Source organism: Chiloscyllium punctatum, chromosome 12 (assembly GCF_047496795.1).
Source record: "Chiloscyllium punctatum isolate Juve2018m chromosome 12, sChiPun1.3, whole genome shotgun sequence".
NCBI classification, from domain to species: domain Eukaryota; kingdom Metazoa; phylum Chordata; class Chondrichthyes; order Orectolobiformes; family Hemiscylliidae; genus Chiloscyllium; species Chiloscyllium punctatum.
This window is the reverse complement of record NC_092750.1, coordinates 48,730,409-48,850,112: the sequence shown is the minus strand read 5'-3', so window position 1 is coordinate 48,850,112 and position 119,704 is coordinate 48,730,409. Positions and strand designations below refer to the sequence as shown.

At 39.9% G+C, this 119,704-nt stretch overlaps 1 protein-coding gene across 9 annotated transcripts; it reads left to right on the top strand.

Annotated features, from left to right (window-relative positions):
* Window positions 1–20,298: 20,298 nt before the first annotated feature.
* Window positions 20,299–117,459, top strand: LOC140483845 (myoD family inhibitor domain-containing protein-like). 9 transcript variants are annotated; one of them, XM_072582547.1, is made up of 5 exons: window positions 25,946–26,021; window positions 27,238–27,297; window positions 64,512–64,586; window positions 105,167–105,412; window positions 116,275–117,271. In XM_072582547.1, the coding sequence occupies exons 2-5, from the start codon at window positions 27,252–27,254 to the stop codon at window positions 116,511–116,513; spliced, it is 606 nt and encodes a 201-aa protein (XP_072438648.1). In that variant the 5' UTR covers window positions 25,946–26,021; window positions 27,238–27,251; the 3' UTR covers window positions 116,514–117,271. The 9 variants fall into 9 exon arrangements, with proteins under 9 accessions (XP_072438652.1, XP_072438648.1, XP_072438655.1 ...); XM_072582554.1 differs by lacking the exons at window positions 25,946–26,021; window positions 116,275–117,271 and adding exons at window positions 26,084–26,580; window positions 117,292–117,459; XM_072582546.1 differs by lacking the exon at window positions 25,946–26,021 and adding an exon at window positions 26,084–26,580 and having other exon boundaries at window positions 27,187–27,297.
* Window positions 117,460–119,704: the final 2,245 nt, after the last annotated feature.

The window sequence follows — 119,704 nt, the reverse complement described above, 5'->3', positions numbered from 1 at the left end:
AACAGAACTCAGTCTTTTGTAGACGTACTTTGTATACACTATAACAATGAAAGAATCAATAAGTAATTCAGCAGCTGTCAGTAATAATGTGGGAGGATTTTACTCCACAATGGTCAGCCAAGACGGTAGCAGGAGAAGGCCCGGAGAGTACTACTCAACTACAGAAGGGCCAGTAGTTGCCCAGGTGCATAGTAGCCTTAAACTGTGCTGCTTGAGCCATTAGGGTTAGCAAGCCCATAGTAATGACAGGGAATATCATCCTCCACATTAAACACACGCTAGTAGAGATGCTAAACACAGGGAAACTGAGGGCTGTCTCCAATATGAGAAGGGCAAAGTGGGAGGCAGCTCTTTTATCCTCCAAGTCGGTCCAAGGTAATACAGGAGAAAACCCAGCTGAGGGAATCTTAGACACAGAGAAACGGCACAGTTGTGGGGATATAGATGGGGATGAAGATAAGGGGAAAGTGATCGATACCTCCCCCTAGACACAGCTGAGGAAACCTTCACCATGGACAGGTCACAAACGTACGTAGCAGGGTCACCCCGAACAGGATGGGCTGTGGTAAATGATAAGTTAGAAACTGTTATGTCCGGGAGAATTGATGGAAGTCAGTCCACACAGGTCGCAGAACTGGTAGCACTCACCAAAGCACTGGAACCAGCAAAAGGTAAAACTGTGAATAGACAGTCAATATGCCTTCAGTGGTAGCATGGGGCAAAAGAGGGTTCACCACCACAGGGGGAGCCCCTATCACACACCAATTAAGAATTCCGGCACTATTGCATGCCAGTGAACAGCCAAAAGAGGCTGTAGTAATAAAAATAAAGGCCCATCAAAAGGAGCTAGCAAAAGAGAGTCCAAGTTGGCTAAAATTAAAAGGAAACTGAAAATATGTTGCTGGAAAAGCACAGCAGGTCAGGCAGCATCCAAGGAACAGGAGAATCGACGTTTCAGGCATAAGCCCTTCTTCAGGAATGAGGAAAGTGTGTCCAGCAGGCTAAGATAAAAGGTAGGGAGGAGGGACTTGGGGGAGGGACGTTGGAAATGCGATAGGTGGAAGGAGGTCAAGGTGAGGGTGATAGGCCAGAGTGGGGTGGGGGCGGAGAGGTCAGGAAGAAGATTGCAGGTTAGGAAGGCGGTGCTGAGCTTGAGGGATTCTTCCTGACCTCTCCGCCCCCACCCCACTCCGGCCTATCACCCTCACCTTGACCTCCTTCCACCTATCGCATTTCCAACGCCTCTCCCCCAAGTCCCTCCTCCCTACCTCTTATCTTAACCTGCTGGACACATTTTCCTCATTCCTGAAGAAGGGCTTATGCCCGAAACATCGATTCTCCTGCTCCTTGGATGCTGCCTGACCTGCTGCGCTTTTTCAGCAACACATTTTCAGCTCTGATCTCCAGCATCTGCAGTCCTCACTTTCTCCTCTAAAATTCAAAGGAAACCAGGTAGTAGACCGAGCAGCTCAGAAAGCCCTAGAACAAGTAGCCATTAACGAGACTGCAATAACCACTATTGATTTAGCAAAAGATGTGATCCAAATGCAGCAGCTGCAGGACAACACCCACAGGAAGAGAAAGAACAATGGAAACTACAGGGACCATTCAAAAATGGGGGGGCATGGTGTCTGGAGGCAAGCAGACAAGGTGTTAGCACCAGCGTGTATACACAACATATTGCTTGAACTGCACCATGGGCTCTCCCATATAGGTAGAGAGGCCATGATAGCAAGGCGAGGGAGAGAGTGGTGGTGGAAGGGAATGAGAAGAGATGTGGCCAAGTGCTGCTGCAGACGCATGATTTGTGCAGAGCATAACCCAGGGAGACCCATAAAAGTTAGGATGGGACACCAGCCCAGACCTATGTGACTCTGGAAACACCTTCAGATAGATTTTACGGGGTCACTACCACCTTCCAGTGGGAAAACATACTGCCTGGTCATCATACACCAATTCACTCAGTGGGTAGAGGCATTCCCGACCAAAAGCTGCACTGTAGCCAGAAAAGGAGGCAATCCCAAGGTGAGGGGGGTACCCCTCCAGATCGACTCCGACCAAGGGATGCATTTTACAGGCAAGGTCATGAAGACTATCTGCCAATTGCTTAGCATTAAATAAAAATTTCACATCCCCTATCACCCCCAGAGCTCCGGGATGGTAGAGAGAATTTATAGAAAGCTCAAAAATACTTTAGCTAAGGCTATGCAAACCTCAGGCAGAACATGGGTGGACGTGCTGCCGCCACATTAATGAAATTAAGAGCCACCACAAATCAGGCAACTGGGCTAACACCATACGAATTAATGTCAAGATTAGAGTGGAGCTGGAAAAGCACAGCAGGTCAGGCAGCATTCGAGGAGCAGGAAAATCGACATTTCGGGCAAAAGCCCTTCATCAGGAATGACCAACTGAATTAATGACCGGGTGAGCAATGCAATTGCCAGAGGCAACAATTACAGGAGGCACCGATGTGGGTCCACTAAAAGACAAACTTTGGCGGTATGTGATAGAATTAAATGCCCAATTGAAAGGGATGTGGAAATCTGTAATTGATAAACAAGACAAAAAAGGACAAGGCAGGGAAACTTGAAATCTTCCCTGAGGTCCCAGCAGCAGGAAGCCGTGTCCTGGTGTGAGCACTGTCTGACAAACCAGGCTTTGCCCCAAAATAGAATGGGCCATATGACATGGTAATAAGTGGGGACACCTGTGCCTGCACAGATGTTAAAGGGAAAGGCACATGGAAGCACTGGACCCAACTAAAACCATTTAAAGATTCCAGTGACCAAACTGATGTCGTTAACCATTCCACAGGTGCAGATGGGAACGGCAGACAAGACAATCATCCATGGCGGGGGTTGGCGGGGGGGGTGAAACACAACAGCACAAGCCACACAGAGGAAAGACTGCACCTCCTGACAAAAACAAAGACTTTGACTGATAACTTTATTTTAACTGCAAAATGTATATACCTGTATGTATTGTACTGTGTTTAAATGTCGCGATAGTCAGGAGCACATCAGGATTTGAAGATAACCTCTTTTATAAACCCCACCTAAGTTTACATGGGAACCGAACTGTCTGCTACCCACTGGCACTATCAGTAGAATCCTATTTGTGGCCACCCCGGTGTGGACCCATCGCGACCTTTACACAGTAGACATCTCGAGTGTGTCAACCCCAAATCTGACTCCAAGGCTGGTGATTTTTCCTGCAACACATCCAATCAATGACCCTACTCCCAACCTCAACTAAGGTACTTCGCCTCAATTGAAACAGTTAACAATATGTGCTATCTTCTCATCTATAGGATTGCATTATATTAATTGACTGCAGCAATTTCCAATTGAAATGTTAGCTAGAAAGCACAAAGGTCCTAGACATGAGAGTTAACTGTCCTAGTTTGTATTTTTGGGTACAAGACAGACTGCATCAATGAATGTCAGCTGCTTTTGGGGCAAGAAACAAGGCACTGTTCAATACTTCAAAAGACATTGCTTTAGTTCAGGGCAACAAACCTTCACTCAGCTTTCCTGTTAATCAGCTGACCACTACCTTTGTTATCCTTCTAAGGAGACCATTCAGCTGTCACTCACTGCCAGAGCTTCCTCTAGCCATCTTCCTATGAAGGCAATCCCTTCTTTACCATATTTCTGGCAGTAAAACATCAACATCAACTTCAAGAAGTTGTGTTGCTCTGTTACTTACCTGCATTCTCACACCATACCAATTGATATGTTTTTCTTTCTCTAAATTTTCTCAATCTTGAATTGTGGGAGACTATTGAGGTGTTGAGGTGCCTCTTATGCTTCTTCTCAATCTAGTTAATTTTTGTCTATTCATTGTGACACACAATTCAATTTTACTCACACACAATCTTCTTTTCCAACACTTGTCTGTCAGAATCAGTACTTTTATGCTGTGAATGACTGGAAAAATTACCTTGACCATTCAGGTAGGATGAACGGCCATTCTAAACCATGTTGAGGGATTGAATATATTCGAAAGGAAAGTAAATAGTTTTGCTGCTGGATCAGAGCTCACACTATGCAAAGAGGTAGATGCAATATTGAGTAATGCACACTATAGCTATCAATTTAGTTTTTGGGATCGTTTTGATTGCCCAAGGACTACAAGAAGGCATTTTCTAGAATTCAACTCTGACCTCAACAAACCACTGGAAATTGACCTTGAGTTTTTTTAAAATCTGACTTTCTTTATTTGCTGTGACAATATCTATAATGGGTGGAAGGGCAAAAGATGGAGATGAATTATGGTAAGCTGTTGTGAATCATGAATCTAAATAAAGGGAAATCACTATAGTCTTACCAGACCATGGGGCAGTTTCTTCATTAGGCAGAGATGACTGGTGTGGGTTTAACCTAAGGGTCACCGCACCTCAGGTGAGGGGAGAGATTGAGAAGGAGAATCCTTCATGGTAATCTCAGCCAGTGCCCAAATTGAACCCACACTTTTGGCATCCTTTTACATTGCAAGCTGGCCATCCAGCCAACTCATAGAATCCCTACAGTGTGGAAACAGGTCATTTTGGCCCAACAAGTCCACACTGACCCTCTGAAGAATAACCTACTGAGACCCATTTCCCTGCACTATTACTTCACATTTCCCCTGACTAATGCACCTTATCTACACACCTCTGAACACTATGGACAATTTAGCATGGCCAATTCACCTAACCTGCACATCTTTGGACTGTTGGAGGAAACCCACGCAGACAGAGGAAGAATGTGCAAACCCCATGCAGTCACCTGAGACTAGAATTGAACCCAGGTCCCTGGCGCTGTGAGGCAGCAGTGCTAACCACTGAGCCACTATGCCACCCAACTGAGCTAGAAGAGATCACAACTGTCTGGAGAATGTCTGGTAGTCTAACTTGTCTCCTTCTCCATCATTTTTCCAAGATGGTATTCATACGCAAATGTAATGGAAAGAAAATGTTCATTATATAATTTTCATATCATTGTTAGCATAGGTCTCATATGGTTGTGTCTATATATGTCCTGTGCACAAAAATGCAGGACAAATCCAACCCAACTATCTTCCCATCAGTCTACTCTCAATCCCGAATAAATCGATGGATCATGACATCAACAGTGATATCAAAAAGCAATAAATTGTTCACTGATGCCTAGTTTGGGTTCTGCCAGGTCCATTCAGTTCAGCCTAAGTTCAAACATGGACAAAGGAGCTGAATTCCAGAGGTGAGCCTGAATATCAAAGTCACATGACCAAGTGTGGCATCAATGAGCCCTGACAAAACTGGGCGGAGAAAACCACCTGGTTGGAGTCATATCTGGCACAAAGGAAAGATATTTGTGGTTTTTGGAAGTTAGTTATCTCACCTCCAAGACATCGCTGCAGGAGTTCCTGCGGATCATGTCAGAGGTCAAACCATCTTTAGCTGCTTCAACAATGGTGTTCTCTCCATCATAAAGTCAGAAGTGGGGGATGCTCGGGTGTTCACTGATGATTGCACAATACCCAGCACCATTCACAACTCCTTACATACTGAAGCAGCCAATGCCTAGATGCAAGGGTGGCATGGTGGCTCAGTGGTTAGCACTGCTGCCCCATGGTCCCACGTTCGATTACAACCTCGGGCAACTGACTGTGTGGAGTTTGCACATTGTCCCCAGGTCTGCGTGGGCTTCTCTGGGTGCTCTGGTTTCCTCTCACAGTCCAAACGTGTGCAAGACAGGTGAATTGGCCATGCTAAATTACCCATTGTTTTAGGTGCATTAGTCAGAGGGAAATGGGTCTGGGTGGGTTACTCTTCAGAAGGTCGGTGTGGACTTGTTGGGCCAAAGGGCCTGTTTCCACATTTTTAGGGAATCTAATCTAATCTAATTGTGCAAAAAGACTTGGACATTATCCATTTTCATTTGCCAGGTAATGAACATCTCCAATAAGAGACATCAACCATTGCCTCTTGACGTTCAAATCATTACCATCTTCCATTGTCAATATCCTGGTGGTTACTATTCACCAGAACTCAACTGGACTCGCCAAATATATATATACGTGTGTGTCTACAAGAGCAAGTCAGAGGCGAGAAATACAGCAACAAGTAGCTGACCTCCTGACTCCTTAAAGTCTGTCCACCACATACAAGGCACAGGTCAGGAATGTGATGGAATACATCTCAATTACCTGGATGAGTGCAGTTCCAACAGCAATCAAGGAGCTTGACACCATTATAGGACAAAGCAACCCATGTCATTGGCACCACATCCACAAGCATCCATTCCCTTCACCACTGATGGTCAGCAGCAGCAGTGTGTACTTTCTTCAACAACACCTTCCAAATCTGGGACCACTACCACTTAGAAAGACATGGTGAGCAGATACTTGGGAACACCATTTGTAATTTCCAAGCCACTCAGCATCCTGACTTGAAAATTTATCACCATACCTTCAGCTGTGTCAGAACCCTAGAGCTCCCTCCCTCGTAGAATTGGGCTCCAAGTCTGTTTTATACCTTTCTGCTAATCCTGTGGTATTCCATCAGTTTTGCTAAGTCTTAAAGTTATTTTTTCTCTCTTTTCTGAATCTCAAGTTCACCTCAATTGTTAATTTTGTGACTAATTTTTACCTTTCCCATTGCCATTAATTTTGTTATGTGTTTGGGGTCTAGCACTGTTTAGTCTTCCAAAGGTATGCTGCTTTCTGTAAGCTTTTACAGTTTGATCTATATACACATTAGCTTCATATTTGGTTATGACTTCTGCTCTCTTCCAGCATTCACCACTGAGTCATGTGACTTTGACATCTGGTTACACCATCACTGCAAGAAAGTTCTGATGTTCATCCTAATCTTCTGGGCTATGTAAATTAATTCAGAACAAATAGAATCAATGCATTTATTTTGGTTTAAAACCCAAGTTGAAATATTAACAGTTTTTTTTTCCCATAAAAACACAGAATGATACCGAAAACAAAACTATGGCTAGAAACATCAAAATGATTAGGAATGTTAAAACAAATCACTAAATGCATTCTGTTTATTGTTTTCTAATTGGTGTTTGCATTTTGAAATCATTTGTGTGCATGCTAATAATGTATTCTACTGAAAGTTAATAAAGTTTAGATACAGACTATGGTGTTTGGAAGATATTGAATCAAATGAAAACTGCAGTTATGTTACGTGTTTATCAAACTGATTCAAGTTTTAATGCAATGTCTGCCAAAACAGATCTTGCTATGTTTCTAGCACTGGCTGTAAAGCGAGAATTTAAGGGCTTCCAGGGACAACATACATAATTTGTCAGTATTCACACTGGAAAAGGACAATGTTAGTGAGAATATGGATATACAGACTACTAGATCAGATGGGATTGCAGTTGACAAAGAGGAGGTTTTAGCAATTTTGGAAGATCTAAAAATAGATAAGACCCCTCAGCCGGATGGGATCTATCCTCAGATACTCTGGAAAGCCAAGGAGGAGATTGCAGAGCCTTTGGCTTTGATCTTTATGTCACCATTGTTGACAGGAGTAGTGTCAGAAAACTGGAGGATAGCAAATGTTGTTCCCTTGTTTAAGAAGGGGGGTCAGGACAACCCTAGTAATTATAGGCTAGTGAGTCTTTCTTCGGTTCTGGGTACGGTGTTGGAAAAGGTTATAAGAGGTTGGATTTATAATCATCTGGAAAGGAATAATATAATTCGGGATAGTCAACACAGTTTTGTGAGGGGTAGGTCGTGCCTCACTAACCTTATTGAGTTCTTTCAGGAAGTGCCAAAACAGGTGGATGAAGGTAAAGTGGTTGATGTGGTGTATGTGGACTTCAGTAAGGCATTTGATCAGGTTCCACATGTAGGCTTTTGCACAAAATACAGAGTTTCGGGATTGAAGGTGCTTTAGTGGTTTGGATCAGAAATTGGCTAACTGAAAGCAAACAGTGGGTGGTGGTTGATAGGAAATGTTCATCCTGGAGCTCAGTTACCAGTGGTATACCGCAAAGATCTGTTTTGGGGCCACTGCTGCTTGTCATTTTTATAAATGATCTGGATGTGGGCATAGAAGGATGGTTTAGTAAATTTATAGATGACACTAAGGTAGGCAGAGTTGTGGATAGCGCTGAAGGATATTGTGAGTTACAGAGGGACATAGATAAGATGCAGAGCTGGGCAGAGAAGTGGAAAACGAAGTTTAATATGGAAAAATGGGAGGTAGTTCACTTCAGAAGAAGTAACTGGAATGCAGAGTACTGGGCTAATGGTAAAATTCTTGGCAGTGTAGAGAGATCTTGGTGTCCTGGTGCATAAATCCCTGAAAGTTGCCACTCTGGTTGATAGGGTTGTTAAGAAGGCATATGGTGTGTTGGCATTAATTGGTAGGGGTATTGAGTTTTGAAGCCATGAGATCATGCTTCAGCTATACAAGACACTGGTAAGGTCGCACCTGGAGCATTGTGTGCAGTTCTGGTCACCGCATTATAGGAAGTATGTGGAAGCTTTGGAAAAGGTTCAGAGGAGTTTTACTAGGACGTTATCTGGTATTGAAGGAAGAAACGCTGAGGGAACTAAGGCTGTTTTCGTTGGAGAGCAGAAAGTTGAGAGGTAACTCAATCGAGACATATAAGATAATTAGTGGGTGAGATAGGGTGGACAGTGAGAGCCTTTTTCCTCAGATGGTGAAGGCTAACACAACGGGACATAGATTTAAATTGAGGGGTGATAGATTTAGGACAGATATCAGGGGTAGTTTATTTACAGAGCGGGTTGTAGAGGCGTGGAACGGCCTGCCTGCAACAGTAGTAGACTCGCCAATGTTAAGGACATTTAAATGGGCATTGGACCTACAAATGGATAATAATGGAATGGTGAAGGTTGGATTAATTTTGCAGATTGGCGCAACTTTGAGGGTTGAAGAGCCTGTACTGCGCTGTAACATTCTATGTTCTTATGTTCTATTCCATTAAAATCTTGCATAAAAACAAAGAATTAGGGGGGAAAAGCCCAAAACAATCTGTATTAAAGTACAAATGACAGCTTGGAGAGTCGTATAACCTTTAGTAATTGTCAAACTGTCGGGGTTACAGTATCTTTAAAAGCAGATTTTGTTCCTGACTGTCCTAGGATAGCAGGCTTTCCAAAGTAACTGCTCAACCAGTTGGCAAAGTCACTTTAAATAAAGAATTTCAGAAGTAACTCTTTGTTTTAAGCTTGTTTTGGCCAGTACGAAACAATAGATCTCATTGCATAAAATCTGCAATCTACTATAATGAGCAATTTATGAAACATGTACCGACATTACTATGGTCATTTTCTACAATTAAAAAGATTAACTACCCTAAAATTGTCAATCAAGTCTTTTTCCATATTTTACCTGGGAGAGTATATGGTCATAAGAAATCTGTCCCACAGGAACTGTGGAAGTACAGCAGCTTAACTATTGGTTATCCTCCTGAGACTAGGTACAAAAGCTTCATACATTTAGAATGAAATTAAATAGTTATGAAAATAACATAATACTAAAGCAGCTGCAATGAATAACCATAAACAATGTGGAACAGCTCTATATTTTCAATTTATCATTGGTTAATGGCACTGAAAGGTCACCTACTATTGTAGTATTATTTGCCAACATTTAACTGAACAGTACTGCTGTTGTAAAAAATTTACAAGAATCACATAAGTTTTGAACAGAAGGAAATTGTTAATCTGGGGAACAATTTTAACTTGGAAGAGTGATTGAACTTTGGACTGGCTGACGTGGGATTAAATCTCAGAAAGTAACTTTATCAGGAAAGTAGCTCCACCTCCCCTTCAACTCTAGCCCTTAGACTTCATGTAAACAGCTCTCTCAGGGAAGATTGACGTTTAATTTCAAAACGTTTGTAGCTTATTAAGAGTGAGTTTCAAAGGGACTGGGGGATGGTCTCTTGTGGCACATTGGTTGTGTCTTTACCTCTGGACTGGGAGGCTTGGAATCAAGTCCCACCTGTTCCCAAGGTGTGTAACAACATCTCTGAACAGGTTGGTTAGAAAAATAAGTTAAATTTAAAACAAAAAAATAAGTTTGGGGATTTAACTCTGTGTGTCAGTATTTCCTGAGTTTCCTGGAATTGTCTTATGAAAGAAAGACGCAAACACAACTATCATTGAGGAGGCTGAATAATATCCAATCATGACTGAATCCTCAGAGTGGATTTCTTCTTTAATTAGATGAAATGCTTTTATTCACACTGCTTGTTCTGAGAGGTTACTTCACTACTTGACAGGTTAATTTCACATTTTGGGTGTGACTTTTAATGCTCATTAGAAATTTGCACATTAGATATCCATGTTGCATCTGCGATGTATCAGATCAACATGGATCTACGTTACATTGTATTAGTTTGAACCTCAGTTCACAATGAAGGTGGCCAGCAGAACTAACAGAACCAGCAGGCAGTGGGAGGAGGTCCACTAGTAGGAGTACCGTAAGCATAAACAGCCGAAAGTATACAGGAGGGGTGACGCTATATGATTAGCCATTGCTATTGGCGCCTATGTGGTCCACAAAGTGCCCAGTTAGGAGGGCCCTATTCCAAAGGTGGCCACCAGTGTTTATCTACCCAAGATGGTGCTCGGAGACCCTTAACTGGTCATTCACTTGAACATAAATGGAAGTGCATTTCCTTGACATTTTATAAGACTGTATTCCCAAAACTTTAGGCACCGAATCCAGGAGCACGATGCTCAGCTCCTGAAAAGAGAACTGCAGTCATACCTTCCTATTTTCTTTGGCAGGCTTCTTCATCCTATCGCACACCACAGATGCTTGAGTTCCTCCAAAATGGCATTCAGGGAGATGCCATTAAAGTGAGTTGCAGTATTGGAATGCTTTAATGCCAGTCTACCAATTCCATTTTTCTCCTTCCGCATCCAAAATCTGTTCATTTGTTTTTTTGCAATGTCGTTTTTAACCTCTGGAGGTGAAATCACCTCATTTGGGCAGGCCCTCGATCTAATTGTTTAAAAAGCCTAGAAACTTCTGACCTAATGCAATAGAGTTTTTCAGGATTTGTGTGCCCCTAGACCACTGCCAGTGCAAAGCACTGTTAATATTTCTGCATGGTCTTCATCTATAGACATGTACCCAGTTTGTAATCTTCCTTTGGTGGGCAAAAGATATTGCTGCTTCCAACTTTCTAACTTAATTTCCAAATTCCTGTACAAGTAAATATAAATATTAATATAACTGGTTTATATCATCTGAATATTCCTGATGGATTAGTGCAGTTGTAAGTATGCTCATCAGTCATTAACGGTTTGCAGCTAAAAAGTTTTTGGTCATATTAGATTTCAATTCTCAGTGTTCATAGATTCTTATAGTGCAGAATCAAACACTTCAACCCATCATATCTGTGTTGCAGTTTTGAAGGAACTGTTCAGATTAGGCCCACGAACTTGCTTTATTTTTCTATAGGTTTGCAAATTAGTTTTGTTTTTGAAATACACGTCTAGCTGATTTTTGAAAGTTCCTATGTAATCCTATTTCAGGCACCTTAAGAATGTGAGAAATAGGGACAGTAGCAAATCTTTTGACCCCTCAAAATTATTCCACATTCAATAAGTTCATGGCTCATCTGTTTGTGTATTCACTTTCCTGTCTGTCTTCCACAAGCCTTTGCATGTCCTTGTCTATCAAAAAAATCTGCCTTGCTCAGCCTTGAATACAATATACTCAATGACTGAGGCTCCACTGTTCTCTATGGCAGAAAATTCCAAAGTATAATAATCCTCTGAGAGCAGAAATTCCTCTTCATCTCCATCTTATGCCTTCCTATTTTGAAACACTGCTCTTTAGTTTTAAATATACCAGCAAAGACATCCTCTCAGCATCTATTCTGTCAAACCCCATAGAATCGACGCTGGTCACCAATCCCATTTCATCTAGTGATCTACCCCCATTGGCCTCCAAGCTGATAGTCTCCCAACTCCACACAGCTCGCTTCTACTTCCTTCCCAAAATCCATAAGAAGGACTATTTGGGTAGACCTATTATTTCTGCCTGCTCCTGCCTCACAGTATATATCTCTTCCTACTTTAACTCTGTCTTTTCTCACCTTATCCAGTCCCTGCCCACTTACACCCAAGATTCCTCTAAAGATCTACATCTGTTTCAGAATTTCCAGTTTGCAGGCTCCAGTCGTCTCCTCTTCATTATGGGGGTACAATCCGTTTTCATGGTCAACCCCACCAGGATGGTCTCAGGACTCTTGGCTTCTTCTTGGAACAAAGGCCTGAACTGTCCCCACCCACCACCACCCTCCTCCACCTGGCTGAGCTCATCTTCATCCTAAACAAGTTTTCTTTCAACTCATCTTATTTTCTTTGGGTCAAAGGGGTGGCCATGGGTACCCGCCTGGAACCCAGTTATGCATGTCTCTTTGTGGGCTATGTGGAACATTCCTTATCCTAATCCTAATGCAGTTCCCACCCACAACTCTTTCTCCAGTATATCAATAATATCATCGGTGCTGCTTCCCTCTCTCAAGCAGAATTGATTTCGTTTCCAATTTTTACCCCATCCTCACCTTCACCTGATCCATCTCTGAGACCCCACTTCTCTTCCTTGATATCTCTGTTTATATTTCTGGAGGTAGATTGGCCACCAATATCCACTATAAACCCACCGACTCTCACAGTTGCCTTGACTATGCATCCTCACACCCTGCTTCCTGGAAAGAATCTATCCCATTCTCTCAGTTCCTCCATCTTCTTCACATCTGTTCCGGTGATGCCAACTTTGACAAGAGAGCCTCCAAAATGTCTACCTTCTTCCTGAACTGAAGATTCCCCAGTCCTGTTATGATCGGGCCCTCAGATGGGTCTGACCCATCTCCCGCACTTCGGCCTTCACCTTCCTTTTTCCTCCCACAACAGCAGTAGGGCCTTCCTTGTCCTTACCTGCTTTCCCACCAGCTTCACCATGCAGAGGATCATTAACAACCATTTCTGCCACCTCCAGCGAGATGCCATCACCTGACACATATTCCCCTTGGCAGCCTCCCACAGGACTATTTCCTCTGGGACACCCTGGTCCACTCTTCCTTCACTCCCAACAGCTCCCCCGACAACATCACGGCACCTTTCCCTGCAACTACAGAAGGTGTAACACCTGTCTGTTTACTTCCTCCCTCCTCAGTATCCAAGAGCCCAAACACAACTTCCAGGTAAAGCTGCACTTTCACAGAATCTAGTCTGCTGCACTCGTTATTCACAATATAGTCTCCTCTACATTGGGTGAACAAAGCATAGACTGGGTGACTGTTTCACAGGACACCTACATTCTGCCCACAAAAAGGGCAGAAGGTTTCAGTTTCCTGCCACCTTAAGACACCACCCTGTTCCCTGGCCAATATCTCCATCTCAGGCTTGCTGCAGTGCTCCAGTGAAACTCAGTGTAGGCTGGAAGAAGAGCACCTTATTTTCCATTTGGGGACCCTGCAGCCTTCTGGACTGAACATTGAGTTCAACAATTTGGCTTGAGCTGTCCCACGTCCTTATCCCAATTCTCACACACCAGACCTTGTTATCACATCATCTGCAATTACACACCACCCATTGTTAGCCACTAACAGTCCCCATTAACAGCCAATCACCCTCCCAGCCAGATCGTTACCCACTCCTTTGTCTGTCCAACTGCTCTTCTCTCTCTTTGGGCTCTATCCCCACCCATCATTCACACCTTACCCCCTCCACCCACCCTAGCTTCTGCATTTAAACCGACATTTGCAAGCTACCATCAGTTCAGAGAAAGGGTCACTGCCAGATCTGCTGAGCTTTTCCAGCTATTCCTGTTTTTTGTTTTCCACAGAACCTTGAATGTTTCAATGAGATCATGTTTTATTTTCCATACATCAATGAGTATAGACCGCAATGGCTCAACATTCAGTCATACAGCACATTTCTACTGAGAAGTCAATCTAATGAACATTCTCTGAGTTGCATCCAATGCAAATGTATCTGGCTTTAAAAAGGAGACAATTACTTTCTGCAGTACATTAGGTCTGGGCTCTAATACAGTTGCACAAAGACCTCCTTATTTTTATACCTCAACTCCCTTTCAATACGAGCTAATATTCCATTTGTTTTTACAATAACTTGCTGTGTTTGAATGCTAGGTTTTGTCTTTCAGGTATAAGGACGTCCAGGTCATTCCACATCAAAGCATTCTGTAATATCGCGTAATTTTAAAAAATCTGCTTTTCTATTCTAACCAACAAATTGAAAACTTCATTCTTTTAATTATTTGCTGTAGTGATTGGAACTAGGTGGATCTCGTTGACTATGAGATCCTCGATTGGAGTCATGAACCCGTGTCAAGAGAACCCTGGCTAACTAATATAAACTGGGGATTCACAGTCTCAGTTTAGAGACTAACTCTGAGCTGGCTGGCCACAGTCAGTGTACTGTGCACATGTAAATAAAGGGCGACTTGATGACGAGATCTGTGCATTTATTTTAATTCTCCATCTGCTAAATTTTGTTCACTGATTTTATGAATCCACATCCTTCTATGCACACTTTGGGTTGGAGTTTTCCAGTCTCTGAAAGACATCGACAATGGCAAGCCAGTTGGGAAAATGCGATCAAGGTGGAAAAATGTGATTCCTGATGTTGCAAAAAAAAGGTTAGATTTTCCACCCAAGGTTTTAACACCTGAACGAGAATCTTGATACTGAATGACAAGAGTCTATTCGCATTCAATAGCATCTCATTATTACTGAATCTTGCTTATTTATATCCAAGTTGCTATGTTCTAACGGAGTGGAGTGCCTTTTGGCACAGATACAAGGCCTTTTGTGGAAGTGTCAAATTGTTATGCTCTTGGTTAGTGTTATTGCCAGACAAGTCAAGACCATGGGCTTGGTGGTTCAGTGGTTAGCACTGCTGCCTTACAGCACCAGAGACCCAGGTTTGATTCCAGCCTCGCGCAACTGTCTGTGTGGAGTTTGCACATTCTCCCCGTGTCTGCATGTGTTTCCTCCCACAGTCCAAACACGTGCAGGGTAGGTGAGTTGGCCATACTAAATTGCCCATAGTGTTCAGGGATGTTTTAATTATGGGGTAAATGTAGGGGAATGGGTCTGGATGGATTATTCTTCGGAGGGTCAGTGTGGACCTGTTTGACCGAAGGGCCTGTTTCCACACTGTAGGGATTCTAAATCTAATAAAACAGAGGAGCAGAAATTAGGCCATTCAGCTAATTGAGTCTACTGAACCATTCAATCATAGCTGATAAGTTTCTCAAGGAGGCGAAAGTGGGTACTGCAGATGCTGGAGATCAGGGTCAAGATTAGCGTGGTGCTGGAAAAGCATTCCAGGTCAGGCAGCATCCGAGGAGCAGGAAAAGCATATATGTTTCTCAACCCAATTCTCCTGTTTTCCCCCTGTAACCCTTAATCCCCTTGATACTCAAGAATCTATCTATCTCAATCTTAAATATACTCAATGACCTGGCCTCCACAGCCTTCTGTGGCAATAAATTCCATAGAGTGACCACTCTCTGGCTGAAGAGGTTTCTCCTTATCTCCATTCTGAAAGTCTTCCCTTGACTCGAAAGTTGTGAGTCTCTCCTACCAATGGAAACATCTTCCCAATGCCAAATCTGTCCAGGTCATTCAGTATTTTGTATGTTTCAATTAGATCCCCTATCATTCTTCTAAATTCCTTTGAGTATAAACCCAGATCCAGACTGAAACATATCTGGATAGATCGTTGTGTGGTTTGTTTTGGTTTTCACAAAGTGGTCTTTCATGAAACAAGCAGACAATGTTACAGTTTTGCTTCAACAATAAAACAGGAGTTTATTAACAAAACAAATTCAAATTAAAAATATAATTAACTAAACTATCAATTTATAATGTAAACTGAAAGATTTGCAAACATGATTCAAGTATCATCCCATTAATTCCAAAACACTCCTTTACAACATAAAAGCAAAACAATGGCTTATCCAGAGTTTAGAAAATATATCCCTCATGGAGCACTCAAAAGCATACCTTGTATTCCTAAGAATACCATTTATACCACATCAGCATCCCGTCTCTAACTACTTGGTAGGGTTAAGTCACTTGCGGCTATAATTTTTAAACTGAAACTACAGATAGCTTATTCCTGGAACTTTCACACACCTGAGCCTAAAGATACTCAGCTTTAAGTAAACTCTTTGGCGTTTTATACCTACACTTCTGGCCTGGAACTAACACTGACTCTGGTATGCTTTCCTTTATTGATCAGAGTATTGAATACAGGAGTTGGCAGGTCATGTTGCGGCTGTACAGGACATCGGTTAGGCCACTGTTGGAATATTGCGTGCAATTCTGGTCTCCTTCCTATCAGAAAGATGTTGTGAAACTTGAAAGGGTTCAGTAAAGATTTACAAGGCTGTTGCCAGGGTTGGAGGATTTGGCCTACATGGAGAGGCTGAACAGGCTGGGGCTGTTTTCCCTGGAGTGTCGGAGGCTGAGGGTTGACCTTATAGAGGTTTACAAAATTATGAGGGGCATGGATAGGGTAAATAGACAAAGTCTTTTCCCTGGAGTTGGGGGGGTCCAGAATTAGAGGGCAAAGATATAAAAGAGACCTAAGGGGCAACCTTTTCTCGCAGAAGGTTGTACGTGTATGGAATGAGTTGCCAGAGGAAGTGGTGGAGGCTGGTACAATTGCAAGATTTAAGAGACATTTGGATGGGTGTATAAATAGGAGGTGTTTAAAGGGATATGGGCCGGGTGCTGGCAGGTGGGACTAGATTGGGTTGGGATATCTGGTTGGCATGGACGGGTTGGACCAAAGGGTCTGTTTCCAGGCTGTACATCTCTATGACTCATTGTTGATCTAGATCTATCATATCCTTCCCTTCTCAGAAGCTTTGGTCGATCCCGCCATCTTTATCCAAGGCCCTGAAAGTACTGCTCAAAATTCAAAATAATGTTAAAACAAAACTCTCTCTCCGAGTTATGTTTCCATGAAACTTAAAAACTCTCCTGAGACCTTCTAAACTGATGTTTGGTTTAGATTAGATTATTTACAGTGTGGAAACAGGCCCTTTGGCCCAACAAGTCTACACTGACCCGCCAAAGCACAACCCACCCAGACACATTGCCCTACATTTACCCCTGCACCTAACACTACAGGCAATTTAGCGTGGCCAATTCACCTGACTTGCACATGTTTGGACTGTGGGAGGAAACCGGAGCAAACCCACGCAGACACAGGGAGAATGTGCAAAATCCACACAGTCAGTCGCCTGAGGCAGGAATTGAACCCGGGTCTCGGGTGCTGTGAGGCAGCAGTGCTAACCACTGTGCCACCGTGCCACCCACTGATTATTTTGTTCAATCATAAAACCCTACAATGTATGTAAAAAGATATTAGTTCTGAAGCTAGGGCTTCAGAAATCATTACAAGTTCATTATTAACTTCAGACATGGGAGGAAAGAAAAATCACATGTTGCTCAAAAGCCAAGGCTCAAACTGACAATAACTTATAGTAAATTAATTTTCATTAATCACACGGATGACATGTCTGACTTGAAACATTAACACTTGCTTTTTTCTCCACAGATGTTGACAGAACTGCTGAGTTTCTCCAGCACTTTCTGGTTTTACTTTCTTGAAATAAATGAGTTGATTGGCAATGGAAGCTGAAAGAGGAATGGGGAAGGCAAATCCTATTCGGCTCAACAGGATAGAAAGGATCATGAGTGTTTGTGGGTTCACTTACACTGGCAGGCTAAGCCTGTGAGTCGTCACTCTGTGAAGTGCAAGCTATGTTGCCTTCTAACTCTTTCAGAATCATAAACATATAACGGAAATGACAAATAGCTGACACCACATCCAGAGGATGGAGTAAGTGATTTTGTTTCTCTCTGAAGGAGAGAGCCCCACTTGTGCCCTTCAAGAGGCAATTCACCAGACACTTGCACACTTCAAGAAACTGCAATCGAAGAATTTTGCATGTGTAACATTTGTAGCAGTTATATAGATTGATTCCTGACCATGAGTAATCTTAACCTTGTCCTTGGTCAATACAGATTAATCATAATCATATTTGTAACACAGACGCAACCACAGATTGCTGCTAAAGGATCACTTGAAGACCACAATTTATAAAGACAATCCCGGATCTCATGGGTTGCACAGGAATATGGAGCTGCTTTTTTCTCACTGCATGAGCTGTAAGTATTTGACAGCATATGCTTATATGCAAAGCCATCTTTATTGGCTGATGTGGAAGATGGGGTGGAACAAAGCTTTCAGTAATCATACCGCACTTACAATCTCCTCTACAGCATTTGCATAATATGGGATATCAAAATCAGGTCACTATGTCAAAGGACCATGCACAAGCATTCAATTGCCTCCTTGGTCCCCATATCCCACTGTTTGGAAGACTATTGTAAACTATCATATGTGGTACTCTGACTGTTGACATAATGAAGACCTGTGTTCTTTCTGATATTCCCCACTTAAGCTCATTGGATCCATTAATCAGTTTACCAGTTGTGGAGGTGTTATCATCACTGTGGTCAATACACAACAAGGGTGCACAGAATTTAAGGAGGAACTAATGTGTAAGACAAGCCCAGCACTAGCAGCAACTTTCAGCAACTGCCAAAATGCCTTTACATGAAGAGCTCACAGCATAAGGTCCCCTCAAGATATGGAGGAGGAGCTATGGGAGGCTCAGTGTCGTTTTTTTCCTTCCAATCATGTTCTCCAGGTGAATATAGCTCATCGGTATCACTGAATTAGGATTGACCATGACACTTTTACAGAACCATCATTTGTTGAAGCATAACTTTTGAACTAAAGAGGTATGTGATGATTCTACCCCGATGACCATCACCATGACAGCTGCACTGAATTTTAAGCAACTATCTGCTTCCAAAGTTCCACTGGGGAATTGAAGGATCTCTGAAATCTCAAACCATCCATTTATAAAGACTGTTACTGAGGTAATTTTTATCGATCTCACCACTTTATTTTATTTCCCTGTGACATGGTCTGTGCTGTAGTCCAGGCAGTATTGCTATGAGAGTTGTTATCCCAAAAGGCTTTTATTTCTACTTTCTCCAGCTATCAATAGCCCAAGGCAGTTCTAATATTGCATTAGCCCAAATTTTATTTATTAAAGCGAAGTACACCCCAAAAATTACTAGAAAAATCTTACCCATACATATTTACAATTTCAGGTGCATTTATATGGACTTACATTCCCTTTATCAGGACTTGTCCCGTGATCAGCCTGGTCCATCTCAATTTCTCATCATTAATCAATTAATCTTCTCCTAAGCTAGCTAAATTATTACTGTGAGGCAAACTGCTTTCTACACTTCCTACAATAAGAGGTTCTACATTTCACATTCTTGACACTGTCCAGTCTCCAGAAAATAATCAGTTGGATCGCGGGTAAACATCACAAACCTGCTATGCTTTCCATGATGGTTTGGTCAATTAACTGATTAAGACTCACTGTGTTTCCCTGAAAAAATGCTGTTCACTTGCCTTTAATGAACTTTGATAAGAAATTTTAAGCTCTTTGGCTGTGATGTGATCAAGTCAACTGCATGAGATTTACAATTCCATGATAATTAAAATTCAATTCTCTGATTGTTTTAAAGGAAACTTCAGTTTTTCTTGAGTTACGGTGACAGTTTGGTTCATTACTGCTTTACTTATGAGGCTTGATGTAAACAAACACCTACGTTCCTTTAGCCTCACTTTAGGAACTTATGGCCTTTCTAATTATTAGGTCATCATTGAGTTTTCTCTTTCTCATTTCATTCTAATTTAATTTAATCTTGGCTGACCCAGAAAATTGTAGCTTAACATTAACATCAGTCAGTTGCAAGGAGCTATAGACTGTACCCAAGTTGCACTGAGGGTGCCACATCATAATTAACAGACTGCATTAATAAAAAAAGAGCTCCATTCAGTCAATATCCAAGTCTTCTGTGGTCATCAGTTCATATTTTAGAAGTCTGCACCAAGTACTCTGCAGCTGCCATGACACTTGTATTGTTGAGAACTCTTCCATTCGTGCTTCATCTCAGATGCATGATGTCTTACAAGGATGGCTGATGGGAGACAAGAGCTACACTCTGTAACTATGTCTGATGTTTCTGTTATGCAACTGTAGTGACTGCAATAAAAAAGTTAAATATTACCAGGGGATTAGAATCTCATCAGGTCAGGTGACTACCTCCAAGCCAATTGGTCACAACCAATGTACTGTGCACTGGTAAATAAAAGGTGACTTGATGACAAGTTACCAGCCTCTGTTCAGTTACTTCAGTGGGAATGGAAGAAAACAGGATGTGCCTGAAGAATATTTGTTGGCAACAGTCATCTTGGAGTTGGGGGTAAGCATTTCTGGCATCAAGCCTTTATTTGGGAAGCTTGACTCGTTTGATCCTGCTGCTGAAGATTGGGCCCAGTATTTTGAAAAAAGTGATTTTTGTTTCAGGCAAATGGCATCGGAGCAGACGAAAAGCAATAAGTAATTCTTCTGACTTGTTGCAAACGTGCAGCACTTTCAGTTAGAAGGGGTTTAACTTTCCCAGAGGCACCAGACACTAAAATCTTCCAAGAGTTGTTGGAGTTGGTTAAGGAGTATTACGACCCCAAACCTCCTGTAATTGAGGGGATGTTATCAGTTTTATTCAGCTATTTGAGAGAAGGGGGAATCCACATCAGGATTTTTGATGAGTTTGAGATGACTGGCAGAGGTAACTCTGAAAAAGATGCTAGCAAGAAGTTATATCTGGTGGCCAGAGGGTTGGATGATGACATAACTGCATTGGTGGAGTAGTGCCCAGAGTGCCAACAAGTACAAAAATCGCCACCAGCGGCGTTTACACAATCGTGGAAATGGCTGGGTAAACCCTGGACTCGGTCGCATGTCAACTATGCTGGTCCTTTGATGGGCTTAATGTTCCTGGTCATTGTGGATACCCATTCAAAGTGGTTGGACATGCGTAAAGTTTGTTCAGCAAACTCAGGGATGACGATTGAGAAGCTGCGAGGATCGTTCACGTTACACTCTCTCCCAGAAGTATTGATCACGGACAATGGGGATCATTTACCAACAGCGAATTCAAATATTTCCTAAAGCTAAATGACATTTGGAATATTAGGTCTGCTCCATACCATCCATTGTCCAATGCTCTGACAGAGAGAGCAGTCCAAACATTGAAGGCAGTTTAAAGAAGTAGCCTACAGTGTCACTTGATAGAAGCTGTCCCGTTTCCTGTTCAATTATAGGACCACTTGCAACAATATGATAGCTCCAGCAGTTTGCTGATGGGGAGAAAATTCCACACCAGGTTAATCCTGATAGTTCCAGAGAGGGTGAAACGGCAGCAGAAACACCATTGTCAGCCACATGCCTCCTCTAAGTGAGAGAGATAATTTAATTCAAGGATGAAGTTTAGTGCCAGAACCATGGAAATGGCCTTGGATGGGTACAAGGTGAGGATAATCCAAGATCAGGTCCCTTCATTTACAAAGTTCAGGTAGGTGATACAGTCCTGAACAAATGTATGGATCACCTGAAAGCTTTTACCTCACAGGAGCAAAACATACCTGTCCGCTCAGAACAGCCAGAAGGCCTGTCGGAAACCATAGGTTCTCGTCCTCTGTGTGGTGTCGAAGAAACCTCAGAGTCTGAAATGGGTGAAGTCTTGATACCATTACCACCAAAAGAAAAGGAAACTCTCCTGAGATGTTCTGGATGCAAAAAAGAGATGACGGTCCAGTACATGCTGCCTGTGTCAGAGTCTGAGTCAGGTGTGAAAACATCACAAGAAAAGCGATGTTTAAAAAAAAAGAAAAAGAAGAAAAAAGAAAAAGAAAATACAACCAGGAGACCACCGGGTGGTGGGGATCCCCAGTGGAGGGCTCTCGACACGGGAGTCCTCCCCCTTTCTCTCGGGGATCTGGGGTGGAGGGTGCTGCACGCAGCAGTCCCCTCCAACCGCAGATTGCGGTGGTTCACGGACTCCCAGCCCAACTGCTTGTTCTGTGGCGCTGTGGAGTCTGTGGACCATATATATATTGGGTGTGGGCATTTGCACTCCCTTTTTGATTTTCTCAAAAACCTCCTCCTCTGCTTTTGGTTGCACTTCAGTCCCACGCTCCTGATCTTCGGGCACCCGGTACAGAGAAGGGAGGGCAGGTCTGAAGACCTCCTCGTGGGTCTGCTCCTGGGCCTGGCAAAACTGGCCATCAACAGGTCCAGGCAGCGGGCCATGGAGGGGGTCGTTAGGGCCGACTGCCTGCCCCTCTTCCGTGGTTACGTTAGAGCCCGGATGTCCTTGGAGAAGGAGCACGCGGTGTCCACCAACACCCTGGAGTTGTTCAGGGAGAGGTGGGTGCCACAGGGAGTGGGGTGCATTATTTCCCCCTCCAACTCTATTTTGATTTAGTCCCTACCCTCCCCTTCACTGTTTTGATCACACAGCATTACCCTTTGATGTGAAAGGCAGTGCTTGTCACTGGCTACCCGGGTGTTTTCCTATCTTCCTGGTGGTGGAAATTGAATAAAGATTCGTGCACTTTGTGTCTTTCACTGTGTCTCACACCTGCACACACACACCGTGGGTGCTGGGGAAAATATAAGCACTACCGCGGTTTGGCGGTAGCGTGGGGGTTAATTAAAAAATACAACCAGGAGATGCCCTCCAACACTATTTGATTTAATCCCTACCCTTCCCTTTGCTTTTTTTGATCATGCAACATTGCCCTTTGATGAGAAGGGCATTGCTTGTCACTGGCCACTCTGGTGTTTCCTTTCTGGTGGTGGAAATTGAATAAAGATTTGTACACCTGTTGTCTTTCACTGTGTCTCACACCGGACATATACAACATGGGTGCTGGGAAGAAAAAAATTAAAAACAGAAAAAGAAAAGGAAAAACAATACAACCAGGAGATTAGAATCCCCTCGGTTCCTGGGACTGACTCTGAGCTGGCTGGTCATGGGGTGAGCTAACCATTTGGATATAAAATTAGCTTGAAGGTAGGAGGACTGCTTTTCAGACTGGAGGCCTGTGACCAGTGGTTTGCTGCAAGGATCAGTGCTGGATCCATTGCTTTTTGTCAAATATATAAATGGTTTGGATGTGAACATAAGAAGTATGGTTAGTAAGTTTGCAGATGACACCAAAATTGGAGGTATAGTCGACAGCAAAGAAGGGTACCTTAGAATACAACAGGACCATGATCAGATGGGCTGATGGGCCAAGGACTGGCAGATGGCATTTAATTTAGATAAATGTGAAGTGCTGCATTTTGGAAAGGCAAATCAGTGCAGAACTTATGCACTTACTGGTAAGGTCCTGGGGAATGTTGCTGAACAAAGAGACCTTGGGTACAGATAGACAGGATAGTGAAGAGGGTGTTTGGTGCTTGCCTTTATTGGTCAGTGCACTGAGTATAGGAGTTGGGAAGTCATGTTGCAGCTGTATAGGACTTTGGTTAAGCCATTATTGGAATACTGAGTTCAATTCTAGTCTCCCTGTTGTGAAATTTGAAATGGTTCAGAAAAGATTTACAAGGATGTTGCCCAGATTGGAGGGGTTGAGCTATAGGGAGAAGCTGATGCCCTAACATCAACCTAATCTTACTTTCATATCATTGTTCCTACCTGAGTGCGGGAGGTCCCAAAGTATAGCAGCAGTGGTAAAATATGGTCAAGTTAGAGTAAGACAATATTAAAAAGTGTTTAATGATCTTGCTACTGCTCAGAAATTATCTACACTTGCCAAGAATATATTGTATTCATACTACCCACTTACATAATATTGAAAAGCCATTAATTTGATTACTGTGAATGTCTTGAAGGCCGCTGGTGCTCTTTACATATCTAGTCTTCACCTGTGAACCTTACATCACAATAAACATGCATTCACTCTGTTGAAAAATTAATATAACAAATAATTTGTAGAATATCTCTGGCTGCACTCCTATTATGACAGCAGATCATTGTGTCAACTGTGGTTCATGTGTATACAATGTAAGTTTGGGTTTCTGAATTTTGAATTTTGAATTGGTAACCATGAATTTTCTGTGTATTTGAATTTAATAATTAACTTGTAAGCATTTGTGTAGCCATGTGATATATTTTGAAAGCAATGTTCAAGGTCTGGCTTTAGATTTTGTCCATTACTAATGGTCTTCTGTTTATTTAGATTGGTTTGTGACTCAGAATGGTAAATAATGGGGTTCCAATGTTTATTAGAGAGTTCAATGTTTATTTAAGTTCAAGGGAAATGCCCTCGGTGAGAGGGGAAGATGCTTAATTTCATTTTTGATTTTGCGTGGGGCTATGCAGTGAAGCATTTGGAATAGAATGGTTATGTAGACAAGTGTAGAAGGGAGGGATATATAATGAACTACAGTGAAGAGTTAGTGTTATTTCCAAATTAGAAGAGTTCTAAACGGAATCTGATTTAATCCAACAATAACATCAACTGGGATCATACATAAGAACATCATTCTCTGAATACTCTTTTTTTAAAGGAGAAACTAGCACATGATAACAGAGAGAGATTGGTGCACTACTGCCCCACAGCCTCCCCACAAAATCTTCAACCCCTCATTCTCAGAGAAGAAAGTTTTTTTTTAGATTAAGAGGGAGAGGATCTTATGAATTGAGGAAGTGAAAGAGGTAGGCAAGTTCGAACTATAGGGTTGTAATGGCATCTGTTCCTTCCCTTCTCATCCGAATATATCATTATCATCTTTCAGCAAATCGAAATCGGGAAACTCTCCTGCCATTCTTTTAAATAAAAGAAACATTTTAATCTTTGTGTTTTTTCTATTGATATCCATGGAGGGGAAGAAGAAAAATAATAAAAACCAAAAGAACTGCGGATTCTGGAAACCAGAAGCAAAAACATGAATTGCTCGAAAAGCTTAGCAGGTTTGACAGCATTTGTGGAGAGAAATCAAAGTTAATGTTTCGTGTTTAGTGACCCTTCCTCAGAACTGATGAAAATTATCCCTCTTTGCTTGCAATCATAACTGAAAGACAAGTGAATTAGAGGGGACTACAGAGTAAGATGGCACATGGAAAGAAACATAGATCACAAGTGAGCAGTAGCATTGGCAATGAGCCCATGAGGAATATCCATAGACATTGTCCCTTGGCTGAAGAATCTCCAAGTATTACAGATCTCTTGAAAGTTTCAGTTTTTAATTGGGTAGTGGTATATTTCTTGTTTTCTGCTCTTCAGGTTGCACTTCTTCATTCTAATTCCTCATTTTCCTATCCAAGCCCTGATTCAGAACTTCAGTCTTGCTATCCTCCTGAATGCCTTCTCTCATTCTAGCTCCAGACCTGTGACCAAACCCATGCTCTGCTGCCTACTGTGGCCCCATCTCAATCCTGCCCCATCTGATCTTCCATGCTTTCCCCATATCATTACACTTTGCTTCCCTCTGTTCTATCATTGACTTGCTTCAGTCATCTTATCTAAAGCTAAATTAATCGCTGGCCTTGATACTTTACCAAATACTTATGCAGCTTGTGTTACACAAATATTTGTATTCCAGGTTTATTAGCTGGATCTGTTTTTTTTTCAATTATAATCCCATTACATATTCTACTCTTCCTTGCTCCTTGTTCTTTTACCTGATTGACATGCATTCTCTTTGGCTTTTTAATTTCATTGCTTCATTGTCTGCTGTCGCCAGGAATTACCGTACACTCCTAATTACCCTTGAAAAGGCAGTTGTGAGCGTCCTCCTCAAACCATTGTGGGGGACAGTATATAGTACTGGGGAATCACAGTGCTGTTAAGTAGGATCTTGACTCATTAACAAGGACTGAATGGAGTTTGAATTGGAGTTCTGTCAACTAGGTGGTGGAGAATGGATTTGAAGGTGCTTTGGACCAATTACTACATCTGAAGCCATGTGTGCGGGTGGGGGAGTGACGGTGGTGGATAGTCACTGCCACATCTTGAAAGTCAACTCTTCTGGCCATGTTTGGACAAAGGTAACTTTATTTCCTTATGCCCCTCCCCTTTCTCCACATCCACCTTTGTCTTTGCGATTCTTGTCTCTTTCTCCCCTGGCCCTTTCCCTCTCACACCTCCTTTATCCCGTCAAATCTTTCTTTTCATTCTCTCCTCTTCCTCCCTCTGCACTCCTCTCACTATTCCTGTTCTCCTCCTCGTCACTCCTCTCCATTCCTCACCCTCCTCCAATCTCATCAACACCCCCCTCAACCTTGTCTTCCTGATCGTCCTTCCCTTTCATTCCCCCAACCCCGTCCTTAATCTCTCTCTAACACAGTCCCCCTTCCTCCGCCTATCTCACAGTTCCTCACTGGCTCAACTTCTTCCTCCTCTCCTTCGCCCTGTCTCTCCTGCCCTTTCCCCTGTTCTGTTCCTCCGTCCGTCCGTCCGTCCTTCCCTCCCTCCTCCTCTGTTCGCTCCCCGCATCCTCAGTGTTCGCCGCAGCTCTGGCGGAGCTGTGTGGGCGCTCGGAGTAGCTGCACAGTGGAGCTTCCTCACTGACCATCGCTGGCAAGACTGCGGGAGGGGCTCGGCCAGGTACAGCAGGGCAGCCGGCGGGGCTGCTTCACTGAGTTGTTGCTTCGATCCATTGGGTCCTGCCCTATTTTACTGTGGATGTCTTTAGTTAATTTTGCAAGCTGAAATTTCTAATGGGGAAATTATGGCTAAAAATGCCCTGATAGTTGCTGACTTTTTTTTTGGAATAATTCTTTGCTATCTCAGCTATGTAACGGTGAGGTAAATATCCCAGTGGGAAAACAGTACATTTGCTTTCTTGTTGACAGACAGTAGGTGACAGCTCCCATTAATGTTCTGGATCTCTTGAGGTTCAGGTTATGTATCGTTTATATTTATAAATAGATGTAAATAACAGTTTTGACAGTGAATTGAGAGATGCAGTTTTTCAGTGCTGTATATTGTAAATGTGAAAATAGAACTTACCACAAGTATGCTGAAGAATAAACCTCAGATTCAACTTAAAAGTTACCAGATAGCATACAGCCAAGTAACTGGGGTAAAATGTGCTTTAATTCAGCTTTCATGTTTTGTCAATGACGAAGAAGGTTCTGAAGTTGAAACAAAAGTTATGGAGTTCTCAAAATAGTTTTGTTAATGAATATTTTTTATTTCTGTTGAATAAAGGAATCTTGCCATACAGCACCAAATGAAGGTTAAATGCTCCTTCTTTTGTAGATATTTGGATCAAGATGGACGGAGAGGGATCAAACCTCCCAGAAAACCAGGACACTGACAGTAAGTTTTAATATTGACCCAAGTCACACAAAGGCTGCTGAATTTTGATCGAAAGAATAAATGTTTACCATGCACATTAAATTTTAAAAGAGCAAAAAATGTGGGAACAAGTTTGTGTTTTGATCCTGCGCTTTTCCAGCAACACATTTTCAGCTCTGATCTCCAGCATCTGCAGTCCTCACTTTCTCCCGACTGAGTAAACTTTGATCCTACTGAGTAAACAGTTTAGGTATCACGAGTAGATATTTATGTGAGTTTGCACTGAGTAGTAATAGATATTGCAACAGCAAAAGTTAGACTGTGAATAACAATTGCATTCAAGTGAGCAACTTACAGGTTATTTCCCTCTTAGTACTTTGAAAAGATGATAACATTCACAAAGGAAGCAAAGAAGGAAAAGCTACAGAAACCTACACAATATTTCTTTTCATTTCTTTTCAATCAAATGCTATTATGTTTACAAGCTGTAAGTTCATTATATGTTGCATGAGTTTTACATTTCCTTTACTGTAAATCTTATAAATCTTCTTATTCAATATCTGATATGTATTAAATATATATGGATTGAATTTTATGACCACCCTACATACACAGATATATGAAAGTGGGGGGCACATGTGCTATCATTATTTGTTGCTAACCTGCTACCTTCCCACCCAAACCCAGTCTTTGCCACATTTTATGGGGTAGCAGGTGAGCCATCAAACAGCTCATCTGCAATTAGGCCTGATGGTCTAAAGCAGACAATTAACTGCCACGTTCATTCTGCTTCGACTGCCCTTTTGTGGTCTGCAGGTGAAGATGGGCACAGGGAACAGCCTGACGGCTTGGACTGCATGGACTGGTGACAGGCAGAAAGAATGTGTCTCATTTAGGGTTTCCTTATGTACCTGTTTTTGGGATGATCCAAATATTGCACATTCCCTTTTGACATATTGTTTGTTTTTGTTTCGAAAGATATAATGCATAGTATGCAGAAAATGTTACAGCACAAGGAAATGACTGAACTACATAATTACATAATCAAGACAAATTAAGTATTGTATTTTTAATTTTTGTAGCTATTTTGTGCACCACATTAACCAAGTGTTAACGTATGCAAAACAGTGGTAACAGCAGGCAATTGACGTGGTAAATGATCCCAAAACAAATGGATTAGATTTAACTCTACAGCCATGCAGAGTTTTGACTCGTGGGCAATTAAACAGCTCATAAGAGGTGAAGGTTCCACAAATAAACCTCATCTAGTACATCAGTTCAAAAGATAATGCTGAAAGATTTGTATCCTTCTTCAACCAGAAGTGCAAAGCGGATTGTTTATCTCAGTCCTTCTTCCTCCTGAACTCCCCACCCATCTCTAATCTTTAATCACTCTATTCACACTATAATATCAAGAAAAAACTGAAAGCATTGGATACTGCAAAATGTTATGGACCCTGACCACATTCTGGCAATAGTCTGAAAGAGTTGTGCTTCAGACTAGATGTGTGATAGCCAAGCTGTTCCAGTACAGCTGCAATACTGATGTCTACAATGCAATGTGAAAAATTGCCCTAGTATATTGTTCACAAAAAGCAGGACAAATCCAACCTGGTCAGTTACTGCCCTGTCAACAAAGTTATGTATGATCAAGCCAGCCAGCCAGTCAGAGAGATCATTGATGTATTACCCTCACAGTATCCAAAGTTTGTATTGAACGCAACATGTTGCAGTGTTCAATCTGAAAAGATACCTCTTCAAAAAGGGATAAAGAAAATCTATAATCCAAAGCTGATCAATAGGCTGAAACTTAAGATGAGAGAATAATGTGAACAATAGACTTGTATACTGCTAAATTAAATTTGGGAATTCTAGTCAGTCAAACTGAAACCACATAAAGGTTATGACTACAGAAAGATTTATTCCTCTGTTCCATCAGCTTTAGCATCACAGTTTTCCCTTATTTTATTCAGGTTGATGATGATCTTGCCCTGTTTTCTGATGAGCACAGTGGAAAAACTTATCTAATCCAATAGACCATTGAATATCTGCTGATAGTTCAATGAAGAAAAGTAAAGGAAGTTTATGTGAGGTATAAACATCAGCACAGACCAGTCAAACAACTGGTCTATTTCTGTGCTATAAATTTGATGGATTTATTTGTACAGAACTGTGTACGGTAATTTAAGAAAAGAAAAGCTATTCCTTGGTGGATAAATTCAGCATGGTGTACCTAGCCTGCCAATGAGAAACTCTCTGCTGGAAGTGCTTGCTGATCTTGTAGTGATCAAGGGAATCTCAAGCTTTATTCCTGGAAAGTCAGAGGGTGCTGAACATTGGCCAGCTGTGATCTAGACATAGGTATTGAATGGTTTGGGGCACTGTCATCAGGATGTTCATGTCATCAATATGGCAGCAAAGTAGGGCTCCTGAGCTGGGGCTTGCCTGCTCCAACTGCTTTTCTTTTTTATCATCTCTTGCCCTGAGCTCGGATGGCATTGGCAGAGGTGAGGAACCACAGCAGGAACAGATTCAAGGTGGACTCACCACCGACTTGAATGGGCCCAGTGTGGACCTATGGCAGAGGCAAGTGAGCTGTTACTTACTTTCCTGGAACACACACAGGAACGGGCACTGGAAGAGATGGCTGCTACATCGGTGGAGGTTGTCGTCAGTGAGGTAGGCCCAGCGATGAAAGAGGACACCTGAGGATCGGCGACTTTGTTGTCAGTTGGGTCTGGTGCTGGCAGCAGCTGAATGGCATCACAATGACATCATTGATGTATGCCCAATGGTGAGAGATGTGACTCTGATTTTGGTGGGTCCAGCACAGGCGGCAACAAGATGGCAGTGGAGCAGAAATGGTCCAGTAGCGAAAGATGACACTTATAGAGTAGCAACATTCATGTTGGGTTGGGTCTGGTGTAGACAGTGGTGAGGCGGTGAAGGAGTGATGGCAGTGCAGAAATTGATGATGAGTTAGCTCAAGATTGGTGGACTCTCCATCAGCTATATCTTTCCTTTTTTCTCTTGTTCTTAAAACTATTTAAAATGGCACTAAATTGTGGCGACAATGGAAAAGCTTTTATTGTATTTTATTGATTTTCTCAAGTAAAATACAGGCAACAATAATCATTCATTCATTGTTATGTCATCTGTGCAAAGACACATGATAACTCTCTTTCGATGTCAACATGAGAACATGAGAATTGACTGTTGGCTCCACAGCCTCCATCACCTCAACCTGACCGCAAGATTACTCAAGAGCAGAACTAAATCTTAGAACACCAATGCATCAATGGCAGAAATTTAATGATGACAGTCGGGGGCCTATTCACCATCTGGAAAAACCCCACTCTGCTCAATTTTGGAAGGCTCAATGGGATCGGCCTGATTGGGTACTGAACATCCCACCATCAGTTTTTCCAGCTCCTGCCAGGCATATTTCCCCCTAAGAAATCCTAGTGCAGAGCAGATCTCCCAGCTATTCCAGTATAGATTGACATCTTTACAGTGCTAGCAATACCACTCAGAGTGAGAGAGACAATTGATGATGAAGCTTGAGGAATAAGATCATTACGGTACATTTGCTGGGCCCTGCCAGAAGGAAGAGGGGAATGCTGTTTGAAGGCCAAAGTGTATCTTTGCTCTGGCTTCTTCCATTCCTGACAGTTGTGCCTCACTCAGGCATGGTGGCGGATGGATACCTACAGCCAAATGTTAACCCACAGCAAGCCCTACCACCCCTATACCCATTATCTTTCATTAGTTTTGAAGCAAAATGAACATTTAAAAAGTGTTATTCTTGCCAAATAATTCCATGGTCTTGCCAGTTACTGTCGACATAATTTCCTCTAGCTCCACAAATCTCTGATATATATGTTTCTCCAATTCTGACCAATTGTGCATCCTCCGCGCTTATTTCTTCAGTATTACTCTCTCTGCCTTCAGTTAACAAGATTCAAATTCTGGATTACCCTTCTTAATCTCTTTGGTCTTTGACCTTGTATCTAGTTTAGTTTATAATGCCCCTTTGAAGTGCCTTGGGACATTTGATTATACGCTAAAAAGCACTACATAATGATGCATTTGTAAATAATACATTAATTAGAATTTCCTGAATGTATTCTCCCTGTGGTACATATTCCTTGAATATTTTCTTGTAAACAATCCTGGAATACAACACTAAAGCAAGATCTAGTTATATACATTGCACTACTTGAAAACAAAATTACATTTTTTGTTTTGAATGGTTCAGTTCAAAATCTTGTCTTTCTGATTTCTAAAAATGTACAATATTTCCTAAGTTATCCATTGCCTCACACAAAGCATTTTTAAAGGAATGTATACATTTCACAATTCTAACTCACAGCTTCTGTAGTACTTGAATTAAGTAGCATTTTAAAAAGCACAGAAAGTACTGAAGCTGCACTCTAAACTAATGCTGGCACAAAGGCAATGATCGCAATTGTAGCAGTTAGATGTTCATATTTGCTAACTTCTAACTTTATCTTAAACTTTAAATCACAAATCTCCAAATGAAGCTTCCACATTGTAAAATATCAGTGTTGAAAATTAAAACATCCATTTTGGTAACTCTGGAGAAAGTGAGGACTGCAGATGCTGGAGATCAGAGCTGAAAAATGTGTTGCTGGAAAAGCGCAGCAGGTCAGGCAGCATCCAAGCAGCAGGAGAATTGACGTTTTGGGCATAAGCCCTTCTTCAGGATTTTGGTAACTGTCTTATCTGCTTGATTAATGCAAGAGTCAGGAAGAAGTTATGCAGTAAAAACCACTAATACTGCATTTAAAAATACAACACACACTGTTTTATCGATTAAAAAAACTTGAAAACTAAAATAGTTTAGACAAAATTTTTGCATTGATAAAATATGACTTAGAGGAGCCTATATAAAAAATGGCTTGTATATTTAATTTGCATAAACTAGTAGTCTTGCCTGATGTGCTTTCTCCAGACCAATACAGATGTATGCAGCAGTATTGAATGGTTGGATTAGATGTAACAGCATTGTACCATTACATAATGAATAGTAAATCATTCTGCCATTGTTGCATATAAGACACTGATGTATATAACTGTAGTGATTTCATTAGTGGTTTACTATATATATTTTACAATTAATGAAATGACTTGCTAGATATCTTTTATTTCTACTTTTGATTGGAGGAAGAACTTATGACAGGACACATATGGAGCTTCTTTGCACTTTATCAAAAGTAGCGCTGGAAGATTTTAATGCATACCTTTATAGGAAGATGAGGTCTTAGATTAATAAGTGATTCAAAATATGTTACATTTGACAAAGTCCAGTAGCACTCTGCATGCTGTATTGTCAGGGTGCAAGTTTGTAAAAATTGCTGAAGTGTTAGATTTCAGCATAATCCCATGACTTTCTGACATAGAGACAAGAGCACTAACTGTGAGCACCTGCTGCTAATTTAGAAACCAATACCTGTGCATTGACATTTTCACATCAATACACTTTTTAAGATTACTCATGTTTCCTAAAGTTATAGATTTCAAATTCACTTCATCTTTCATTGATCATAATGCTAAACTGCAAATTATTTTTGCGTACTTTCTAAGTTTACTTTTGATGTAGAAAAATGTTTTATGTTGAAGTAATGGAATCCTGAAATGTTTTATATTATTGTATAAAGATATATAGTCAGATAAAAGCACTGTGATAAAAATCAGGCAGTGTAGCATGGTTTGCATCTAAATTACACAGTGTTGATTTTACGTATTTAAATCTAAGTTGTTCCTTCAAGGCATGTGCAGATTGGAGACTATAAACTTTCTTCTACACTAAGGAGAAAAAAAAGAAGAAATCATGACTCATTCATATGCCCTCTATCATCCTTAAATCATAAAATTATAGAATGATTTGAATACAAAGGAGACCATTCAGAACATTATATCCATTCTGACTTTCTATAGGAGCAACTTACCTAATCACTTAACCAATTTTTCCCTGTGTATCTGCAAAATTTCCTCTAATTACTATATTCACTTTTGAAAATCAGGCCTGAATCTGTGTCTGCCAAATTCTCAGTCAGCACAATCTATGTCCGAGCTAATTACTGTATGAAAACATAGTTTCTCATGTCACTGTGCTATCTTATGCTAGTCATATTCAAATAGTATCCTTTCCTCTTGATCCGGCAATTTTCCTCATTGGGTTAGAACAAACTGATGTACACTTTAGAAACTCCTATCCTTCTCTGCACTTTACATTATTACTATGCAAGTCTATATGATGAGAATTAAAGACCCCATAATAACTGAAAAATAACTATGGCAGTGTCCAATCTGTTGTACTACCTGTTAATGTTATCAAGGAATAATGAATGCTGTAGTTGTAAAGAGTGGAATAAGATTACTAAAGATTGGCAGGGAAATTGTAGCTGAGCAAAGGGCAAAATGTTTCACACAGAGTCAAGGCCTGAATGGTATGGCTTTGAGGCCATACTCCATGAGCTCCCTGGATGAAAGGGGAAATAGAAATTAATATTAAATAAGTATGCTAATAACAGGTGTCAGGTAGAAAACACAAGTGAACACGAAGCTGGATGCAAATGATCAGAAGGGAAACAAAAATTCAAATAAGAGAAGTAAAGAGAGAATATAAATAAAGACTGGCAGCCAGCAAGGTGTGGAACACCAACATCTACTAAAAGCACTTAAATCATAAAAATCTGGTCAAAGGACGAGTAAAGGCCATTCAGATACAAAAAGAAGATTTGTACATGGAAGCTAGGGGCATAGCTGAGGTTTCAATTGAGTATCTTACACCTGCCTTTCCCAATGCAGCAGATGTTATGCAGGCCATGGTGGTAAAGGAGGAGACTCAGTTACTACAAGAGTTTAAAATTAAGGGTAATGCATTGGATAAGCTGTTGGCACTTAGATTTGACAAGGCATCTGAACCTAGATAAAATGCATACACAGGACATTGAAGGAAGTAGGAACATAAATTGCAGAGGCACTGGCCAAAATCTTTCAGTCTTCTGTGAACATAAGGATGGTGCCAGAAGACTGGGGAATTATAAACATGTTCTTCCTCACAAAAGATTGTAAAGGAAATCCCAGAAATGGCAGACCAGTCAGTTTAACTTCAGTAGTGAGGAAAACAATTCAGAAATACTGGCATGAATTTTACCACAAGCCAGCTAAGTGTCAATTTTGCAACATTTCATGGAGGGGTTCTCACTATGAGCTGAAGTGAGTCAGTTCATAATTATCTAGTATGCAGCCCATTATGTATGTTCAACAATTCTATACTATCATGATCACACGGTTGTGTGTTCCCCAAAGTTAAAAGGACTTGCTGCTGTAAGGACCTCTCAGGATTCATGTCACTGGTGCCATCTTGGGGCAGGACAGTGGCTCAGTGCAGCCTCACAGCACTAGGGATCTGGGTTCGATTGCACCCTCGGTCACTGTCTATGTGGAGTTTGCCCATTCTCCCTTTGTCTCTGTGTGGATTTCTTCCGGGTGCTCTGTTTTCCTCCGACTGCCCAAAGATGTGCGGATTAAGTGGATTTGCCATGCTAACTTACCCATAGTGTCCAGGGATGTGTAGGTTAGGTGGATAGCCATAGAAATGCAGAATTACAGGGGTGGTGTGAAGGGGTGGATTTGGGTGGGATGCTCTTCAAGGGGTCGGTGTAAACGCATGGGCTGAATGACCTGCTCCCACACTGTAGGGAATCTATGGTATTTAAGGCTCAGCCATGCACCAGCTCAAGTACTGCCCACCACAAATAACCCTTCATAGTACCCACAGTGGGAGGGAAATAAAAAGAAACCACTCTAGGGGACGGAAGTGGCATGAGTGACTTCACTAGAAACAGAATCTCACAATTATAAATTGCTACGTCAGCTGTCTGACTGAATGTCATAGTAACTGCAGCTATAAGAATGAAGCTACAGAGGTACCCATCCTTAGCATCATGTCATGTTAGAATCCGCCTAAAAAATTGAAACTCTTCCCTCTTCCCTGACACAGCATATCATCCTGTTGTTGTTCAATGTTGGAGCAGCGCATATTGGAAAGCCTTCAAAAGGTTGAAAACATTTAGTTTCACTAAATAGCATGAAAAGTGGTAAGTCTTTGGAACAACTGCAAACTCGGAGTCAATGAATGACCACGTCATCCAACTCGCATCTATTGGAAGCGAGTGTCAATTGAGTCCTCAGAAGATTGCTGTCACTTTCCCAGCACTTCAGTGTCCATCACTTCCCTGCTAGTCTGCTTGAGTTGTGCAACATTCATGGGAATTATGCTCTGTCTGGCAACCCCAATCAATCCAAGCATCAGAACATCATCTTCAAGAGGCCTACAATGTGCTCCGATTCAGCCTTAGTAGGTGAATGAACTGCATTGTATCTATGTTCAACTTCAGGTAGGAGTTTGTGGAACAGAGTTATCAGCCATGGTCGCAAAGGGTACCTTTTATCTTCCAGTAATCAGCGTTATAAGACATCTGCCCCTTGAAGAAAAGCAGGAACATGAGATTTCTTGCAGATATAAGCATCATGGCAGCTGCCAGAGAATGCGGACTTGTAAGATGTGGTATCAATGATCACACATGACTTGTGCATTGATGGAATGCTTTCCCACCAATGGAATGGTACTCAAGATTAATAGAGAAAGGGGATGAAGAGGAGCATTACTTTAATGATTAGTGTAAATAGATAAAGTGCTTTTCAAGACTAAGTTCAGATCAAATGTGTTAGGTAACAAATGACATACCACCTTTAGTGCAAGATAATTCACCCGATCATGTACCAGTCAGCTCACAAAGAGCTGACAAAAGAGTGAGGTGAATTTCTCAGCCTTTCAAGGCTTTGACACTGGTATTCCTGGTCACCAGAAACTGTCCATCAATCGGGGTACTGTTCTCCTTGGTCATGGCTTGTTCCTCAGGAGATCCAGCAGAAAGGAAATAATTCATTTTTATCTTCTTATTTTGGGGCAAGGGAGTCAACAGCATTATTAGGGGCTTGGAGAAGGAGTCAGAGAACAGTCCTCTCCACCCATCCATGCATCTGATTATCCCCAGGTTGGAGCAAAAGGATGCTCCCCCCAAACAGGCAAACAGTTCACTTTGGTTACCCAGTCACCTTTCTTACTCACCAGGAAGGTAGGTAATCAGGAGATGGCCAGTTCAGGTCCTTCACTGGCCATTAATAACCACTTAAGGGCTTAAGTTGGTGAAGGCCTGAGAAGGTCACCTCAAGACTATTTTGGAATATAATTATTTGGATGGCAAGAAAGTGACATTTAACACTGCAGGATAAAATGGGACAGAAAGGACATCACATTTGTGCGTCATGCAAAGCCCACACCTGAACTCAGGGCATGGTTCGGAACATGGGACTGGGATATCATAGCAATTACAGAAACATGGCTCAGGGATAGGCAGGACTGGCAGCTTAATGCTCCAGGAAAGATAGAAAGGGAGGCAAGAGAGGAGGGGGAGCGGCATTTTTGATAAGGGTTAGCATTACAGCTTTTTTTTTGATTAGATTAGATTAGATACAGTGTGGAAACAGGCCCTTCGGCCCAACAAGTCCACACCGCCCCGCTGAAGCGTAACCCACCCATACCCCTACATCTACCCCTTACCTAACACTATGGGCAATTTAGCATAGCTAATTCACCTGGCCTGCACATCTTTGGACTGTGGGAGGAAACCGGAGCACCCGGAGGAAACCCACGCAGACACGGGGAGAACGTGCAAACTCCACACAGTCAGTCGCCTGAGGCGGGAATTGAACCCGGATCTCAGGCGCTGTGAGGCAGCAGTGCTAACCACTGTGCCACCGTGCTGAGGGAGGGTTTTCCCGGAAATATATGCAGGGAAGTTATTTGGGTGGAACTGGGAAATAAGAAAGGGATGATCACCTTATTGGGATTGTATTATAGACCCCCTAATAGTCAGAGGAAAATTGAGAAACAAACTTGTAAGGAAATCTCAGCTATCTGTAAGAATATTAGGGTGGTTATGTTAGGGGATTTTAACTTTCCAAACATAGACTGGGACTGCCATAGTGTTAAAGGTTTAGGTGGAGAGGAATTTCTTAAGTTTGTACAAGACAATTTTCTGATTCAGTATCTGGATGTACCTACTAGAGAAGGAGCAAAACTTGACCTACTCTTGGGAAATAAGGCAGGGCAGGTGACTGAGGTGTCAGTGGGGGAGCACTTTGCGGCCAGCGACCATAATTTTATTAGATTTAAAATAGTGATGGAAAAGGATAGACCAGTTCTAAAAGTTCTAAATTGGAGAAAGGCCAATTTTGACGGTATTAAGCAAGAACATTCAAAAGCTGATTGGGGGCAGATGTTCGCAGGTAAAGGGACGGCTGGAAAATGGGAAGCTTTCAGAAATGAGATAATGAGAATCCAGAAAAAGTATATTCCTGTCAGGGTGAAAGGAAAGGCTGGTGGGTATAGGGAATGCTGGATGACTAAAGAAATTGAGGGTTTGGTTAAGAAAAAGAAGGAAGCATATGTAAGGTATAGACAGGATAGATCGAGTGAATTGTTAGAAGAGTACAAAGAAAGTAGGAGTATACTTAACAAGGAAATCAGGAGGGCAAAAAGGGGACATGAGATAGCTTTGCCAAATAGAATTAAAGAGAATCCAAAGGGTTTTTACAAATACGTTAAGGTCAAAAGGGTAACAAGGGAGAGAATAGGGCCCCTCAAAGATCAGCAAGGTGGCCTTTGTGTGGAGCCACAGAAAATGGGGGAGATACTAAATGAGTATTTTACATCAGTATTTACTGTGGAAAAGGATATGGAAGATATAGACTGTAGGGAAATAGATGGTGACATCTTGCAAAATGTCCAGATTACAAAGGTGGAAGTGCTGGATGTCTTGAAATGGTTAAAGATGGATAAATCCCCAGGACCTGATCATGCGTACCCAAGAACTCTGTGGGAAGCTATAGAAGTGATTGCTGGGCCTCTTGCTGAGATATTTGTATCATCGATTGTCACAGGTAAGGTGCCGGAAGACTGGAGGTTGGCAAACGTGGTGCCACTGTTTAAGAAGAGTGATAAGGACAAGCCAGGGAACTATAGACCAGTGAGCCTGACCTTGGTGGTGGGCAAGTTGTTGGAGGGAATCCTGAGGGACAGGGTGTACATGTATTTAGAAAGGCAAGGACTGATTAGGGATAGTCAACATGGCTTTGTGCATGGGAAATCATGTCTCACAAACTTGATTGAGTTTTTGAAGCAGTAACAAAGAGGATTGATGAGGGCAGAGCGGTAGATGTGATCTATATGGACTTCAGGAAGGCATTCAACAAGGATCCCCATGGGAGACTGATTAGCAAGGTTCGATCTCACGGAATACAGGGCGACACGGGGAGAACGTGCAAACTCCACACAAACAGTCACCCAAGGCTGGAATCGACCCTGAGACCCTGGTGTTCTGAGGCAGCAGTGCTAACCACTGAGCCACCATGCTGTTCATAACAGTACATTAACGAATGTAACTTAAGAACATGCTTAGAAGTGGGTCTAATGGATACAGGTACAAATCCATCATTAAGAACAGTGTGCAATTTGAGAATGTAGTCAGGCTTGTTGTCATTTCTGTTCCAATCCCTTTTTCAGGCTTGCAGATATGTATTTCTGTGTAAGCTTTGAGAATTTGCTGTGCCACCAAACTTCATGCTGAAATGAATATTTGACAGGTCAGTGGATATCCCACAACATTTGTGTCTAGATCATGTGTGTTCAAGAGTTCAGTATCTTCACTAATGATAGTTTTTGGCAAGATATCTTGGAAAAGAAGAGTCCATATTCAGCAAATACATCTTCTTGTTGAATGTGAGATAAAGGCACATCAAAGTTGAAATCATGTGTGAGGACAAGCTCTTCTATTACAGAGTATGTAATCAGACAGATTTATAGCATTTTTTGTTAGTTGTGCTGCTGAAACTTTAAAACTAGAAGTGTGAGGAGGAAGCATTAATAATTCTGCTATAAAATGATAAAAAATATGATGCTAAAGAAAGAAAATTCTTAAATGCATACTTAAGACCATTTTGGTCATTATATCTGTGATCCAGTTTTCTGTCTCCAATATGTGAAAGCTATTGTAATGGTGTAAATCAAAAATGAGATAAGGGGTTTCCCATGCCTCACTGAGTTGCCTAGATAGAGTATTGTTTTGCAAAAAATATTAATTTAAGTTCAGGTGATTTTGTTCCTCCATGTTAGTCTCCTGAAACTTAAAAATCACATAACACCAGGTTATAGTCTAACAGGTTTATTTGGAAGCACTAGCTTTCAGAGTGCTGCTTCTTCATCAGGTGGTTGTAGACTACAAGAAAATAAGACACAGAATTTATAGCAAATGTTTACAGTGTGATGTAACTGAAATTCTATATTGAAAAAGACTTGGCTTGTTTGTTAAGTCTTTCATCTTTTCGAACGAACATGTTGGTTTCAGTTCTTTCATATGTAAATCGCAGAACTTTTTAAAAGTTACATTCTCAAGTAAACTTTAACAATTGGTGTCATGTCAGCCCAGATAATGCATTGAAGGTGCAAGATGTCCTGTGTGAGACTGTCTGTGCTACAATGTTCAGACTGATTCTAGTCTAAAAAACAGATTTACAGAATCTTACATGGATTCATGCAGTTTTTGAGCATAATAAAATGTAATTCTGCAAGTATAAATTCTGATATGTATGTGTTTGCATATGGATGTGTGCGCGACGGGGGGGTTATAGAACATAGAACATAGAACAATACAGTGCAGAACAGGCCCTTCGGCCCTCGATGTTGCGCCACCCTGTGAACTAATCTAAGTCCATCCTCCTATATGATCCCATGTGCTCTTTCACTATCCCATCATCATCCATGTGCTTATCCAAGGATTATTTAAATCTCCCTAATGTGGCTGAGTTACATTGGCAGGCAGGGGATTCCACAACCATGCCACTCTCTGAGTAAAGAACCTGCCTCTGACATCTGCCTTAAATCTATCACCACTCAGTTTGTAGCTATGCCCCCTCATACAAGCGACGTAGTCACCCTAGGGAAAAGACTTTCACTGTTTACCCTATCTAATCCTCTGAGTATCTGTGACAAAGTGTGTGTATGTGTGTGAGTGTGAGTGTAAAGGAGTATAAGTCTGTGAAAGGATGCATGTGTACGTGTGAGTGTAGGAGTGTATGTGTGAGCATATGAGAGAGAGCTTGTGTATTAGAGAGGGTCTGCGTGAATGTATGGGTCTGTAGGAGTGTGTGTGTGGCTGTAGGAGTGTGTATGTGTGTTGAAGTGTGTGTGTAGGAGTATCTGTGACTGTGTGTAGAAGTGTGTGTGTGTGTGTCTGTCACTACATGTTTGCATCTGTCTGAGAGTGTGCATCTGTCTGTGTGTGTCTGTGTCTGTGTCTATTTCTGTGTGTAGTGCAGTGTGGTCACCTGCAGTGTGACATGAACCCAAGGTCCAGGGTGAGGCCATCGCCATGGGTACTGTGTATATGGCACAACCTTATTAGCATGAAAGACTTATTTTATACTTATGGATCCTCAAATTTCTGCATAATAATTACAAACCCCAAAGTTTTCTTCCTGTTAATGTATATTTTAACTTCTATCAATTTATCTTGTTAGTGGCAAATCTAATTTAAAATTACATTAAAATGTAAAACATCTTGGGAGGTACCATTGACCAGTAACTGAACTAAACAAGCCATATAAGTACTGTGATTACAACAGTAGTGCAAAGACTAGGTGTTCTAAGGCAAGTGGCTCATCTCCTGATCCCCAAATCCTGCTCACTATCTATAAAGTAAAAGTCAGGAGTGTGATCGAAAACCCTCCACCTGAAAGGACTTATGCCCAAAACATTTATTCTCCTGGGTCTTGGATGTTGCCTAACCTGCTGTGCTTTTCCAGCTCCACACTTTTCGACTCTACTCTCCATATCAGGATGAGTGCAATTTCAACAACACTCAAGAAGCTTGACATAATTCAGAATAAAGCAGCCTAATTGTTTGGCAACCAATCCGCCATCTTCAACATTCACTCCCTCCAGTATTGTTATGGACTGGGCCAGACTCCCTCAAAACATTTCAAGGAAGTAGCCCAGATCCTAACTTTACTAGTTGTTTTAAGCAGGTGTAATGTGGATATTCCAGGAGTGATGGAACTGGTCAAATCACTTGCTTTTAAACAAAACAGTCGCTATTTACAAGATTACAGAATAAAACACAAACAAAAGAGAACAGGAATACAGAATAGCTTAACCTCTCCGAAAACCCAATAGAGTATCTCAAATTAATGACGCTGTTCCAAATACCTGCAACAATCTCTTTGGCACAAAAGATAAAATCAAACACAGAGTTTTACATGAGAGAAGTCAGAGAGACATTACCACAATGGGCTTGCTTCTTTGGGTCCAGCAATTTCAGAAGACTGCTGTCCAAAAACCAAATCAAACCAGAGAAAAGCTGAGCTGGGAGATATGATCACTCCCCTTTCATTGTAAAGGGATTTTTTAAAATTTGAAAGCCTTTTTTTGAGGCAGTATCTGTTAGTTATAGTCAAACTGCCCCTAAAAATCTTCAACTTAGATTTTTCGGAGTCTATGTCTTTTATGATCTCTCTGAAAAAGAAAACCAAGGACAACATAACCTTGTTAAAGGCGCAGCGTCATCCCACCATTGACAACAACAATATGTACCACCTACAAAATGCGTCAAGTTTCTAAGACTCCTTCATTAATACCTTCCAAACCCATAACCTCTCCCACTGAGAAGGATGAGGGCAGGAGATCAATGGAAAAAACTCCACCTTTAGGTTCTTTTCCAAGTCACTCAACTTTCTGATTTGGAATTATGTCCTTTTCCTTCACTGTCACTGGTTCAAACCCCTGAAATTCCTGTCCTAACAACTGTGTGGGTATAACTACAACACATGACCTGAAGTGGTTTAAGAAGATGGCCTACCACTACCTGCTCAAGTGCAATTGGAATGGCAATTAATGCTAGGCAGAAGTGGGTACTGCAGATGCTGGAGATTAGAGTCAAGATTAGAGTGGTGCTGGAAAAGCACAGCAGGTCAGGCAGCATCCAAGGAGCAGGAAAATCAACATTTCGGGCAAAAGCCCTTCATCAGGAATGCTAGCTGAGCCAGTGAACTCACAGATTGTGAAAGAATAGATTGAAAAACAATTTCTGCTCTATTACCTTTTCAAAAACAAGTCTGGTCAATTGTGTTTTTCACTTTTGAATTTCATGCTGATTATTCATTCTATTTTTTAATCTCCTAACAGTTTTCTGTGGTCTCCTTCAGAATCTGTCTTTATAAAGAAATTCAATAGCGTTCAAGTTATTTGTAGGAGTTTGGTAGTTAGAGAATAGATACTGAAATAATGAGCAATAATGTGACATTGTAAGTCTAATGATGTGGATTGAACACATCCTAAGTTGATGAAAAAAAACTGGTAAAAATACAAAATACAAATAAAAATACAAAATAAATAATTTCCATCTTCATTGCATACACAAAAATGCCAAAGGACTGGAGGATTGTCTATGTTATAATATTATTTATAAAATAGATGACGGATAAACCAGGAATTTGTTGGTCTAATAACCTAACTTCAGTGCTGATATTATCAGGATGGGAATATTCAGATAGAGTTGAGGAAAGTTAATAGCGATAAACCTTGATTTCTCTTCTTTGAAGGACAAAGACATAATCATTCAGATTATGGAGAAAGATGAACTCCTAAGAGTGGCAAAGAGGCTTTATCAGACTGATTGCTGTACAGCAAATGCAGATCCAATCCTTACTGTGTTGTCTCCACTGTAAACCTCGTGGCTGATCCCACCCAGATATCACCGATCATAGCTACATCAAGCTTTCCCTATATTTACTCATTCACAATTTTCACACCCTGGAGTTTCTGGTAGTTTGTAACCCAATTGATACTTCAGTGGAAGTAAGGAAGTTGAGACTGCCTATATTTATCTTGGGAGTGAACACATTGAGAGATATCTGGGTTCCTTGGAAAGCATATACAATGTATATATTGCTGTGAGCAATACATTGCAATGTCAGCAGGTAGGACTCAGGAGTCTTTGACCTTGCTCCATGTGTTCTACGGGTTCAATCAGTGCAGGATCCTTGGTCTGGTCACATAGCGGAGAGTCAGGCTGTCCTTCTACTTGCCCACACCATCACTGTTCCTAAAGTCTCCAACTAGACAACATTTCAGGTCTTGCTAGAGTGTCTCATGTGCTAGAGCTCCCACTTGGTGTAACACTAGGAGCTGCTCACCTCACTGTGTGAGAAAAGAATTGGGTACCCGTGCAGATCATCACTGAAATTTCCAAAACTGTTTGCCTCCTACCAAGAACTTTCATAGGTAACTGTGACACTGCCATTGTCATGGACAATGGTCCAACTGGAGGAGATACCTATAACCCAGTTTCAAAGATGAGCATTAGCTTGTTGGAGGAGAACAAAGTAGGCGGCTTGTTTATACTTTCACCAGATGTTCAACTTTCAGTAAAGGCAATGCCTTCTTCAAATGCATGCAGGCCCTTACCAGCTATGACTAAAAGACCTCAGCTTGAACAAAAGCAAAATATTATGTAAACTAGAAATCTGAAGTAAAGAAAGAACGTGTTGGAGAAACTCAACAGGCCTTGCAACATCTGTGGAGAGAGAAATGGATTTAACATATCAAGTTCTGAAGTGAAATTATTTATGGTACATGAGATATATATTCTAACCAAGCTCAATTGCAATAAGGCTGTTCCACTCTTATGTTCTTTAGCATAGTAATCAGTGATATTTTTATATGATGTGGTCTGGTTGTATATGCAAGGAATGTTTTTGAATATCCAAGTACTTGTTTGTCTAATTCCCTCTCTCTGAAAAGTACACAGTTTTGCTAATTGTCTACCTGTTTACTAATTCTGTATCACTTTCATTTGCTTGTCTTTGGATAAGTGATCTTGAATTTCAGAATGATTAGATAATTCAGTGTTGGACAATATCATTAACATGATTTATAAAATTGATTCTGGGAATGGTAATCCCTTCTCCATTGGTGCTCTGTGAAAATGCAGAAATGCAATGCGAACATTTTGCTTTGTTTCTCAACACTTAGTAATCATTGATTCATAATATGTACAATACATCTGTTAGACTATTTGAGAATATAAAGTGTAGTGACGATGTGCCTTATATCATCCCCACTTGGTATACCTTGAAATGGTTTGCCATTTGCAGTTCCTTGTTTGACAATATCTGATCCAAAACATGAAATAAACTGTCAATGAGAGTTACACTCATCATGTTGCGAAACCATTGAACAGTAGATAACTTTGCGAAATAATCCATCACAAAGATAATCTTCTCTGTGTACTGTGAATAGGTCTCCTGCGACTTTCATTCAAGGAGTGGCTGTAGATGCTACCTCCATTGCTGGGATTAATACAATTTGTATGCCTCACATGCATATGAGAGTCATGGATTACCCTGATTCATGTTACTATAAAACAGCTTCTTGTTGACTGCGTTATGGTGTACCCCGTGCTGAGGCACTTAGCATTTGGAATGCATAGTTGGCACTAGCTTCTGTGTCAACTTCAGACTTTACTATGTTTTGTCCTGCCTTTTCTGGGAATATAGTATTAATGGTTGTGAAATATTCTGGTCATCTTAAAGCATCAATATGATTTATAAGATTAACAATGTGTAAAGTTTGATCATCTTCTGAAATTTGTCTTTCAGCTTGTCTGATTCTGAACCTCACTGATGGGTATAGTGATAATGCACCTTTTTAACAGTTGCCTTGCTACCAGTATCGTGCTGTTGCACTATCTTGTTGATCACCAGTGTTTTGGTCTAGGGCCTGGCTTGGCCTTCACAATCAGATTTCCTGCACGTAACTGCCCAATGTCCCTTGGTTCTCCATGCTTTACAGATCTCAAGAAAAGCTGAACCGTTTTTGAGTAGGTGTGACAAATCATATTTGTTGAAGAGTTTGATGGATTGATGCTCTTTGCTGATCAAAGCAACAGTGTTAGCTGCACCAAAAACATGTCATGGTTATTGGACTGCCAATATGCCTTATAAGCATGTCCATCTTGAAGTAATTCTTTTACTTCTCTAAATGATCCTTCCTGATGGCTTAAATTGGTCAGTGGTGATGATTAACTCAAAGAGTTTCTCTCCAGGATCCTCTGTCAAACTAGTCAATTGAGTCTTAGGTTTGCTCTCTGTATGAAATAGGTTGGAACCTATTCATCCTCAAATTAATTTAACTGAGACTGTTCTTTGATGGCATTCCAGATATTTACTTGATCATTCCCATCATCCTCAGATGGACCAGCTTTGTTAATTCAGCAAAATTCCTTCTTGCCAATTTTTTGTCTGTATTCTTGGGATCGTCTTTTAGTTGATCTGTGAAGTCAAAGTACATACATTGTTTGAATACACACACTATAATTCAGTAAGGATGTCACTGAGGCCCAATTCAGATTGATATTTCTGCTATGGTTCCATGTTAAAATGTTGCACTCTACCATCTTAAGATGTGTATCCCTACTTTGTGTCTGTGTAAATTACAGTCACTCCATTCTCCAGCTTTTGGCATCAGAGCATGTGTTACTTACAGATCAATTGTAAGGAACAGAACATCCTAGCCTTCCAGCTTTCTATACTGCACTGAGCTTGTCACCTACTTTAGAGCGCACTTCAACCTTATATTTTTCACTTTTTTGATTAAGGCAATCTTAGAAATAGCTTTTGTCATGAAAGAATTTACATTCTAATGAAAAAGTAATCAACTTTGTTTCCTTGATGCTGAATGCCCTACCAAGAAATCTGTACAGTTATCTTTACTAACAGAAACTCATGCTGTTTAAGGGTGAGTATCTCTGCCTTTGCTTGACTTCTTTGTTGTCCAAAGCTGCTTTCTGGTTGAGCTTCAATGAGTTGTCCAAGTATCTGTAACCAAGTTATTGGAGATCTTTTACAGATTCCCAAAGCTGCTACCATGGCATGAGTTGCTTCTGACAGGATTCTTTTTTGCTGATGTGGCAATGTTAATATTATATTTTATAACATAAGAAACTGGATGTGGATGTCTTAAATAATCTATTGAATAATCCAATCTACTACAACTAATAGCTAGAAAGAAATATTTCTTAGGCACCTAAGTACATTAATATTGAGCTACCACCTTTGGAAAGAGGAGGTTACTTCTCGTAGAATGTCATACTTTCAGTGATCTGAGGTAAGATGAAGTGTCTTACAGTGATGATGTCATGAGTGTGGTTCCTAAAGACATACTTACATATTTAGTCTGGGTTATGTTGTGTCTCACAATATCAGGCATTGTCTAAAACTAGACAACCTGATACCACCCATTTTCTGCTATGCCTTCAAATGAATTTCTACTGCTGAAACTTTGTACTGAAACTTTTACAAAAAGGATATTAAACTCTATTCTCATTAAGTCTGTATGTGTGGAAATGTTCTTCCTTTGAATAATTTCTTTCTAATTGTTTGCTATTTAGGCAGTGGTTTGTACGTATTACCTGCAGTACTTCTGAACCACAATAATATATTTTAACAACTTTTGCTGTGGAATCAGACAACTAATTAATTCACATAAACTTCATATTACAATCTATTTAAAATAAGATTGTAACAGCTAGATTTCCCATCATTAATTTTTGTGAAGTCTTTTTCCTCAAGGCAAATAATAATAGTAATTTTTGTATAATTGTGCAGTCCATCCACACTGTACACAATTAAATAGATTAATGGCCTTGTTTTTACCTTTCCAACTGTTAATCCATCATTCATTTAGAAATGTCTTAAAGACAGACAGAAATGTAAAATCTGCACTTGCTGTATTTGTATTTTAATCAACATTCAACATAGTGAGACTAATGTGGATGCATGTAGCAACACTTCAGTCAGGTAGGCCACTGAATTGCACATACATACTGAAGTAATGTTAGAATCATAGAATTGCACCACATAGAATTCATGGTCCAAGTGGCCTTCTATGTCAAATCTCTGTAAGATCAACTCAACTAGCACTACTCTGCTGACCATTCCCCATTTTCTTTACCTATTCGACATTTATACAATTGTCTTATGAAAATCAGAGTTTAATCTGCCCCTACGGTCCTTTCAAGATGCACTGCATAAAATAATTTTCTGATTTTCTTATTGTGTCCTTTGCTTGCCACTATGATTCTGTGATCTGTGATTCTCTATCCTTCTGCCAAAAGGGACAGTTTCTCTCTATTTACTTGTTCGAGATCCCTTCTGACTTTGAGTATCTTTATAAAATCTTCTCTCAGACTTCTCTCAGGACAAAATCTCAAACTTTACCATTCTATCCATGTAACAGAAATCCGTCATATCTGGAGATTTTCTCATAAATGTTTCAGAGCTCTCTTCAAGACCTTCTCATACCTGCTAAAGTAGCATAGGCATCATTAGATAAAATACTCCAAATGAGACAAAGCCAGTATTTTATAAAGTTTCAACATAACATTCTTGAATTTTTATTCTTGGCAGCAATTTTTAAAGCCTGGCATTTAGCCAATTTCTGAAACTGCCCTACCAATGCTATTTTGCCCATATATGATCTGGTCTCTCTGTTCATCTACGTCTTCAGAAGTATATCCGTTAAGTTATAATGTTTCACCTTATTCTTACCATTATCTCTCCATGTTAATTTTTTTCTGCCGCATTTTGTCCAGTCCATCAGCTGGCATCCTCTTGAAGTCAATAATTATCCTCCTCACAATGCACAATTCCTTCAAATTTTGTGTAACTTACAACTTTTGAAATTGTGTCCTGCATAGCCAAGTGTAGTCCATTAATAACTGACAGTAAAAGCGTTACTTAGTGGCTCAGGATGACCATTTTTGCTGTGTGGAAGTGCACTCATTTGAAATTTTACATGGTTTCTTTCTTACTATCAAGAAAAAAGAGATATGTTTTCCCATCAGCCTGGGCTGGATTCTTCCATATCTGTCAAGGAGATAACAATTTTCAGTATTCTGCTATTTTTAGTCAAATTTGCTGCCTTTATGTCAAATTTGATTTATCAGATTTGCCTGTCACCATCTCTTTGTTGTTGACTCCTTAGCCTATTTCTTTCCCTTTAGAATCCATTTTGCATTTCTTTGTTTCTTGATTGGGTTGATTGCTTTTGATTCTCTATGTCCAGCTCTCTGTTTTGTGTTCCTTCTGTTGCGGTCTCACCTTTGTTTCAATATCTACTGCTTTCCCTTTTTATTGATTTAGAGCAGGATGAATAATTCCTGAACTCATTTCAGGAAAGAGAGCCTGAAACCAAGTCGGTATCATTGTTCACACTTCAGAAATTGTAATCAACAAAAGGTAGTTCGAACTGAAAGTTAATGAGGACAGCATTTTCAGATTACATCCTGTGATTCTGGAAACTATACCAACTGATCAGGAATTCAACAACCTGTCTACTGAAATTTGTAATGGTTGCAAAATTGCATACAGAATTCTTCAAAATTTCTGACAAAGGGCAAAATTGTTGTGCTATTATAGGGCAAGAACATGTGGTTGCATAATTTCAAGTTGTCACCTGGTGTACTGGCACCCAACTGCCTTGGACTCATTTTCCTGGAGGCTGGATTGGTGGAATTAGGTAGCTGGTTAAAATAATTACAATGCCAGTTAATACCAAATTAGCAGATTGTTTGCAACATGCTGTGGAGCCAGGATGTCCATCTGCTCTTGAATTTAGGTTCCCAGTCAAAAATGCAAAAAGCTGTCCAAGGTTTCTCTCCACCAGCACTATCTTCAGAAGATTACTTCTGAACTGTTGGAAATTTACGACAACATTCCTTCAGAAAATAAATCTTCATTAAATATAGGGCATCATATCAAAATTGATGTATTGTCACATTATGACAGATTGCTAAGTCATAAATGTCCCAAATGAGGGCCTGCATTTAATTGGAAGAGATCCTGCTGGATTTAGTACTGATTACATTTGGATGATACTGTGCATGGTGGACCATTAAAAAATAATAATCATATGATGCTATATTTATTTACAATGTATTTAATGAGGCATTCCTCAAGCAAGATAATTATAATGAATGCTCTTAACATAAAATAATAAAACATTTTCATCAATTAACTTTAATCATTGTTGCATTATTTATCTATTCCTGGGCTGCAGCCAGTGTAAGCTTTCTACTTTTCTCTTTGTTGAGCCACCTATTCATATTTTCGGATCTAATTACAATTTCTACTGCCTTACTTTTAAGATCATGTTCCCTTTGAATGTTGAGTTACAAAACTATGCAACAAAATCAAACCATTTAACCATCCAAGGCTATACAATGTCAACTTCCACATGAACTGCCGGAATCTAATCCAACTCTCCTAATGACTCCCTACATCCATTAACTTTGCTCTTCTTCAAGGAACTATTAAATGTGTTTTAAACATAACTTATAAACGTGATTCCAGTTTGTGGTAGAGAACTGCTCATTCCATTGTCCATTTCCAGTAAAATGCTGTCCAAATTTTTCTTTTTAACTCTTCTTGTGAACATTGCAATTCTTTCTATCCAAGGAAACACACATAGCACCAATCAGTGAAAACAATCTATCACTATTTTCCCTCAATAGACTTGAAGGCTCCAATCAAGCCTGTGCTTAACAATGATGAAGCATTGAAAAGCAAAATGTAACACTGAGCCACAGAACTAGATATTAAGGCAGATAACCAGAAGTATGAATGGAACAGATAAGCTTTGAGAAGTGTATAAATGCAGCAGAGTAAGGTAGAAATATGGAAAGATTTGAAAAGGTGGAGTTGGAGACTGAGGAGACATTCCAAATCTCAGTGGTCACATCTGTAAAGAGGGCCAAATTAGATTTGCATTTGAAGAAGTTATGGATGGAGGAGATTGCAGAGATAGAGGAGGGAAAACAAATTACAGAGGGACTTGAAAACAAGGATGAGATTTTTGAAGTTAAGTTTATGATGATCACAAGGTGATATTAGGTGAGATGACCAAAGGCTTAGTATGTTTTAAAAGTGTATCAACGAGAAAAATTTGGTACTTCATGAAGGGTGGAGGGAAGGTCTTCCCAAGCTTGAGGCCTAGGAGGCTGAAGGTACCGCCATTGCTGCTGATTCTCAAGTATGACCAGATGTATAAGAATGGAACTGGAGTAGTGCATGCCCAGCCAGCCAGTCGATAGTTAAGAGATGTTTGAGGAGGATGGTGTGGTCAATTGTGTCAAAGTCTGTAGAAGGATGAGGTGAATTTTTACCAATGTCACAGTCACAAAGATGTTATTTTTGGCCTTGATTAGAGCTGCTTTGGTATTGTAACAGAGTCTAAATCTTACTGAATTGAGTCAAACATAAGTCTGTGAGAAAACACAAGTAAAAATTCCCCAAATTTCTTTTGAACCTACCACAATTTTCCTTTTCTAGAATTGATCAATTAGGCCATAAGACAATCTAATTGCCATCATGAAAATATGGAACAAATTTCCTTGTTTTGAACAGATTTGGAAGGTAAGGAACACTGTCCAGAACGGACACTTCCACAGACTCTAACTTGCATTCCCAGAAAGTATACGTTCTGCAAACTTAAACACTTAAGCAGAAATCTCAACTCTCGAATTTGGTTTCATACTAAATTTTATTGCCATATTCACTACACAAGCAGATCAATGTCATGCATGAATATTGTACTGGGTATAATTTACCATCAGATCATATCACTCAAATGTGTCATTCCAGTTGTCAGAACATGTAAAACTCTTAAAGCTTCTCTCAATTGATATGAAAATTATTTTGAAGAAGTTATAAGAATGCCAAGGTCTGAATCTTAGTTTATCAGTCTCAACCTTCATTTGAATTTTTTATATCCAAAATTTTCATATCCACTTCAACACAAAATGGGGATAAAACATTAATAAAATGTAAATTGTAGAAGGATTTTGTACTAATTTAGAAAATCCTGAAGCATTATGTTTAAATATGTCATTTCACTGGTTAGAGGTAGCAACTTGGGATATATGTATGTTTCTGAAAATAAATGTCCAGATTTTCCAATTTCCAGATAGTTAGGGACCACTCACACCCTGAAAGCTATCTCTCGAATGTCCCAATGCCCTGACTATGCGGTAATTGTCCAGGAACTTGAAACTCCAGTTGGCATTTATCTAGCATCTGGAACTCTCTGAAAAAGTCTCCATCTCTGAGTTTTGATCAAAGACTTTGGAATGTTCTGACTCACTTACCTGAATACGTACCCAGGAAAGAAATAGAGCAATTAAAGCCTGTTTGCGAAGGGATCTGTGGAGAGAGTGGCAATATGGCATTGAGATAGAGGATCAGTCATGGTCATGTTGAAATGCAGTGCAGGTTTTATGGACAGAATGGCCTAATTTTGTTTCATTTTTCTGTGTTTTGATGTGTGCTGCATTGTGTCTCAGGAATGGATCCTGCATCAGAGATCAGGTTTAAAAATTAGGCTGAAGATAACTTTTTGATCTAGACTTAGAATCGGGTTTCCGACCCAGATCAGAAGCTTTGTGCCATAGATCAAAATCATGGGATTTTCCTGGAGCTTATCCCAATCAGTTTCTGTCATTGTGTCACTTGAATGTTCAACAACACAGGACAGAAAATAATTTGCACAATAAGCGATGACTTTGGAGTAATAATGTGCTTCTAGTAATTTGACATCAATCAGCTGAGTTATTAGCATTTCGAGACTTCATTGTTTGAATCTCTAATTTGCAATTTATTTTGGAACCTTATTTTCATTAATAAATGCCAAACTGACTTCCTCTATTGTGAAATTTCATTAGGCAATAAATGCCTACTTTAACCCAACTAGCTTGATCATCAATTTATTTTTAACAAGCATTGCACGTTAAGAAAATCTGTTTTGCCATATTGGATCTCAGGTGTGAAAAAGTACCCTTCAAACTGAGTTCAAAGCAATAGCCTAACTAAGTCTGATGTGAAATCAAAGCAGTAAATGTTGGAAATATTCAACAAGTCTGGCAGCATCTTTAGAGACAGAAGCAAAATGGATATCTCAGATTGTTGATCTTTTGATAGTCTTAGGAAAAGGTAGAAAATGTGATAGACCTTATAACATGAGTGGGGCGGGGAGGGGGGAGCGTGGAAATAACAACAAAAAAAAGGAAGGTTTGTTGTATAACAGAAAATATTCAAGCTAAAAAGGGTGAATGGTGCAAGGCCAAGCGATTGATAATAGAACAAGTGATAAAAGAAACAAAGGCTTTGATTGAAAGAGTATCAAGTCGAAGAGTGTGGTGCTGGAAAAGCACAGCCAGTCAGGCAGCATCTGAGGAGCAGGAGAGTCGACATTTTGGGCATAAGCTCTTCATCAGGAAATTATATTCTTGAAGGAGTATGATTGGGAGCTATGTAAAAGCAAACAAAGAGAAAAGTAAAACAAACCAGCAAAGAATGAGGAAAGAACATTGGGACAGATCTTATACTCTAATGCTTTTGAGCTCAGTGTTGAGTTCTAAAGGCTTAAGGATTCCAAATCTAAAAATGAGGTGCTGCTGCTTAACATTGTTTGTTTTTGGAAGATTGCAGGAAACGATTTTTAAAAAAAGGTCAGAGTGTGAACAAGATGGAGAATGCAACTGACTATTTAAATTTACATCATCTATTCGACATTACTATTTGCTAAGTCTGATATGACTTCACTTTTTCCTGATGACAATATCAGTCTACTTATAGGCTGACGGCACCACTTGCATAACTTACAACAATGGCATAACTCAAACCTCTTTGCAACAGGGTCTGAAAGAAAGAAAAGTAATCAACTTGAAATATTAAGTTTGTTTTCATTCCTTTGGATATTTCCAGTATTTTCTGAGTTTATTTCAGACTTCCAACTTCCTAGTACTTTCCTTTCACAGAACTGTTCTTTGATGAGTTCACTTCAACAGCACATTTCTATTGATGCAAAAGCAGCAGTACAATTAGAGATTTAGAACCAGGAAAGCAGTGGTATGTGTAATTTATCATTAGAAAGTTATCATGAATATCTTGGGCTTCAAGTAACCCTAACCTAGTGAAACAAAATTTTAAAAAGGTATTTAAAAAATATGATGTGGAACCTTTCAAAGTTGAGAGGAAACACGAGCTTCAAATTGTTTAAATGCAGGCAGTCCCCCGGGTTGTGAATGGGTTCTGTTGTTCAGTCTGTTTGTGAGTCAATTGGTATATAAGTTGGAACACAATGCAGGATAATATAAAGGAGCCATTTGTACAGAAACCATTTGCATCTCAAACCTTTAAAGCTACATCCCTGTTGCATTTGTAAGCATGAGTATTTATAAATCAGGCTATCATAAATCAGGTACCCTCTGTAATAATAAATGAACATTGCATGTTTACACTGTTTTGAGTATTAAAGGCTGTTTACAGAGGCATCACTAGGTTGATTCAAAATTACATTTGTACTAAACATACAATAATCTGGTTTTTATGTTATTGATAAGTAGAAACCAATTAGTAGATCATATCTCAATTTCATTTTGATATCTAATACTGTAAAAGTACAGAAAAGAAACAGTGATACATATGACAGTCTGCCATCAGTTAGAAAGCTTTTATGCACTAAAGCTGAGTCATGAGGGAACTGATACAAAGATAACCTTACATAATTGGCAAGAAAATGGGAATCTTCAGAACCATATCAGCATTTGACGAAAGCCTCTTAGTGAAACTTAGAGTGACAGATAACAGTATACCTTAAAGATCATTACACTTAGCACATCTGGGGCTTTTAAGTGAACAGACAGTGAGAGCCCTAATACCTAATTGTATTAGGAGAATGTGTGTATGAAATCCTATTCCTGTTGTTTTGTACTGATCATAGACAAAAGGATTCATTTCAGAAGGCTTTTGCATTTAGAGTGAGGAAGAGTTTGACATGAACAGTTATCTTACTTTCGTGATCATTTGTAAATTTGATCTTGTTTTATGTCCAAAAACTGGTTTTGATGAAGAAAACTGCCCTATTCAGCTGAATATCTTTAAAAAATCAATATGGGAAATATGAACATTAAGACATCTTGAGGAATTCAATGCTGGATACGAATAGAATATTTAGTGTTTGGTCTTTAATTACCCTATTTGTTCAATGTATTTTTCATTTAATCATACAGATTACAGAACTAAGATGGAAAACAGCAAGTTTAGTGTTTAAAAAAAACTGTGATAAACTTTCATTTTTGGACATGACCTATTGGCTATACCAGCCAGTTGCCAAATCTGACAGCAAAGAGGTTCATTGGTTTTGATGGATGAATGTAGTGAACCCACTTCAGTAGACGGGAATATCAGCCAGCTAGGATAATGGAGTGAACCCCCTTCAGTAGACAGGAATATCAGCCAGCTAGGATAATGGAGTGAACCCCCTTCAGTAGACAGGAATATCAGCCAGCTAGGATAATGGAGTGAACCCACTTCAGTAGACAGGAATATCAGCCAGCTAGGATAATGGAGTGAACCCACTTCAGTAGACGGGAATATCAGCCAGCTAGGATAATGGAGTGAACCCACTTCAGTAGACGGGAATATCAGCCAGCTAGGATAATGGAGTGAACCCCCTTCAGTAGACAGGAATATCAACCAGCTAGGATAATGGAGTGAACCCACTTCAGTAGACGGGAATATCAGCCAGCTAGGATACTGCAGGCAGCTGCAGGTGGATTTGAGAGGCAGCAAAATAATTTCCTTCCAACCCCACAAAAAATAGAAAGACATAGTTGTGGGGTGTTCTTTAGATATAGTACGTGTTGCGCTGTTTTACGCAGTACTCTCCAAAACATAAATAACATTTGAAGTCCCTTATGCATCGTAGCCTTTACATTGCATTTTGATTTGGTGTCTTGATTGACTTGTGACAGGAAATAGCAAGTAACAATGGCCATAATAGCAGCAGCATTGGAATAAGTCATACCCAAATATTTTTTGTGTTACCAATATTTAATTTCAGATGATGTATGTCACAAAATACAGTGCACTACTTTGAATTTCCAAAGAAATCGTATAACCTCTATTAGGAAGTAAAAGTGGCACGCATTAATAAAATCCAACTATTGTAATGTCAGTCAGCTCAATTTGTTTTTTCAATGACCTCCAAATTAATAAAGAGCTTGCACATAAAAATGCCAAGTAGCCATTTGTACCCAGCTTCATAGGGCTTGCCTAACAAAATAGTCACATTAATGTTCTAAGTAAGGCAGAGCAGCTTTATGTCTGTTGTAATGAATTGTTTGTGGTCCTTTATTTATTGATGATGTTTCATTCAGTATGAAGGAATAGTTTATATAAACACTTATTGGGCAGTTTGTTTCTTCTCAATGTTTAGTCAGACCTCAGAGATTTCTTCTACAGCTGTATACCCCTTGGAAGGCATTTGTGAGGGGAGGTGAAAGTGACTGCTCTTGACATCAAGGCCACATTTGACTGAGTGTGATATTCAGGGGCCCTAACAAGACCAGAAAAATGAAACAAATTATAATGGGTTAAGGAGAAATCTGCAAAAACAAAAAAAAAATCTTTCCAGATGATTTACAAGCAATGTAATTGAAGCACAAAGATAATTCCCTGGCACTCTGTATGGCAAATATTCACAAAACAAAACATACTATGGACATTGAAGGAAATCGGTAATCACAATCCTCAGTCTTACTATACAGCATTAAACCAATGAACCATCATGACTTGTTATACAGAGCTTTGAGTGCTATATGATTTCCAACAATTATTTTCTACATCTGTGAGAATCCTTAGAGAATTGGTGAGCTCTTCCCTCTGCTCCTTTCCTCTCTGTTAGTCTGCTTTAATTGAGAAGGACATAAACTGTGCAGGGTTCCTAAAAATGTAAACAAGCAAAACTCTCCATGGGTTAGATCAATACGTTGGAGGTCAGTCTTCTCAGCTGCAAAACATCTGTGCAGAGTTCTCAGGGTAATGTCCTCGACCCAACCACATTCAACGGCTTCATCAATCACCTTCCCTCCATCATAAGTTCAGATGTGGAGATGTTCACTGATGACTGCACAATATTCAGAACCATTTGTGTCTCTTCAGATATTATGCATTCCATGTGCAAATAATGCAAGACCTAGACTGGGTGTGGACTGAAAAATGACGAGTACCATTTGTCTCATATAAGTGCCGACAATGGCTATCTTCAACAAGAGACAATTGAAAAGGACATAAACTGTGCAGGGTTCCTAACAATGTAAACAAGCAAAATATGCCTGAATATCTCTGTGCCTGGTTTCTTCAAACTGCTCCAGCTGACCTTTGCCACTTTAGTCAGGCAGATGCTTCTCACTACACCAAAAATATCATTGATGGTTTATTGGGAACCCTGCACAGTTTATGTCCTTCTCAATTAAAACAGATTAACAGAGAGAAAGGAATAGAGGGAAGAGCTCACCAATTCTCTTAGTGTTCTCACAGATGTAGAAAATAATTGTTGGAAATCATGTAGCACTCAAAGCGCTGTATAACAAGTCATGATGGTTCATTGATTTAATGCTGTAGAGTAAGACTGAGGATTGTGACTACTGATCTCCTTCAATGTCCATATTTTGTTTTGTTTTGTGGATATTTGTCATACAGAGTGCCAGGGAATTATCTTTGTGCTTCAATTACTTTGCTTGTAAATCATCTGGAAAGCTTTCTTTTTGTTTTTGCAGATTTCCCCTTTTTCCTTAACTCGTTATAATTTGCTTCATTTTTCATTTTATCGCACACGTTTACTTCTACACTTATGAAGTATTCAGTTGGGTGCAAGTTGAAATTTATGATACTGATTTCTAAAAATAATACCCCTTGCTCTTTTTTTGCTTCGATATTTAAGAGCTTAAATTATGGACTAGGCAATGCTCATAGCTACATGAAAAGAAAATGAAAAGAGAGAAAATCTCAATTATGAAACTCCTGTTTCTTTGTGGGGAGAAGACCCAGATCAATAGGCTGTTTAATTAAGGTTTGAGTATAGTCAGTCAGAAATCAAAAAGCTGCAATATTCCAGTAGAATTAAAGCTTTTCAATATATTGATATAAAGAAGCTTACTCATCTCCATGGTGAGTGTTTGTACTCTGCAGCTACATTAAATGTCTTTCTTTGTGCTATCTTTTCCCCTCCCTCAAACATCCCTTACCTCTTGCTTGCTGTTTTATGTCAGCTTCACTCTACTTTTCTGTCAATCTTTTATTCCCATTTTCAACATTCTGACATTGATCATTAAAAGCTTCTTTGCTCTTACAGTTGTAGCTGAATTTTTCAATGGCAGCTCAGCTGCCTATACTTTTGATAAGCTGGCTGAATCTTTGTCAGGCTGTCAAACTGGTTTTAAATTCTTCATGCAGGATAACATATACTTGCTGCATTTTGTTAAAGCTTTTAGATAAAATGTGTTTTAAAAGAACAAAAGAAACAGGAGCAAGCGCAGGCTGTATGGGGGCTCTCTGTTCTGCCATTTGATAAGATCCAGGATGATCTGATCGGCCTCAACTCTATTTTTCAGCCTGTTTCACATTGCCCTCTCTTTTAGAGATTAAAAATCTGCTCAAATCAATCTTGAATTATTTAATACCTAAGCCTCTACAGCTCTCAAATTCAGCTTTCTATACTTTGAGAGAAGAAATTTCTCCTCATTTCCATCTTAATTGAGCATCCCGTTGACCTAAAATAAAGATAACCAGTTCGAGATTATACAATTAGGGGAAACATACTCTCAACATCAACATAAAAGTATCTTAGAATTTTATGCGTTTTGATCAAATGACTTGTCAGCCTAAATTCCAAGGAATATAGTGTGATGTAAGGTGTGAGATTTATACATATATTAATGACATTTATTTTAATTCAAAGTTTAGGTCTTTGAATTTTGAAACTGTGACATATGGGGTTTATTCTGCGTTGGATGAGTGTAATCATTAACTGATAGGTATTTCTGTAACAATGGCAATTTCTTTTGAACCAACTTTAGGGGATAGCTTTCTGAACTAATGGTTTTTTAAAATTCCTTCAGGAGGGTTTATAACAACTGTACATCAGGTTTCTGTTCAAAAATTATGGAATTATTTTTAAGCTGCAGGGAAAACACCCATTGCTTGAGGAGAAAGTAGTTTGGGACAGGTCTTCAGAAGTCCTTGGATGAAGATAGATGTGTAAAGCTCCTGACAAGAGGAAAAGATAGTAAAGATAGATTACCTTAATGGAAGGGGTTGAGTTATAGTCCCAGAGCAGACGTGTTTGGACAGAACACTGAAGAGGTTATTTAAAGCTGAGAATTTTTAAACTCAGGGTATGAACTCCGTAGGAAAAAATGCGATTAGACTTTCCAGAATAGCAGTTGAAGTCACGGTAAACTTAAGCCAATCAAGGTATGAGAGAAACAGATTTCTGTTTTGCATATATATTGTAGTACTGCATGGAGTACTTTGTGGTACCATTAAGACAGTGTTTTGGAATTAATGGGATTATATTTCTAAAATGTATTTAAAAATGTTTAAAGATGTGTATGTACAAATAGTTTGCCTATGCTTCATTTCCTTTGCTTAATAAACTTCAATTTTATTGTAAAAATCAAATCTGCAACATTACGTCTCAATTTTCAGTGAGAGCCATCTTGTTAAAACTAAAACAAAGCAAAATATGATCTTTCAAGTCAAATTTCAGTCTAGGATGTGACTTGTCCAATAATAGCTTCATCTGGGATCATAATGACTCATGTAAACTATTCAACCTTGCTCCATAAGATCATCACTTCATCTCAGGAATCAATCTCATGCACATTTTTCTAAACTATCTCCAGTGCAAGTAAGTGCCTCCTTATATAAAGCAGTTGTGGTCTCAAGAATGCCCTTTCCTATGTTTAAACTTCAGCTTTGCAATTATAGCCAATGTTCATTTTTTTCTAATTCCTTGCTGCACCTGCATGTGAGGAGGATAGGAAGATAAAACTTAGGAGCAGCTATTTGCCCCTTTGAGCTTGCTCCACTATTTAATAACCTCACATTTTTCTACTAAGACTCCATCTTAAATAACATAACCTTCCTAAGTCCCTTTTTAGACAATCTTCATCTTCCTCACAGCTTGATTTCCTAGCTATCTTTGTATCATCAGAAAAATTCTATCCCTTCAACCAAGTCACAAATTTATATTGTAAGTACATGAGGTCCCAGCACTTATGGCTGTGACGCTCCGACTCAGTATAGATTTCCAATCTGAAAATGACCCATTTAGCCCAAATCACTTACCACCTATTAGTCAACCATTCCTAATAAATTATCCCCAATGTTACACGCTCTCATCTTGTGCAATAACCATTCATAAGGCCCCTAATCAAATGTCTTTTGGCAATCCAAATATTCTACACCTATTAGTTTTATGAAAGGGACACCATGTTTCTTTTCAGATTCTTTGAGGGTGGAATGGATAAGGTGATCCTAGCAGTTCAGGCAGCATCCAACGAGCAGCGAAATCGATGTTTCGGGCAAAATTTCCTGATGAAGGGCTTTTGCCCGAAACGTTGATTTCGCTGCTCGTTGGATGCTGCCTGAACTGCTGTGCTCTTCCAGCACCAATAATCCAGAATTTGGTTTCCAGCATCTGCAGTTATTGTTTTTACCCCTAAGGTGATCCTACTTGATTGCATTATGATTTCCTAAATGTCCTGCTGTTACTTTTTTAATAGCGATTCCAATATTTTCCTAATGACAGGCATTAAGTTATTTGGCCTATAATTTCCTTCTTTCTGCCTTCCTCCTTTCTTGAATACCTGTAAATAGAAACATAGCATATTTATGTGTACCTGAGAGGACAGAAAAGGCCTCTATTTAATGTCTTATCTGAAAGGCAACATCTCCAATAGTGTTTGGGACTGGATCTTGAGCTCAAGTATTTAGAATGTATTTGAAACCTCAATTTGTTGACTCAAAAATTAAAGTGTTAGCCCATACCATGATTGACACTCAGAAATCCTCTTATTACTTTAAATTTTGTAGAGGGATCACTGTCATAAACTTTGAATTTGAAAGAAATCATATGCAAAAAAGATATTAAATCACTAGATGTGATGAACTCAGAACAGTTCAAGTGTGACTTGTCTAGTAATATTGATAATTGCAATTTTCAACGTTATACAATTATGATCCACTCAAGGGCCACTAATAGTCAAAGCAAAATTTTAGTAATTTGTTTTAACGAAAATAGCCACACCACTAGTTTTCACATATTTTCAAACAAGGCAAAAACTTTATTGTATGTAGGACAATTAATCAAAGCCAATACGATTAATCAAAGTCAATCTCAATCTCAGAGAAATGCCACACTTAGCCAGCTGCTTCTGAAGTCTGAAACCCCAAATTCAAGTTGCTGCCAAATTCAAGTTGCTGCCACTGGTCACTCTTCTTGCACAACTGGTTATACAGGATGAAAATATCCTGAATTTCCCACATTGCAGAAGTTTGGAGATGTTTCTTGTTTATTAATTAATAACTCTGTACTGCCAATAAACCTTACTAATGCTGATAAAGATTATCAATATTAAAATACTATAGCAATACTCATTAAAGTTACTATCAATAAATCCCACAAATACTGATGAACCCTACTAATTTTTAAAACACCTTACTAGTAATAATAAAGCTCACTATTTATTGGTTATCTTATCTAAGTCAGCTGCAAACTAGACAAAATGGCATCTACTGCATGGATTAAGATTTGTCCTTTTACATCTTTCAGTCAGGTCCAGTCTGTCCAGATGTTTTGGTTTCCAAACTTCAGGTTCAGTTTTTGTCTCCTGAGAAACAGGGAGGGTCAGCTTCCTTTCTATGTTTCCCTTGTCTATTTACATTTCAGCTTCTGTTTTCATTTAGCTTATACATTATTTAAGTTTCTCCATTTTGTTTTACTGTATTAACTCTTCCATTCTGATCAAACATCATTCAGAATCACAAAGTTACATGTATTCTGAGTATTCTGATCAATATCGAGGAATCTGATTCAACTAATAATCTCTGGCTTCAAATAGTTTGAAGAAGTATCTAAATTAATAAAGCCAGAACCTTTGCCTTTCTAAACAACTACAGCCACTATCTCTGTTCCATCATCTCTATCATCTTCAGTTTGTTAAAAGTCACATTTTGGCTGGTTGTAGTTTAGATTTCAATCCTTCAATCTTTTCTATGAGAGAGATTGAGCAAATGTTGCACATAAGAGAACACAAAAAGCTAAGAATCATGGAGAATGGAAAGATTTAAAAGAAGAAAGTCAAATGAAAAAGATATGGAAGTGAAGTATCAAAAGAACACATTAAAATTACAGAAAGCTGGAAACAATTTCTGACCTTTTCAAAAACATAACATCTGATGAGGTTGCAAAAAATAGTAGGAGGAACAAAGTGCAAGAGAACAACACTCACTTCCTTAAACACGGGTTTACTTGTCACGTATGAGGTTTCCCTTTTGAAAAAATACAGAAAATGTGAAAGACAATATTTTATCCAGATCACATCACTGTAGATTACTCTCTCTATTAGTAGACGCAATGATAGAGTAAAACAACCAAATGGGCCCTGTATTTAAAGTTGCACGCTGAAATTTGAAACAGAAAAATGGTGAATTTGTATAGTGGTACGTTCATAAATCAGAAGTTGACAATATGAGAGATTTATTGGAGTCGTGGTTTATCCTGTACAGAGGCAAATATTTAATCTTACATTTGTATATTGTCTATAATGAGGAAAGTGCCACTTGAGGGTGTCAAAGACATGGATACAATTCTCAATACTAATGTGAATAAGGTGGTAAACAATCAAAAGGGACTTTTGTTTAAAGTTGTTACTTGGGAGTCAAACAGGCACTTAAATAGTTCAGATGTAATTTTTCAACACTAAGCAGCACGGTGGGCAGCACAGTGGCACAGTGGTTAGCACTGTTGCTTCACAACGCCAGAGACCCGGGCTCAATTCCTGCCTCAGGCAACTGTCTTTGTGGAGTTTGCACATTCTCCCCGTGTCTACGTGGGTTTCCTCCAGGTGCTCCGGTTTCCTCCCACAGTCCAAAAATGTGCAGGTTAGGCGAATTGGCCATGCTAAATTGCCCGTAGTGTTAGGTGAAGGGTAAATGTAGGGGAATGGGTCTAGGTGGGTTGCTCTTCGGAGGGTTGGTGTGGACTAGTTGGGCCGAAGGGCCTATTTCCACACTGTAAGTAATCTAATCCATGCATTAAGTCTCTTGCTTAATTGAGAAAACAAGAATATTGACACAAAATAATTTGAAACTAAAGATTACATGAGTTATGGATTTCACAGTGAGCAGAAAGCAGGAGCACTTGCTGCATGCAAGTGTACAACAATCACTATAGCATTGAGGTCTCCATTCTCAATGTTAGCATGATTCTGGTACCAAGTCAAAGGGACCATAAGTTTTATAGGGACAATGATGTCTTCAAACAGGGTAAGCAACCAGTCATATTGCAGTATTTTCACAAACAGTGGATCAGGAAGTAAAAACTGCTGAATCCATTAATTTTTAATTTTAGAATAATTTGAAGCCTCAATAATACCTGCAGTGTGTTTAGGTGTGGGAATATTAAATATCGAATGCACCATAAATCCTAAAGTTCAAATAATGAACCTACCTTAATGTGAGAGCATTAAATTATTTATATAGTGAGGCTTTCTTTACAACTATCAACACAGCAAAAACACATGCGTGACCCAATAATGTTACAAATCAACTTGTTGCTGTTAATTTTATGAGTACAACTGTAAGCATCTAATAACGTAATCTTAACAATCATAACCCATTGTCTCCTTCAATTCACAATGATGAAAGTTCAATTTTATTAGCTAAACAAGTCAGCTTCACTTGCATGCAGTTTGCAGACTGCTTTGAGATTTTAAATTAGCACAGGCAATTATAGTTTAAGTTTTTTTTTAATTCAATTCAAATTGCAAAGCATTGTTGAGAATAACTAATTTGCTGGTTGGGAAGCTTTAGCTGGAAAATGCTCAGGTCATAATAATACTTAAATCAAACATTAAGGATTATAGTAATATGTAGATGAGAGTTCTGCAGAAATTTATATCACATTATCATCTGACTTTGTAGAAATTGTTAAATGTTCATTGTTCAGAAAAATGAAACCCAAATTTATAGTTTCATCTCAAAGACAATTTAAAAAAAATTAAAATCAGGGCACTTTCACGTTGTCTGGAATTGCCACTATAATCACCAAACTGAAAACAAAACCCTCCTCCTTAGTTCCTATTCTGCTATTTGAAAGGCAACTATAAATGTTTGAGCATTTGGAAGAAATCGGGACCATTTGAGCTCTCTAAAACACAATCTCTTGATATTTATAATGAGCAGAATTATGCGGCTGAAGGTATGAGGTGTTGTGACTACTGCAAGTTTGCTTGATAACCTCAGTGAGTCAAAAAGGAATTCTCCAAATGTTTCCCTTAATTGGGTGTTAGTTTTTTTTTTAACCAGTTTTTGACTGTCACGGAGTACAACATAGTTAGGGAGTGGGAGAAAGTGAGGATTGCAGATGCTGGAGATCAGAGTCAAAAAGTGTGGCGCTGGAAAAGTACAGCCGGTCAGGCAGCATCCAAGGAGCAGGAGAGTCGATGTTTCAAGCATAAGCTCTTCATCAGGAATGTGAAGGAGGGGGTGCCGAAGGGGGCTGAGAGATAAATGGGAGTGGGGGGTAACTAGGGGAAGGTAGCTGAGAATGCAATAAGTACATGAAGGTGGGGGTTGATGGTGATAGGTCAGAGTGGGGGGTAGAGCGGATAGATAGGTGGGAAGGAAGAGTTAGGACAGTTCAAGAGGGCAGTATTAGGTTGGAGGGTTGGATTTAGGTTAAAAAGGGGGCAGAGGAGAAGAATAAATTGGTGAAATCGGCATTGATCCCGTGGGGTTGGAAGGTCCCAAGGCGGAAGATGAGGCATTCTTCCTCCAAGCATCAGGTGGCTAGAATTTGGCAGTGGAGGAGGCCCAGGGCTTGCATGTTCTTGGCAAAGTGGGAGGGGAAGTAGAAAAGAGACCTGGAAAGGTTGTTACATTATGTGTCTCCCTCTTACAAGGAGTTGCAGCTGAGGGAGGTGAGAAGCCGCTGCAAAGTGATCTTTTCCGAGGACAGACGGAAGAGGACCAAGCAGGTACAGACACAGGTGGCCAAGGAAGTCAGCAGCCGGAATGCCCTGGCACAATCCAGGCTTTCAAGAGGACACTGAAGGTGGAGGGCAAGCAATTTCAGGTGCCACCTCCCACACTCTGACTTTCACAGTATTCTGCTGCATATCATATGCATAATTAAAATCATTCTTACCCCTGCTAGCATTTCATATCCTCATCTCTAGGAGTTTGATCAGGATGTTACCAGGACTAAGCTATGAGAGAGGATTGGATAGACTGAGGTTGTTTCTGTTGGAGCAGCAAAGCTTGTGAGGAGTCCTCACAGAGGTATATAAGATAGGTTAAATAGGAAAGAGCTTCTTTTCTATTATTAGAGTGGTCAGTAACCAATGAGCATACATTAATGATAGGTAGAAAGCTTAGATGAGAGTTGAGGAGAATTTCTTTCACCAAAGGGTGGTGAGAGTCTGGAACTCATTGCATGAAACAGTGGTTAAGTCACCAACTTTTATAAAATTTAAATGATATTTAGATAGTCAGTTGCATTGTCAAAGCCTTCGGGCGATGAGTCATGGTCTTGAAAACAGGATTAGTATAGTCAAGTCTGTGTTGACTGGTGCAGATCCAATGGACCAAGTGACCTTTTTCTGTGCTGTAAATCTCTGTGAGCCTCATTTGAAGTAACATATCCATTTCTGGACATTGCAGTTATAGAATGATGTGAAAGCATTATCGAAGGTGCAGAAAGGCTTTACAAGAATTGTTTCAACAATTGGGGCTGCAGTTAAGTGAATAGATTGAACAAGGTTGCGAGAAGGTTTGATTAATATGTTCTAAGTCAGGAAGGTGCTAACAGAAAAGCAAAAAAGATGCTGTTCCCATTGATGAATGGATTAAGAATCAGGGGACACTGAGTTAAGGTGAATGGTAAAAGAATTAAAGGCAACATGAGTAATTTGTTTAGCAGAGAGTGGTTAGGACCTGAACATGCTGCCTGAGAGTTTCATGTAGACAGAGTCAATCATGGCTTTCAAAGAGAAAAGACATGCAGGAGAAAGACTGAGTTGTTCGTGCAGAGGTTTAGAGTGCACATGAAACCCACTCCAGGGAACACAATAACCACTTTTGCAAAATTCCCAGCCTTGTCCTGAACTCACCTTGAAGGCTGGTTGACTATTGCCTGCAGTATTACCTGCAGTACTTGAGCCTTGCATTTGGTGAAAAGTGAAAAAGAGCTCCTTTTACAAATTTCTTTGATTTTGTTTGGTGTTGTGAACAACTAATGTTCAAGTACAATGCTAGCTGACATTGCTATGACACTGCTATAGAAGCAAATGCTGATAGATTCTAAATACGTTCTTCAACAAGAAACTGAACAGAATACATGTACAGAGAGGAGTGAAGCACACTTAGAAGGGTCAGATAAGAAGGGAGAAAATAAGAAGGGAGATGGAGAAAATGAAGCAATTGTGGGACTTGTCCAGAATGTCGAAATAAATGACTGGAAAAGAAGCAAGGGGTGGCAAAATTGAGACAGCAGGAAGCAGGTACTCACCCAGTTATAGTGAGATATGTACATGTGGGATTACATATTGATATATTCACTATATGAACTAGACTACTATAACGAAGTCTGTAGTTGTGATGTGGAATTCTGACATTCTGGCTAAACTCTGACAGTGCATTTTGCAAATGTTTAAGATCCATTGTCAATGGCAATAACATATATAGGTTGCAAACTTCTTAAAAACTTGTTTGTTTTTCTGTTGTTCTAACTGAAGCTTTATAAACTGAAGGTGTCACGGAAACACTTTGCCTCAGATATTTATAACAGCAGGATCCAGTTGCAGTAACAGAGAGAATCACTTTAAACAATGAAAATACAAGTTATTGCAGTGTTATGCAAAATGCATGAGGCAGTTACCTAGCTATTTAAACGTTTGTCTGTCCCATGATTTTGGAAGCAATGTGTATGCCAACTCGATCTTGTTTCGGTATTTATTCTGGTCCCTTCGACAACTCTGCAATCTCTGTGCTATGTAAAATTGTAACCACATAATTAAAGAGACTTTGATTGATAGTTTTCTGTCATAATTCTTGATTGATATGTGTGAGAAGTGTTCACTTGAAACTTCTTGTTATCAAATGCCATGCACTTCATTATTACACTGCTCACGGCCTGCTGGTGAAATGAGGTGTATGACCACTCTTGCTCACAAGCAAAGCATCGGTCAACTCTACATGACAGGAAATGAATGGACAAAAGTGAAATTTGACATAGATTCACTCTTGTGCATTCCTAATGCCTGCAGCTGTGGTACTTGTCCTTCCTGCCTTGCACCTCCCTGACCCTCCCACTTACTACCTCCTTCCCCAACCCCAGCACTCACTGTCTCCCTCCTGACTCTTGTCCTCACTGTTAACTCTGCTGCCTCCACTCTCCTGTGACCCTCATGCTCACCACCTCCTGGATCCACTCCTGCTACATGCCCATTCTCTCCCCTACCCTCCCCACTCTTTGCTCCCTCCTCAACCTTCCCACTTACTGCTCTCTCATCAACCCTCACACAATCTCCTCAATTATCCCACTCCCTCCCAGGATATTTCACTCACCAGTCCCTTCCTGACCCTCCCACTCTCCACTCCCTCACGTTTGCCACGGTCCTTCCTGACCCATTCACCAGTTCCAGTTCCTGACTTTCCCACTCACAGTCCATCACTCACTTCCTCCGTCTCACATGCTGCAATGGCACAGGAATCCAGAAATGTGAGTGGGAGTGGGAGCCTCAGGAGGGAGAAATTGCTCTTTGAGGCCAAGTGTCATGGTGAGCCCAAGAAACAGGATGCTTCCGGATGGGATGGGTTTTCTTATATTCTTTAATACCTGTTAGATATGCATGAGCTGGTAAATTACCAGATTTACTGGAGGGTGGACAGGAAGTTCTGGCGCCTGCTGGCAATTTCGGCAATCCAACTCCAGGAGCCATATATAAAAGACAGTCAGCCAACGGTTCACTCTCTGAATCCCAGGACTTTGCAGAGGCTGCACCAATATTTTGTGTCGGCTCCCCAGAGATACTCCTGCATTGTGAACTTAGACAAGTGCTAGGTTCAGTGACTCCCACCTCTGGCAACATTAATGGGACATGCAGGCAAGTCTACGAGAAAATATAAAAACTGGCCGAGGGATAAGAAATGAGACCTATTATTTAGCAAGAGGGGATATGAGAGTGGAGAACCAGAAGAAATAGCTCCAGTAATGACTTGGGTCACAAACAGTAGCAATAACTTTTAACAGACATCCTGATAGAAGTATTCCAGAGAGATCTTAACATGAGAAAAGAGGCCTCAGTTGGACAAGGTGACAGACTAGCATGAGCAATGAGTAACCTCTTAGGCAATGGATAAGTCCCGCAAACAGGAAGCGTTTGTAGCTATTAATAGAATGCGAGGTGGGATGACAGAAGAAATTAAACAAAGAGCCTAAAAAAACAGATCACTTGGAGGACATTAAATGCCAGGCCGTTTGTGGGACTGTAATGTCTGACTGCCTGCTACAGCAACATTCATGTTCAGATAACCTCAGAGAGGGAGCATATGATGAACCAACATCCTCAAAGCCTTTAGAGAGAGGTGGGTACCACATGGGCTGGGTTGCATTATCTGCCACACCAAAAACCAATTTGGTTCACTATGCACCCTCCACCTTGTTTTACTCTCTTCTGTTTATTTTGCCTTTCAGTTTGTGTAACATTACTCCAGGTAGACATTATTTGTTATTTGATTATTTGGGCGATTTTTAAAAAATTAAATAATGCATTTACTTATATGAAAATAGAGCTGGGTTTTTCCCCTTTTGGGAGTTGCCTTCTGAATTGGCAAAATGGAATAGTGGAAATTGGTGTTTCTGCTAAACTACAGACATACAAAACTCCCTTATAAATCTTGAAAGTCTTTTGCTGCCTTATTAAATTTGTGGATCTCATCTGTTGAACATGAATACAACTGACCTGGTCATTATATTGAATTGGTTTTGTTGAATTACAAAAAGAAGGTTGAATCCAAAGATATTCAAGAGATTAAGAATACCAGGACATATCTAGGGAGTTGTAAAATGTTTTGGATTCCTAGTCTGGATCTCCAAATAGTAATAGAAATATTTTTGTGAAGTTATCTCATGTAACATGTTAAACTATGTGCACTTCCAAATATTATCTATCCCAGTTGCCATTTGCATGCATTGTGAGAGACAGTTTAGTTTAAAATGGTGAATTGATTTAAACCTTTATAATTTATAGTGTTTTTTTTTAATCTAAAAAAGTCTGGAGATAGAATATATGTTTCTACTTCTTCAAAATCCACCTCAACTGTATCCCTCCAGGGATTTAATTCAGTCTTCATCACAATGCTGTCTTACCCAGTTTCCAGAATTGTTCATCTTCATTTAATTTTAGGTACACTAAGTCTCCGATCTTCATTTCCAGTTCGCAAGTCACGCTCTCTCCGAATGCACAGAAGCACTTTTTGTTTCTGCCTGATTAGGTTGGTTGACGTGAAAAAATATTTAGGTATTTTTCTCACTAATCAGTGCAGCTTTAATTACTAAAAGTATTCAATAAACTTAAAAAATGTAAGTTGCATGTTACACATTTTCTATCGATTTAAAAGTCAAACCTCCTTACCTTTCTATTTTGTGCTTATCAATTTGACAGAAAGGATATCTTGCACCATTACCAACACTTTAACTTGTCAAATTGGTAAAGTACAAGCTATAGTATAAAAACAAACAAACACCAACATTTTGTCATGAGTGGTAGTGTAGCAGTTATGATAACTGAACTTAAAACCTAAAAGTTGTGAGTCGAAGTGTCATCATGGTAAATTTAAAACTGAATACAGTTAATCTGGTAATTTGTGAACTAACATGTTATCCTATCAGTGGCTGAGAGTAACATTCTTCTTCTTCCATATAATGAGCATGTTTGAAAAATATTTTAAATACAGATTTGTTTTTACTGGTGGTGCTATTTGCACATTAACTTGATATTGGTGCATGTATCAAAATACATTTCACACATGGATGGAAACAAATAGAATGAACATTGCCTGTGGGACTTGGTATATCCCACCTTTAGCTTGGATAAAGTTCTTCGGGAAGCCCTTAATAAAGGGTCCACAGTGTTTTGTTTATTTTGAATATTACACATCGTCAGCAAATTCCAAATGCAAATTAAAGTTCATGGCACATAAATTATTGATCCAAGCACTTTATTTTTCACGGTTGTAATTTTTTTACCTGTGCAACAGAAAGACTTCCTTTGACTCAAGTGCATAGGCCAGGAAAACCTGGCTATGGATCTGAATTTATGGCCAAATGAAGAAATGATTGCAGATAGCAACAGTTCCAACTTCTTTCTCAGAACCTGAGGAAGATCTACTTTCATAATGAGTACATCTGAATGCTTAGATCCTCACAGAAAGACTTATTTTTCTGAACCTTGTACTACTACTGAGATATAAACCTTTATAACATCAAGATGGCAGGCACTTCGGAAAGAATTTTGTACAGGCCTTCCCATATATGTCGAATAGATGTTGAAGTAATTCTCAGCATTGGCATACAGTGCCTGAAAGATGTTACCTGTGTGAGTTTCTAACTTTATTAGTGTCCTGATTGAGTTGGAAAACACAAGTTTATGCTGAGGTTTGGCAGTTTTACTTGGTGGAATTGAGTCAGCAGTTTTCTCTGCTGGCATTGCACTCAGACATTCACCATCACAATTGTAAGAAAAACATGATGGCTACTGAGGTTCAAATGCACATTATCTTAATTATCTACCATCCACCAACACTCTGTTGGTGTTCTCAGTATGAGCTCAAGTTGAGTCCAGGATAATGGGCTCTGGGCTTCAGGAGCAAGGCAATAGTGTTTTGGGAGGCAGTATCCTGACTGGCCACCTTGGAATTCAACATTCAATATCAACACTGAATGGGCTTTACCAGTCCCTGGAGCCTCATCCACCTCACCCGAAAGGTTGGGTGGTATTGAAGCAAATCAGTAAATAAGAGAGGCTGAAAATGAAGGCACACTCACAACAGTGCAGAAACAAACAAGGTCGAGACTGACAGGTCCATTGAGATGGGAAATAAAATGCTCCCTTGTGTCAAGATCAAATGCAATTGCAGCTTACATGTTCAAAGCCCCAACAATAGGGCATGGTGTTTCTGGCCATGTTCTCTCATCCCCTAATCCTCACCACTATCACCATCCTTCCAAAGAGAGAGAATTCTTATTAAACTGCGACCCATTGACGTATATGAAAGAGAGTTTCCACCAGCAGCAAAATACCAGGGAAGCCATGAAATTTCCCTTACTGGGCTCTCAATCACTGGAATAGATGGACTATTCTGTGAAGTGGACAGCTAATCCTCTTCCCAATCTGCCTCTGGAAAGTTTTTCCAATGGTGTAATAAACTAAAGAACCGACCTGATGCAGGTTGCTCCTATTTTCCTGCATCCAGCCCACAGGAGAAGGAAAACCCCACAAGCTGGAAAATTCAAATCCAGCCAACTCTCAGTGGTATACTCAAAATACAATTTCTGAGTCAGAGTGGTCAGTCGTATTCCTGGAGACTTGTAACCTCATCACTAAGCCTAGTTTTTTCATCAATCTAAAAAGATAAGACTGGCACTGGATGTTGGAATTCATCCCACATTACTCTAGTTATGATCTAGGTAATGCAATGTGATGTAAGGAAAGGACTTAAGAAAAAAATGTAAATAATTTATGTTAGGCGACAACCAATCAGAAGCTTGCCAATACTTTATGTATGTAACATGCGAGGTTTGAGTTTGTTTCACAAATATCTTACTGATGCACACTTAGCTAGGCATCAGTAGCTGTTGCATTCCATGCTATGCTTGCATTTTCTACACCTAAGTACCAAAGGATAGAAAACATGCACTCTATACCAGTGAATCAGAAACTATGGTGTCAGTTTCCTAGTAACTTGCTTTGGAAGCATCTTAAGATGGCATTGAGTTTCTGTGTTCATCAAATTCCTTTGTATTTGCATACTGGCTTATATTACTTTGGTTTTTAGCTTAGAGACTGATGCAATTAAATATGCCAAAATCTACCAAGTATCAAAATATCACTCCATTTCTTTCATCAGTTTCAAATTGGTTTCATTCCTGATATTTGTGTGGTTCTGAACCTCAGTTTGTTTATCTTTTATAAATCACTTTCTCTTTCTCACCTCTGTTGTTTATTTTCTTTGCAGTCCTTATCTGTGTTTTCATTATATAGTAGAAATAATGTGTAATTTTTTTCTCTGTCCATTGTCTGTCACTGCCCAACGTCCTGGTCTAGGAAAGGAAATATAGAGACACAAAAGTCTCACAATGTAATGATGAAGGTAGAGCCTCCCAGAAGGCGCTATGATCAAGATTCACTTAGTAGGAAGAGTCATGGTCATATGGCCTCTTTATTTTACCCCAAGTGCTACTAAAACAACCATTGAAACATTTCTTTTCTGACTGTAAGGTAATAGAGCTTGATGAAAATTATCTGGTTCATGGCAGTGTGTCCTATTAAAGTGGCTCCTGAGAGTACTAAATGTCGAGTCTGTGATGGCTTATCATTCTGTACAGCAGCAGTTATTCTGCTGTTGGCTTGTTTATTTAAATGTTGTTTCACAAACTAATAGGCAGCTAGTTTAAATTTAAAATACAATCACAACATATAATACTCTGCTTTTCAGCAACATCTAAGCATAAGTCAATGTTATTAGGCTTCATGAGTTTTGCTTGGGAAACAAAGAACAAATAAAGCAAGCTCCTTAAAAAATTCCAAGCTGTTGTGCCTGTAAAGTTGATGCCAACATTTTTTGGGCCTTAACACATATTTTGCACATTATGGTGCTTTAGAACTTTCCAATGGCTTCTGGGGATATTTGATATTAGATATGTAATTGGGACTGCAGGTCGACTGAACCAAGCACTCTCTACAATTGTTATTCTGTTGCAACTTAGCAAATATGAATGTGCATTGGGGATATTATAGGTGCAGTTGGCGGGTAAGTGGAGTGATAAGCATTTTCAATGACCTTCAAGGAGATGTAAGAGCTGATTTCGCAATCTTGTGACAATAGCAGCTGTATATCATTGGCTAAATAACATCTGAATTTCTGAGGTGCTCATTTACACGATACAAATATGTTTACTTGCACAATTCAGGATGTGTACTGATGGAAGGGGCAACAAACCCTTCTGGAAAAATTAAAAGGATGCGTCTTCTTACATGATGGGTGGTACTGAGGCAGGTCACTGCTTCCAAGATGATGATTCAGGGTGGATCAGGTGATGATGCAATGGGGAAAGTAAGTCCAACATTTACAATTGCGGAAAGTAATTTTTGAATATTAGCTTTTCCAAAAAGCTGTAGTAAAAGTGTCAAAGTATTTGGGGGTAATTGAACATGGGGCTGGGTGTTGAATAAGCTTAAAATAGCAGTAAGTGAAAGTAAATGTAAAGTTGCAGTCAGAATGAAGTAAATAGCACAGGACAGTAGTGCAATTTAATGGCTATTTGAGACAGTTAGGGCAAGCATTTGTTCTGTTTAGCCAGAAGGGGTAGAATCAGAATGGGAGGTGATGGCCTAAGTGATATTATCATTGGTCTATTAACCCAGAGACCCTGGTAATGTTCTGGGGATCCAGTTTAGAATCCCACTGGAATTTGAACTGTAACAAATCTGGAATTAAGAGTCTAATGATGGCCATGAATCCATTGGCAATTTTTGGAAAAACCCATCTGATTCACTAATGTCCTTTAGGGAATGAAACTGCCATTTCTTACCTTGTCTGGCCTACATATGACTCCAGATCCACAGCAATGTGGTTAACTCTTAATTGCCCCTGGTTAATTTGGGATAAGTTATAAACGCTGACTGAAATAATGGCTCAAAGGCTGGTATCTGTCACCAAGTCACCTTTTATTTTCATGCGAATCATCCTTGACACTGACCCAGCTCTCTCAGAACTAGATCTTTTAGAGCAAAAAGAACCTTTAACACTCCTGTTTATATCAGTCAGCCAGGGCTCCCTGATTGAACCAGGTTAACAGCCCCAGTCAGAGAACTCATTCTATGAGGTCGACTTGGCTGACCTCATTACAATTGCTACATTCCTTCCTCTCTGAGTCTGAGGACATAGGTCAATTATTTATTTTTTGTAGCTACTGAGGCTTTTTAGCACAGATGATCAGGTTCCTCCAACTGTCCCTGATACAGCAGTGTGTAACACACAGTAGATCACGTTTTGCGCCTGGAGCATCACAGAAGAAATTCATTCTCTTCTTCTGGGGTCATAGATTATGAGGTATTTTCCACACCTGATGGAGAGGGAGAAACCTCGGGTTCCAGAACATTAGGAAAGGAGGACCCGGGCCTCTGCACTTTTTGCCATTTTCATACAGTCCATGTTCTTCATCAGGACAGTCACATCTACCAAACGTTTATATATCACTGGACCTGACCTCATATCGACAATATCTCTTCCACATGCAGGGCCATTCCCGTGGTTCCTGCACCATAGTAAATGGACCCTCTCACTTAGCACAGCCTTGTGTCTGACATTGGCATTACTGATGTCATTCACCCTCCAAGTCAAGTCCAGAAAGATCAGATTTAACCTGGTGCAGTCTTCTCCCCCATTAGCAATTCTGCTGGAGCTATCCCTGAGATTACACGAGGGGTGGTCCGATAATCGAACAGGAACCGGGACTGTAGGCTGTTTCTTTAAGCCTGCTTTCAAAGTTTGGATTGCTGTTTCTGCCAGACCATTGGATGATGGATTGTATGGAACTCTCTTTCTATGACAAATAACATTCAATTCAAACTCCCCACTTGTAAGCTATGGCCCGTTAATTGTGATCTTGTATTGCAAAATATGCATGCAGTTTTCTATCACCATCCCTGTGTTTGATGAATGAACTCTTTATCCTTTCAGCCATTTTGAGCAGGCATCCACAATGACTAAGAACATTAAGCCCATAACAGGACCTCCATGTGTAACCAATTTTAGAGTTTATCCCGCCATTCCCTTGAATGTGGGGAAACTGCTGGTTGTATATTTTGTCCTTGTTGGCACCCTGGCCACTGCCCTACCAACACAGCTTGGTCTGCATCTAAACCTGGCCTCCAGACATAATTTCTTGCCATCATCTTCATTTTGGAAACCCTTGATGACTCTGTTGGAGCTCAGCCAGTACCTGGTGGCGCCCTGTGCTCAGGACAATCATTCTTGCTCCCCATAATAATATGCCATCCTCTACTGTGATATGGTCACTCTAGGTCCAAAAAGGTAGTTGTGATGAACCCATCACCACCAAATGTTTCAGTTTTGACAGGACTGGATCTTTCTGTGACCAAAGTCTGATATTATCAGCTGTGACTGGAAGTGTGTCCTGAAAATTTAAAACCATTACAGACTCTTCTCGTGGCGGTATCATGCGTGGTGTATCTGCCAACAGGAGGCAGCTTAATGTGTCCACACTCACTACTTGTCCTCACAGATGGTGTTTCCAAAATGAAGATGCTGGCGAGAAATTATGTCTGGAGGCCAGGTTTAGATGCAGACCAAGCTGCGTTGGTAGGGCAGTGGCCAGGGTGTCAACAAGGACAAAATATGCAGTTAATATTGGAGCCCAGTGCTGGGCAGCACTGCCTTGTCCTCTATAAGTAAACCTAGCAGGAGTTTGTGGTCCATTTTTATTACAAATTTACGTCTGTAAAGGTATTGGTGGAACTTTCTGACTCCAACTATGACTGCCAACCTTTCCTTCTCTATCTGGGTATACTTACACTGTGCATTAGCCAAAGTCATGGATGCACACATATTCATATTCCACTCCATTAGGCCCCCTATGAGATATTACTACTTTGATGGCATTGCATGTCAATACCAGATTTTGCTGGGATTATAATGTGCCTTAGAGGATAATTGCTGTTTGTTCCATGGCTGACCCTCTTTGAAGAGTTGATGCAAAGGTGCCAGATTGGAGGCTTGGTTATCTTTGAATTTTTAGTAATAATTCACCAGTCCTAGGAAAGGCTGAAGCTCCTGTACTGATGTGGAAACCAGGCCATCTTTGATCACTCTCATTTTATCTTCCAACAGGTATCACCAAGTCTTGTTGACTTTGTAGCCAAGTAGGTCACTTGGGAGGCCTGGAACACACATTTTTCCTATCTAAGGTGTATGTTTACCTGGGAGAAAGGACTATATCCAAGTTCTTTAAGTGCTCCTTATCGGTCTTCACTGTTATTAGCATGTCATCGAGATAAATGGTGAGCTGGGATAGACCTTGTCAAATATTCTCCATCTTCTGCTGAAAGATTTCACATGATGATGATACTGCAAATGACAGCGTAATGTATTGGTACTAACCATTATCGATACTAATTGTAACATATTTCTAGGAACTCTCATCTAACAACAACTGCAAGTAGACATGTCATTCACTTGGAAAAAATGATGCATTCTTTTCACATACTGGGCCCAGTCTTTGACGATAGGATTGAATAGGAGTCAAGCTTCCCAAATAACAGCATGATGCTAGAAATGCTTACCCCAACTCAAAGACAACTGTTGCGAGCAAATTTCATCAGGCGCGTGCTTTCTCTCATCGCCACTTAAGAAACTCCATAGAGGCCAGTATCCCATCACCGAGTCACACTTAATTTGCATATAGAGTGTCCTTGACACTGATCCAGCTCCCTCAGAGCCAGCTCTCAGAGTGAACCGAACCTCTAACACTCCTGTTCATATCTGTCAGCCAGGCCTCCCTGTTTGAACCAGATTGTCAGCCCCAGTCAGGGAACATGTATTCTGTGAGGTCCGCCTGTCTGACCTCGTTACTATATTGGCTGAGCAAGCAATGCCCTCATCCTGTGAATAAATGAATAAAATCCCACAAACCGGCAGGAAGCATTTTTTGTGGCCCAGATTTTTCCAATTAATGACAGAAAAAATCATAATGTCCCCAGTCCTTTCTGCTCTGAAACTGACAGCATTTAGAGGTTGTACATGCACAGCCTGATGTGGAAATCCAGAAATTGCTGTTTGTGTTTCTCTAAATGCTGATCTGCTGAAGTCTCCCAACACTACACTGAATTAGAAACCTACGCACTGATGAGAAATACCAGAGTTGTGATTTAGACCTTTGATAAAAAAACCTTGCAAAAGGTACATTTTGTTGAGTAGAGTATTACTGGGTCTGTAAGACGTATTGAAAGATGGCACTGAAAAATGTTCTATTTGTGGTAAGTCAAATATCTTTACCATAATAAAATTCCATCTATTTTAAATTATTTATACTTTGAAAATATCCTTATGAACTTGACGCTTCTAACTTAATCTATGTGTGAGGGAAAGCAAAGATAGCTTTTCTCTGAGAATAGTTTTGTAGCACGTGCTAAAGGAGTTAAGTTGTAGCAATATCAGATCACACCGATTTGAAGCCTGAGTCTTTCAGTTTCGAGTAGAACATCATCTCTTACTCTTCCTTATAAACAGTTATGTTTAATAAAAACTGTCAATATTCACTTAGACAAGTGTAGTCCTCATCTTACTGTATGGTGGCCATGCTGTCCAGGCCCTCAGGACCAGAGGTAAGTGGCAAGAAATGCTTCAGGTGAAGTCCAGTGACAGGGGAGTGTTACAGATGAAGAACGAATCCAACTCAGTCATTGGACTGCAGAGGTGTGGAAATAACTGAAGAGAAGCTCAGCAGTGGCAGGATACAGGAATTCAAGGTCCATCTAGGTATTGAACAATAGAGATAAAAGAATTATGCAAAAGCTGAAAAAGTGAAATGAAAAGCTCACAGTACATTGGCAATGCTTTTAACGAAAGCGGTTAACTTCAGACAACAAAATGCTATCAAAGATCTGAGAACATACAAGCATGGGGATGAAACACGCATGCAGGAAACTCACCAACAGCAAGCACCAACAGCAAGCACTTGATACCTTTAAGGAACTCTATTGACAGGAACTAAACCAGACCAGTTTTAGGGAGGGTCACAAATGCAAAGGGGCATCATGTCACAGCCATGTAAGCAGCACCAAAAATGAAAGCTAACCACAGTAGTGTGTAGATGTTCCAGCATTAGACCCTCAAATGGACATGATGAATCCTTCCTGCCAGATGTGGCAGGGCAGTTCTGAACCTAGGCTCCCCTGATTTTGCAAATACCACAAGGTAAATCTGGTACATAGAGGTAATGTTCAGTTACAAGCAAACACATTTTAAATTGGATACCAGCAGCATTAATTTTTCCAGATGATAAACTTTTCTTGAGACCAAAAGTCCTCAGACCATTCTAGGAATGAGGTGACAAATGCATGCTACACTTCACCATAACAAAGATCCTAGGAAGCCTGTAGATCATTTTTAATCAGAACTATCTTTTTTTTCTTAAATGGACCTGCATCTGAAGCTTTGAATATTCTTAAGTTAACAGACATGAGAGACGTAGATTTTCACTCAGTTAGGATGAATCATTCTCCACTACAAGCCCTAGGAAAACAAAAACATTTTGTAGACACTTCATCTCAAAACAGCAGGAAAATGAAGTCCCTAAAATGAAGATGACTAGCCACAAGAGGGAATTCTAGAACTTAGTTTTTTTTAAATTTAAGCTCAGAGAGACAGAGAGAAAACTCACGTTGATTATTTTTTGGTTGGACATTCTGTAATCTTGGGTTCAGACAGCTTTGTTTTGAGGTTCCTGTTTTTTTTGCAGACAGTCTGACAAGAGGTAAAATGGCCTACTTCTTTCACAGGTCTGCAATCTTTCACCACTTAAACAATACTTTTTTGGATTCTATCTGCCAAATCGGATAATTTCACATTTTACCTGATTGTAGTCCATTTTCTCAATCTTTGCATATTCGACTAATCGATCAATATCCCATTGTAACCTCATTGGATCCTCTTCACAAATTACTCTCTTACCTGTCTTTGAATCATCAGCAAATTTAACAACCGTAGCTTTGATTCCTTCATCCAAATTATTTATGTAAATTGTAAACTGAACTCCATCACTGATCCCTTTGGCACACCATTGCTAACCCAAAATGACCAAACTCCTGTTGGCTAGTCAATTTCATATTCATACCATGCTGTAAAACTCTATGACCCTATGACTGTTGCTTCATACTTGCAGCCATCCTCAAGCAATATGATAATAGTATAGTCTCTTGAGTTGCCTAAAAGATCCTTCCTAAAGGCTTTAATTGGTGTGGAGGTAATCACCCATTCAATGAGGTCATAGTCATTGAGTCATAGAGATGTACAGCACGGAAACAGACCCTTCAGTCCAACTGGTCCATGCCAACCAGATATCCCAACCCAATCTTGTCCCAGCTGCTAGAACCTGGCCCATATCCCTCCAAATCCTTCCTATTCATAAACCCATCCAGATGCCTTTTAAATGTTGCAATTGTGCTAGCCTCCACCACTTCCTCTAGCAGCTCATTCCACACATGTTCCATCCTCTGCATGAAAAAGTTTCCCCTTAGCTCTTTTTTATAGCTTTCCCCTCTCACCCTAAACCTACGCCCTCTAGTTCTGGGCCCCCACCCCAGGGAAAAGACTTTATCTATTTATCCTATCCATGCCCCTCATGATTTTGTAAACCACTATAAGGCCACCCCTCAGCCTCTGACACTCCAGAGAAAATAGAGTCTAGATTAGAGTGGTGCTGGAAAAGCACAGCAGGTCAGGCAGCATCTGGTTTCCAGCATCTGCAGTCCTCTCTTTTGCCTAATTCAGTAAAGGTATCATGGAGTGCCCAGTCCATAATTGTGTGGCTTCATTTTTCTCTGGAAATCTTCTTTTTAGAAGTAGAGCATGCAATGTTAATTTAGTTAATTTACTGGTTTTGCTTCTAGTTCCTTTTGTTTTTCCCTTTTATGCCTTTGTTTCTCTTGGCCTATTTATTTGTAAACTGCAGGCTTGTTGCCTAAAAATTGCAAGCATGTATTTTCAGGCTACTGCCTCTAAATGGTGCACATACTAAATAAGATTTATTATTTTGACTCTGATTTGAAAACAAAAATGGCGAAACTAAATGAGGTCTGGATATTGGCAAAACTTCTTAGTGTAGAAAACTGCTTTGAAACTTCTTTCTAAGCTGTACGTACTTTTAGGAGAACTGTGCTTTTAAGACTATTTAACTGCCTTTTTTTCAAAGAAAATTGGAATAGCAATTTTGTTATTATTTCTAATTTTTTTGCTAATCAGAGTAATTGCTCACTGCATCACCTTTAGCTTTGCTTGTATTTGTGACTTCCATCCTTTTATTTTCAAGTAAGGCACTGTTAGAAATGTCTTGTAACTTGCAAGATCTTAGATATCAATCGAAAAGAAATTAGCTCTGTCTTTTGGCTGGTAAATGCCATATTTAGATTGCTGTATGCCTGTATGTGTTAAAAGAAGCTGATGCCATTGATTATCCAAATTATTTGACATCTAGGACTGTTGCCAATTGATTTTCAATTAGTTTCCCAGATTTTGGAGTCTTTGCTTTATATGAGGCCATCACTGCTAAACATGATGTGATTATTGCCTCCAGTCAATATCTTTACCTCATGTGCTAATGTTTCATAACACAAAAGAAAGTATGGATAGTGCTGTGCTGAAGGATTGCCAACTGATATTAATTGCAGCTGGCCATTTTACACATATATTACAGACACATAAGTAACAAGGTTAGTATTAGGCTCTCCTAACTTATATGCTCTGATACCAAAAGCCTGCCTCTTAAATGTTTGTTGATATACTGACTGGGAGGCAGAACACAACAACCATGATATCGGCCATTTGTGTATCAGAAAATGCAAGAGTCCCAACACTGACTTCTACAAAATTCCAATACAGACCCCCCTCCGGTAAAAAAAATCCATTAACATTACTTTGTTTCATGACACTCAGCCAATTCCATACCCTTTTTTATTCATGAGCTATAACTTTTCTCACATGTCTATTACATGACAATGTAGCAAATACCTTTTAGAAAACCATGTGTCTGCACTGACGGCATTACTCTTGTAAATTCTCACTGCTACCTCTTCGAAAAATTCCAGAACGTCAGTTATATATGATTTTCCCTTAACAAGTCCATGTTGACTTTCCTTAACCTAATTTTGTCAAGGGATTGTTATTTTTGCTTTGAATTATTGTTTCTTGAAACTTTATCACCATGTATATTAAAGTGACTGGCCTACAGTTGCTGGGCTTATATTTTCACATAAGGGTGTAACATTGTAATACTCCAGTCATACAGTCATCCAGCATGGAAACAGATCCTTTTGTTCCAACTCCTCCATGCTGACCAGGTATCCTAAACCCGAATTAATCTCATTTGCCTGCATTTGGCCCATATCCATCTAAACCTTTCCTATTCATATACCCGTCCAAATATCTTTTAAATGTTGTAACTGTACCTGTACCTACCACCTTCTCTCGCAGTATATTCATACATGCACCACCCTCTGTGTGAAAAGTGTCCATTCAGGTCCCTTTTAAATCTTTATCCTCTCACCTTAAACCTACGCCCCTCTAGTTTTGGACTCCCTTATCCTTGGAACAAGACTTTGATTATTCACCTTATCGATGCCTCTCATGATTTTCTAAATCTCTATTAGGTCGGTCCTCAACCTCTGACTCTCCAGTGAAACAGGTCCCAGCCTATCCAGCCTTTCCTTATAACTCAACTCTTCCAGTCCTGGAAACATCCTTGTAATTTTTCTCCATACCCTGTCTAGTTTAACAAGAACAAATCTGCAGGAGCTGGTAGAACAGCTTCATGTGTTAAACAAATTTATAACAATTCTTTACTTCAAGGTTTGAATTCAATGATAGAAGTTCTAATCAGCAGGGAGCCCGTTTGTGATTAGAGATCACCCTTTTAGGGCAGAGAGAAAGGGTAATCCCTTTCTCTCAGAGGTTTGTACAACTTTGGAACTCACTATCTCAGAACACCTTGAATTTCAAACACAGACAGATCGTCAATGATCTTATTAAATTATGGAGCAGGCTTGAGGTGCTAAATGATCTAATTAAGACCATAAGATGCCTCTAGTGCCATCCTTGAGTCTCAGGAAAATTGGAAAATTATGGTCAGTGTCTTTTCACTCTCACTTCCTTCAGTATCCTTAGATGCAAATCATTTGGATTTTTTACTTTAAGAACAAACAACCTATCCAATGCTTTCTTATCAATTTTAAATACTTCGAGTCTCTGAAGAATCTCCTCCTTCACCACAACTCAGGAAACATCATCTTTCTTTGAAAAGACAGATGTAAAGTATCAATTTAATATCTTCAGCCATGTCACTGCTTTGATACATAAATCATAAAAATGTTATTCCATTTAGATTGACAGAATGGCATGAATGTTCTTCCCTAGTCTGCATAGTCAGGATAAATGGTACATAATTTTCTGAAGCACAGTTTGGGAAGAAAATTAGGTAAATTAACATAAAAGACTGAGGAAATGGTATACCAATGTGAATGTAATTAAAGGGATTGTGTAAAGGAATAAATATGCACCAAGAGAATGTTATATCTGGGTAACACCATTAAAAACTGATCTCAAAGGCAGTATGCATCAAGATTTTCCTTATTTAGACCCTGTTAAGTAGCATTACATTTTCCATTAGATTAAAAAATGGAAATCAAATATAAGTGTGGGATCAGTGTGTTATGCTAGGAAGCTTCACAAACAAATTGGTGTTGCTTTACGACTGTTCTTATTATAATATTGTTGCTATCTGCTGACAGTACTCTGACTATTTAAAGTGGAATCAATAGACTTATTCGAAAATGATACACATAAGGAATGAACTATCTGAAGATACTAGTTAAAGTAAATAAGGGAATCTAGAAAGCATATTGCTGATCTTGGTTAAATGGTGACTTCTGATGCATTACTACATGCTGCAGAGTTCACTACCACTATTCCGCTTCATGCAATATGATGAATTTCTTGCCTGTGCTGAACAGGATGAGTGATGGAAGTTAAAGGAATTACCATTCAGAGTGTGAACAATATTGCCTGATGGCAACAGAATCAAAAATGGACTGTGTAAGTTTGGAAATTAAACATTGACGCCTGGTAGGGCCCACAATTTCAGGGGCATTCAAGTAAATAAAGACCTATACACAGAAAGTCTCAAGGGTGGTATTTGACTAGAAAGTAAGTGTGAAAAATAAAGAACAACATAGCTTGAGCTCACTTAGTTGGTAGATGGTGTTTTATGTAGTATGGTAGTTCCAGCACTCTGGAATTACCACAAACCATACCAGCTGTTCTTTATAATGTGGTAGCTTTAGCACTCCTAAAATTAGCACCAACCTTTCTTGTGGTACAGCTAGTACCATTGCCCTTTGCCCCTCTTTTGGTGCATATGAGGTGGATATCATTGGACTGAGATTAACTTTTAGTTGGGAAGTGGTAATACAGAGTCATAGAGTCATAGAGATACACATCATGGAAACAGACTCTTTGGTCCAACCCGTCCATGCCGACCAGATATCCCAACCCAATCTAGTCCCACCTGCCAGCACCCGGCCTATATCCCTCCAAACCCTTCCTATTCATATACCCATCCAAATGCCTCTTAAATTTTGCAATTGTACCAGCCTCCACCACATCCTCTGGCAGCTCATTCCGAAAAATAATTTTAGGGCTATTGGAAAATAGTAGAGATTGGGACTAAATTAGCTTGCACTTCTGAAAACCCCATGTACTTGGATGATGTTTGTTCTCTATGACTCTAAAAACCCTCGCGCATGGTCACGGAATTCCCAGAGCTCACAGGACAGGAAAGGTATGTCAGCAGAAATCCTGTCATCGATTTTTAAATCAGATGGAGAGAGGAATTCCCAGACTTTCCTTTGTCGCTGTTGTGAGTGTTGATTGGGTGCCCCCACATAGATCAACCAGAAAGCCTCAAACATCCATTGATCAGAAGGTCCCAAAGATAGACTAAAGATTTCAAAATAAGTTGACTTCTGCGTTTCTGTGAAATCCTTGCCCTCCAAGATGTACAGTTGTAATCAAGATTTAATTAAGAAATGCCCAATATCCTGTGACCAACACACTACTGCAGTTCTGCAATGTCTGCCATTGCACAAGCAATTCCATGTGTAACTTTTACTGGTCTACAGCCCCCTAGGAATACGCCAGATCATAAAAATGCTCAATCGCAGTAAATTTTAATTCCCTTGTTTGACTTAGAACATCTGCTGTTAAAATGACCGTAATAGTAAATAGATAGTAACTACTGTATTACACTTACCATCAAAGAAAAGTGTAAAATTTATCTTAAAAATGCATTTTCATTCAAGAATAGAGGGAGAACTAGTTATTTGGACACAGAACTGGCTTGAACGTAGAAGACAGAGGGGTGATGGAGGGTTCCTTTTCAAACTGGAGGCCTGTGACCAATGGTGTGACACAAGGATCAGTGCTGGGTCCACTGCTTTTCATCATTTATATAAATTATTTGGATGTGAATAAAGGAGGTATAGTTAGTAAGTTTGCAGATGACACCAAATTTAGAGGTGTAGTGGACAGCGAAGAGGGTTACCTTAGATACAATCGAATCTTGATCAGATGGGCCATTGGGCTGAGGAGTGGCAGGTGGAGTTTAATTTAGATAACTGTGAGGTGCTGCATTTTGGAAAGGCAAATCAGGGCAGAACTTATACACTTAATGGTAAGGTCCTGGGGAGTGTTACTGAACAACGAGACCTTGAAGTGCAGGTTCATAGTTTCTTGAAAGTGGAGTACCTGGTAGACAGGATAGTGAAGAAGAGTTTGGTATGTTTGCTTTTATTGGTTAGCGCATTGAGCATGAGTTGGGAGGTCATATTGAGCTGTACTGGTCATTGGTTAGGCCACTATTGGAATATTGCATGCAATTCTAGTCTCCCTGCTATAGGAAGGATTTTGTGAAATTTGTAAGGGCTCATAAAAGATTTACAAGGATGTTGCCAGGGTTGGAGGGTTTAAGCTACAGGAAGAGGCTGAATAAGCTGGGGTTGTTCTCCCTGGAGCATTGAAGGCTGTGGGGGACCTTATAGAAGTTTATAAAATCATTTGGGGCATGGATAGGGTAAATAGACAAAGTCTTTCCCCAGGGTGGGGGAGTCCAAAACTAGAGGGCACAGGTTTAAGGTAAGAGGGGAAGGATTTAAAAGGTATCTAAGAGGCAACTTTTTCATGCAGAGGATGGTGCATGTATGAAATGTGCTGCCAAAGGAAGTGGCAGAGGCTGGTTCAATTACAACATTTAAAATACATCTGAATAGATATATGAACGGGAAAGATTTGGAGGGATATGAGCCAAATGCTGGCAAAGAGGACTAGATTTATTTAGTTGTTGGCATGGATGAGTTGGACTGAAGGGTCTATTTCCATGCTGCATATCTCAATGACTCTCTTCAAACTTCATCTTAAATTAATGCTAAGTCATACTTACAATAATTACATGTTAACATTATTTAACCCCAGATTTAAAAACAAATTGTTTTTACACATTTTACACACCACACAGGCTTTGGCATGAATGTCTTGACAAATTGTCCACAATGGTATTTTCCTTTCCAGGTGCATAGACAATTTTCAAGTCACAGTGCTAGAGAATTAAGCTCTGTCAAAAAATCATGGGTTCTTGGTCTGAAACTTTCCTAAGAAAATCAAATGATTGTGGTCCATAGAAATGACAGTTTCTTTCATGTTGTTGCTGATACATATTTCAACATTATGTAGAGCCAATACAAGATTCAATGGGTGGAAATGCATAAGGGCCTAAGCAACATGGGCGATGGCAGGAATAGGAAGAGAAGAAGGTGTCCATCCAAACATCAGGAGCAACTCACCCAACTTTTATGCATTTCACAAGCAGCATGGCAGAATTTTTGCTAGATGGTGGTGAGTTGTCACTTAAAGGCAATTATTACTTGTTAAGCAGTTCATTGATAGCATTGCTCAGTTAGCTGAGATGGTTAGAGCATGGTGCTAATAAGTCCAAGGTTGTGGGTTCAATCCCCACATTAACCAAGTGCAGTGCTGAGGTGGATAAGCCAGTGATGTTTGAAGTGCCTTATCAGGGTTGGTGTTTTCTTTAAGGTGGCTCAGTGGTTAGCACTACTGTCTCACAGTGCCAGAGGGTTCAATTCCTGCCTCAGGCAACTGTCTGTGTGGAGTTTGCACATTCTCCTTGTGTCTGTGTGAGTTTCCTCCTAGCACCGGTTTCCTCCCACAGTCTGAGAATGTGCATGTTAGTGAATTAGCCATGCTAAATTGCCTGTAGTGTTAGGTGTAGGGGAATGGGTCTGAGTGGGTTGCTCTTTGGAGGTCGGTGTGGACTTGTTGGGCCAAAGGGCCTGTTTCCACACTGTAAGTAATCTAATCTAACTCACCTCATTAATATCCATCTTTGTCTTTTACCTCCAATAGTCAGAGGGAAATTGAGAAACAAACTTGTAAGGAGATCTCAGCTATCTGTAAGAATAATAGGGTAGTTATGGTAGGCGATTTTAACTTTCCAAACATCGACAGGGACTGCCATAGTGTTAACGGTTTAGATGGAGAGTAATTTGTTAAGTGTGTACAAGAAAATTTTCTGATTCAGTATGTGGATGTATCTACAAGAGAAGGTACAAAACTTGACCTACTCTTGGGAAATAAGGCAGGGTAGGTGACAGAGGTGTCAGTGAGGGAGCACTTTGGGACCAGCGACCATAATTCTATTTGTTTTAAAATAGTGATGGAAAAGCATAGGCCAGATCTAAAAGTTGAAGTCCTAAATTGAAGAAAGGCCAATTTTGACGGTATTAGGCAAGAACTTTCGAAAGCTGATTAGAGGCAGATGTTCGTAGTTTAAGGGACAGCTGGAAAATGGGAAGCCTTCAAAAATGAGATAGCCAGAATCCAGAGAAAGTATATTCCTGTCAGGGTGAAAGGGAAGGCTGGTAGGTATAGGGAATGCTGGATGACTAAAGAAATTGAGGCTTTGGTTAAGAAAAAGAAGGAAGCATATGTCAGGTATAGACAGGATAGATCGAGTGAATCCTTAGAAGAGTAAAAAGAAAGTAAGAGTATACTTAAGAGGGAAATCTGGAGGGAAAAACAGGAACATGAGATAGCTTTGGCAAATAGAATTAAGGAGAATCCAAAGGGTTTTTACAAATATATTAAGGACAAAACGGTAACGGTAAGGGAGAGAATAGGGCCGCTCAAAGATCAGCAAGGTGGCCTTTGTGTGGAGCCACAGAAAATGGGGGAACAAAAAAATGAATAATTTGCATCAGTATTTACTGTAGAAAAGGGTATGGAAGACATAGACTGTAGGGAAATAGATGGTGACATCTTGAAAAATGTCCAGATTACAGAGGAGGAAGTGCTGGATGTCTTGAAACAATTAAAAGTGGATAAATCCCCAGGACCTGATCAGGTGTACCCGAGAACTCTGTGGGAAGCTAGAGAAGTGATTACTGGGCCTCTTGCTGAGATATTTGTATCATCGACAGTCACAGGTGAGGTGCCGGAAGATTGGAGGTTGGCAAACGTGGTGCCACTGTTTAAGAAGGGCGGTAAAGACAAACCAGGGAACTATAGACCAGTTAGCCTGACCACGGTGGTGGGAAAGTTGTTGGAGGGAATCCTGAGGGATAGGATGTACATGTATTTGGAAAGGCAAAGACTGATTCGGGATAGTCAACATGGCTTTGTGCGTGGGAAATCATGTCTCACAAACTTGATTGAGTTTTTTGAAGAAGTAATAAAGAGGATTGATGAGAGCAGAGCAGTAGATGAGACCTATATGGACTTCAGTAAGGTGTTCGACAAAGTTCCCCATGGGAGACTGATTAGCAAGGTTAGATCTCATGGAATACAGGGAGAACTAGCCATTTGGATACAGAACTGGCTCAAAGGTAGAAGACAGAGGGTGGTGATGGAGGGTTGTTTTTCAGACTGGAGGCCTGTGACCAGTGGAGTGACCACAAGGATTGGTGCAGGGCCCTCTACCTTTTGTAATTTACATAAATGATTTGGATGTGAGCGTAAAAGGTACAGTTAGTAAGTTTGCAGATGACACCAACATTGGAGGTGTAGTGGACAGTGAAGAGGGTTACCTCAGATTACAACAGGATCTGGACCAGATGGGCCAATGGGCTGAGAAGTGGCAGACGGAGTTTAATTCAGATAAATGCGAGGTGCTACATTTTGGGAAAGCAAATCTTAGCAGGATTTATACACTTAATGGTAAGGTCCTAGGGAGTGTTGCTGAACAAAGAGACCTTGGAGTGCAGGTTCATAGCTCATTGAAAGTGGAGTCACAGGTAGATAGGATAATGAAGAAGACGTTTGTATGCTTTCCTTGATTGGTCAGAGTATTGAGTACAAGAGTTGGGAGGTCATATTACAGCTGTACTGGACATTGGCGAGGCCACTTTTGGAATATTGCGTGCAATTCGGATCTCCTTCCTATTGGGAAGATGTTGTGAAACCTGAAAGGGTTCAGAATAGATTTACAAGGATGTTGCCCGGTTGGAGGATCTGAGCTACAGTGAGAGGCTGAATAGGCTGGGGCTGTTTTCTGTGGAGGGTCGGAGTCTGAGGGGTGACCTTATAGAGGTTTACAAAATTATGAGGGGCATGGATAGGATAAATTGACAAAGTCTTTTCCCTGGGGTCGGGGAGTCCAGAACTAGAAGGCATAGGTTTAGGGTGAGGGGGGAAAGATATAAAAGAGACCTAAGGGGCAACCTTTTCATGCAGAGTGTGGTACGTGTATGGAATGAGCTGCCAGAGGAAGTGGTGGAGGCTGGTACAATTTCAACATTTAAGAGGCATTTGGATGGGTATATAAATAGGAAGGGTTTGGAGGGATATGGGCCGGGTGCTGGCAGGTGGGACTAGATCGGGTTGGACTGAAGGGTCTGTTTCCATGCTGTACATCTCTATGTCTCTATGACTGTATAACTCACCAAACAAGGTTGACATGGAATCCAGAGTAGGATTCAGCTCAACATTTGCTCTTATTTGCATCCAACAATATTACATCTCAGGGCATGATTCACAGGCATCAGTTACTTGCAACCCTTATCCATGGACATTGGCATCCAGCATCTGCCAACCATCGTGATCATCATGGCACTTCTTGGCTACATTGGCAGACCTCAGATGAGCCATTGACTCACAATCAAAAATGTACTGGCAACAAAGGCACCCATGAAGTTGGCAGTCATTTGCAATGTCACGCCATATTAGTCACAAAGCAACATTGCCCTTAGTATGAGTTGGCAGGCCTGACACTCCCTCATACATGCAACCCCATTTCTCAATTATGTCACTATCTAACCACCATGCTGCACATTTTACCTGTCTGTGGCTGTATCTCATGTGAGCACCCTCTAAATCAGCACTATCTTGTCCCCAGTATTCATTGTAGAGCCACTGATTATCACTGTCCAGTAGGAGAATATCAAACATGTAGTCTTTGTAAATCACCTCAGTATCTCTGGAAGATAAGACTTGCTTGTAACTTGTACATTTTCCAATCTGATTGTTGAAACGTTAACTTACAAAATTTCCATTTTGGATTAATTCTCCCATTGCTCTCATGGTTCTATTTCACTCCCTACTTCCTTCACTACCATTTGTCCACTTTTCTCCTGACTTTCATCCCTAGAATAGTATCTTTTCAACATGTTAACATGATACATTTGCTAACTCCTTTTGTCTACAGTACCAACTATATGATTCACATCATTGTTTCTTCTTGATTGATAGGGTCATAATTTTCCTCATATTCTCATTCTTTCCTATAGCTTGAGGGACCTTTGATTTTCTCCCTTGAAATTTCCACAAGTGTCTAATTAGGTTTCAGTCTTTTAGCCCCAAACTTCAATAGAAAAGCTGCAGGCACAAGCTCATCAGCATTGAGTATTGCCTCTTTGACAGTTGCAGAATGTTCTTTTAACAAGTTGGTGTTCATACTCATAGCTGTCAAAACGCTTAGTAATATTAAGGTCTAACTCTCTTGCAGCCATGTCCAGTTACCTTCTCAAATGAAGTGAAATGCCTTTCAGCTCCATCCTCATTAAACTTAAGTATGAAGTATAGATTCTTAGTTAAGTCAAAACCCTCAGTGGAATCATAATCATTCTCTAGGCTACTACCATTCTTCCTTCTTTATTCTAAGCTTTGCTTTGGCTAACTCCAGCTGTTCAACCTTTCGGTTTCTTTGGAGTTTTCTTAATTTTATTTCTCTCTGCTCATCTCTGTCCTTTCCTTCCAATTCAAGTTTTGTTATTTCCAGTTACCTCTGATTTTGATTTTCCTCTTTTTTTGAATTTATGTCTTTTAATTTCTAACTTAATTTTCACTAATTCTTTCTCCCATTTCCAAATGTTGAATAATTACATGAAGCATCCTGTCCTTATGAGATTCTGCTTTTGCTTCTCCCTTCAAGTTATCCACTAGTGCCCTGAATTTGGCCTTTGCCAAAATTTAAAATAATCTATTGTTATGTCTTCCACTCTTAGAAACATTCAAGGCAGTCTAAAAGATTTTGGGCAATAATCTTCACCACAATATAGTTGCTTTATGCTTAGAACCTGTCTACAGCTCTTCCTTGAACAAAAAAGATACAGAGCCCCTTCAATCCCATGAATTCATACAATCTGCCAAGAGCCCCAACTGTTATGATCCAAGCTGATGTTATTGCTGGAGTAGTCAGAGTGAAACTGGGCTTGATAGATCATATTTTAAATTGCTTTGGTTTTTAACAAAGTGGTCATTTGCTGAAACATAAGTCCACAATGATGTAGCTTTTGCTTGCTATAGCAGTAAAATAGAAATGTATTAACAAAAAGAAACAAAAGCGTAAATCAAACTATCAACTTCATTTTTTGAACACATAGTAAAGCATAATCTCATCAAATCCCAAAAACTCATTTTGATATATCCTTTTCTTTTCAGGAGTATTGTTCTATTTAAGCATCTTCATCGAAAGACTTAATGGGACTGTCCAAACTTAAAATATTTATCTCTGAAAAAGTCTGCCCCTCTCCTTCTAAACTAAGACAATTTATCTTGTTTGGTCATAAAACCCTATCAATGTGCATTTAAAAAGTTGAAAAGCAAAACCTGAGAAACTGTTTTAAAAGAAGTAATTATGGCTACATGAATATTTACAAGCTAATTGTTAACTTCAGACCCATGGAAAACCCACCTGTTACTAACTGAAAAACCAAAAGCCAAACTCACAATAAATAATATTTAAATTTGTTATAAATAGCACAGTATATAACACAAAATAAAAATTGAATGAATTCAAACTAATGTTCTGTACTTGTGCAAAGATGTTTCTATTGGAGATGTCACTACTTTATTGTTAACTCCCACTAGGCAACCCATTTTTACCAACTCCTCCCTCCATGGATTACAGGCACACCTCTACCATGGAGCCTACAATGGAGATGCACCATGGTACGGTTTGGGCAAAGTTTGAATGTAGCTAGGCATTCTAGTCTTCCTGGTATTACTCCGCTAAAACTGTTGCCAATACAGTACTGAATGCAGTCCTCATAGTGCATCTTAAAGTGAGGATATAATATTGTACTTTTTCCAGCAATAACTATCATATTCGACCAATCAGTTGAGCTCTCCATTGCTACTGCAATATGGTAAATTTTTATTATTGATTCTTGAGTTTATTTGGGGTTATTACTTCTTTCAGTTTATTGTTAAAAGCATGTAAGCAGGCAAGAATGCTATACCAAACTTCTATGTTGCTCTCTGTTGTCTGACTATTACTGCTAGTTAAGACTAAAGCTGGCTGTCATTTGATACTGAAATCCCACATTGTTAGAGAAAATTTATGTATTTTATCATAATTGATACACAGATAATTGGCTTGACTTTAGAACACCAACCAATTATCTTCCAGAAATGTTTGTGAAGAAGCCTCAATGTTTTATGATTGCTGTGATAAGTCACTGACATGGGGGAATAGACTCCTAATTAGTGTGGCAGTCAAGGTTGATTGGGGCTGCAAATGGAAACAGCATGACTTGTTAAAAATATACATTCTGAAAAAATGTGGTTCATACTGGTCAAACTATCGGTGCCCTTCTAATTCACAATTGCCTGTCCATGAATGCTGTGTGCTTTGCTCTGCTAGAAGAAGTTTTAAAAACATTCAATACATACATTTTTGCTTAAAAAAAAATCCATGATAATATATAGTGCATTCTGTTGGGCTCTAGTTGCCCATTCTCTTTCTAAACATACTGAACCAATTATGTTGATTTTTGAAAATCGTTAGTAAACACACTAGCTTGCCAACAAACATATTACTTGTTATTCCTGTTCTGTTTGTAGGAAGCAGTATGCAATGTATAAATTATATTTGTTTTAATGTGAGATAATTTCAGGCATATCTGAAATGAAAAATATGAGGTTTGTGGAGGAAGGCACATTAAAATACATAATAGATTCAGCAAATGAGTGGAAACATAATGCATGCAGGAATCTGTCTAGACACTGTCTACTTCGCTAATTGTAGAAGCTTGTGAAGCTTAGAAATAAACCAGCATCAGATTTATATACAAAAGTATCAAATCAATGAATCTCATTAAATTTTATATAGCAATTGGATCCACAATTGAATTTTAAATGATGACTTAAGATTTGATTTTTTGAGGACTTCATGGCGTGAATATATTTATATTCTTACCCTTTGTTAAAAGAAAATGAATCAGTTTCCCTTCCCCTGAGAAGCAGGAAATTAAGAAACAAATAATAGAATGTATAAATAAGGTGTGATTCTACCCAGTGGCTGACACACAATCTGGTGCTCCATTGCAGCGCAGTTCTCAAATATGTGGAAAATCATGGATTGTACCCCTTCAGCTCCCCAAGGCACCCACCTCCCTGTGAACACTGTTTCCCACTGGGAATACCAGATTGTGAAATCATCCCTTTACGGTTTATTTCGTACTTCCTAAAGAAATATATCTGGTTACAATTTCAGTCCCTGAGGCTGCTACCATCAGAGCTGAACAGGTGGTGGGTAGCAAAAGTTTGGCTATGATGCATCATTTTCCCAACAAGCATGAATGGCCAAATAATCTTTCAGATTGACATGATGTGAAATTTTCAAAAAGCAGACAAAGCTTCATTCAAATGTCGTGATACATTCACTTGAAACTGAATCCACAGAAATCAAGACTGAGCTGTACACTATCTTTGTGTATCCAGAGTAGACCGAAGGGATGCCATAGAAACAATAGGGTCAAAGCCTTTCATATTATTTTGTTTTTCCGTTCATTGCTACCTTTAAAGGTTCAAAATAGATTTAGAAGAATTATTAGCCTTGGGAAGGGGTTTGCAGCTAAAATAAATAAGACAAACTCATTCTGATGGCTTGAAAAGCAATCTGTGCACAAATAGCACAGTAACACAATATTTGATCCTCACCACCTTGTCCAGCTCCACATTCCCTGCATAATAAGCTAGAGAAACTTATTTATGGCAATAGTACAGAAAACTTGTGCTGAAGAACTAAAAGCACCGGAGCCAATACAGCTACAACAACTACAATGTGGAAAATTGTTAAGATATGTTCTGAGCACACAAAAAAGGACTAATCCAACACCACCAGAAAAATTCCTATGATTCTATTGTCAATAATCCACGAAGCAATAGAAAGGTTTCACACTTGCAAAGGAATAACCTGCTCACATGTACTTGGGTTCTGCCAGGGCCACTGTGGCTGACCTCATTAAAGCCTTGGGTACAAAGGCACTGAGAAGAACTGAAGTCCAAATTTGAGATGCCCTGAGGCGTGGTACATTGGTGAAACCAAGCAGACGCTACAACTACAGATGAATGAACACCGCACAACAATCACCAGGCAGGAGTGTTCTCTCCCAGTCAGGGAACATTTCAGCAGTACAGGCCATTCAGCCTCGGACTTTCAGGTGACCATCCTCCAAGGCAGGCTTTGGGACAAGCAACAACGCAGAGTGGCTGAGCAGAAGCTGATAGCTTGGGTTCATATCACACTACAGATAACCCCACTACACTATAAACTCTCTCACACATACACACACTCCTACATATACATATCCATACAGAACCTCGATCATACATAAGCTCTCTCATATGCACACACATACACTCCCGCACTCTCACCCACACAAGCACCCTCTCACAGGCTTATACCCCATTTCTCTCTCTCTCTCTCTCTCTCTCAAACACACACACACACTTAACCAACCCTACACACATACACACACACTCTATCACATGCAGTCATACCCACAGGCACACACCCACATGAACACATTCATTCTGCCTCTCCTAAATGTGCAAACATATAAGTTTATGGGGTGAATTTGTTTTTGCAGAATTACAGTATACTTTACTCAAAAACTGCATGAATCCATATAAAAATCTGTAAATCCCACTTTAGAACTCAACATTGGGACACAGATAGACCTCGCATCTCTGAGCTGAGATGGCACCTATTGTTAGAAAAGCTAGACCTATCTTGAAAATGTAATTTAAAAGAAGTTCTGAGATTTACATGTCAAAGAAACCAACACATCCCATTTTAAAAGATGATCTAAAATTGTTTAATGTATCACCATATATCCATGATACTCATTTGGCTATAAATTCTATGTCTTATGATCTTATTCTTCACAACCACCTGATGAAGAAGCAGCGCTTCGAAAGCTAGTGCTTCCAAAGAAGCCTGTTGGACTATAACCTGGTGTTGTGTGATTTTTATTTTGGACACCCCAGTGCAACACCGGCTCCTCTAAGTCCAAACGTGAGGTGAGAGTGACTGTCCTTTACATCAAAACGACATATGGCTGTGCATGGCATCTTAGGGACCCTAAGAAAACTGGAGTCAATAGGAATTGGGAGAAAATCTCTCTTTTGGTTGGAGTCATGCCTGGCACAAATGAAAATGGTTGTTATTTTTCAACATCAGTCACCTCAGCTCCAGGACATCTCTGTAGAAGTTCTTTAGGATAATGTCCTAGGCCCAACCAGCTTCAATTGCTTCATTAATGACCTTCCCTCTGGCATGAAGTCAGATTGGTGATTCTTGCTGATGACTGCACAATATTCAGTACCCTTTGAAACCCCTCAGATACTGAAGCAAGCTATGTTCAACTGCAGCAAGACCTGGCCAATACTCTGTTTGGGATGACAAATGATTTTCATGTCACAGAACTGCCAGGCAATGATTCGCTCCAACAAATAAAAATCTGACCATCAAATATCTTGATGATCAGTGCCACTACGATTGCTCAATTCATCGCGATGAATAAAGAGGGAGTTAACATTGACCAGAAACTGAACTGTACTAACCATAAAAATATTACAGATGCAAGACCAAATCAGAAGCTGGGATCTCTGTGGTGAGTGAGATAACCACCCAATTCCTGTCTGCTGTCGACATGGCACAAATCAAGAATCACTCTCCTGGATTACTGCAGCTCCAATAACACTGAAGAAGTACAGAACAAGCTAGTACCAAGCATCCCACTTGGTTGGCATATCATCTACCACCTTCAATATTCACTCCCTTCACCAGCAATATGCAATAGGAGCAATATGTACCATTGACAAAAATTCACTGCAGTAATCCAATAAGCTTACTTAGCTTAATTAGTGCTCAATATAAGCTTTGTTTAGAGGTGTCTGTTTTGGTTGGTCCTTCTTTATTGTCATCTTGAGACAGCAGCCTATCATCACTGTGAGCAACCCAGACCAAGTTTAACTGCTATGGACATTAACCTGATGTCATTCCACCCATCTCAGCTCTCAACTGGTTATGCTCTGTTAAACTCAAGGTTTCAATATTCAACATGAAAAAAATAGGCTTAGCATGACCTTTATGTATGATGATGAAAACAAGATTGCATAAATAGCATCAAGACCAGGTTTTAAAATGATTAAATGTTGTTGTTGTAAGTTGGTGTTGACTAAATACTGAATAGTCATTACTGTTTTCTATTGCTTTCCTTTATGTTTTTATTGAAATTCACCTAGATATTTAGTCATAAGTTAAGTGTTGGAAAGTATATTTTCAACTGTCTAAGAATGAAAAAATAACCATCATGTATGATGAAGTCAATCAATCATAACAGTATGTCAATTCACTTTTGAAAAGAAAGTGTTTGAGAACTAAAAATAGATTGGAAACAGGAAGAAGCAATGGTAAATAGAACTTGCTATATTTATTAAGAATTTTAAAACTCACTTATATTTACTCACTAACAGAAAAGTTGTATGTCAAATCAATCTGTAAGAATGCAAGCCTATAAACGTTAAACATTTTTGCTAGGTTTCATTGGAGTTCTTGTAAACCATATTGTCAGTAAAAAGAGCAAAATTGTAATTCTGCTGGAAGAAATAATAAGCTAATCATAAACAGAAAATGTTCAGCAGCCTCTCAGTTCTTTTTATGATGAGGAATTGTATAATCTGATTAGTACTTACACATGAAATAAGGACCTTGCTGTGCTGGGAGTCACAGCTTCACACACATGGACATAGTGTTACCTACATCCTTAACTGTTTGCCATGTTTGGTGGTTCACTGAGCTTTACAGCTAAATATATATCTCATCGCCAAAGCTATTTGTGATAATTGTATATATTCCTTGTGTTTCTTAAAGTGAACATTAATGATTTGATGTAATTCTTGTCCTCAGAGACTTGTAGGTGTCAATTATCATCATTTATTCAGTTATTAGTAAGGCAGATGGGTTATGGATGAGGCCAGACCACTCAAAACATTCCTGAGCAGGCAAACCAGGCCATAACTTTGCAATATGTTGCAGTAAGTGTATGATGAAAGTTACCCGGATTTAGCTAACTAGTTTGACTACTAGGGTTTAAAACAGACAGAAATTTATTCACAAAATTACACAATGAAACACAAAGAATAGAAATAAAAACCCGTACAGAACTAAATCTATCCAAACTAGACCTAATTATGTTGTTCCAAGTATACACAACAGTCCCAATAAGAAAACCTTCTTGAAAAACAGGATAAAAATGGAACAGATGCTTACAGGTTGAAGTTAGAAGGGCAGAAAGAGAGAGAGTTCATTTTCACACAGCTCACTATTGAACTCCCAACTAGCTCTGGACTGAACTGCTCAGCTAGATAGCTGACCACTCCCCTTTCATTATACTGGTCACTTCTAAAACATGGAGAAAGTGAGGACTGCAGATGCTGGAGATCAGAGCTGAAAATGTGTTGCTGGAAAAGCGCAGCAGGTCAGGCAGCATCCAAGGAACAGAAGAATCGATGTTTCGGGCATCAGCCCTTCTTCAGGAATGAAGAAGGGCTGATGCCCAAAACATCGATTCTCCTGTTCCTTGGCTGCTGCCTGACCTGCTGCGCTTTTCCAGCAACACATTTTCACTTCTAAAACATGACCATTTTGGCCTGAAGTCTCATCTGTTTACATATAGGCAAAAAGACCTCTCGATACCCTTTAATCTCTCTACCAAACCAGTCTAATTGGCACCGGGAGTGGTTTACAATCTCTCTAAAAAAATCCAACAACACAGTATCCTTGAGAAAAAGATCAGCTTTTAGAAAGAAGGACCAGCTTTGTGACAGATGTTGAAATAATTTGATTGTGCATACGTTATGACCTGGGCTGAATCATATTTTGCAATCACAAAATCTAAATTATGAAAATACGTTAAAATGGTACTTTACAATTTTAAATTAATAAATGCCAAAAAGCTGTATTTTGTTTATTTTGTGGAACTTTCTGAGTATGTCTGTTTTTACTCTTTCCCCATACACCTAATGTGACTCACCACTTAGTGTTAGGCTATTAGATGGCTTTTCAAATGCAATGTTTGAAAGTGTATCCAAACATAAAATTGCAATGTTTTAGAAGTTAATAGTACTTACTGTCTCATATCCACCACAGTCCTGTAATTTATTAAGTAAAGCATTCATTTCATGCATTTACTAATGAGCTAATACAAATGGACTGCCAGTCTCTGTGTGGCTAATTCTGTATGCATATGAAATCACACACATAAGTTCAACACACACTTGAGTGAATATGATTGATGTCATTTTTAAAAAAATAGGTTTTAGCCTGACCTTTATGTATTAAGATAAAAATAAGATTGCATAAATAGCATCAAGGCTAAAAAGCATCATTCTGCTTCATTTGACATGCTTCACACAATGTAAGAGTTAGGCCTAGCTTGATTGATTTTGGAAAAATGGCATGACTTAATATTCATAAACAAATGGGGTCTTGCATTAAAGTCATTGAGATCCTGCACTTGGTCTTCTCCTTCCATGTGCTGTCTACCTCCAGTGTCTCCAAGAGACAGATTGAGTCAATGCTCCCAATGTTGTGTTGTGTCAGATTGGACCAGTTCTTTGAATGTATACCAGCCTTTACATCAGTTTAGAGACGTCTCCACAGTTGTTGTATATTCCCGAGATTTTGATTACCAGACTACCAATTGTACAGTCCATGTCTTCAATCTGTCACAATAATATATAAAATAATGGCCTTGTTATGGCTACCCTTCAGCCTTCCCAATTTATAAACCAAAATAATGCAATTTTTAAAAAAAAACTTTACATGGTTGTATCAGACAACTTCATATATACTACTTCTATATGAAGTTATAGTTTTTGTACAAAAAAGGTAAATTCAAAATAATAAAAAAAATCAAAATAAGCAGCTTCAGGATGGCGCCAGATATGGTCAACTCCTTGTGTGCTCCTGCGTGCAGATCTAAGTGTCCTATTTCCTACAATCGTGCTACACTCTTTAACTTAATAGCATACTTTTAAAAATTACTAATAACTATGTTATATCTAGACTCACAGGTTTGAAGCTCCTCCAATCCTCAAATTCAACTTACTGGATGAAGGCAGCAGACCTCATGGTGCCCATGATCCATCCGAAAGGAAGAAGGCCAAGCCAGCCAGAGGCAGCATATGCAACCCAGGCTTGGGGCCTGCCGAAAAATGGAGGGACCTGAGAGACCTGTCCCAGGAAGGAGAACCGACACAAAATGCTCCTGGCCCCATAAGATGCCTGCCTGACATGCAATCTATCAGAACGTACCTGGAGAGCAGCCCAAACAATTGTGCAAAAAACATGGCTGAATCTGGTAAAAAAAATCATACAGTAAATTACCTGCTTCACTAGGTCCTAAGTAGATCCTCTGCAAAAATACACTAAACTGCAACCTACCTGCTCCACAGGGTCTGAGGAAGGACCACTTAACTGGAAGCAGTCACATGCTGGTCTGCTAGTAAGACTGAGACTACATGGTTTCAGTCTTATCTTACTCCCTAGCTTACTCCTGGTAAATGTACAATCTCTGGAGAACAAGATGGACGAACTCAGATCACAGCTCAGCTTCCAGCGTGAACTGAGGGACTGCTGCGTACTCTGCTTCACAGAAACCTGGTTCAACCCATCCATTCTTGACTGTGCACTTCAGGCTGATGCTTTCTCTATCCATCGTATGAGCCATACAGCATCCTCGGCTAAGAGAATGGCTGGAGGGAGTTGCCTTTTAATCAACAAATTGTGATGCATGGACATTGCAACTCTGGGCAGCCATTGCTGCCCAAACCTCAGATTCCCCTGCATCAAATGCCACCCCTTCTATCTACCATGGGAATTTACTGCTGCTATACTAGCTGCTGTTTACATACTGCCACAAGCAAAGGTTGAGGAAATTCTGGATGTGCTGTAGTCCACCACTAACACCCTGGAGACGGAACATCCCGAGGCCCTGTTTATTGTAACTGACAACTTCAATTAAGCCAATCTAAGGGAGGTATTGCCCAAGTACCACCAGAATATTACGCGCCCCACTAGGGGCTTGAACATTTTAGACCACTTCTACACCACTGTGAAAGATGCCTACTGCTTCATCCCCCACCCTCATTTTCGGAACTCCAACCACAATGCCGTTGTTCTTCTCCCAGCTTACAGGCAAAATCTCAAGCAGGAGGCACCCTCGCGGATACAGGTCCAGTACAGGTCAATAGAGGCAGAGGATCAACTCCAGTGCTGTCTGGAATCGGCTGATTGGGCCATGGTCAAACAGTCTGCAGGTATCTTGGACGAGTTTGCCACCACTGTCACAAACTTTATCAGCAAGTGTGTGGAGAACTGCATACCGAGGAAGACAATCTAGGTGTTTCCCAACAGGAAACCCTGGATGAATCAGAACATACAGAATCTGCTAAAAACCAAATGTGAGGCCTTCAGATTAAGAGACCCACTCAAATATAAGGAATCCAAGTATGACCTTCACAGAGTCATTAAGACAGCTAAGGACCAATACCAATTCAAACTAGAGACCCAGATAGACATCCTGCAACTATGGAAAGGACTGAATGACATTACAGGTTCTAAAAAGAGAAATGCAAGATAGCAGATGATAACAGATCCCTCCCAGATCATCTCAATGCCTTCTATGCTTGCTTTAAGTAGAATTTCAGTGCAGCGGTATCACCTATTCAAACAAGTCCTGACAAACCTATCCAAACAGTCACTGCATCAGAGTTCAGATCAGTTTTCCTTTGTGTGAACCCAAGGAAAGCAATGGGACCAGATGGAGTACCAGGCCATGCACTTGGAGCATGCGCAGATCAACTGGCAGAGGTCTTCTTGGACATCTTTAACCTCTCCCTTTAGCAGGCCTCTGTTCCTGCCTGTTTCAAGATGGCCAACATCATCCCTGGGCCCGAGAAGGCTCATGCAGCACGTCTCAATAAGTACCACCCAGTGGCCCTAACTTCAGTGGTCATGAAGTGCTTTAAAAAGCTGGTCATGGCATTAGTCAACTCTAGCCTCCCCACTACTATTGACCCACTCCAATTTGTCTATTGGACCAACAGATCCTCGTCAGATGCCATATCACTTGCCCTTCACTCCTCCCCAGAACACCTTGACACCAAGAACAGCTACGTAGGAATCCTACTCATTGACTATACTTCAGCCTTCAACACTTTTATCCCCTCGAGAATGATTACTAATCTTGGTGATCTCGGACTAAGCCCCACTCTCTGCAACTGGGACCTCAATTTCCTGACTCACAGGCCTCATTTAGCGAAGATTGGGACAATATTTCATCCTCACTAACACTCAACACTGGAGCCCCCCAGGGATGCATACTCAGCCCCCTACTGTACTCACTGTATACCAATGACTGCATCACCAAATACCAGATTAATGCCATTTACAAGTTCGCTGATGACACCAATTTAATCAGTTGTATCTCAGGTGGCGATGAAACAGACGACAGATGGGAGTTAGAAAACCTGGAAAAATGGTGCACTGAGAATAACCTAGCTCTCAATGCAGGCAAAACCAAGGAATTCATTATTGACTTTCAGCAGGATGTTACTCATGCCCTCTTACACATTAACAGCACAGAGATGGAATGAGTGGAGAGTGCCAAGCTCCTGAGAGTGGTAATCAACAACAAGCTTTCTTGGACTCTTCATGTGGACGCACTGATTACAAAGGCCCAACAACATCTCTTCTTCCTCAGGCAGCTGAGAAAATTTGGCATGACAGTGAATACCCTTGCCAACTTTTGTAGGTGCGCTATCAAGAGCATTCTGTCTGGATGTATCAGTACCTAGTATGGCAACTGTACCATTCAAAATCGGAGACTGTTACAGAGAGTGGTGAACTCGGCCCGGACAGTCACAAAGGCCAACCTCCCGTTTATAGAATCCATCTACCAGGCCCGCTGTCAAAGAAAGGCCACCGGCATTCTCAAAGATCTATCCCACTGTAGCAATGCTTTTCTACAACCTCTGCCATCGGAGAGAAGGTACAGAAGCATGAACACATGCACCAGCTGGTTTCAAAACAATTTTTACCCTACTGTTGTTCGAATACTGAATGGACTCACAAACTCTTAGCATTCACCTGTACCTGTATTTTTTTTTTGTTTTTGCCGTTGTTTACCTACTATTTAGTTATCTTTGGTATTTAACTCTGTGATCTGCCTGTATTGCTCGCAAGACAAAGCTTTTCACTGTGTTTCGGTACATGTAACAATAAATTCAATTCAATTCAATTCAAGGAATTAGTATCAAATTCCAGAGGTTTCTGCAAATGTTCATGTCATATGAGAGTGGAGTTTCCCTTTGTTTTGTTTTATGCATCACACACGTTATCCTTTACCACCTTGGCTTTCAGCAACCTGTGCTCAATGATTTACTGAATCTGTATTCCTATCTAATCTACACACTGTACCAAATCTGAACTTGTGACTAGTAATTTCTTATGACGATGGATCTTAGCATTCTTGAAAAGGAGGATGGTAAATATCACTCTTATCTTGAGTGATCTCCTGTTAAAGCTTGGCCTAAATATATCTGACTAATTTGTGAAATAATTAATTAAGTGGACCAATAATTCAAATTAGTAGAAGGTCTATTCATCCTGTACAATCATTAGTATCTGTTCAATGCCTGGTTTTCTTTTGTGTGGTCATATTGAATCTGTATTGGTGCTTTAGGATCTGATCTCCTTTTAGTTAGCAGCAGTTTCACCACTTCCATTAAGTTTCATTGAACAGTCATGACAAAAATAAAGGCTGTTTGAAGTCCATGCCAGTTCAATGCAAGAACAATTTAGTCAGTGCCATTGTTGACACTGCAAATTCAGGTACATACTCAATTCCCTTTTGTAAACCATAATTTAATCTGTCTTGACTATCTTCTCAGGATGGGCATTTAAGATTTGAAGCACTTGTTGCATTGAGAAGGATCATTATGTTGTTGTCAATCACCCTAAATTTATCTTCTCTGGTAACAATCTTTTCTCTGTGGTAACAATTTCTCTCTGTCTAGTGCATCAAGACTCTGAATGAACTTGAATACCTCTGTTAAATCTTCATCCAACTTTCTCCTCTCTAAGCAGAGCAACCATATAATCCATTAACTGAAGCTCCTTATCCATGGAATCATTCACATGAATTTTTATTGCATTCTCCCTCTCAAACTTTTACATCCTTCCTAAAGTATGGTGCCCATATTTACACAGAATACTCCAGGCCAAACCATGTTTTCTAAAGATTCATTCTAACTACCTTACTTTTCTCTGCTATATCATACCCGCTTTATAATTGTACCCTTCATTTTATATTGCCTGTCCATGTTCCTCCCACCACAATGTAACACTTCATAGTGCTAGTGGAAATAATTTATCTCTGTCTCCTCTGTTTGGACACCTCATGATCTTGAACATTTCTATGAAATCGCCTCTCAACTTACTCCCAAAGGAGAATGCTCCCCAGCTTCAAGTATTTGCTTAGCTTTGGACATTTTTGAACAAAAGTCATGTCCTTTCTCTATTTTCTGTTGAATTTGTCCATTGTCTTGACCAGTGTGCAAAGCAGATGATGTCAGCTCAGTTGCTCATTATGTGTAATGTTTGATACTCAATTCTATTGTGATCACAGTTCGAAACACAATTCTACCTCACTATGCCAAAAAAGAAATATTGCAGTAACTGGCACTGTTTTCTAATAAATATCATAGTCTCACAGACTTGTACAGCATGGAAGCAGACCCTTCAGTCTAACCAGTCTATGCCATGAACGTAATCCAAACTAAACTAGTCCCACCTGCCTCCTCCTGGTAAATCTTTCCTATTCATGTACTTGTCCAAATGACTTTTAAACATTGCAATCGTGCCTACATCAACCACTTCCTCAGGAAGTTTATTCCACACACAAACCACACTCTATGTGAAAAATGTGCCCCTTATATCTTTTTAAAATCTCTCATCTCTCACCTTAAAGTGTGCACCCTGTCTTGAAAGCCCCCATCCTAGGAAAAAGATACTACCATCAACTCTATCTATACCCATCATGATTTTATAAAGTCCAATAAGGTCGCATCTCAACCTCCTACACCCAGTGTAAAAAGTCCTGGCCTAACTGGCCTTTCGTTATAACTTAAACCCTCCATACCTGGCAGAATCCTGGTAAATCTTTTCTAAACCCTCTCTAGCTTAATATTATCCTTCCTATAACCGGGCGACCATAACTAGATACAGTATTCCAGAAGAGGCCTCACCAATGGGCTGTATAACCTCAACATGATTTCCCAACTCCTATACTCAAAGGACTGAGCAATGAAGGCAAGTGTGTTAAACGCCTTTTGAACCACTGCTCGTTTAACATGGTTATCCTGTCCTTGCCTTATTTTTTCAGAGAGGTCATAAAAGCAGCAATTCGGAAAAGTCTGATTTGGATTGGTTTTAGGGACAGTTTGATTATAGCTAGCAGATACTGCCACAGGAAAAAGGCTTTCAAGTTTAAAAATACACTTGAACAATGAAAGGAAAATGGCCAGTGCTCCCAGCTCAGTTTTTCTCTGGTTTGGCTAGTGTTTTAAGGCTGCTGATCCAAAAAACAGCTACATGGAAGAGAGTATTCGATGCTGCCTTCTCTCTGACTTTGCTCTTATAAGACTCTGTATTTGATTTTACCTTTTGTGCCAAGGGGTGTTTATGGGGATTGTTGCAAGTATATGGAACAGCATCATTAATTTAGGATAGTCCGTCAGGATTTTGGATAGGTTAAATTATTCAGTATTCACTTCTTGCTTATTTGTATTTTATTAAGCAATCTTGCAAATCAATTCTGTTTTGTTTTAAACTGAGTGGTTTGATCAGCTGCATCACTCCTGGAATATCCACATGCACCTACTGAAAACAACTAGCAAGATTAGAGTCTGGGCTACCTCCTTGAAATATTTTGAGGGGGTCTGGCCTGGTGCATATCACCACACTGTCTATATGTGGCGCAAATTTCAAAGAATTATGTACCTGAACCCCTGGCTTCCTCTACTCTACAACACTACCCAAGGCCTTACCATTAATTGTATAGGTCCTACCTCTGTTTGGTGTGCCAAAAATGTAATACCTTGCATTTATCCAGATTGAATTCCATCTGCCATTTTTCAGTCCATTGACCCATTTGATCATGATCCTTTGTAATCTGAGTAAACCTTCTTTGCTATCTACTCTGCTATTTCTTTTTGAAAAAAATCTGTTATTATCCATCTCTAATCGCACTGAAGAATGTGTGGTCCTTGTCCTTTAAAGTGGTAGAGTTTGAGGCTTCAGAATGTACTGCCAATTGTGCCATGGTGAGTTGCTTCAGTGCATCTTGTAAATAGTACACTATGCTGTCACTGTGCATTAGCGGTGAAGAGAACTGATGTGTCATATGGTAAATGGGATGCTGATGACTGGGTTACTTTGTCATTGATGATGTTGTTCTTCTGAAGTGTTGTTGGAACTGCACCCATCTATGCAAGTGGGACGTATTCCATTACACTCCTATCTTGTAGATGCATTCTATGTGGACTCCACTTCCTGTTTAGTTCATTTTGCCACCTGATTCAGGGAATCTCACGAGATCAATTTTTTTTTGTATCATTCTAGGTCAAATTTCCCCTTCACCAAGTGATCAGCCTACAGATGATGGAGCAAATAAAGGTATAAGAGCCATACCAGAACAGAGAAAAGATGCCACAGTATGTTCAGACTGCTTACCACAACCTTCAAATGAAACACCAAAAGAAGGTTCATGCATTCATTCATCTCCATTACAAAGCTCCTCAGACAGTAAGAAAAGTAAATTTGCTTGCCAATCAGCAAGCTCACAAGTCCATAGCAAAAACACTGAAGGTAAGATTATTAATGACTAAATTGTTGACCATAGCAGACTAAAATTGGAAATTGCATTCAATTTAATAAAAGTTTTGGAAATATTAATTTTAATATTTTACAGCTCTCCGTTGTAGCTTATCAATGTACAAAACACAATGTTTGAAAATTCACAGGGGCCTGTTCCACTGGTCCCAATCTGAGGTTTGGGCTGGAGACCTCCAACCCAAATCGCTGGGTCAAAGTTATTTTCAAACCTGGACTGGCTGCAAGTACCTGCATCAAGAACTCTGGGATGGATTTGAATGGTGATGTGCTTTTTGCAGTTCTATCTGAAGGGTCTCAATTAGGGCAAAGAAAGGAAAGGATATGTAATTTTTTTTGTCTCCTATGGCTCCTGGTAAGTTAAAGAGCATAGGGCTGAATCTAACGGTTCTTCAACCAAGTGCAAGTCACATTGGATGTGGTGAAGTGATTCCCACGACATGGTCAAGAAATTTATCTCAAAATATCTTGTCAAACTGCATTAATTGCTATTTTTACCCGTATGCTGATTTCCATTCCATCTTACCACATGCTATACCCAGAATAACTCGCCACCCACCAGAAATCTGTGTTAGACCAGCACCTTCTGTGTGCGTCATGTTTGAAAGCCCACTGACATCTGGCAGCTGCTCTGCTCACTGTCTGGGACAAATGAAAGATGGCTGAGAAGGAGCAGTTGGCAAATCAGTTCTAAAAAAGGGTCTTGGTCAATGAGGTTTTTCAGATTAAGACCATCAACCTCCTGGAAGACCAACAGGGGAGGCTTTGCCATTATATCATGCCATATTGACGATTGCCACCTAGACCAGTGCTGCCTCAAAGGTGTGTTGGACCATGCTGCATTAGCACAAGAAAGTCAATGACTTTCTTCACTCTGCCAGGATAAAGGGCCATATTCTGCTCTCTGCTCCCTCACATTCACTCAATCCAAGTCTTCGTACCCATCTCCCACAAAGGGAGATGTTCTAACACCTCCTCTGTTACACAGAACACCTTCTCTTACTTGTTCTCATTGTCCCCCCCACCCTCCCACACCAATAATTCTGCATCCCCTCTTTGCTGCCTCCTTGTTTCCACACAGCACCTCAACAAGATTCCTCCATATGCATCAGCGTTAACAGCCACCATCCATTTGTGTTTTACTTTGTCCTGCAACCATCCATATGCCTCCATGGACAGATTGGTAGCTGTCCTGAGAGGGAGAGAGGCCCACATCTTCAGTGTATTTCCCCTTACGTAGCTCCTCAGGACTGAAGAACAGGTGAGAGTGGGGCAGAGAGCCTTGAGGATAGTTCAGGCATTCCCCCTTCACAAAGAGACAGGGCATTAGCATGAGACACCCAGCTGGAGGAGCAACCACCCTCTGGCCTTCACCTCCATTCAGCCTGCCTTTCCCTCAAATCCCTGGAAATTCAGGCCAAGACTGTTCAAGACTGTTCAGGGGGAATGGGCTCCACTATAGAATAAGCTCCCTCCATCCCATCATTGGAACAAAGAGCTCAGTGTGGCACAGAGGAAGGGCAAGGTTAAGAAAAGTATACTGAGAGAGCACGGGCTTACAATGTCCTGTATATAGCTGGTTTTTCACCATTCTTATGACTTTTCCTTTCTCTGTATAGGGTTTAGATCCTTCAATGTGCCTATAGCATCTCTCCTAGGGCAGTGACAAGGTGCAATTATTGGGGGCCAGCAATAAGTGTTGATTGATTCATGTAGATACAGGGGTAACAATGTGCATCATCGGCACTGTGAGAGCATTCATGGCCATTCTCCTGAAGATTGCACACTTTCTGTGCATTTAACAATGGAAATAACAATGGCAGATCCCATACCACATGTTTTTAGCCTCTGCTGACATTCCCAGCATCACCTTCTCCTTCCTAAAGTTCATTCTGTGAAGCTGACACATTTCACTCAGGTCATTACCCAAGCCCTCCACCTGAGCCAGATGTACCACCCACTTTTATCTCCCTGTGAGATATTGTATTGTAGATTTCTTCGCTAACCTACTCACAAGTGCTTTACATTTACTCATTCATCACTTCTCACAAGAGAATACCGCATTCCTGTTTCATTCGTTCATAATTCCCCACTATAACACAGCTTCATTCATCCATTCATAAAACCATGGTTTTGTCGTAGATTTTACAATTCCAAGATAGACTAAAATTAAAGCATTACTTCCAGACCCATGACTGCTGCTTCACCCCTTATCAGACCTATTTACATCAAAAGCTACCTCTGAATAAGCATCAAAGTCTACAAAGTCTATTCGGAAAAATACCATCTTGCCATCATGTCTCTATGACCTACCCAAAACTATGCAAAGATTAATCCGCCCTTATCAACCATCTTTCAGATCTGACAAGATTACAGAACACCAAATATTTTCCCCAGTTAGAGTCATAGAGTCACCCCTCAGCCTCTGATGCTCCAGGGAAAACAGCCCCAGCCTATTCAACCTCTCCCTATAGCTCAAATCCTCCAACCCCAGCAACATTCTTGTAAATCTTTTCTGAACCCTTTCAAGTTTCACAACATTCTTCCAATAAGAAAGAGACCAGAATGCATCCAATATTCCAACAGTGACCTAATCAACATCCTGTACAGCTGAAACACGACCTCCCAAATCCTATACCCAATACTCTGACCAATAAAGGAAAGCATACCAAACGCCTTTTTCACTATCCTATTCACCTGTGACTCTACTTTCAAGGAGATATAAACATGCACTCCAATGTCTCTGTGTTCAGCAATACTCCCTTACCATTAAGTGTATAAGTCCTGCTAAGATTTGCTTTCCCAAAATGCCATCTTCCACTCCTCAGCCCATTGACCCATCTGATCAAGATCCCATTGTAATCTGAGGTAACCATCTTTGCTGTCCACTCCACCTCCGATTTTGGTGTCATCTGCAAACTTACTAACTATATCTCCTATGTTCATATTCAAATCCTTTATGCAAATGACAAAAATAGTGGATCCAACACCGATCCTTGTGGCACTCCGCTGGTCACAGGCCTCCAGTCTGAAAAACAACCCTCCACCATTACCCTCTGTCTTCTAGCCTTGAGCCAGCTCTGTGTCCAAATAGCTAATTCTCCATGTATTTCATGAGATCTAACCTTGCTAGCCAGTCTCTCATGGGGAACCTTGTCGAACACCTTACTGAAGTCCACATAGATCACGTCCACCTCTGCCCTCATCAATTATCTTTGTTACTTATTCAAAACATTCAATCAAGTGTGTGAGATATGATTTCCCAAAGCCATGTTGACTATCCCTAATCAGTCCTTGCCTTTCCAAATACATGTAAATCCTATCCCTCAGGATTTCCTCCAACAATTTGCCCACCACCGACATCAAGCTCACTGGTCTATAGTTCCCTGGCTTGTGCTTACCACTTTTCTTAAATAGTGGAACCACATTAGCCAATCTTCAGTCTTCCAGCACCTCAACTGTGTCTATCAAGGGGCCTAGCAATCACTTCACTCAATTCCCACAAAGCTGTAGGGTACACCTGATCAGGTCCTGGGGATTTATCCACCTTTATGTGTTTCACAACACCCAGCACTTCCTCCTCTGTAATATGGACATTTTTCAAGATGTAACCATCTATGTCCCCACATTCTGTATCTTCCATGTCCTTTTCCAGAGTAAACACTAATGCAAAATACTCGTTTAATATCTTCCCCATTTTCTGCGGCTCGACACAAAGGCCACCTTGTTGATCTTTGAGGGGTTCTATTCTCTCCCTAGTTACCCTTTGTCCTTAATGTATATGTAAAAATCCTTTGGATTCTCCGTAACTCTATTTGCCAAAGCTATCTCATGTCCCCTTTTTGCCCTCCTGATTTCCTTCTTAAGTATACTTCTACTGCCTTTATACTCTTCTAAGGATTCACTTAATCTATCCTGTCTATACCTGACATATGCTTCCTTCTTTTACTTAACCAAAACCTTATGTCCTCAAGTCATCCAGGATTCCTTATACCTATCATCCTTGCCTTTCACCCTAACAAGAATATACTGTCTCTGGACTCTCATTTCATTTCTGAAGGCTTCCCATTTTCCAGCCGTCCCTTTACTTCTGAACATTTGCCCCCAATCAGCTTTTGTAAGTTCTTGCCTAATACCATCAAAATGAGACTTTCTCCAGTTTAGAACTTCAATTTTTGGATCTGGTCTATCCTTTTCCATCACTGTTTTAAATCTAATAGAATTATGGTCCCTGGCCCCAAAGTGTTTCCCTACTTCCCCACCTCAGTCACCTGCCCTGCCTTATTTCCCAAGAGTAGGTCAAGTTTTGCACCTTCTCTAGTAGGTACATCCATATACGGATTCAGAAAATTTTCTTGTACACACTTAACAAATTCATCTCCAACCAAAGCCTTAACACTATAGCAGTCCCAGTCAATGTTCAGAAAGTTAAAATCCCCTGCCTTAACCACCCTATTATTCTTACAGATAGCTGAGATCTCCTTACAAACATGTATCTCAATTTCCTGCTGATTATTACAGGGTCTATAATACCATCCCAATAAGATGATCATCCCTTTCTTAATTATCAGTTACACCCTAATATCTTTCCTGGATGTATTTCTGGGAATATCCTCCCTCAGTATTGCTGTAATACTATCCTTTATCATAAGTGCCACTCCTCCTCCTCTCTCACCTCCCGTTTTGTCCTTCCTATAGCTTTTGTATCCTGGAACATTAAGCTGCCAGTCCTGTCCATCCCTGAGCCATGTTTCTATAATTGCTATGATATCCTAGTCCCATATCCCTAACCATGCCCTGAGTTCGTCTGCCTTCCCTGTGAGGCCTCTTGCATTGAAATACATGCAGTTTGATTTATCATTCCTACCTTGTTCTCTGCTTTGTCCTTGCCTGCCCTGACTGCTTGACTCGATTCTTTTCTCAACTGTACTAATCTCAGATTGATCTCTTTCCTCACTGTCTCCCTGGGTACCATACTAGTTTAAATCCTCTCGAGCAGCTCTTGCAAATCTCTCTGCCAGCATATTCTTGTACAGGTCACTTCTACCTCAGAAGAGATTCCAATGATCCAAAAATGTGAATCACTTTCCCATACACCAGCTCCTCAGCCATGCATTCATCTGCTCTAACTCCTATTCCTACCCTCACTAGCTAATTGCATCAGGAGTAATCTAGATATTACTACTCTCAAGAACCTCTTTTTTTTTATTCCTGCCTAACTCTCTATATTGTCCCTTCAGAATCTCATCCTTTTCCCTTTTCATGTTTTTGGTTCCCATGTGTACAATGACCTCTTGCTGGTCTATCCCCCCCTTGAGAACATTCTGCACCCTCTCTGAGACATCCTTGATCTTGGCACCAGGGGGGCATCATACCATTCTGATTTATTGTTGCTGGCCACAGAAATGTCTGTCTGTGCCTCTGACTAGAGAGTCCCCTCACACAATTGATCACTTGGAACCCAACATACCCCTCATTAAATTAGAGCTTATCTCAGTACCAGAAACTTAGCTGTTCGTGCTACATTCCCCTGAGAATCAACCACCCCCTACATTTTCCAAAACATGATACTTGTTTGAAATGGGGATAGCCACAGAAGACTCTTGCATTACATGCCTACCTCTCTTACCTTTCCTGGAGTTAACCCATCTATGTATCAGTGGCTTTTCTCCCTTCCTATAACTGCCATCCATCACATCCCCTTGCTCTTGTAATTTCCACATTGCCTCTAACTGTTGGTCCAACCAATCCGTTTGATCTGATAGGATTCGCAACCAATGGTATTTGTTGCAGATATAATCCTCAGTAACACATAAACTCTCCCTAAACTCCCACATCCGACAAGAAGAGTATATCACTCCACTAATATATTTATTGCTTCTTCCAATCTACCCACCCAGAAAATAGCACTGCCTTATCCCTCTACAAAATACTGCTCCAGGTTAATTTAATACTTCTGACTTCAGAGACATATCTCAGTAAAACATACAATCAATAAAGAACCCACTCTACTCACTATTGTAGATTTACAGCAAGGCTATACTTAAAACTGAAGAAGGGCTCATGTCCGAAACATCGATTCTCCTGCATTCCTGAAGAAGGGCTCATGCCCGAAACGTCAATTCTCCTGCTCCTTGGATGCTGCCTGACCTGCTGCGCTTTTCCAGCAACACATTTTCAGCTCTGATTTCCAGCATTTGCACTCCTCATTTTCTCCTATACTTAAAACTACTCACTTATCTGTTTCTGTGCTGTGACCTCTCCCAAACTGGTTCCTCTAAGATCAGTTGTGAATTTCACTGTTTGTTAATTTTCCCAGATGCACTCCGATGTCCAGCAATACATGAATTAAAACAGCAAAGGCAGTAACTGTGCAGGTTCACTGCTGTGTCAGTTAGCAGCGTGAGTTTCTTTCTCTTTTGCTCTCTCTCTCTCTCTCTCTCCCCACCTTTCACTGACCATGTACTTGCTGCCTGTAGTCTGTCCTTCTCCCTTTTAAAAGTGCTGTTGTTTTGACTTTTTTCCCAGAACAATACAACAGCATAAAAAACAGTAACTGCTGCTCCTGTGATTTGAGAAAATCACCTCCAACACCAAAAATACCTTTAAAAAGGAGCAGTCTGTTACAGTCAGGAATTTTTCCCATCCTCCACCTTGGAGTACTTATTAAATACCTTTCATTATCCCTTTCAGAAACTAACAGTCAAAGCGGCGCTTAAGTGAAATTGCTTGAATGAATGAAACTCACACCGGCAAATAGTAAACAAATCTCACAACTCAGTTGCTGTCATCAGTTTAATATCCTTTATTCTTTTATTAAGGGCAGGTGCTATTTCTAACTTATTTAGAGCATGTAGGCCTAGTATTTTTACTAATATTTTCTAACTTAAAGACAAAAGGACCAACACCTCTTAATTATGCAAGCAGACCGGACACACACTCCTAATTGCATCAGAAGTAATAGCCACCATTTAACAAATGTTCCATCTCCTGTCTCCCCAGAACAAAAGTTCCTTAAACCTTTGTGTACTATAGATAAAACAATGTAACACCATAGTACTGGAATTTTAATATATGTAAGAACTGTGTATAAAGAGGCTACTGTAAGAACTGTATTTTGGGATTCCATAGCTGTCTCGAACTTGTGCGACTGCACTTGCTGAAGGAAGAGGCTATTTTTGCCACTCAGCGATTTTGGTCGTTATTTGAACATGATCCCACATCCCTAAATACATGCCGTTCTGTAATTCCAGGCAGAAAACAGCCCCCAGTAGGCTATAAAAACTTGAGATAGGTGGTAGGCTGCCAACATTCAACTCCTCATCACTTACGTAATGAGCATCCTGATTCTGACTACCCTGAGGATGTTGAATTGTGTACATCCTCCTGGATTGATACTGTGGGCTGCTCTTGATTTACTGTGCTGGAACACCCTTGTCACTTCCCCTTGTCTTGACTGAAGCCTGCAGACAATCATGACAAGCTTCCTTCCTTAGTGTCTGCACTACGCACCTAGTCAGGACAGCAGTGAGCCTCATACCTCTGACTAAAGTTGGGCAAAGTGTAAAAAGAAAAGCCAGGAATGCTGTGAGCATCCAGGTAGACCCAGAATGAATGAACTGATAGCAGCAAGCTTTAAGCAAGTGTGATGGGCTTTCTTATAACACAACTGGCAATTTCAGATCAGGCTGCTAGAGTCTGGAGGCATGACCACCTCTGCCTGCCCTCTGTGATGATGATCCCTCTCCTCTACACTATGCTATCCCACTGGGACCACCACGGACCCTGTCTGGGAACTGTGGCACCACTTTCCTCTAATCAGACATCTTTGGAAAGGCTGCCGTTTAACAAGCAATTTTGAAATGCCAGTGCTTGTTTGGGTGCACAGCAGCTTTTTCAAGATGGCACGGGCTCCAGGCATACATATCTTTTGGCAAATACCTAGTGTTCGGCGAGGTATGGGAATGGTCAGTGGTAGGATAGGGATAAAATCATCTAAGACAGTACTATAATGATCAGGTATGTAGTTAATGAATTGAAAAATCCTCCATGCCAAAATATGACACTTAGCTAAAATTTAAGTAAGATTTGGTACCTAGTTTATTTAATCTCTCTTCTGAATTCAACTTTTGAGATACAGGTATCATTATGGAAAACATACACTGTATCCCCTCCAAGGCCAATATATAATTCCTGATGTGCAGCTGGCAAAACTGCTTGCAGTACTTCAGGTGTGGTCTAAACAGGGTTTGAAATAGCTGAAACATAATTTCTTACTCTCTTTTATTCCATCCTCAAGACATAAAGGGCAACATTTCATTATCCTATTTGATTGTTTTCTCTACCTGCTCATGGCATTCTAGTAGTTTTCTCAGTTACTTCATGCCTCCACCGTTGTTGACATTGACCCTTTTCCAAAATACCCTACTTGTGGACACCTCACTTCATTCTGCTTTGAAATCTTATCATTACTTTTGCTCATTAACTTACTTTGACAATATCCCTTCCTGTACCATCAGCTCATTAATAAATACAATGAATAACTCAGAGTGTTTGCAAATTAAAATACTTACTCATTATCCTGACTCCTATTGTTACAACATGGGATAAACCCCCTCTGTTAATTTAGACCAGTAACACATCTATGCCGTGCAGTAATCTGTGAAAATTTGTGAGGCCAAGAACTAGTTAAAGTAAAAAGTAACAATTTTATTTCTTAAGGTATAAAAGAGAATAATTAACTATTTACAACTCCTTCCTCTGACCTATCATTTATTTTCCCTTCTATAATACTAGTCCGATAAAACCCCTAATTAAGATTTACCAAAATTCAAATTTCAAAACCATCCAATTGTCGAAACTTATCTTGGTATCTTCCTCTGTAGAATTTCTTATTCTTAGGAGTTTCTGTTTCACAGGTCACTGATCGATAAAGATACCTTTAAGAGAGCTATTTTTGGCAGTCTGCACATGCTGGTGGCTTGGCAGTTCTCCCCCATTTGTTCAATGTTTCTTGGTCTTATACCCCCAAAGCACCAGATTGTGTCATTGGATTTTAATATTGTCAATATACTAAATTCAAACTTGATTGGAGTTTGGGGTTTTTTTGGGGGGGTTATAATTTAAACAGATTGGCCACATTCGAATTTGTTTTTGTCTCCAGGCAACCAGCTGCACTAGTGCTGGACCAAAAGGTTACATTGTTTCTTGTTCAGAACACTTGGTGCTGTCAGGTAGTTCTGCGAGCTCTTAATTTTCTTGAAGGTAGAATAGTTCATAATACTGTTGCTAAACCAATTTGCCTTCAATTCATTGAATTTCAATTTTACCTAACAGTCCCATTTGAGAGATTTTAGCAAATGCCATTTGGAATTCCATCCATAAAATCACATCCATTGACAGTTCACCATCCACTTAGTCACCTCTTCAAAACATTCAATCGAGTTAATCTGTCATGATCAGGAGAGAAAGCTGTGACTGCTTCTGCATTTCCAAAGGAACGGAAAGCCATTTGTAACATCTGCACTACAACCAGGAATCTAGTCAGATTCTCTGTGTCCTTTATGATACCGTTACTTAGTGGATTACTAGATCAGTGAGAGAAAAGCTAATTCAGTGAGATTTAGTATGAGTCCAATAACTATCGAGCATAAAAATATGATTAGCCCTGTGCCCATAAATCAGTTCAATGAGCAAAAAAGAGTCCCCCAAAATGAATCAAAAATTCATTGGATCATTTGGGATACAACAAAAAAATGCCTTGAGTAAAGTATGCTCCATTAAGTAATAGTTTGTCATTTGTGGCCATTTGCCATCTGTACAATTGTTAAAATCTCACCACAATGTTGTAAACAGTCATACAAATCACGCAGCATTACTGGATGCATGCTGAAGTACAAACGAATATTTTTCCCAACATGTGTATTCTGTTTTACGGGAGTGGATGTACAAAATGCTGTAATCGATATTAGAAATGTAATTTGGCAGTAAACTCTGCACTAGTCTTAATGTTGCAGTCAGTGTTTCCAGAAAAAAAGTCTCAACTAATGTTAATTCCCTTAAAGTTGAAATTTGTGAACTTGTACTCAAAATGGTGTTACCAATTCCATCCATTCTCTATCAAATTAGCAAAATTTGGAATTTTTAGTCAAAACATATTTAACTGAAACTTTATTACATTTACTGGTGCTCTGTGTTGCTAGTCCTATTACACTTTGAAATGCACCTTCCATTTAGTTGAGTTGTTAATGCTGTCATTTCCTCATTTTAATCACTAACCCTCCCCTGTCTCTTTATCATTTTCATCTTTCTTATCAGATTAAAATGCATCCCTCATACTGGCCTATCTGTTCTGTCAGTTTTACCATGTTCTGCTCACACTACCTCACATGTGCAAACCAAAAGAACCCCAGAGATGTGGTTATTATTGTCAGAAATACAGTCTGATGTGAAGCATAGCTTCCATGATTACAACTGGAAGTATGAGTTTGACTGTCGAAAACTTGACTCTTATCAGGAAACCAATGAGTGTTTAGAAATTTCTCAAGTATGCTACCATTGAGCTCCTTTATGAATATGGTGGGAATATTGCAGTAAAGCTAATAAGCATAGACTGGATAGACGATTACACAGTATCTCTTTGAATAAGGGCAAGCTACTTTGTGATTATATAATCTGCTTTTAATGGTTGCCGCATTCAGGCATCATTTTCTGCAAGTATCCAAAATAAACTTGAAGTGCAGCTTACTGTTACAATTTGTTCATCTATATTATAGCATAGATTTTTAAAATAAAGTTAGATCACATTTTTCCCTTTTCGCTTCCATTATATGCTTAAGACGATCGCTGTGCCCAATGCCTGCTCGCCTGCCTATTTTGTGAACTGCTGTTCCTGTGCAAATCCATCCTTAATACCACATCATGTGGTGGATTCAATACATGCAGTTGCTGTGCTGAAGATTTTGAAAACTACAGTCTGACTCGCTGCACGGATTGTGAGGACCTGGAAGAAAGTTGTGTAAATTCTGATTGTATGGGGATTTGTTCTGAATGCTGCGGTCTCTGTTTTCCATCATGACCACTGAGGAGAAAACCTTTGACCTGTACACTTAGTCCAGATGCTGAACCTCGAGCTTTTGTAATACAATTTTGAAAAATAAGAAGGCAGTACATTCACGTATACAAATAAAACAGAATACAAATACAAAGCTCATATAACTTTAATGAGATTAAACAGCAAAACAATGCCTTCCGTAAATATATTCCGTAAAAATAAATATATTAGTGCATGCTTTGATCTAATGTGCATTATTTATGCCTTTGTTTGTAAAGTCGTAAGAATACAGAAATTTAATGATGGTACATCAACAAATTAATATACTAATGTTTGAGCATTGAATTTGAGTATGCTTTGAAATATGCATTCCAATTAAAATTAATTAATTAACCCATGCAAATTTAGAATGATTTCAGTTGTAGCATGAAAGACATAATTTAGTTTACAAAAGTACAAATGATATTCAAAACCAGTGTAACAAATTTGTTTGCCATGTCTCTCTCAAGCTACACAGTTTTTAATATTATTATCAACTATATAAATAAATAAAAGATATACAGGATTGGATGAGTGATGGGTATTTTATATCTGATTGCTGAAGAGAAGTTTCCGAAATTGACTGATCAGACAATAATACAATGACTGCTTTGCCACATTACATTTGCAACAGAAATTGGAGTAATGCACAATTTTTTTAGAATTTCTATAATGCCTTTTTTTACAACAGCATTTTTGAACCATAGTCAAGATATTGTGTGATATTGAATAATACTTAAAGGTCTCTCTTCATACTTTAAAGGTATTTACGAAGTGCAGCAACCCCATTTTTCAGCTGAGATGTGAAATCAAAGTCCTGTCTGCCCTCTCAGATGGAAGTAAAATTATCCATTGTACTATTTGAAGAGCAGAGGAGTTCTCCTGGTGTTCTAGTCAACATTTATCCCCCAATAAACACCATTGAAAATAATTTAATTGGTTATTTATTTCATTGCTGTTTGTGGGACCCTGCTGTGCGTAAATTAACTGCTGCATTTCTCTATGTTACGACAGTTCACAAAGTAATTAATTGACTATGAATCACTTGGAGATGTCCTGCAGTCATGAAACATGCTTTATAAAGGCCAGTTCCTTTTGTTTTTATTTTTTCTTTCTTCCTTGCATTGCTTCTCGAAATTACAGCTGAAATTGTCTTGGTTAAAACTAAAATACTTGGTGGGGCAACTGGACTTCATTCGATTAAACCCAGAATACTAAAGAAAATGGGTAAAGCATATGTGAGCCGTGACCTGGGACTTATTAGCCTATGCATTTGATAAGAAAGTTTTAGATTAGATTACTTACAGTGTGGAAACATGCCCTTCGGCCCAACAAGTCCACATCAACCCGCTGAAGCATAACCCACCCAGACCCATTCCCTTACATTTACCCCTTCACCTAACACGACGGGCAATTTGGCATGGTCAATTCACCTAACCTGCACATTTTTGGATTTGTAGGAGGAAACCAGAGCACCTGAAGGAAACCCACGCAGACACGGGGAGAATGTGCAAACTCCACACAGAGAGTCGCCTGAGGCGGGAATTGAACCTGGGTCTCTGGCGCTGTGAGGCAGCAGTGCTAACTAGGCTGAAAAAGTTTGGGTGAAGGAGAGTTATGGGAGTGTGATGTGATACAGAACAAGAAAAGGAGCAGTGAGTAATTTCCAATGGGTCCTAATACATAAGAAGTGTCACACAGCTGTAAGAAAACACAATAAGACTTCACCATTGTACAGATGTGTCTATCGGATATAAATCAAATTTTGGCAATCCACAAATTTGGCATATTTATACCAAAAATGCCATTAACATTTGCTGTGAACTTAGTAAAGAATATCAAAGCCCCTGAATAAATGCTGAAGAGGGAGACTGAATGATACCTGGCTAAAAAACTCCTAATTATAAGAATGGGCACAATGAGAAAGGACAATTGGCACCAGGAAGCAAAAACTGAGTGTGGATTTGATCCATTTCTTTTTAATCAGATTGGATAAATTGACTGAGATACATATATATTAGTGTATTAGAAGACATTCTAATAAAATATTTAACCAAGGAGTTATGCAACCTGCCAGGGAGTATTTTGTATTGGAGAAAGTCAACTTTCTCTAGCAAAACCTACCGAAACAAAAAGAACTTGACAATTTCCCGAAGAAGAAAACACTTTCAGTAACTGAGGATACATTACTGCTAGTTGTGAGTCTGAGGATTTATGGAGCATTGTTGGATTTCTTTGGTGGTTGGAGAAGAAATTCATATGTTTTTCTAAACTGGCCATTGATTTCTTTTGCCCATCAAAAATGATTACATCATCAGGGGATGAGTTAAGTATGTAGAGGGCTGGCCACAGTGGTATGTAGAGAACTCTCCAATTGTCATTTCCCTTTTAACCCCTGGACTAGTCTTTTTTCCTGCTAACCTCCATGTGGCCAACCATTCTCAAGACGCTCAATGGCACTATCATCACTGAATCTCCATCATCAAAATCCTTGTTGCTTTCACTGGTCAGAAACTGAACTGGGCTAGCCATATAAATACTATGGCTACAGCAGCAAGTCAGATGCGAAGAACTCTAAACTAACTAACTCACTTCCTGTATCTCCAAAGTTGGAATTGCACTCATCCAGGCAACACTCAGTAAGCTTGACACCATCCAAAACAATGTAAGTTTTACACTGTGCACTTGATTACCTATGAACCACAGAGCCACAAGGCTGCTCTTGTGTTATCTTGTGCTCACCATCAACAACATTGTGGGTACAATTCCTCATGCATCACACGTGCACTCCCACAACCACTTGCACGCCTCACAATTCCTCATGCATCACACGTGACATCACTTCCGCCCCTCACATCATTGCTGATGCCACATGCTCAGTGACTTCCGCCACCCCTACTGCCGTTGTCACCACTACTTCCACCCCCACCAGCGCCACTCACCTGCATTCTGCTGACATGACCCCACAGACCCCACTGTCACTATCCCCACCCCCCAGAACCCCGAGGGGAACACTACCCCTGCTCATGACTCCACCCCCATTCCCCCCACCATCACACCCACTCCAGTTACAGGTTCCGCCCCCACTCCCAGCTCTACACCCACACCAGATCCCAGCTCCCAGCCCTGCCAAGTTTTCACCATCCTCCAAGACCTCCCCCTCACTGAGGATGAAT

Bases quoted from the DNA above. Each gene is read 5' to 3' on its own strand.
- LOC140483845 (XM_072582547.1), top strand. From the start codon at position 27,252: ATGGACGGAGAGGGATCAAACCTCCCAGAAAACCAGGACACTGACA. The intron at 27,298-64,511 runs GTAAGTTTTAAT...CCCTCTTACAAG, and splicing joins AGAAAACCAGGACACTGACA to GAGTTGCAGCTGAGGGAGGT. The intron at 64,587-105,166 runs GTACAGACACAG...GTATCATTCTAG, and splicing joins GACGGAAGAGGACCAAGCAG to GTCAAATTTCCCCTTCACCA.